Genomic DNA, 116,305 nt, shown 5'->3' with positions numbered 1-116,305 from the left:
AATATTTAATAAATAACTAATTGAATCACATTATTACTAGTCCATTACGAGACTAAACCCACTCCCTTCCCTCTTAGTATAGAAAATATCATTTGTTATAAAAAAATAAAAAATAAATAAATCATTTGACAACTAATTTAATCACATTATTATCTGCGTGCGAATGATCTTTTTTATAACCGGCATTACACGCCTCTTAAGATGTTTTGAACATGTTTAAAAATAGATAAATTAAATCACATTATTGCTAACCTATTGTGAAGTACTAATTAAAAAAAACAAACAAAAAAAACGCACGAAAATATTAATTATTAAAAAAATACTATTAAAATGATGAAAATGCCCTGACTTTATTTGATGCATTATTTTGAGATGCCTTTAAAGTTTTTTGTTTTGGGAGCATTTTTGTCCAATTATTTTTGGTAAAGCATTATGACACCAAAACACTATTCACTTTGTGTTGGCTTTATATATAACTAGCCTTCAAGCACGCGTTCACGAGTGTGCAAAAGGTATGTTTTGAATCATGGCATGCTATGCGCAACTTACACGTTTTAAATGTATTTATATGCATAAATTGACGAAAGGAAAGTCAAATATTTGAAGTAAATGAATAATTTTAGATCATGCTTGAAGAAACCCCTCATAAACCAATTAAAGCAACTGAATTCACATAATAAAATCAGTCTGTATAGAATTTACATTAAGAATAGGGAAAATAATATTTAATAAACAATTTATTGAATTACATTATTGCTAGCCTATTGTGAGGCTAAGCCCACCCTGTCACATCCCGCCCCGGGGGGGACCACTTCCCCGGCCCGCTCCACTACCGTAGCACGATATTGTCAGCTTTGGGCCTCGATTATGCCCTCACAGTTTTGTTTCTGGGAACTCACACGAGAACTTCCTGATAGGTCACCCATCATGGGATTGTTCTCGTGCGCTACTCGCTTAACTTCGAAGTTCCTAAGGAACTCAAAGCCAGTGAACTCCCAAAAAGCCTTATGCTAGGTAGGGATAGGAATATACATTTAAGGATCACTTCCCTGGACGATGTGAGATGTTACAATCCACCCCCTTAGGGGCCCGACGTCCTCGTCAGCATACCACGGCCAGGGTTAGGCTCTGATATCAAATTGTCACATCCCTGCCCGGGGGGACCACTTCCCCGGCCCGCTTCACCATCGTAGCACGATATTGTCAGCTTTGGGCCCCGACTACGCCCTCACGGTTTTGTTTCTGGGAACTCACACGAGAACTTCCCGATGGGTCACCCATCGGAAATGTTCTCGTGCGCTACTCGCTTAACTTCGGAGTTCTATGGAACTCGAAGCGAGTGAGCTCTCAAAAGGCCTTGTGCTAGGTAGGGATGAGAATATATATTTAAGGATTACTCCTTTGGGCAATGTAAGATATTACACACCTCATTCCCCTTAGTGTAAATAATATCGTTTGTTAAAAATAAAAATAAACTATTTGACAACTAATTTAATCACATTATTATCCGCGTACGAAAGACTTTTTTTATAACCAACATTACACACCTCTTAAGATGTTTTGAACGAGTTTAAAAATAGAAAAAAAATTATAGTTAATAAACAACTAATTGAATCACATTATTGCTAACTCATTGTGAGGCTAAGTCCACTCTTTCTCCCTTAGTAATGTCATTTGTTAAAAAAAAAGCACAATCATTTGACAACTAATTTAATCACATTATTATCCGCATGCAAAAGACTTTTTTTATAACTGACATTACACGCTTCTTAAAATGTTTTGAACGTGTTTAAAATAGAGAATATAATATTTAATAAACAACTAATTGAATCACGTTATTGCTAACCCATTGTGAGGTTAAGCTCACTCCCTCCCTTTAGTGTAGATAATATTGTTTGTTTAAAAAAAAAACAAAACAATCATTTGACAACTAATCTAATCATATTATTATCCGCGTGTGAAAATCGACATTACATGCCTCTTAAAATATTTTGAACGTGTTTTAAAATAGAGAAATTAAATCTACATTATTACTAGTCTATTGTGAGGTACTAATTAAAAAAAACAGCATAAAAAAACTAATTAAAATGACGAAGGACATTTTTTGAATCATAGCGTGTTATGTGCGATTTACACGTTTTAAATATATTTATATGGGTAAATTGACAAAAGGAAAGTCAAATATTTGAAGTAAATGAATAATCTTAGATCATGCTAGAATAAATCCCCTCGTAAATCAATTAAAGCAACTGAATTCACATAATAAAAGCGGTCTCTATATAATTTACATTAAGAATAGAGAAAATAATATTTAATAAACAATTGATTGAATCACATTATTGTTAGCCCATTATGACACATCCTAGCCCGGAATGTCCACTAGGACCCCGAATCGAGCCAATCCCTGGTCGGAGGTGTATCGACGAGGACGTCGGGCCCCTAAGGGAGTGGATTGTAACATCTCACATCGCCTGGGAAATAGATCATGTAAGCCTTATATGTATATTCCCATCTCTATCTAGCACGAGGCCTTTTGGGAGCTCACTGGCTTAGAGTTCCATTGGAACTCCGAAGTTAAGCGAGTTCATGCGAAAGCAACCTAGGATGGGTGACCCACCGGGAAGTTCTCATGTGAGTTCCCAGAAACAAAACTGTGAGAGCGTGGTCGGGGCCCAAAGCAGACAATATCGTGTTACGGTGGAGTCGAGCTCGGATGTGGTGGGGGCCCGGGTCGGGATGTAACACATTGTGAGGCTAAACTCACCCCTCCCTCTTAGTGTAGATAATATCGTTTATTAAAAAAAAAAAAATCATTTGACAACTAATTTAATCACATTATTATCTGCGTGTGAAAACCCTTTTTTATAACCGGCATTACACGTCTCTTAAGATGTTTTGAATGTGTTTAAAAATAGAGAAAATAAATTTAATAAACAACTGATTGAATCACATTATTGCTAGCTTATTATGAGGCTAGGCCCACCCTCTTCCCTTAGTGTAGATAATATCGTTTGTTAAAATAAAATTAAAAAAACAATCATTTGATAACTAATTTAATGTAATTTAATCACATTACTATTCGCGTGTGAAATACCTTTTTTATAATTGACATTACACACCTCTTAAAATGTTTTGAACGTTTTTAAAAATAGAGAAAATAATATTTAATAAACAACTAATTGAATCACATTATTACTAACCCATTGTGAGACTAAGTCCACCCCCTCCTCTTTAGTGTACATAATATCGTTTGTTAAAAAAAACATAATCATTTGACAACTAATTTAATCACATTATTATCCGTGTGAGAATAATTTTTTTATAACCGGGATTACACTCCTCTTAAGATGTTTTGAACGTGTTTAAAATAGAGAAAATAATATTTAATAAACAACTGATTGAATCATATTATTGTTAGCCCATTGTGAGGCTAAGTCCACCTTCTCCCTCTTAGTGTAGATAATATCGTTTATTAAAAAAATAAAAATAAAACAATCATTTGACAACCAATTTAATCACATTATTATCCGTTTGCGAATGACATTTTTTATAACCGGCATTACACGCCTCTTAAGATGTTTAAACGTGTTTAAAATAGAGAAATTGAATCACATTATTATTAGCCTATTGTGTGGTACTAATTAAAAAAAAAAAAACCACAAAAAATTAATTATTAAAAAAATACTGTTAAAATGACAAAACTGCCCCAACCTTATTTGATGCATTATTTTGGAATGCCCTTGTCTCCAAAATTAATTAGGGTTTTAGCTATCTTTCCCTTTAAATATAACATTGTGGCGCATCATACAAGAAGTTTTTTTTGTCCAAATATTTTTGTTGAAGCTTGGTGACACCAAAATCACTATTCACTTTTCCATTAGCCCATCCTCCCCCTTAGTGTAGATAATACCGTTTGTTAAAAAAAATAATCATTGACAACTAATTTAATCACATTATTATCTGCATGCGAGTGACCTTTTTTATAATCGGCATTACACGCACTCTTAAGATGTTTTAAACTGTGTTTAAAATAAAGAAATTAAATCACATTATTGCTAGCTTATTATGAAATACTAATTAAAATAATAATAATTAATTATTAAAAAATACTATTAAAATGACAAAAATGCCCCTACATTTTTTATGCATTATTTTGGAATGCCTTTGAAGTTTTTTGTTTTGGAAGCATTTTTGTCCAAATATTTTTGTTGAAGCTTGATGACATCAAAATCACTATTCACTTTTCCATTGGCTTTTATTTATAGAATATAGATATATAATACATATAGATTCACATTTTTTTTTAAACATTTTATTCACATTTTACTAATTTTTCGACAGGGCTAACATTTACCTCTTGGTCAATTGAAGAGCCCAAGAGGGCTAAAGGTGATAGTTTACCCTTGTCTCATCTCTTGAAGTAGAATACTTAACGGCAGTCTAACTAGATCAGCTCTCATATTAGATGAGAAAAGCACTTAGAGACGCTCCTATAATACTTTTATGAAATGACACTTTTGGGTTGTTGAAAATTGAAAATACCAGATTTCTCCGAAAGTGCAGGAAAGAAAGCATTCGACTTGACTGATATGAAATGCCAACCAAAATATCCATCTTTCCACTTGCCTCGTCTATCAAAGTCAAGTTTGATTACAAATAACTCGTAAATATGTCGAACATCTAATGGCCAATTTCACTTTGCTCCGGTTGCTCGGAAAGTCGTTGTGACAATGACCCGAACAGGGGACTAAATTCAATAGACGGCGGAATAACGCAATGGACCTTCGTGAGGATTGGGGACCTTGAGATGTTCTAGTATCGGAGAAAATTTCAAGCCAATGATTCTCACCTCTGGATTTGAGTGTCCATCCAGAAAAGTATCTGTGATCTGCAACCAGCACCATTCAACATTATTTATCATGCTACAGATTGTCAAGACGCGATAGAAAATTAGAACACTGATCACAGTTTGTACGTACCTGAGTGCATCCGACAAGTTTTAGTATTCTCAGTGATAGGCAGCTGTCCACGATTAAACCCAGGGCCTCGTCTGTAATATTCCGGCACCATGATAGATCTAGGGTATGCAACATCCTTGACCGTTTGGCAAGTGATATGGCTGTGTTGTGGCCGACCTGAAATGAACCCAATCCATATTATAATGTAGGAGCAACTAGTTGTGACTATGTAGCCCAGGGTCTCACTCAAAATCAAGCCTACTGCTCAATCAAGTGGCGAGCAGATTCTCACAGTCAAACCCCAACTTTGGTTCATGCAATTTAGCATGCATATACATTATCGAAAGTGTGAGTGCGAGTGAGTTTGGGTGCACACACAAATTCATTGTGAATGTTTATATTCCTGTTCATGTAAGATGTGCGTGTGTGTGTGTGTGTGTGTGTGTGAGAGAGAGAGAGAGAGAGAGAGAGCAAAGTTTTACCATCTGGATATGATTTAGTGAAAGTTCCTGTAAGCATTCTCCAGAAGTTTCCAGGAATGCAGCAATGGCTTCATCACTGTCACACAGGGAATAGATTGTTCTGTAAGTTTATCACTCAGAGGAATGCCTATCGTGTGAGCACCAAAATGAAACTAAAATCACATCAGCAAATAATAATATAAAAATAGCAGGTTCTAGTATCGACTTAACAGGGATCGACAATCCAACCCAGAAAATCATCAAAGGTCAGCACAAATAGAACTACTCTATTTATTCTCGTACCATATTAATTAGTCATATGCAATCTGTCTCAACAGGAGTAAGTACTAGCATTGCAATAATCTAGCAAAAACAAACTAATAATCATATCCACTTTGATGGAAAATAGTAAAACTAAACCTATTCATCTAGGAAATCACCTGAATGGATTCCGATGAAAATTTAATGTTTGAATTGCTCGGCAACCATTTGCAAGATATCCTAAAGTAGAATCAGTCAATTTGTTCAAGTTAGCCAAGGTCAAGCGCACGTAATCCCGAACAGGTTTCAGCTATCACTTTCACAGAAGAATCTGTTAATTGTCTGCACGAAATTAAAGCAACCCTGCATAAGTAGAAAAACAACATAGAATTCAATGCAAAAGTTGCACAATGTGTTAGAAATACTTACACACAATCAGTCAGAACAAGCTCCTTCAAACTGTGACCACGAGCTGTAATAAATTCCCTAATAAAACTGTCATAAACATTTTCAAAGCCTGCTAGCGAAAAAACCTCCAAACGCTCAAGCTTCTTGAGTGCTGGTAGCATAAGCATAGCATCAATGCCCTGGCAATCATTTAGATAAAGTTCCTTCAGAACTGATCCCAATGAGTCAGCTACAGTGCCAATGCTCGAGTAAGTGAGAAGAGAGCACTGGCTGAGGTTTAGAGATCTTAGTGCCGGGGCAGAAGATATAACTTTACCAAGCCCAATATCCGAAAGACGGCATGCACCACTTAGGGATAAAGTGACTAGGTTGGGCAAGCAATTTGATGACTGAGCTAAAGTGGAATGCAATATATAATCTGGCATACAGCGCCCACACTGATCAAGTTGTAGCACCTGATTTCACCACAGAGAAAAAAATTCAGATTACAAGACAAGAAGCTGGAAGCTCTACACTCAATGAACAATGAACTTTCATATTACTGATAAAGCAACAGAAATGGCTTCCAGTGAGTCATGAATCCTTTTTTAAAACATTAATGCAGGTTGCTAAGCTATGTTTATCAGGATAAAACATGAAAAAATATGTTTGCTCTCCCTCTGCTCCCATTTAACAGAAGCATCAATACCATACGAAGTAGACTTTCAGCACCAATAATTTCCCACTACATCCTTGTCGCAACAAAATCGACACTGAGAGCTCTAACACAGGAATTATGATCAGTCCATCCTTCTTTACATTAAGATATGAATGTGATCATAACAAATCGATATGCTCTCTCTCTCTCTCTCTCCGCTCCCAGTTAACAGGAGTGTCAGTACTATAAGAAGCAGAATCTAACAATTCAGGATAAAAGCTCAGTTAAGTTAAATGAGTACACAATACAATAAGAGCATACTCATCAACTACCTATGAACCATAATTGCATTCATACATAGCAAGCTTGTCTGTTGACTCAGAAACTAAGTATTTCAAGTTCACCTGACACGTCACACATGCACCAGATACAAATATACATTATATATGCAAAACAGAAGCTCAACCAAAATAAGAGAACGTACTGTTAAATTGGTGGTGTCGCACTGCTGAAAAGAGTCTGTAAACTGCTCCTCTGTCATCCATGAGCAATCCCGTAACCGAACCTCTGTTGGAGATCCCTGAACAAAAAGTTTGAATAAATGACTGTTCATTTTTCGAGAATCACAAAGCATCTGACTTAGCCGGTGCCTCAAAGCATCTGCCACGTGGTCAAGTGAAACAATTGCATCAGCATTCTTAGCGAGAACCACCAAACACAGATCTTGCAGTGAGGGGACCGAAATCTTAGGGAGGGGACGATCTGGAAACTTCTTAGGAATCCAATTCACTGATGATTGTTTGGTCCTGTTAGAGGGCACTTGCACATCTTTTTCTGCTCGATCCTTAATAATTTTCATGGCCGTAGAGAAGGGACCAGGCCAATCTTCGATATCCCGTGCTACTTCAGCATCAGGAGGCAAATGATTCACCTGTTCCTCTTCAGCAGAAAAGTATGCAAATCGACGTGCATTTCGCCTAGCTGTTTCGCGAAACCGCTCCATGTATACGTTTCCATCTGATACATTCTCTCTTGTATTCGTGTTACTGTTATTTACCTGCCTTTGATCGTGCAATGCAACATTTTCTTCTATATAAATCTGAGACGAAAATACATTGTCCACTGCTACATTATCTCCTATATGAATAGGAACCGTAAACACATTGTCAACTGAACTAAAAACTTCTGATTTCACACCCAATTCCACTTCATCGTTACCACTCGATAAAACCGCTTCTCCAACCAATTTCCCTTTCCCTTTTTCTTTGCTGCTGTATCTCCTTCTGCCCCTTTCTGTACCATTCTCACTGGGAGTCGGGTCACCTTTGAAATCTTCAATCACATCACTCAACTTCATCTTCCCTTTTGGATTACTACTCTTCAATACGTTCTCACTTGCCCTCTCCACGTCCGAGTCCGAATCCGAATCCAACACCACCACATCGACACCATTGACTACAAAACCACTCTCCCCCAACTTTCTCTTCCCTCTCTCTCCTCTTCCAACTTCATCTTCCCTCGTCACGGTACCATGCTCATCAGCAACTAAATCAATCACCAAAGCTCCATTACTACCACCATTCACACCCCGTTTCGTCACTTTATTCCCTGACCGCAGACTCAAAAACGGCGTACTCGCTACATCCTCCCCTTCACATTCGGAAGCCGGAAAATTAATATCGATCTCCAACTTCCTTTTCTTCTCACCGCAATCCCTCAAAATCCCTAAATCATAACTCAGCCCTAATTCTACCAAACCCCTCTTACCCTCTTCAATTTCTACCTTCTCCTGTCCTCCGGAAACCCATCTCAACTCCTCAGTCCCTTCCTCAACTCCCGAAACCATAATCCTGTTCCCAAACAGATTAAAACCCACCTCTCCATTCGAATCACGATCGTCACCTTGTTCCCCGCCGCCCCCTCTCGCCACCATCTCGGCAGAACCCGGAGACCTGGAAGCGAGACGTATACTCCGCCGCCGCAGTCACTCCTCCCGAGACAGGGACCGAACCGGAGCCCAACCCCAGAGATCCTTTTTGGGGATTGGGTCCAAAATTAGGGTTAGGGTTTCGGGGTTGGTAGGAGAAGGAGGTCGAAGCGGTAGCTGGAGGAGTGGGGGACTCGTGGGTCTGGGCTGGCGTGGGGGGCTCTAATTTGAGCCGCGTCTTGGACTTAGGCGGCGTCGTTTTGGGGGAGGCAGTTTCGCGGGACCTAAGAACCGTCATTTGATCGGATTTGATTGATGGAGAGAAATGCCGCGAAATGACGGGATACGGAAGTGGAAAGTGGGCGGAGAGAATCGGAGAAATTGGAAGTGACACTCCACTTAATTAGGGTTTTCGCAAGGAGAGAAGCTTTCTCCGTACGCTTAATTTGGGCCTGCTTCGATTTTCCCGCCAGACAATAATATCTATGGCGTGCGCAACTGCAACTCTTTTCGCACGTTTTCATTGCCACCACAAATATTAAAATCCAAAATTTGCCTAAATCCATCACAATTTCACAAACATATCCCTAAACTTTACATCAATTGCCATTTAGTCCTCCATAGGTTTTTCCCTCTTTTAATTTTCAATTGTCTAAACTTCAATTTCAATTTTACTGACTTGTCATTGGTTGAGGAATAGTTTTCTCTACTAACTTGATGTAAGTATATAATATAAGGTACAACTTGCTTTGATGATTGACTCGTGTATTGTGGCAAGACTTTACTGTTAGTTAGTTTTTTTTGTTTCCAATCGTATATCGTTTATCAAATAAGTCAACATTTGGTAGATTTTCATATTTATTGTTTTACCTTTAATATAATATGTCGAGTGTACCATTGTTTCGTAAAAATATCAAAGAATTTTGGTATAAAATTGATGTTATTGTTAAATTAAATAACCATAATAAGTTGACGATTTAATGCCACAATATTGAGTCACCATACCTCACAACTCCGCGCCTTACTGGCTTTTGAAGTGTTTGACCCGATTGGTTCCCTTGATCCATACCTCACAACCCCTTGCCTTATCGGCTTGTCAGCAAATTTAAGCCTAGTGTGGAACGTTTTGCGTTGTAACAAGGGTGTTTTACACACCCCATTCGACCCTCCCCTTTTTCTTTTTTTGTTTGGTTCTCTAGTTCTCTTTGTAGGTATTCCTGTCGATGGTTTGGATCTCGAAGGTTCGATTTGTTTCGGTGTTTCAAGATTAATCTTATGGTTCGTGTGTGATTTGGAATTTGGTGCAATCTTAGTGGATGCGGCATGCTGCTCTCCAGTGTTGGAGATTAGGGTTTCCTTTTGTTTGCTTAGGAAATCTAATGAAAAGGGCTTGAAAACTTTGAGTTTTAACGATATAGGAAAAAATAAAGGGTAAAATAAATAGTACCATGATTGACTTTTTAGTGTAAAAATGTGATTTTTCGTTAAAACTCCCTTGTTGCTTTGTTTCTTTTGCTGGCATAAGCTTGGTTGGGGCTCCCTGAATGTTTTGGGTTATTGCTCACTTTTCGCTTTGACCGTTTGTTGTTTGTACTTAATTTTCTTAATTAATGAATGTTCTCTTTCCAACCCCAAAAAACAATATATGTAAAAGTTAGTATTGGCAGGCAGTTTGATTCCACTTGGCTTATGACATTAATTTATACACGTATTCATACCTACCGTAATTTGTTTAGAGTATTACTATTTACACGCTTATTTTTACTTTTTGCACATTTCTTTTAATTTTCGGCTATAGGATTGAATGAATTTAATAAAATTAATGGACAAAAATTAAGAAAGTATATAGTGTGACATCCCGTCCCGGAGTTATCAGAACCGTACGCGTGAAATTACCATTTTACCCCTAGTTACTTTGTTATGTTGTTTGGTTGTTTGTGTGGTGTTGGCAAACTTGGGCCACACACACACACACACACACACTGTCTCACTCACCCTCACCCTCTGTCTCTGTCTCTGTCACTCTCTCTCCCTCCCGTGTCTCTCTCTCCCCCTTCTTCTCCACCTTATACGTACGGACACACACACACACACCCTAAAACGTCACAGATCGAGGGATCCAAGGCTACCATTGAACTCGTGGAGCTGAGAGGAGTCTAGTGGTGCCATTTTCAGGTAAGAATCTCGACGTTTTCACGTCGATTTTACAAGGTCCGTTTTGGGTCACTATTCATGCAAACCTAATATAGGATGTTTTTGGACATTTTAAGCTTGTAGTTGTGTTAGTGAGGTTCCCAGGAGCTTGGGAGTGCTTCGTTGGGTGATTTTGGACGTCGGGAAAGCTTGGTTCAAAGTTGGCCGAACTTGGATCGTTGTTGCAGGTGAGATTCCTTGATTTTTAGGCCTTAAAAGTTGTCTAACGTGATTCTACTAGTCCTAAGCTTCATTTTGGTATAAAGAACGTGAAAAATGGTTGAAAAATGAGTGAGAAAACGAAGTTTGAAAAATTTCCAGTTTTCCGGCGACGGCGCCGGCGCCGGCGGCGGTGGCTCGCCGGAGAAGACAGGGGAATATTCCGTTAAGGCTAACGGAATATTCCTAACAGACAGTAACGGCGTCAGTCAAGGTTAACGGAATATTCCAGGGAATATTCCTGACGGCGTCACCTGACGCCGTCAGTGTGCAGGTCACGTGGCCGCGCGTGGGGGGCGCGTGGACCCGTGCCTGTGCTGGCGCGTGGGGGCGCGTGACATGTCCAAAAATTATTTTAAAAATATGGTTGTGATCGTGAGGTTGTGTAGGTCACGTTGGTATATTCATTTGTCCATTTTGAGCAATGTATGAGAAGTTATTTTGAACGGACGGTTATGTGCTTTAAAGTTAACGTTTTTGTAGTTAATTCACATATAGGTGACACGTATCCCGAGGACGAGCGTGCACATTCGAGGCAGGGGGGCTACGACCCTTCTACTTACCAGTGAGTGGGCTTTTGTTTTCCGTATATACCTATATACGTATAAATTCCCAGAATTAGTATAAATGCTTTGTTTTATGCCATTCTTTTTATATGATTGATGTTTATGCATGATTGGTGGCATATACGTTTTAGTATATATTCATTTATGATTTCATTATGTATGTTGGTGCTGTGGCGGCCCAGGTAAGTGCCAGGTAAGTATGGTTTATCATTTGCATTAAATAGCGGTTAGAGATGCTTAGAGAGCTCATAACCTGCACCCCCGGTGTTAGTGCTCCCGCCCAGAGTAGGGCACAGTCCTTCACGTGTTGTTCACCTCCCGCACCACACGCTCAACTTGAATCCAAGTTAGGTGCACAGTCCTGTCGTACAGACCACTATAGGTGGTTCCGACTCGTAGGTGACCCGCGATTATTCGCACAGCCTTCACGTGATCGTAGCACTAGAGCGTTTATATGTAGTGCACCCAGACTTGTCGTACAGACCACCATAGGTGGTTCCGACTCGTTGGCAGGTTTAGTGATTGAGTTGTGATTTGAGCTCTAGATTCAGCCGTACAGGTCACTTAGGGGACTCCGGCTGCCAAATCATTATAATATTGACGTGATATACATACCTGAGTACGTACATGTTATTATGAGGCCTTGAGCATGTTGGCATACCCTTGAGTATACTTGGCATATTTATACCTACGTTTATATGCTTATTTCTGGGAAGTATACAGGTTTTACGGCGAGGGGTTATATTATGTTTTATGAATTGGTTTTCTAAGATATTTGTTTTGCCCACTCACGCTTTTGTTTTTGCGCCCCTCCAGGTTCTAGTAGCTTAGCGGGTTCGGTGGTTTCCCCAGGGACGTCCCGGCATTCTGACAGACCTTCACCTACGTAGGGTCGCCTACGGGCGCACTATTGTCGTAACATTTATATTTGGGCTGCTGTATACCTTAGGCTCTGAATTCAGTGTTTTAATTACACTAGCACTTATCCTATTACTCTATAGTTACTAGTTTTAAATTATTCGTACTTTTCTATTACTGTTTCTAGCTTCCGCACTGTGCACATGGCTACGTCACTTCCACGTGGCGGCCAGCATACCCCGCTCTCGGTTGGGGTGTGTCATATAGGATGTAAAAATAGATGTGTAAATAACATTATACTTGTTTAATAGATGGAGATAACGAAATTCGAACAGACAAACTCTTTTTAGATTGGAAAGATGCATAGAACTAAATATTTCATACACTTTTGAGTTAGTGATAATAGTTTAACACAATAGACTAAAGTGTTTCAAATTTATAAAAGCACTGGAATTAGAATTCTTATTTACCTATAAAAAAAAATTCAATAAAAACGCTCATAAAAGAAGCGTGTGTTACAAATTTGTGTCATTAGAGAACAAGAGTAAAGTCTAACAGGAAATTGACAACACTCTCTTAGGAATCATAGGTTGAGACAAATGTCCAATTTATAGATATAAAGATTATGTTCCGGATGTATAACATAATACTAATGTCCCTTTCAATTCTCTTTACTTTACAATTGGTCACATATCCACATTAGTGAACATAAGTGAATATACAAAATATGTTCAAAATAATAACACTAAATAACAAATATATAAAAGAAGATGCGTTCTAAAAGATCTAGGGATGTGACATCCTCACATCCCTTTTTACTTTTCCCACATATTTTCAGTTTCTGATCGTCAGATTGGAAGAATTGAAAAAAATTAACGGACATAAATTAATAAGAGCATGTGAAAAGTACAAAAAAGTGTGTGGATAGTATATTCCAAGATCTAGACTCTTCTTATCATCTCATTTGGACCATTGTGATTACGATAATATAGTACAACTGACCCACCCCACCCCCAAAAAGAAATAAGAATATAACACCATGAATCCATCTCAACATCTTTTACATAATTATTGACACGTTTTTGTAGAGCTCATTTCATAATAACGTGTTAAAAATTATGTAAAAAAGTGATGTCACATATTATATATATATATATATATATATATATATATGTAAAAAAGTGCTGTGGAATGTCTAGTGTCCATCGTACTTGAAAAGACTTGATTTGATCGAGTACCTTTGTTCCCTTCAGAAAGGAAAATTGGAGCATTTTCTTCATTGGTGGATGAACGCAACATAATAATGTCTAGTTTAGGAACTCATCCATCAATGGGGCACCTTTCGTAGTGAGGGAACTCCTCTGCTTTTAGTGACTACTTTAGTTTCTGTAAAATGCATAAACTCGGGGATTTTCGTAAAAAAGAGAATTGAGTTACTTGCGTTAATAAAAAACGAGAAAGGGACGAAGAAACTCGATCAGTTACTAGAAACGAGCAAGAGCTAATGACGCACTTGACGAACAGATATTCATACACTCATTTATCATTCTCATGCACTTTTGTTAATTTTTTATTATTATTTTTTTTTCAATTTATTGGATCTGACATATAAAAATTAAAAAATTGACAGATAAATTTACATGATTATATTTCCATGAAAAAACTTTTATCCTTTTTCCCTCTAGAAAAGGGAAAAAAAATGGGAATCGTGGTGAATATTGGATCCAAAAATTCAAATCGCAATTAGTGTCACCATCGTCATTGGCTACAGCCTTACTAAACAAATCAAATTCCACCCCGAACCCGTTGTCGATTCTCTCACCATTCATCCCACCAAGCCCGGATTTCAGGACTTTCATTGAAAGGCTGGCTGTTTTAATGGCGTTCGCAGCCCAATCCAATCACCAACTGTAGCAATAAACACCACACTGATCACTACAAACGCGGCGTTCTATAGCTTTTACAGAGTTTCAGGACATGGGTCACCACCACCATCTCCACAACGCCAGCGATGGCGTCTCGCAGCGAGTCAACAGCCCGAGATTCTCCGGTGCAATGACGCGCCGAGCTCACTCATTCAAGCGCAACCCCAACGCCAGTGCCGCCGTCGCCAACACCGGCAGCTCACACAGCAACAACTGAAGTGGCAGCGGCACCAACGGTGGCAATGGCGTGTTCGGGGGCGCCGGCGAGTACGAGATTGACCTCCAGCTGAACTTGCCCAGATCTGAAATCGGCGGGAACTCGGTTCCAGGTGATGGGTTTGACTCGGTGTTGGAAAGGAAGCAGACCCACAACCATGTGAGCCAGAGAGTTGCAGCGAGGGGGTTTCTGAGAAGGCCAATTGGATCTGCAGTGGTGGACTTGGGGTTGAGGGAGAAGAGGAAGCTTGGCCATTGGATGTTCTTTGCATTTTGTGGATTTGTTTGTTTCTTGGGATTCTGAAGATTTGTGCAACTGGTTGGTTTGGATCTGTTATTGAAACTGCTACGTCCAATCAGGTTGGCAAAATATAATGTTCTATAATATATGCTTGTATGTCATAGCTAAGTTGACTAGAGCACTTCGAATCCGCTCCCCTTAGCTTAGATTAGTTAGAATATGCTCAAATTAAAGAAAAATGGTTCTGTTAGTATGTTCTTTTTTTTTTTTTTTTTTTTTTTTTTTTTAAATCCAGTCTGTGACTGTGTTTATATGTATGTTTTTATGTGTGTGTGTGTGTTTGAATGAATGAGTGAGTGAATGCTTTCGAGATTGTATATGTTATGTTTGATGAGATTGTTTTTGTCAGTAAATGTTACTTGTAGTTTTCTGCTGAATACCGATACGCGAAATTTTTTCATTGTATGTGCATGTGTACTTTGTTGGATTCTTTGTTTATCTGATTGCTCTTGGATTTCATGTTCAGCTGTACCCTTTCAATTTGTCATAATATGGGTTGTTCTAAACTTAGGATGGTTCTGACTCCATGAATCTTTTAAAACGGATGGATCAAAGCTCTCATGAATATGGATATCGGGATGGAGGAGGTCATGTTGAACAAACTATAATGATGGCTTCTAGTGTGAACCGTGTGGTTGTTGAAGAGAAAAGCGCTGAAGTAAGCCTTAAAATCTTATGCATGGACTCTTTGATGTTCTCGTTCTTTTCTCTGTAGGCCTTTCGATTATTCATTTGTGAAACTGACTTCTGGTTCTGCACACAAGTATCTGGTCCTGACCAAACAGTGAGAATTACAGTCATTGCATTGAGTTGTCAAAAATTCACAAAAGTATGCAACACATTCAACTATATGACTTTACTCTTCTCTCTCGCTGTCTTCCTGCCTTTGTTTGTTTAGATTTTGTGAGCTTGAGGTTCTCATTATCTCATGTCCTACTTCCATCTTTTGGCAGAGCTGGACGTGAAGACCAATGGTTACATTCTTATAAATGTCAACGGCGGCTTGAATCAGATGAGATTTGGGGTCTGGCTATTGTCTAGTTTGATTGTTTCTACAGTTATAATCTATTATATATTACTCTAGTCTGCTGCATGGAAATTTTAGAGTGTAGATTTGTGATATGGTTGCTGTTGCTAAGATTATGAAGGCAGCGCTTGTCCTACCTTCACTTGATCACACTTCCTACTGGGCTGATGAGAGGTTTGTTTGTTTCCATATAATTCTGAATGTCCTGAATGGTTATTCAGCCCTCTTCATGCACCAGATGATACACATTCAATTTTCCTAGTGATATTCTCCGAACTAATACTTCATTTTCATATCTAATTGTAGTGGTTTTAAAGATCTGTTTGATTGGCAACACTTTATTGAAACTCTAAAGGATGATATCCACATAGTTGAGACATTACCCTCTGCCTATGCTGGAATCGAGCCATTCAACAAGACACTAATATCTTGGTCAAAGGTCAGTATCAACTTATAATGTTTATTACTTCATCCTCGGTGGAGGAACATAGGATAAGCCTTCATCGTTGTTAGAGGAGCATAGGATAAGCAATCATTAGGGATGCGATGTTACATTCTAAAAAGATCTAGATTTTTGGTTATTAAATTGCCATTCAATGCACAAGAGTGGCTACTCTTAAGTGCAACGCCAACGTATCACATGTTTACCATTTTTAGACTAATTACTGTCAAGTGATTAACATTCATTTTTAGAGGCTAGTTATTATAAGTCAGAGGTTCTCCCACTGTTGAAGCAGCACAAAGTAATCTATTTCACTCATACAGATTCTCGGATTGCCAATAATAACCTCCCAAATTCCATCCAAAGGCGGAAGTGCCGTGTGAATTACAGGGCGTTGAAGTATTCAGCTACAATAGAAGAACTTGGAAAAACCTTGGTTTCTAGAATGCGGCAAAATGGAGGCCCTTATCTTGCTCTTCATCTGAGGCAAATGTTAATAAGTTTAAACTTTAATATCAGATGGACCGTTTCACTCTTTTGGTGCTCATGAAGTTAGTGATCTTTCAGAGATGAAATAGTGATTTATGTTAAATATTTGTATTCCAATATATAATGAATTTGCATTAGTAAAAGTAGGTTTCGTTTGCTTTCTTTGATAAGTAGGGTGATTTCAGCAACTTATTGTAAACTTATCTCCCTCTTATTGAACTGTAATTTCTTCATCAGGTATGAGAAGGATATGCTTGCGTTTACGGGCTGCAGTCATAGTTTGACAGCAGAAGAGGACAAAGAACTACGTAGAATGCGATATGAAGTCCGCCACTGGAAGGAGAAAGAAATTAATGGGACAGAGAGAAGGTTGCTTGGGGGCTGCCCACTGACGCCAAGGGAGACTTCACTTTTGCTCAGAGGGCTTGGTTTTCCATCCACTACCAGGATTTACTTGGTAGCTGGTGAAGCTTATGGGAATGGAAGCATGCAACATCTTGAGGATGAATTCCCCAACATATTTTCCCATTCCACTCTCACCGAAGAGGAAGAGCTGAGTCCATTCAAGAATCATCAGAACATGTTGGCTGGTATAGACTATGCTGTTGCCTTACAGAGTGATGTTTTTCTTTATACATATGATGGAAACGTGGCAAAAGCAGTGCAAGGTCATAGGCACTTTGAGAACTTTAAGAAGGACCATCAATCCAGACGGGTAAATACATAACCTATTTTCTTACAACTACTTTTAGCATGATTATTTTTCTTTTCTTTCGTTACATCTTCAGCGTACAATAAGTGACATTCCATTGTGGATGCAGGATGAATTTTGTAAAACTTGTCGATAAATTTGACGAAGGAAAAATCTCTTGGAACAAATTCTGTTCCAAGGTGAAAAAGCGTCACATAGACAGAGTTGGAGCTCCATATCCGAGAGAGCCTGGTGAGTTTCCGAAACTGGAGGAAAGCTTTTACGCGAATCCATATCCAGGCTGTATACGTGAAACAAGATGGAAAAAGTAGAGGCTGCTAAAAGGTTTTGCATTAAATCACTGCATGAGATCAGCTTCGCGCAAGACATCAAGGTATGTGCTGCCATTATTTCAAACGAATCGACATGAGGGTGGCAATCTTAAATTTCCAACTGCAAAAAAAATCAGTAGGTAATTTGGCATCGTTGGGGGTGAAAAAACAAACCTTCGAGCAGTTTAAACTGGGACACGATGTTCTTGGCAGCCTAATTTGAGGTTCAACACAGAAGTCACTTGTGCGTTCTCCCAACGACTACTGGAAAGTAAAGATTGATACCATGAACAGAGAACCTCCTTGCCAGTGTACCACAGCAATTAGATTTACACTGAAGTTTTATTCTGCACGTATTTTTTCGTACTTTTTTTGTCCATAGCATTTTTACTGAGCAGGTAGGGGGCTCCAAAATTGATAGGGATACAAAGGGTTGATACCGAATTGAATGTATTACTTCAAGATTTCAATAGTACAAAAATGTAATTCAAAGAATATCAATTTAATTACAAGCTGCAATTTGAGGAATTATGTTCTTTTGTTAATCGTAGTATATAAATATATGATGTATTAACGACAGAACGTGGGTTAAAGAATTCCAAGAAATTTAATGGGTGAATCCGAGTCACTTATAAGTAAACTTGAATGATAGTACCAATTACATCCAATCATCCAAATTGATGTATGACTGGCAATTTTGAATAAACAGTTTATACGGTTGTGATTTGACGTAAGATAATTGCTTGGAACATAAAATTACAACCAGAAACAGCTTTCTTAAAATTCCCAGAAGTTAAGGAAATGGTCCTCAACAAGGACAGGAGACGGATAGAGAAACAGAGGGTGCTAAAACAAGGCATCTCATTGCACATATATTGCATGGGCAAGTAGAAGCTGACAAAAATGTGCGCTCAAAAACAGAACCAAAATCCAAAAACATGAGACCAAAATTCTAGAAATCACTTAGGCTGTAGAATCGACTCAACCAGGTCCTGAAGAGGCGCAAGCTCCCCTTTTTCGATCAAGCGGAATTCCTGCGTCACAATGTGAAAAAATGAACATCAAACAAAGAGAAGCGGAGCGAAGAACTTAAACTTACGAAAGAAAGGAGGTAGAGCTGCGTCATGCGTAGTCAAAAAGCTTACCGATGTGAAGAGAACAAAGTGCTTGAAGCAGGTGTTGAGGTGAGCTTCTTCCTTCAAGCTCACAATTTTCTGGAAATGAGAATGGTAGATATGCGCGTAAACACGAAACAATCGCTTAAAAATGGTCTTGACGACATCTTGGAAATTGGATGGAAAGGGTGCTCCTGTAGCACATAACAGCAGATGAGTTGATGGAGGGAGCTTCATCAAAATTCAGGTCTAATTAGCTTCAGAAAAGTTTTCTGCTTACCCAATCTTTGAGGAAAGATGGATTCCTCATCGAGCTGAACTTCGATCCAGTCCATTAGATACTCGACATATTTTGGAGCAGAGACCTCAATTGGTTTCTTGATTGTAACTCCATCAGCCCATCTGTACTCATACCTGTGGAGAGCTTAACCAAACTTAGCACTTAGGAAATATGTTCCCAAAAAACTGCTTATCGAAGGAACTGTTGTTGAATGGGGAGAATTGATCAGAGTTAACAAAATTGTAAAAAGAAATTACTGGATGATCAAGAACTATACTTTGGCCCCGCAGACATTGTCGGACAAGTGACTGGCGTGCAGAACTCCGTGAGAGTTCCATATAGAATGTTCACTTGGTTGAAAAAATCAACAGCTGTAAAAATTGAAAGAAGTTAAAATATATTGCAATAACAATTTCCCAGTGAATTTTGTATTGATATGTAAACATGCACACATTAACACCATAATGATTACGATGATCATCTTGAAGTTCTTACTGTTTACTGCCAGCCATTCGTTTATATCTTCGCCGGGAGGCAGACGAACGGCCTCCCTCAGGTTGCCGCTGCCCAAGGTAGCATCAATGTGTTTCTGAAGCTGGGCACCCTACATTTATCAAAGTACATATATATATTTCTTCCATCAGGAAAAAAAAAATTCATGAAAAACCTTTGAGAAATAAAAAACAAACCAACCACAGGAATAAGTAAACATGATTAGGGTTGGCTGAGGGATGTAATAACTAATAAGGGTTTTTGAACATTAGTTCTTGTAAAAGATTAAAATTTAAAAAAAAAAAAACTTGATGCTAGATTACATATTCAATTTAATCCCTTGAAGTGTACTTTTATTAAAATTTATATTCAATTTTTGTTATTTAATATGTATTTTTATTTAATCTCTCCACAGTAAATTTTAATTTTATTAATATGCACATATTTAGTTCTTTAATTATAAATGAATATAAATGAGAAAATATTAAAAGATATTTGTGATACAAAAATATATAAATACATATAAGTGTATAGAAATGACTGTGTCAAAATATATAAAATTGACTTTTTTGTATCGAAATATTTGTACGTCCATGATTGTACCGAAATATTTTTATAATAAACCTAAATGTATAACCAAAATGTATTATATTGAATTAATTTACGCAAATGTCAATACCGAAATGTATGTACCAAAATATAGTATATTGAATTAATGTACCTAAAAGTCAATACTCTAATGAGAGGTGTTAAGTTCAATCTCGTGGATGACGAATTCGATACCAAATTAAGTTGTTCATTGTGTGGCTTAACGGAATCACCCTCACTTTAGTGTAAAATATATCGTTGTACTAAAAAAAAAAACTCAAATGTGTGTACCAAAATGCATGTATATGTTTCTATTGATGAATTAATGTACCTATATGTTTGTATCGAAGGATATACTGAAATATTCAGATGTATTAATGTACGTAAATGAAGAACATACAAAATTGTTATCGGACTATATATTATAAAAAAAATTAGTTGCCTAAATGTAGACATTAAAATATATTATGATAAATGAAATAAAATTCAAATTCAAATGTAATTAATACATTAAAATAGGAATAAAAAGATAAATAAAACATCAAAATATAACTAATAAATGAGATGATTAAATGTACTAGGGACTAAAATTGGATTGTAATCTTATACAAGGTAGTCTAAAACTCATCTTTTTAAGAATTAAAATGAAGTTTTTTAAACTAATAAACCAACCTTGCTACCGGATGGAGCGCTCTTTTTCGGCCGGAATGTCTTCTGGTTTCTGCTGAATTATCAAATATGTGATTCAGGGTAGGACGAAAACATAAAAACATGTTCCGGATTCGAACAAAGAACAAAGTAACAGTTTTTATTATTGTCTCAATGGCAATAAAACAACATGAATAAAAAACCCTTTTTGTTTTCCTGAACCAAATTTCAATTAGTAAACAGATAAAATTTTGAATTTTGATTGGTGCCCATATAGCAGAAACCTCTATCAAAACAAAATATGAGAGGAGGAAAAGCATGCATCAAATATGACAGAGATATCAAAATCATCACAAAACCCAAGAAAAAATCTTGAGACAAAAAAAAAAAGTTTTGTTCTATAGAATTCATGATCCTGAATGTAAAATAAATAAATAAAACAGATTAGTTTTGAATATATTGGATTAAAAAAGTTGGGATCATTAGGAACAAACCTGCTTCCCAGGCCAAAGAGACTCATGGTTCTTCTCTCTCTGTCTCGTCCCTCTCTCTCTCTCTCTCTAACTCTGCAGAATCCAAGGCGATAATAGAGGGACAATTCTAGGAGAAAGAAAGAAGGAATATATATACAGAAACACACTATATATGAACAGCATATTTATCTGTCTATATATACTCTCTCTCTCTCTCTCTCTCTCTTCCTGCTTGACCTTGCTACGCCAGTCTGTCATTTACAACTCAGACTTGGAGAAAGGGGTTGTCTTCCTTTCTTTTCCATTTGATTGCCACCCTGCTAACCTGGCTCAATCTCCTTATTTCTTTCTCGTTTACTCTAAAATTTTATATTTATGTGGAAATGTTTAATACAACACGGGAAATAATGTCCGTACATTTTTTTTTCTTTTTCTCCAAATCATGTTTATTTTTTACTTCTGCATTGAATAATAAACAAAGAATTGAAAAAATGTAAATATATACACAGGTGTGCAGAAAGCAAAAAAATGTATCAGAAAATCATTTTCATGTTTAATATATAACACAAGCTAAAAAGAGTAATAATCTGTCTACCGGCCAAAAGAAGAAAGATGAAAAAGTTATGAGTCCGCTGAGGTGGCAATTTGATAACTAAAGAAAGACACCTGAAAATTTATGTGTATGGGTGTTAACTGTACGACCATATCAATTGTTGATCCGAGTTAATAATGCTATAGAGATAATAAAATTTTGGAAACGGAAGGATGTGAAAGTTGAATGTTGGTTTATTATTTAAACGTTGATGAACGTATTTATTCATATTGATGACACATCATCATTTTATTTATAAATTTTGTCTCCGAATTTAGTCTTATTAACGTTACCCTCTAAAGTAAGGGATAGAATCGTTTTTGATATCTTAATCATAGATGCTTTGATTTCAATGATTGGCAATTTAGCATAATTAAAGAGGATCATCCTTGGTGATTGGTGTTTAGATAGGATTCATTAGAAAAAGAAACAAAGATATAAAGATAAAGAACCAGATTCAACATCAGCATCTACTTTGAGAGATTTTTTTTTTTTTTGGAAGACAGAAATTCGAACTTGTATGCAACACAGCTGAACTAATTACACTAACTCATGTATGCGGAGTTAGGGATTACGTTGTATAGAATTTTAATGGGAGGGGTGGGACCAAAATAGTGATAATATGATATGCATCTTAGCTGTAAGCCTACTGGCAAATATAATATGATACATATTCTGCGAATTTAATTTGTCCAATCGAGTTGAGTTGGAGATGGACCATGTCTTATAAATCAATATTGTTTATATGCATAAACTACTTAGTCTTAAATATAAATAGGATTATATTATAACTTGGGGTTCAAGCTTTGATTTCGATGTTGACCTATCATTCACCAACTCCTTCGGGTCTTTTTCAATTAGATAAATTATGTCGATTAATAACCTTAATTTTGGGATTAGATCAGTGACTAGTCTACCATCCAAACTGTAAGTCGTCCTCATTGTCTAGTGGTAACTCGAGAGGTCAGTCATGTTAGGAAATACAATCTAATCAAGTGAGGCTGGAAAGACTTGAAACCTATGGGATTTATAGCTTTAGTTATAAAAATACTAAGAAATGATAAATATACACTTTTTTATTAGCTTCTCACACACTCATGTTTATTTATATTTGTTGCTTTTGTTTGATTTGTTTAATCTGATGGCTAGAAATAAAGAGGGGTGAGTGAAGCTAAAGATTGTGTGTGAAAATCACATCTCATCATAATTACAATATTTGGACACAGAAAACTAATACGCATTTTAATATATATGGACTTTAATAAGGAATTGTTATTAGCACTTCAAAAATCTTATTTGACACTCCAAACTTTCTATAATTAGAAAGAAAAATACATTTATGAGGAGTGTAGAATGAAATTTTGAAGTGCTAATAACAGTTCCCCTTTAATATTGTATGTGGATTCCACCTATCTTAGAGAGTGCTAGCAAAGCAAACTCACTCGTGTGTGTCCAAATAAAATCACCTAAATATCCATCTTCCTTGATAATTAACTTCATTTTCAATTTCTTTTTACTCATATTTTAAATATCCATTCGTATTATAACACGTGTAACGATATTTTCAGTATCACACAAAATTAGAAGTGTTTATGCTATAATTTTGTCGATGAGGTAAATATCGACTACTACTAGGGTTGAAAGTCTGCTAAAAACAAGTATCATTCCATTTCAAAAGCAAAAGAACATGAGCTTCATGAAGAAAAAGTAAAGGAGAAAGAAAATGAGGAACAGTATAACGGATTTTGCGTACTCCGGGAGCTCACTTTACCGTTATATAATAGATTTTCAAACGCTCTCAAGCTCAAAGAAGAAAATCCACACCCACACACCTACCAACCTCCATTGTTAAAGAGCTAATCCAGTAAGGCCAAACCAAACCCACCCACCATTTTGGGCCTTCCTGCATAGGCTCTGCTCACCCTTCGTCGCTGTGGTCATCAAATTACGTCATTTTTCTCGCACCTCAAGTTCCGTCTTATGCGTTTCTCTGTTTATTTTTGTTCATTGACTCTCTTTTCTATTGTTCAATTCGAGAGAAAATAAGGAGTGCAAAATGAGAAAATAAGAGTATGGATAAAAGGGTGTTATATGAATTCAAATAACCTTGATCTACCACTTGGTACTACCGTCTAATGATATTCTTCTTCACTTGTAAGTGAAAGGTATTAGATTTGATTATCGTCAAAGACGAATTTGAACCACATTATTGCTAGCCTATCACGAGGCTAAGCCCATCCCTCTTCTTAGTGTATATAATATCGTTAATACATACATACATACATACACACACACACACACACACACACACACGCACACACACACACACATATATATATATATATATATATATAGACCTTGATCCAACATCCTAAGGTAGTGATTTGCAGATGTGGATTTATTGATGGGCAATTAAGGAAAATAAGAGTAATGCTATTCATACCATGTTTTTGTATCACATTTTCATATCACTTTAGGTGACATTTGATGCGGACAGCCACATCATTTGAATTAATCAGATTTTTAAATTTAGTTCATTATTTAATAAACTAATAATTAAGAAAAACTAGTTAATCAAATGATGATTGTGGTATACGAGGAGTATTTCTCCTTCCTTTCCTTGGGTTTTGCAAATTTTTCAAATGATGTGGTTGTCCACATCAGATGCCACCTAAGGTGGTATAGAAATGTAAAATAAAAATATGGTATGAATAACATTATAAAGTTGTTAACCTAATGTTTTCTTGGAAAGTGCCCAAGGAAAGTGATTGAAAAGTGCCAAGATATTTTTGTTTCTTTAACAACTATAGCCACTCAGTAATACAGTATAGTGATATTTTTCTTCGCTTGTAAATGTGAGGTCTTATGTTCGATTCTCGTCAAAAGCGTATTTGAACCATATTATTGCTAGCCCATTCTAAGGCTTAGCTCACTGCTCCACCAGTCCCTTAGTATAGATAATATCGTTTGTTCAAAAAAAAAAAAAAACAACTATAGTGCCTTATGATGTAGAAAAGAAGGGGGAAGGAAAACGTGATTTTGATCGATGACCGTCTTGCAAAAATGGATTTGGCATGAAAGTTTGGTTAATGTGCAGAAAGTAAGCCCGCATTGATGCTTAATTATGCTACTGGTCGTGCAAAAATGGATTTGGCATGAAATCTTGGTTAATCTGCAGAAAGTAAGCCTACATTTATGCTTAATTATGCTACTGATTGAAGTCTTCTTGAGGAAGTAACTACGTGGTGATATTAATCACGTTATAATTTGTGGATTGTACATTTTTTTATAAGGAAATTGGGTATAGTACTGTATATAGATATATACCTACATAATAACACGAATGGATAAGTAACATCATGTGACGATGAGGCTACACAAAAAATTCAACCAAACAATCCACAAAAATTTAAACCAGACGAAAATTAGTTGATACGGCCATTGGTAGTGTATGATTGTGTTCAACACTTTCTTCATTTGGGTTTGATTGTACCTTAGCTCCATGATTCTTGCTTGAAAGTTTACAAGATATATAAAGAAACATGCATTTATTCAATCTTAAGATATGCAAATAAGAACTAGGGTTTCAAATAAATAGGGCATTTGCCTTCAACAACAAAGCACACACAACAAAACTTCTACCACAAACATACAAAAATCAAACGAAGTAATCTTCTGCAACGAATCAAAACCACCACTGAAAGGAAACCGAAATGGGACGTTCAACACAACAAGAAAGATACAATCTTTAGTGATAATGCTGGCTGAAATTCAAAGATGAGAGAGCTTAATTACTAATTAGTACCACCAAGAACGCCCTTCAGTTTCTTGATCTGAGCAACGTCAAGGAAAGTAGTCTGCGCTATCAGTTCCGTTGGTAAATCATTTTTAAACAGCGCAAAGTCCAGAATCTGCAGCCCTGGGCTTGGACTACTGAAGCTAACAAATGCAAGGGCCGTAGTCTCACCTCCATTCACTTGGAAGTGCAGTAACCCCTGAGGGAAAACCATAATGTCTCCCTTCTCAAGAGTTTGTAGATAAACTGTGTTAGCTGAGGAAACAAAGCCGGCGCAGATGGTCCCTTCGATGACAATTAGGACTTCCGAACCTCCAGGGTGTGTGTGAAATGGGATCACTCCACCAACAGCCAGGTCTAGACGCGCGAGTGAAATGCCAAGGCCAGTTGACACCAGGGAACTGAGCAGCAAATGCAGGGGTGACTGCAGCCTTGATGATGTTTGTAGTGTTGCCAGCAACGCCTAGGCCCGAGAAAACAAAGTCGTCTACTTTAACTGTTGCAGGGCTTTTGCAAGAGTAGCCTGCAGGGCCGTCAGGAGCTGTGAGGTCTGCAACGCAGAAGTCCTGCACAGGCTGCATTGGAGTAGGAGAGGAGGAGAAAAAATGTGAACAAGATAGGGAATATCATCGTTACGTAGCACAAAAATTGTGTGATTGCTAAAGCTGTTTTTGAGATATGCTTCATGATAATTGGGAACATATATATAGAGGGATATGAAAATATCTTGAGCTCATTGCAATTGGTTGTTAGGAATATGCCCATTAGGGTTCACATGTATTGTATTTCGAAACTATACGATGGGGGCAAAGGACAAATTTCTAGCTGTGAAGCATGTGAGTGATATTTTCATCAGATGACAAGAAGAAGCCTCTTTTTGTTTTAACAATGCAGTAACAGCAGAAAGATGATATGCAGAAAAACTACTGACTTACTGTTAGTCGAGTTCCCAAATATTTCGTCATTCGACTAAAATCCCATCTATTAGTACTATAAAATATGATGTTCCACACGCCACTTAATACTATGGTCTAGTAGTATTCCTCTTCACTTATAAGTGATAGGTCTTAGATTCGATTCTTTCCAAATGTGACTTTGAGCCACTTTACTGCTAGCTCATTGCGAGGCTAAGCTCAACCCTCTCCCCCTTAGTGTAGATAATATCGTTTGTCTAAAAAAAAAAATTGTGTTCCACACATAATGCAAAACTAGTAAGCTCTTTTCAGTCTATTATATATAATTAATTATCAACTATAAATTATTTAACATATTTTGTAACTGTTTTACTAAAACAATCAATACATTAACGAGATATAGACGTATTTCATGTTTTGCGAACTTAGTTATCTACTTAGAGGGTCCAAGATTGTGTCCTAAGATTTGAAGTCCATCAAGAGAATTCGAAAATGGTGAGCAGATTGTGGTCCTTGAGATATGGTTAGAAGACATTTTTACAGACAAAAAGGCGTCACGGGAATGGGAATTCTGTGGATATCCGAAACTCCCCTTCTTGCAGGGTTCTTGGATTTCATTACTTATGGTCAAAAGTCTTTCCCAGTTCTGTGTCGTTGTGTGTATCTTAACTGTAAGATTCTTCTCCCTTCACCTTAATCATTACTTCATGGATCCAACACCACATCTGATACAGATGCAGAAGTGCACACATCAACAACAACCGCACATTAAACGGACACACTAGAAAGGGATAAAACGAAAGGAATCCTTGCCTCTCAAAGAGTAAAATTCAATAATAATATTCCAAAAGTCTCCTAAATCCTAAATTACATTGTGCTTAAATAGAAAAAAATAACCTACAGTCTTAACATGAAATAAAATATAAATAACGAAAATACTTAATTGCCTTGTTTAATTAAGTAATATGAAAAATAAAATAAAATACCTAATTTATTACAAATTGAGAAATAATCTCTTGATTTGCGCTGCATCAACATCGCTTCTGCATGAATATGAACCAATCTACAGTAAACTATGGATTAAAAATAACAATAATATCAGAGAATATGGATAATGACCTGGTTTTTAGCAGGGTTTTCGGTATTGCCCTTGGGCACTCGATGAACTTCCTGCACTACAAATTCATGTGCCTCATGTTTGAGGTTCCTTGCTATTTTTTTTATATTGTGAATTTTCAACAACGCTGCCATTATTCATAATTTCATAATATGTTTGATATTTACATATGTTAGAGGGCTTCTTGCCGATCCGAATAATCATATATAGTATACTACCTGTCTTAACCTTAACCCTAAGCACAATAAAGTAGCCTCAAGGATCAAAGAGCTTAGTATGAAACGCTAAGGTGAAGAGGGCTTTTTTTATAGAGAGAGTGAAGGGGGCGGAGCTTGAGTCTTCTAAGCCGTAGGAATAGGGAACGAATCCATCCTGTGTAATGAGAACTCCCCTTCGTCTCCTTAAACGTAAAGGAAGTTCACGACTGGGTAGGAGTTTATGGTAGGTGCGAATCCCTGAAACTTTCATTGAAAGAAGTCGATCATGAGATGGAGGTGGAGTTATATATATGAGTTATCCAAAATCAGAAGCATTGCGATACTCGTGCAATTTGCAGCGGATAAGGTACACTAGTGTTCTTATTTCTTGATTGAAAATTAAGCAGGTTACCTCAATAAAATAGAAATTATATAAAAAGAACGAATATCGATCAGAGGATGCATTGCCTTCAATACAATTGTTGCTACATTGGTCAGACGGAAGCATAGAATAATACTTCTACAAGCATACAACAATAGAGCACTCTTTTATTCTCAATCACAACAAGAAAACAAAAAGACATGGAATAACCCCCTGAAGACGGGGGATGGAAAGGAGACAATCTAATTAGTACCACCAAGAACACCCTTAAGCTTCTTTATCTGAGCAACATCGAGGAAAGTGGTCTGCGCTATCAATTCAGTAGGTAAGTCGTTTTGGAACAGTGCAAAGTCCAGAATCTGCAGACCGGGGCTTGGACTACTGAAGCTAACGTATGCAAGGGATGGAGCCTTTATCTCCATTCACTTGGAAGTGCAATAGGCCTTGAGGGAACACCATAATGTCACCCTTCTTAAGAGTTTTCAGATAAACCGTGTTAGCTGAGGAAACAAACCCAGCAATTATTGTTCCTTGCGCAACAAGTAGGACTTCAGAAGCCCCAGGGTGTGTGTGGAATGGGATAACTCCACCCGCATCTAGGTCTAGGCGTGCAAGTGAAATGCCGAGGCCATTCACACCAGGAAATTGAGCAGCAAATGCAGGGGTGACTGCAGCTTTGATGATATTTGTGGTGTTGCCGGCAATGCCTAGGCCTGAGTACACGAAATCATCTACCGTAACTTTTGCTGGCTTTTTACAAGAGTAGCCTGCAGGGCCCTCCGGAGCTTTGTAGTCTGCAACGCAGAAGTCTTGCACAGAAGCAAAGGAGGAGGAGAGGAGGAGAGCAAATGTAAAGAAGATAGGGAAAATCATCTTCTCCAAGCGAATGGTATTTTTTCAGTTTTAGCCTTTTTTCGGGTGTTTCTTGATGAGGAAATTAGGACTCTATATAGTGGGATAAAGTGAATATGATCTTGTGCCGTTTGCAATTTGTTATTTGGAATATGCCCACGATAGTGATATTATACGTATATACGTCTACGAACAAAGCAAACGACAGACTTCAAACTGTGATGCATGTGGTTAAAGATATTTTCTTCACATAACAACAAGAAGCATCTTTTCGCTTTTGAAAAATGCAAAAACATAAAGACATCATGTACACAAAAACTACCGACCCACAGTTAACTCATACTGTTATTTTTGAGCTCCTAAATCTTTTGTAGTTCAATTAACAATCCCTTGTAGTATTATAAGATTTTTTTTTTTTTTTCAGTGTTCCACTAAACGAATATCAGATTTCCCGACTGTGTTCTCTAGCTCTATATCAATCAAGCAGAAGCAGTACAGCCAACTGCATTGCAGATTGGCAACCAAATTGAGGTACTCAAAGACTCTAGCTTGCTCCTCCAGCTGATATGCAAGGAATTAATTTCATCCGAAATGTTTCTACATCAAACTTTGCAATTGTGACCTAAGAATCCAAGGTTGAAATTAACGAGGAGAGTCCGAAAATGGTGAAAGATTGTGGTCCTTGAGTCATGCATGGGGAGGCATAAGAAGACATTTTGACATGCTAAAAGGGGGCAGGAAATGGGAAAATGTGTGGATATCAGAAATTCCCCTTGTCGCAGCGTAATTGGATTTCACTATTTGGAATTCTGAAAAGTCTCTTCAAATTCTATCTCCATGTATATATAGTAACTTAATATTTTTCAATATTTCACCTTATCATTACAATATCAGTCAATGCAGACTAACTATAAATATTGCAGATTGCATATATATCATATTAATCTCAAAGTAAACTCTAGCACTTGGGTGTCACCAGGAGTATATCCTTGTGTGAGTATAAACCCTAGCAGTGGTATACTCACACAAAGAAACATATGCTCCCAGTGACATATAGAATCCATCCTATGTTTAAGAATCGAGATTCGAGACCCAAGTAGTAGTTATAGGTGCACTGCTGGTGCAGTCCTAAAATTGTATTTTACGGTTTGTGGTATAGCAGCATTCATCAAGATAAGGTTGTGAGCTTATGGCTAAGGTTATCATCAGAAGGGTGGTAAGCCAGCCATCCTTCAGTTTCAGCCAAAGAGACAAAATCTCCGTACATAAATTTTGTTTGCAAAGTTGTCCAAAACACTAATATATTCCCATTGATTGTGGGTTCAATGGTCATTTTCTCTTCAGAGAAGGTTGGTGCCTCATGTGATATTGATGAATATCTAATCTCGTCTAATTCATCTCTATTTCCATTAAAAAAATGAAAAACTTCCCATTGATTATACACACAAAAATATTAACTAAATATTGTATTACAAAATTATTAATGTACTATTTCACTGTTGGATTTTGTTTAAATGAACTTCAATGAACGATATTTCAGGAAGAAAAGAATCTGCAGAAATTAATTGCATACGTAAAAGAACAAAGAGAGGTCCAGTAGAGTGATTAGTGCAACCAAATTAAATTAAATAATGTAACAAAGAATGAGAAAATACGCAAAATAAAAATGAACAGGACTGACCTAAAATTGAATAGCGGCATCCACAGAAAACCCCTATGCATAAAAGAAAATCTGAGGAAAAGTTAAACAATCAGGATACAATTAACCAGACAAGCATCTCAAATCAGGGCATATTAATTGAGTGTTGTACTTTTATTAGTATATATATATGGAAAAGATTACTCTTCATTTAATCCAAGGCTCAAGTTGTTTTAGATAGAGAGACCTCAGTTACTCATTTCATTAATCAGGTAATCTAATCCTGCCAGTAGCTGCCGGTTTACGCTTAAGTTCGTTGAGATTGTGTTACCTTCATATTATATAGGCGTGTGTTATCCACACAAGTCTTTTTACTTCTTACACACACTTTGTTGATTTCTATCATTTCATTTTTTTAATTCATCCGATCTGACGGAGGAAAATTAAAAAGATGTATGAGAAGTAAAAAAGGATGTGTGGATATCACACCCCCTATATATACTGTTATCCACTAAATATCAAAGTTTTTAGGCTCTGTTTTTTGATAAATTTGCTGCAAACTTATGCCTAGTTAAGTTGACTTGAGCAATGTGCTCCTACCTCTACATTCAATTTCGAATCCCCGTCCTATAGTTTAGAATAGGGTGTTAATTTTTTTATTCGACATCTAATATTGTAGGCATGCTCACTTATAACAATGTCAATTTCATCAACGTCAACTTAGTTGTAGACTTCAGCTCTAATCATGACCATCTCATCGTCTATATCTGATTAGAATGAAATATTATCTTTTTCGATTATTCGATTTTTTTTTTTTTTTTTTTTACAGGATCTTTTGCTGCATAATTAGTGTAGACACGTTGATCAACGGGCCGTCGGTGATCAAAAGCGATGGTACCATTGCATTGGGTTGCAATCGTTCTCTCCTTTGTAGCAACTATTCAAAACTATGCAGGCCATATGGAAGCATCAGCTGACATAGGCGTTTGCTATGGAATGCTAGGGAGTGACCTGCCTTCTGCACCAGAAGTGATTAGCCTCTACAAACAATACGGGATTGAAAAAATGAGGCTTTTCGAACCTAACACCGCAGCACTCCAAGCGCTGAAAGGAAGCAACATCAATATCACCCTGGACATTCGAAACCAAGACTTAGCAGATTTGGCAGCAAGTCAAGACGCCGTGAACTCATGGTTTAATACCAATGTAGAACCCTACCTAAATGACGTTAACTTCAACTTCATTGCTGTTGGTAATGAGGTTATTCCTGGTTCCTTGGGAGGGTATGTCTTGCCTGTAATGAATTATCTACAAAAAATCCTCGACGATAAAAACTTACACGGTATTAAGGTGACAACCGTTTTGCCCGGAAATGCCTTACAATCTTCCTATCCGCCTTCGAGTGGTGCTTTCACATCAGAAGCAAGCAGTGTTATGAGTGGCATTCTTTCTTTTTTATCCGCGAAAGGGTCACCCCTTATGATCAATGTGTATCCTTACTTCGCCTATGCATCAGACCCTACGAATGTACGCTTGGACTACGCCCAATTTACTGCAACAAGCCCCGTGGTTCGGGACGGGTCGTTGAGCTATTACAACCTGTTTGATGCCATGGTTGATGCTTTTTTTGCGGCAATGGAGAAAGCCGGAGGGGGTGATGTCGGTGTTGTGGTGTCAGAAAGTGGATGGCCTTCAGACGGGAATGGAAATTTCACCACTCCAAACCTTGCAGGGACATATAACAGGCATTTTGTGAAACACATAACATCGAAAGTAGGGACTCCAAAAAAACGTGGTGCTTACATTGAAGGGTACATTTTTGCCATGTTCAACGAGAATCGGAAACCTAGTGGCGTGGAGCAACACTGGGGACTTTTTTATCCTAACAAGCAACCTGTTTATCCTGTATTTTAAAGACAAACCTTCAAGAAAACTTATGCATCCATCGTGAAATTAATAAAAAGTCTCCATGAACTTGAAATTTGTGTCTTAAATATTTTTCTAAGATGAATAATTCAACTCGAGTGCGAAGGTGGAAGTGCATTGCTCTACTCAACTAGTATCTACTATCAGACTAATTAACCACATCTAGGCATTAAACTCATTACAAATATATATTGTTCTGGTCAATTTTTTTTAGAGCTACTATGATATTCATTGATATAGCAAATGAAGAAGTAAAAAGTGGGATATGGTGTATTTATTCGAACTTGAATAAATATTTTATACGAAACTTCATTCTAATCTTTAAAAATGATGACTTTTAGACTAAAACGATATGTAAGATTAAAATTTAACTTTAATCCCTTAATACAACAAACACCTCATTTATTGATTACATTTTGAATAAACATTTAGGCTAAATGACGACTTGCAATATCAACATGAATGGACTTATTTTTATGGGCTTTTTCACCAAACAAGAAGGGTCCAAAACGAAAATCACTAAATAAGGTTATTACTTAATAGACCTTTCCTTTTTGGACTTAACTGACTGCTAAATTAGCATTGGAGTAACCAACTAGCTATATATATGTATATATATATTAATTGTAAACAAACACTTATTTATATGATATATAATAAATTTTCTTAAATTCGCCTAGTTTGCCTAGGCGGTGCCCAAGCCTCGCCTAGGCACTAAGCTCCAGCTCACTACCTGACTTGCGCCTAATGTCTTTTAAAACTCGTATTCCTGCTGCAAATTGCGACTTTAAGGATTTAGTCCTTGCTAGGTCAACTCTCGCAATTATAGTCTCCTCTCAATGGGATGAAAAATATTCAGAAATATTCTCAGCTATTTAGTTGCCCTCAGTGATCAGAAAGTGCTGCACTGGATTGCACTCATTCTATCCTTTACAGCAACAATCCACAACCATATAGGCCTCATCGAAGTTTCACCCGACACAGGTGCTTTCTATGGAATGCAGTGACCTGCCTTCTGAAACACAAGTAGTTAATCTCTATAAAATATATGGTGTCGGGAAGATGAGGCTCTTTGAACCCAACCCCTCAGCAGTCCAGGCACTGAGAGGGAAACAAACTGATGTCACGCCAGGCATTCATAATCAATGTCACTAAATGCTTCCACGACCCAGAAGCGCTATTCAGTTTTTGCCAAAAATAGTCAAAAGAGTATTCTTTCTTCACTTTTTAGCGTTGTCAGAAGTATTCCTAAACAAAAGCTAAATCATCTCAAAATCATGTAAACAACCAAATAACCTTATATTATTTGAACCAAATAATTCAAAATCCAAATGGTACAAGTAAAAATTGCAAAACATTGAAATCAAAGACGGGAGAGGGGTTCCACTTTCCCGTTTGATTTGTTCAGAAAAGGGTAGTCAGTGTACCCAACAACAGGATCTTGTGTGTAGAAGGTCTTCCTGTTATACTTGGTCAAGGGTGCATTAAGCTTAAATCTCAGGACCAAATCAGGGTTTGAAATAAAAAGGCGACCGTAGGACACCAAATCAGCATCCCCAGAAGCCACAGCTTGCATTCCAAGCTCTCGAGTGAACCCTCCACTAGCAATAAATGTACCGTGATATGCTTTCCTCAAGGTCCTCATAAACACAGCTTCCTCTTCATCACTGCCAGGTTTTCCAGCTTCCGCTTGACCATAAGCTGCGTAACGAGGCTGAGTTACATGAAGATAGGTCAGTTTTGAGCCCCAGTTTTGTTGAAGCTTGTTGAGCCTTTCAATCACTGCCAGACCTAGGATAAGTGGATCAGAGTCAATGGCATCCATGTGATCAATAGCCGGTGAAATTCTGACACCAACTCTATCAGCACCTATTGCTCCAACCACTGCTTGAACTATCTGAATCAAGAACTTGCACCGGTTTTCAACCGATCCACCATACTCATCCGTTCGATCATTGATCCCATCTTTCAAAAATTGGTCAATGAGATAGCCATGTGCCCCATGAATCTCAATTCCATCGAAACCTAAGCAACAAGAAAATTGATCATAAGACCTCAAAGCTATACGAAAAGGAAACATAGAAATGAAAAATGGCGATAGAAACCAACCTGCACGAATGGCATTCAAGGCAGCCTGACGATATTGCTCCACAACTTGGGGAATTTCATGGGTTTCAAGGGCTCGAGGCGTAGGGTAAGGACCATGAGAGCCATCCGGCAAAAGAATTCTCCACCTCTTTGAAATGGGATTGTTGGTTGATGATATTGGTGCTCCCCCACGGGGTTGATAAACTAAATCATTAATCAAATTACAAGTAAAACCAATCAGTTGGCTGCTCCAAACCTTAAGCCAAAATCTACTTTAAGTCTTTAACAATTAAGAGAATGTGAAGTTTACCTTCATGAGATGAACGACCGACGTGCCAAAGTTGACAGAAAATAATGGCGCCTTTGGCGTGAACTGCGTCCACCACCTTCTTCCATGCCTCCACCTGTTCGTCGTTGTAAATCCCAGGAACATGCGGAAACCTGCTTCCACATTAACAATTCAGTATCGTTAAGACACCATTTGGAGAAGAAATATCAAAGAACGAATGGATCCGAAATAACACGATGAACTGTATGTAAAATAAAATTGAAGTAACTTTATGCGAAGAATCGTTTGAAATTCCTCTGTTTTCCACCTTCGTTTGTCATTCAAACCGTCGCAAACACAGATAGTAATAATCTAGAAAACAATTTAACCTTGTAATATATCTAAATCCCCAAATTTGAAATCCAAGGACACAAATGGGCACTAACATTTAACCGTCTGACATTTTACGTTATTAGGTTGTGAATCAAAATTGCATATTAAACAAGTCCACTCATAGACGAAACAAATCAAGGATTATACTAGACATTGTCTTACCTATTGTATCGAGTACTATAGAAAACTAGTACAGTCAATTTTGACAAACTAATTCTACTTCTAGTTCTCTTTCGGATTTAGATCCTCCCGGAAGCCCAAGAAAAGCATACCAACACGTAGGCAGTTAGATTTTCATGCAACGATTATAATTATTATAATTTTAAAAAAAGTTACTGTCGAAGGATCCTCTCCCTTGAGCTCGGAGAGGATCCAAATCCCTTAAACGCCACTCAAGACGCATAATGCGGGCCCCAACCAATGACAAACAAGGAGAAATTACAAAATTACCCGGCGCCAGTGTCGGAGATTATAGTGCCTTCGCTGATGAGAAAGCCGCCGACAGTTGACCTTTGAGAGTAGTACTCAGCCAGCGCCGGTTGCGGCACTCCGTTCAACGCCCGGCACCTCGTCATCGGCGCCAGTACAACCCTGCAAAATAGGGCAAACCCGTCAAAACACATCCTAAACTAAACAATAGATTGACAAATATGCCCTCGCGGATTTCCAAAGAAATCGGAACCTCCGACCAACTGTGAACGGTCCTGAAAAAGGGAGCAGCAAACTTGATGCAGCAGCGAGGCACTGGATCATCAAGAACAAGGAGGATGGACTGACCTGTGAGAGAGATTGAACTTCCCCATCTTGTACGGAGAAAACAGAGTGGTGGGCCCTCCCTGCGACGACGCCTCCGCCATTTTTGCCGATCTCAGATCGAACGGTTAAAATCCAAGGACGAGAAATGAAGCAAATAAAAATTACAATAAGTAGAAGAAAAGAAGGGAACTTTATAATCAGGGAATGTCGGTGATCCGACGGCTGTGGACGCGTGGTTCCTGAGGCGACGGCGTTGCGATGATGGTGGACTCTTTGATTACTGCTGCTCCTCGTTTGTGGGTTTTAATGGTGGTGGACGGTCATCGTTGGTGGGACCCACAACGGAGTGAATCATTGGCCTTTACAAATGGCAATGAAATTCACGTGGGGATTATTGTACTTCCCGAATTAAACGTTGGTGTTGTAAATGAATTATTAAGAGTGACTTTGTAAAGTAAAAGTATTAGTTTTTGTTAAAGTAAACAGTATCATAAGTGTTTTGTTAAAATTTTCTAGTTTTTGCAGATTTGGGTTGAGTTCTATTCGACACGTTAAGTCAACAAAGCATTCAACCTCAACACGTTAAGCTCATAAATCCAAACCTTCAGTTAAGGGATCATTCATTTCAACTGTTAATACATGTTCACATAAATTTATCGTTTCACACTTTCACTTTAACGAACACCAATAAGTTTAATAGAGAAAAAACAATGGGGAAAAACATCCGGTTGGATTACCCTCTTTCTCCATATGGGATGATGGTGATCGACGTGTGGAAATGGAGGGATCGACCTGTGGAAATGGAGGGAGGGGCCCGAGGGGGAAAATGCATGGAGAAGCTGCAGAGTTGAATGAGGTGCAAAAAGCCAAAAAGGGTCTCTTCCTCAGCTGGTGATTTACGATTTTGTGAGTGAGACCCGAACCAAACCAAACTGAATCATTATTAATTGGTTATTAACGAGATGAATCGTTATTAACGTGACCCGTTAAGTATTTATCCAAATATTGATTTTAGCGAGTGAATTGGATCGGGTTAAAGAGTTGTGTACAAAATGTCATCTCTAAGAGTAACTCCATCGTAACTTATTGCCTTGGGGATAGGCAACACAATCCACTATTCTCCCCTCCTCAAAACACGTTGGCCCACTCAGGCAATTGGACTCAAGGCAAGCTCGATGGAGAATTCAAACAATAATCATCTAGTGCAACATCCTGCTTATGTGACGTGAAACTGACGTCATCATAACGTCAACCACAATTTAAATTATTAAAAATTATAGAAATTATTAAAAATTATAAAAATGATAAATATAAAAAAAACTAATTAAAAATATACAAAAATTATAAGTTTTCTATAAATATGTAACTATGTTCTTTCATTTTACACTACATTTTAATATTTTCGAATCCTTCCAAGTAATCTTTTATTATTATTCAAAATAAAAAATAAAGTTATCTTTTATTATTTTATAAAATAAAAATAATAATATTTTAATATGAATTGTTTGGACTATTCAATTTAAGATGCAATTGAACAATTACTATTTATTTAAGAGAATTAAGTTGCCTAAGTAGCCTTAAACACTGAAGTACTCTGATAGACTGTTACTTAAAGACGTGTTTGACCGTCAAGTTCACTGGACTCTGTTCTTGTTTGTTAGCGATTTTGTGGTCGGAAATGGGTAAGATTTTGATTTGGGTTTGAGAAATGTGATTGAATTAGGCCCAATTTGTACGACATTCTAGTAGGCCCACTTTGTCGATTTGGTCAATCTTTGACCTATGAGACTAAGACGGCTAAGACGGCCTAGTGACGAGGTCTAATAATGAGTTGAAATGCACTACTTACCCATTGAATTCAAAATGTTGGTTTGATTTTTATAATTGAACTCAAACTCATATCAAGACATAAAATTGCCAATGAGGACTTATGGTACATATAAATTGTCATCGTTGTGTTCTATCCTAATGATACAATTATATATGTAAGTTTTTATCTACATAACATTTTATCATTGACACAAAACACTGCATTAACTATTGAACTCATATCTTTTAAACTGCTCTCCAAAACACGATCTTAGGACACTAGCACCAATAATAAAGGATTTCCTCTTTTCCAATCCTAAAAGCAAAGCATGCTCTACTCTATTAAACAAGAATTTTTTTTTATGCTAGTAACATAAATGGTACACTACATGTTATTATATAAATGGTAGGAAATTTTTCTTTTTATGTTATTAATATTTTAATACAATAATCTTACCACTTGTATAAAGACACATAATGTACTATCTAATATTCTGATCACGTTAAAAAATCTCTCGTATTAAACACGGGGACTTAATCGATGCGATAGCGGTCTAAATCTTAAGAAGGATAGGCGTGTAAGCAATGTCTTGTTTACTCAATATTCACAAAATATCCTTAACATGTATACTTTCCAAGAAGTGCATAATTGCATTGGCAAGAGACTTGAGCCTCGTCTGGCTTGATACGTGCCACCAAAGTCAGCAGCACGTTTGCCACTTGGGAACATGTGCAATGGCATGGCATGACAAGGCAATGAAAGGTCATAAAAATACACCCCCAACTCTTTCATCTATATAAATGTATGCATATTGAATATTCGTAAATACATATACAAAAAAAATCTATACATGTTGAATTGAAATTTATATATTTAAGCTATGGATTGTCTTGATGGTAAAAGTTTTTATCTTCAATTTATCATATTTCGGGTTCAGATTTTTTCTCTTATTTTTAGTATAAATTAATGTATAATATCGTGTGTAATAAAAATATATTGTACATATAAAATTGAAAATCTTTACGCATTCAATTGGAAATCAAAGTCGATTAAGATGGGAATCAACAAAAACATGATATGAATATATTATTGAAAAAGTACATGATTTTACATTTAGCATTTGTGAAAGGGAAAATAAAAAGAAAGAGGAGGTGTCCCGTTTGTTGTTCCTTTTGGTTAACATGGAAATAGCCCTTCATACTTCCAACCATTCCTTAGTACTAAGAGTTACAATTGCATTTTAATGATCCATAATTATGGTGGTTTGATTCTCTTGTAACATCAATCTCTATTTGTCTTTTGGATAAGTTATGCTTTATCATCTAATTTCCTCTTCTTACACGAAAGTTAATCTCTATTGATTTCTATCTAAGAGTTTTTCCATCTTTCAGCTAACCTCTTCTTATTTACTGACTACTTGACCCACAAAATAACCTTGAACACCAATTTTACATGTTTAAAATTTTAGGATGTATTAATCTTAACTGATTGTACCAAAACTTTTAAAATATTCGATTATGTTATGAAGAAATCGAACTTTAGATCTGTCGCAATACTAACCCATTCTATCTATATTTAAGCTAAAGAATTTTCACTAATCCATACTCCTCAAATGCACAAACCCTAATAATTTGATTTTTTGTTTTCTCCATTTCTTTGCTAGGGTTTGGTAGGTACAATTTGGATATTGAAAGCTACAAGAACTGAAGTGTCCTACTGCGGCCCGTTAGCAATGATGAAGTCATGTTGGTCATCCAACTTAGGGCTAATCTTTTAGCTGAAGTGGCATGTGGTCCCCACCCCTAGCAACATGAGTAGCAAGGGGACAATTTTGTCACCCTAAGCATGCCCTACACTTCCATTGCCCAATGCCTAACTCTTTTTAGTTAGAAAAACAAATTTGGTTTTTTTGTAAGTTACATAAACAAAATTTAAATAAAAATAAACAACAAAAATATTAAGAAGAAAAATGAGTAAAAGAACCCATCGCGCCACGTGTCCCCATATCCCCCTGGGAACAGTATAAGTATTTACACCTCACCAACCCCAAAATGTGGACCGAGGAACGGCGCATTGCGCGCCCGTGTGTACCAAAGAGAGAGAGCAACGCCGCTAGTACAGAAGAATAAAGATGATATTTAAAAAAGGAGAAAATATAAATAATCAAGAAATTTTTTTATTTTGAACAAACAATATTAACTACACAGAAAGGATTGGGTTCTAATGTGACGCACAAGAAGTATATCATGAGGCCTAATTTTTTTTAATACGTGATTGTTATATTATTAAAATTTTAATACGTGAGGCCTAATTTTTTTTTACTAGTCTACTTTACCTTTAGTATAGCTTGAGGGATTATCCATTTCAATCTAATTTTAGAAACCAAATGAGGCATATATTGAACTTCACAATTAAACTCACGCACCACATAGTAGATGGTCTGGTCTGGTAGTATTATTTTTTACTTGTAACTGAGAGGTAGATTTGAGTCTCGTATATGACGAATTTGCTATTATTTTTTTCTTCACCCCTTAGGTAGATATCGTCGTATTAAAAATAAATATATGAATTATAAGTAGTAATGTTTTGCAACTTATAAGTGAAATGTTATAAATTATGATAACTAATTTGACAATTATGTATTATTGTAACATTGTGTATCTAACACTCCATTTAGAACATTGTCGTTGAGGCAAATGACGCTACAACGTGGTGGCAAAAAGAAAAACCCACTAAATGTGCGGGTTTGATCCATTCATTCTCTTTAACAACTTCATTTAGAATATTATCATTGAGGTAGATAATGTTATATAATAATGACAAAAAGAAAAATCCCACTAAGTGTGCTGGTTTGATCTATTCGTTATCTTTGACAACTAATTATCTAACCCATCAACGCAATTGTTTTATTAAAAAAATTATCGTCATCAAGGAAGAAATAGATATCATCGGTATATCAATAATTATTAAGTTTGATATGATATTTGCATTACAGTATTTAAATTAATAACCATACGCGACAGTGTGAGTAGTACTTGCGGGATGCCCATGCAGCCGTAACCAAACACAAACCTGTCATCCGAAGCAAGAGAAAGAATTTACTGACGGTACGCGCACAAACGCGAACCGAAGAAACAACTGCCGACTGCCGTTACTGACCGTCCCTGCTTTTTTTCTCATCCATTTTCGACGCACAGTCAAATCAAATGTCTCTCTATATATAAACAGTCAAATGCTTTTATTTTTCGATTTTGTCTTCGTATTTTCTGTTCATTTTTGGTCCGAAAATGCAATTAAAACCAATTAATTTATCAAATTAATTAAGCTTAAAGCCGATTATTAATTTAACACCTTCCTCCTCGTCCTCTCCTCCATCATTTCGTTCGAGGAGAAGAACAAGAAGAAGAAGAAAGCTTCGTCATGGCCGCCGGAGATTCCTCCTCCTGAAATTCTTAAATTCTCCGTTGAATTTCAAGGAGATTCAGAGGTCAGTTCATAATTTTCGGATTAATTTGTTGCGCAGGTTCTAAGGTTTCCATTTTTTATGATTATAATTTCCAATTATCCAATTTTTGCTAATCACTGATGATTATTTGTGTTTTACTGCTCGAACTTCATGGACTTTGTGTTCAATTTCTTCCTATTTGATTGAGCTGGAAAATTCAAGTTTAGCAAAAAAAAATGTGAATTTTGTTTCTCTTTCTCTTGTGTAACTGAAAGAGCTTGGTAGCAGAAAGTTAACTGATCGATTTTTAAGGCAGAGGAATAACGTTAGCATAATTATGCACTTTTAATTCGATTTACGAGCTTAATCCAGCAAGAATAAGTTTTTTTTTTGTTTTTATTTAATTTATTGTTAATTTTGGAAATTAATCATCCGGAAAGGTTGAAGTGAACATCAAAGGTTAAAGATTTCAGTAGGAACAACAGGAAACTGATCTTTTGGAGAGTTGCAGCTCTAAAACTATTGAATCATAAAGTACCTGTTATTTCGTTATGTTCTGTGAGTTCAAAGCTTCCGGCTTTGAGTGAATTGATGTCAATGTTGATTTTTTTGATAGGAGGGAAGCCCTTTAGTATGAATAAAGATGAAGAGACGAGTAGCCCCAGTTGGGGGGCCTCGTTTTTTGCGCAAACGGAAGATGTTGCAAGAGCAGTTGCTGCTGTAGCGCCTCTGCTACTGCGGCTCATTCTCCGCGGCCATCTGCTGTATACTCGTCGAACGAAGATGGTGGTGGTGGCAGTCCACTTCAGAGGTTACAACGCCGTGTTACGAAAGTGCTAAAAGGTTTCCAACATCCTCCTGAAGTGAAGCGAGGTACTTACAATCCAGAAGTTTTGACTAGCCAGAAGCGGCAATGGGCATTGCAGTATTTGGTATGCGGTTTCGTACAGTGACCCGTTTGTTTCCATGAAACTTATTTGTATGCAATTCAGCAATGGGTTAATCAAGAATCAAGATAAATAATTTACGTACTATATTTCACATTACTTCCATTTTTTTATAGATTAAAATGATTCAAAGAAAAGTTACTTCATCTTAAAAACAAGTTCTGTATTGTTAGTTTCCAAATACATTCGCATATAGAAGCCAAAATTTCATCCAAGAGATTCCGTAACACCTCTGTTATTTACATGTGCAGGATCATAAGTCTTTAAAGCAGCCAACGAGGCTTTTTGAGAGCATGGTAGTTATGGGGCTTCATCCTAATTGTGATATTCAGGCACTTCAAAGGCAATACATTGGAAGAAAGTCTGATGGTCCAGGAAGATTTAATAGTCAGAATCACTCTCGTGTAGAACCCAATATCGAACCTCAGGTGGGGATTTTGTTGCCAAATGGCCAATATGTTTGCATAGTGATGCTTGGAAGTAATTTGAGTGCTATGTGTTAACATGCGTTTCTACTTCCAGGTGTTATTTGTTTATCCTCCGGAAAAGCAGCTGCCTCTACAATACAAGGATCTCCTTTCATTTTGCTTTCCTGGAGGCATAGAGGTTAGGTTTTTTCTTGACAATGTTTTTCTCATCCTGTTGACACCTCAGATGTGAATGATACCGTGGAAATAATCATTTTCTGATATTTATCCCTTGGATGTGAATGACTTCAGGTTCATGCTGTTGAGAGAACTCCTTCAATGAGTGAGTTAAATGAAATTCTTCTGGGACAGGTATTGTGCTACATTGTGCTCTCATAGTATTACTGTTAATTAATGCTTATGCTACTTTCTTTTAGCTTTTTATCAATAAATCTTCACCTGGTTTCATAGCTTTTCCCAGAGAGAATCATATGTAAAAGCTTTTTAACTAGCTAGTCTTCAAGTTTCTACTAGAAAATGAGATTAATTTGAAAACTTGTGGATTGAGTTTACTATGGTTTTAGGATGTTTTTAACAACTCTTCTTTCTATGGGACTTTAAACTGTTTCTGCTAATTATAAGATAATTATTAAAAGTGGAACAGGATGGTATACTGTTGCTACATAGAAGTCTTTCGTCGTGTCCTAACAAAAATTATTGCACAGAATCTGTTTTATTACTTAATTTGAAATATATGTAACTTTTCAGACACTTGTATGACCATGATGATGCTTATTTTCAGGAGCATTTTAAAAGGAGCGATCTGTCCTTTGTATTCAGATTACAGGTAATTAATAACCTGTTATGTATCCATGACTCTTTCGTTATTGATTTTCCTCAATTCAATATAAAATTTGTCTACTTTGCAGCATTTGCCTTTTGACATATAAATATGTAGTGGTGGTGCTGTAGGATAGAAGCATTAGTGGTGTTGCCGGAAAATTATAATTGAAACAACGTTGTTTTGGCCATAATTCATACAACTGGTTACTTAGAGTTGTATAAGTGCCCACAGAGAAGAAGATTGCTAAGAAAAATGCAAAGCATATTTACTCAGATTGAATTTTTTCCTTAAATTTGATAAGATTTTTATATGTTTAAGAGGATATTATGGATTGTCAGTTATAGTTACGAGACATTATTTAAGAAGATAATCCCTTTTCTTTTATGTTATTTATATTAGTTTAATTTCTTTACGTGACAAGAAATTATTCGTTTTGCTCGAACCTAAAGAATTCAATTTTGCTTTAATGTGAATTATTTCTTTCATTTCCCTGATGACCCATTTTGTACAATATTTGGTTTGTAGGTTGCTGATGATTCAACTTTGTATGGATGCTGCATGTTAGTAGAAGAAGTAGTGCAAAAACCCTCTGGATTGCTTTCCATGATTGCAGAGAAACATCCTTCTCGCCCATCTTTGAGCCGTCATATATTAACCACTCATAGATGTTATTGCATTCTCTCAAGGGTTCCAGCATTTGAGTTACATTTTGGTGTATTGAACAGGTGTGTTATTGTTGTTTTGGATGCTCATACTTATTCATGCAGAAAATAAATGTGTGTTTCCTGCTATCTATTTATGCATTAGATCGAAGGTCGTGCTATAACTAATCTAAAAACAAACGAAAGAGTCAATTCTTAGTTCGTTCAGGAAAAAATTATGGTAGCTTTCTCATTATAAGGTGGAACCGATGTGACTTCTAAACAACACATATAAGATTTTTAACTGTCAGCTAAAGGACTCTTGAAAGTAAGATCTAGCACTGGCTCATAGTTGTGCGCGGGAATACATATGCCCCCCTTTTGGTTTTTGATAGGTCCTATGATTAGACAATCATCTTTATCATTTGACTATGTTACTCAACTTGAATATGTTTGCTATTTTCTGTAGCATCTTCACAGAGGAAAGGTTGGAACGATTAACACAAGGAATAGATCTTTTAGATTTAGAAAGCCCAAAGGATTATGACAGCGGTGAAAATTTTGAAGATACTACAGAAGAAACTTCAGATGGTGTATCACTAAGTAGTAGAACTGAGGAGGACATGCGGAATGGAACAGCGGAGTTTTCTCAATCAGGGAGATTTGCAGAAAATGGGAGTCACCTAGATTATCAAATGGTTGATGGGAATTTTAACTTGCCAAAGAGAAGGGTTAGTGGAAATGTTGTTGTTCCAGTTGAACCTGAAACTGAGATAGTTAGTTGCAAAAGAGAACCTGGCGGTGTGAATGCTAAAGTTTGTGAGGTCTACGTTGATGACTTCTCTACAAACAAACAAGCTGTAGAAAGGAGATTACCGAATGCTGTCCTACCTCTCCTGCGCTTCTATCAGTATGAAAGCTCTGATTCTTCCTGCAGGTAGCAATTGTACTTCTTCCCTTGAAGTTTTGGGTGGTGGTGGTTGGTAATTATGAAGGATATGGGCTACTTTAAGGTCTAAGCTTCTGTACTTATTACTTGGAAGTGTTTTATGCAGTTTTCAAGGCTCTCCTTGTGAGGACAGAAATTTTAGGAGTGATGTTGATTTTACAGTGACGGACGAGGCATCTTTCTCTGGCCAAGATGATTCTGACCTCATTGATATTCTTGAATGGGCCAAGGTGCAAAAAGGACTTTTTATTCTTGAATCTAGATATGAATCGAAGCTCTTTTTAATTAGAATCACCTAATGTCTCTTGACAAAAGTTTCCCAAATTTTCAGGCAAACAATCATGGATCATTGCAGATAATAAGTGAATACTACCAATTACGTTGCCCTGCTAGAGGTACCACTGTTAAGTTTCATCCCTTGGACCACCTGCATCCCTTGGAATACCATAGACCAAAAGTAAACATTTTACGTACTGCGGGCTCAACCATTAATCTGAGGTCATGCAGTACGAGTCTGGAATTCGCTGAGGTAGAGACTGATGATAGCTTTACGAACTTTCTCATGTGTGGTGAATTTACTTGATCTTTTTCCTTAATAACATTCGTGTTCATTTGAATTGTATTTCTGTTGGTTGTTATCAGGCACAAAGTGCTTTCTTGGTAGAGGAGGAAGCAACTGCATTATCAGTATGGGCTATTGCATGCATATGTGGCTCCTTACGACTTGAAAATGTTAGTTATTGGCTCAACATAAGTATGCTATATTGACTATACCTTTATATGAATGAATGCCAATTTGTGTTACTTTCTTAGAGGCTTGCTTCGTGGCTGACGTTGGGTTTGATTGTCCTCATACTTTGCAGGTATTAACATTGTTTGCAGGAGCACTGTTGGAGAAGCAGATTGTAATCATTTGTTCCAATTTGGTACGTATTAGATATTATTCCAAGTTTTTATAGGCCTGGTGAAGATTAACAATCCAATCTATGTATTCTTTTTACATCTGTGTTTTCTGATGTGTACAGGGTATCTTGTCGGCCTCTGTGTTATCAATTATCCCTCTGATCCGCCCCTACCAGTGGCAAAGCCTTCTAATGCCGGTATAGTTTGCTTACTGCCTGCAAGCTATTTATAAATATATTAAATGCATTGCTGTTTTCATGTGAATAACAATGTGCATAAACTTTCCAGGTTTTACCAAATGACATGCTGGACTTTTTAGACGCACCTGTCCCTTACATAGTGAGTTCTCAAGTTCTTATCTGTTATGCATATTATTTGAGGGAAGAGGCCTATGGTTTGTCAATTTGTATTTGTTGGTCTATCTGGATCCATCATTTTCTCAAATTATTTTTGGAAGGAAAACCTCCATCTGTTTTGTCTTCTCCAAGTAATATAACAATTAAAACAGTGGTGCCCCTTCCCCACCAAGCAAAAACCCCGAACACACACATCACTGTTAAACCCGTTGCACTAACTAAGCCATCTTTTTCCTTTTTCTAGTTAGCCTTAGTATCGTATCTAACTTTGATTGGTTTTTAAACATATATTTCTTCTGTAGGTTGGTGTGAAGAACAAATATGAAGTACAGTCGAAACTATCCAATACAATTGTAGTTGACGCCAACAAGAACCAGGTTTGTTGTTTTCAAGCAATTGTATTTTTCTACTCGTGGAACATGCATAAAAGGCTCATATAAGTTGTACCTTAAATTCGGTCATATGGTCATTATTCATTGCAATGATCTCGTATATAGTTTTGTCACTATAAAAGAATATTAGTTGAGACTTAAGTAGCATTCTTTGGGGCCTTAAGGGGCATAACATTGTTGCGAATGCTTTCATCTTTTGAGATAATTATGTTTCAGTGCCAGACAATTCTCTTTCTAAGAATAATTTTGTGGGTTCAGGGCATGGACAAATCTGCAATTTGGCCTTAGGTTGGCAAATCTGCAATTTGCCCATAAAACTGAAGGGAAAAATCTTTATATTGACACATCTTGTGTTTAACTTTTTCTCATGCTTTTTCAATCATTTGTCGTGTACTTTCTCTTTTCTCGTGTATGATTAATGACTAATGTTTATTAAAATGCAAGTATTCGTAAGAAAAACTAAATTCGTCCACTTCATGATGTAATAGGTGAAGTCGCCGACAATACCTCAATTACCACAACATAAGGAATTATTTTCATCCTTAAGTCCTTATCATGCAAAGCTTGTGGGAGAGAGTTTTTTGGGTAGGAAAAGGCCAGTGTACGAATGCACAGAAGAACAGGTGTGTTATGCTTTGTTCAATTGTGTCTGATTTTAAAAAATTTACTCATCTACCTTTAATTTTCATGTATTTGCTGGTTGTAGATTGTAGCTGCCAAGGGTTTCCTAGGAGTGTTGAGAACTTATTTGGATTCTCTTTGCTCGAACCTCCGTTCACATACAATTACTAATGTACAGTCCAATGATGATAAGGTCAGTTTGTTGGCCAACAATGAGAGCTTTTAAGGACTCAAGTGCCTTAGAGGATTATTATTTTTCCTTGACCTTCTTTGTAATGATTAGTACTTTAAAAGATAATTTTCCCGAAAAATACATAATTATATATACGTGCATGGACAAAGTTCTGTCGAAATGTCAAATATATGGAACGTCAGCGTAATGCATCATTATATCCATTCATTTGGCTCTTCAGTTTTTATGATAATGGTGCAGATCAAACGGTCAATTTTGTTTGAATGTGGAAATTCCTAGCTTGTAAGATCTAGTTAACATTCATATGTGGATGCACGTTCATAGTCCTACAGATCTGACACTGATTTCCCTCCAATTAGGTATCATTACTTCTGAAGGAGAGTTTCATCGACTCATTTCCTAGTCGCGATCGACCATTTATGAAGGTGCGTTCCTTGAGATAATTTTCTTTTGTCTATGTGAGTAGTAAAATTGTCAAAGAAAACATAAATCTAAGCTCTGAAAGAGGCGTGACCTCGTTCAAGAATGGATAATGTTCGTTTTGGTGTTGTGTGTTTGTATTTTGTAATCAATTTATTCAAGATAAATCTTAACCACCCTTTTACTTTATTTCTGAAAGTGACTTGTAATCTTTCTTCAATGCTTACTCTGGGTGCTCTTTTGAGTTGTATTGTATAAAGCTGAAAGCACACTGATGTATCCTTTTTCCTCCCTAAATGCCATGCAGCTTTTTGTGGACACACAGATGTTTTCTGTACATACGGATCTCGTTCTCTCTTTCTTCCAGAAGGAATAGTGCCGCTGCCATGCGAGGTCAGGCCTTGAGTTATATTTTTGTGTTGTGAACCTGAACGTAAGTTCAGTAATGTAAAATTATAAGTTCCGTAATTCATGAATTCAATCGTTGCTTCTTGAACGGAGCTTCGCTTCTCCGGATGAAAAGGTTGCCTGCTTTGCTGCGTAATGTATCATGACGAATCTGTATTTCAACATATGAAAGAACTAAACAAAAAATTCTAGTATATCCGGCTTTAGTTGTAAATAGTAATTTTGTTTATTTATTTACCTCCACCAGTAGTGAGATTTTCCGTTGGTTTATTTATTTGAGTTGGTGATTATTGAGACCCTTAATTGGATGCTGTAATTCTGGTTCTGGGTACATATCAATTAGTGTGCTAACTACATGTTTGGCCCTGCACTTGGAATGGCTGAAAGTGCTTTTGGTGCTTTCGGATAACCCAAAAGCAATTTACTACAATTTTCTTGTGCTTCTAGTGAAATGGATTCTAGTAGATGCACTTACGAGCAGAAATACTGGTAAATACATTTCCCAAAAGCGATAGGATTTTGTAAAATTTTGCTGTGCTTTAGATTGATTTAACTTCTAGGCTTTTAGCAGATACTCTTACGAGTAGAAGTACTTTTTGCCTATATTACTTCTGGATGCTGTAACAGTCGTGGTTAAAATATCATAATATTTACTTTGAAGAGAAGTGAAGAAAAAGGTGTAATTGTGGGATGAGGATCTTCTTCGGATCCTCTTTGTGGGGATCCTAGGAATTTTCACATTCTAACTATTTATCGTATATCGTGCGATCAGTTTTCGTTAATTACTATTTGTGTTTAATTTTAAATAAAGAAAGTCAAATAATTTCTAATTACACGATATACGATAAATGGTTAAAATATGAGAATTCTTAAGATTTCTATAATTTGGATCTGGATGAAATCCAAATCCGTAATTGTGGTCTGCCCACACAGTAGAAAATGCATGTGTGTTGGGCCTGCCAGGGGAGATAGGAACACTGCCCGACAGGGCGTACTACATTCAGTACATAGTGCTACTTCCAAACGTACAACACGAGTAGTTTCATGGGAACTTAATACATGGTTTGTTTTTTCTCACTTTAAATTTATACCAAGCTTGAGGACTTATACTCGGGATGGGACACCAGTGTGGCAATGTCTCAAAATGTTATCGCACTATTATGTGAAAAAGTTTTATATTTAACAAATGTGCTATTGACTTAGATATTGTCACGGGAAAATCTAAAGTGTAGGTGGATCCGTCTTCTATAGCACATGTCATAACACTTGATGACTTCTATTTTTGAGGGAAGACTTGTTTCAAGAGATGATTTCCGCACTTTTTTCTTTCTTCTGCACTCCTCTTTTTAGCTGTTAGGTCGAATAAATTTGAGAAGAATCAAACAACATAATAACAAGTGCAGAAAGTGAAAACGAGAGTTTGAAAATCATTTCTTCTTATTTCAGAACTCAATATATGATTTAAAAACCCCAAGTAAAACTGTAACTAATAACCGTAAGAATAAAAAAGGAAGTACTTCACCAATTTGTTTATAGCCATGGGTCTCTGGTGATGTAATCAGGGAACCCAGTCGTCTACTGTTAAAGAGTCATCATCTTTCAACTTGCATGCTCCAGCAACAGGATTCTCTCCAGATCATTTTGGTGAGGATTCTAGGAATTCGTGAATTATATTCGTTTATCGTATATTGTGCAGTTAGTTTTTGTCGAAGTACTATTTGTCTTTAATTTTAAATAAAAATATTTAAATAATTTCTGACCACACGATGTACGATGAACGAATAAGATTGACGGATCCATGAGATCCTCACAAAAAGAATCCGACGAAGGTCCGGATTCCATGCTCCACAGTTTCATTGGGTTGGACAGTAACTTGTATGAAGAGACCAATTCAGAGCTCATAAAATAAAAATAAATAGCAAGTGGCTGTTGTGATCAGGAATGTTGCCCTTACAACTAGGCGTGGGTTCGAATTTTGTCGATTTCCTAACCCAACATCTAATCTAATAAATTTATCGTTTAACAAAAAAAAAAAAAAAAAAATTGATATTGCATGTTAGTGGTAGGCCATCCTTTGGGTTTGGGTAAGGTCATACATTTATTTATTTTTTAGAAAAAATGAGTTTCATTACTTATTTTCTTCCTACAATAAAAATAAATAAAACAGATGTTCATATTTAGTCCGTATAGAATGTCTTGCTACTTGTATCATGGGTCTGCCATGATATGCCTGAAAAACCCATTTATTGAAAACTTGGCATTTCAGCCAAAAAATAAATAAATGACTGAAGTTGTCCATAAGAAATTAATCCAGTGAGAAACCACAAAAGAACAACAGAATGTTTCCTTTAGATCAGTAATAATGATAATTAACCATACATTAAGGAGAGTGATTTTCGACCATCTTATTTATTTTCCGTTTTAGATTAAATAAATTAAAAGAGAACAAAAGAAAATTAGAAACAGAGGCAGTGTGCAAATGAATAAAAGAGTGAAAATCATTTTGCCAAATTAATGACATTGGTGCTCTCTCTTTAGCATGGTGCACTTCGGAGAGGTGTTACAATTATTAGAACCGCTACAGAATGCTAGAGATGACAGTTCAACTCATTAGATTGTTAATGAGTAATCATTAAAATTCATTTAGTTTGATTTGCCATCTCTACGCATTACAAGTGGCTAAAAAAGAAGGGCCATATAGAGGATTATAGTTTGCCTGATTGGGCATAAAAAAAAAAAAAAAGGTGTATGAAGAAGAAGGCAAGGCAAGCAATAGTGTAAAATCTTTGCATTTGGAGAAATTTTTAGTTGTGATAGGAATACGAATGATACACCATGTGTTTTTATGTAAGTGGTGAAAAATTTTAACTGTTAAGTTATTAACCTTTTAACACATATAACCCAAAATTTCTGTAAAAACACATGATATACCATCTCGTATACCGATCAAACTGAAAAATCTCTTATGCATTCGAATCAAAAGCAAAAGCATAAAACTATAAAAAAAAAAATCACAATAAAATTGAAGAAAAGAAAAAGAAAAAAAAAGAAAGAAAGGAGTGTTGAAAATACTAGTGGGTAATGAATGCCCACAGTATTGAATAGCTGCCACAACATTGAAAACATTTCCAAAGTGTTGAAAACCTTGGCAGAATATTGATATGTGGAGATTATATTGTCAAAGATGTGTGCTTAGAGTTGCTCTATAAATAGAGCACTCCGTATGCTTTGAATAGAGAGCAGAGAAAGAAAGAGAGAAAGAGGAGAGGAGAGAATACATAGAGTTATCTTTGTACTCCTATTATTCCAAATTATAATGAAAGCATCACTGCTGCCCGAGGATGTACTCCAGTCACATTGACTGTAGAGGAACCTCGTAAATTTTGTGTCTTATTTTATTTATTCCACTGTACACACATCGTCGATTTTACAACACGTTATTAACACGAAAAGCTCTTATGTTAGTGGAAAGCACAACGACATTGCCATAAATCCGATGAAGCACTATCCACCTCTCACCTTCGTCATCTAAAATCTCACAGAATAAAAGGTATGTCCATTTTTCGTCTCTCCCACTGCGCCAGAAGCGCCCCACCGAATTCCGGTGAGAATTGAAATTTACGACCTGAAGTCATCACGAGATGAGAAAACTCGTACTTGACAACTGGTTTCCAGAGATCCAGAAAAATCTCATCAGACTTGGAAACCCAAATCACGTTGTTTTCAACGAATCTTAAGAACTCCCATGAATACTTGGTTGTTTGAGATGGTGATGGCAAGAATGAATCCACACATGCCTCCCTCTCTTGTACCTCCGTCAACCCCACTGTCATCTATGTCTCTGTGGGGAAGTTATTGCTTAACGATGACATGTTCCCTGGGTCATGCAAGAACAACGCCAGTCTCTAGTAGCCTTTTGGATTGAATTGAATTTGGGCAACCTCCATAACTACCCAGCTGGCCCTGCGTTTCGAGACTGGCAGAGATAGATAAGGAAGAAAAAAGGAGATGTTGACTGCAACCTAAGAAAAAAAAAAATATATATATATATATATATATATATATATATATATATAAAAGGATTTGAATGGTGCATGACACCATTTGGTCAAAATCATATAAATGGTTTCTGTTGGTGCATGGCACCATGTTGCAGAAATAAGAAAAGTAACAATAGTAAAGTTTGAATAAATGCTGACAAAAGAAAGAAAAATAATAAATAAAAGGAGGTATGATACTTCTTGTTATTTATGTGAATTGGTGTTGGTTTAAAACCCTTTCACAAGTTCTATTTACTTTAAAGCAATTTATTTATCATAGACAGTTTTACCGCCTACTGCTTTAAGTTTTGATTTATGTGAATGGTGCTGAATTAATGCCCTTGTCACAAGCTTTATTTACTTAAATGCAATTTATTCATTATAGTTGGAATTACCGTCTATTACTTTAATTTATTGTACTTCTTTTTGTTACGATGAGTACATACTGGACCCGAAGTTCCTTGATCAGATCAGAACCTGCAGTTTCTTGATCCTCATCATATAAAAATTATTGGACCTGAAGTTCCATCAAACAAAAAGATCGGGCATGAAGTCCCTTGATCCTCAAGATCAGGACATGAAGTTCTTTGATAAGTACCTTAAGTTTGAAGTGCCGCAGTGCCTCAACTTAATTGCAATAAAAGCCATAAAAATCTTAGTCTACAGACTATTAAATAAGGACCAGAAGTTTCTTATGTCCATACTCAAAAATGGTTTAGCAGAAGCATTTATTAAGCAGATGAAATTAATTACCCGCGTTCTGCTGATGAAAATGAAATTGCCAAAGTTTCTACATGGGACATGTCATTTTACATGATGCATTATTGATTTGGTTAAGACCTGTTGACAACCATCAATACTTCTCAGTACAACTCATGTTTGGGAACTAGCCAAACATTATACATTTACGAGTTTTTGGTTGTGTTATCTATGTACCTATTACACTGCCACAACATACTGAAATGAAGCATCATTGCGGATTAGGCATTGATGTTGAACATCATCTATCATTCAATATTTAAAACCCTTGACTGAGGATATATTTACCGCGTGGTTTGCGGACTGTCATTTTGATAAGACAATTTTCCCGCCGTTAGGGGGAGAAAATAACTTTGTTTCAGAAGAACGATGAGCAAATATCATTCCAGAAGAATGATGAGAAAAAACCGTTCCAGAAGAACGAAGAGAATTTGTCGTATTTTGATTCATGAAGCAATCAATATACAAACAAAGTGAGAATAATTGAATGATGCAACGATATGCAAATCAAATGTCAGGTGCATTTAATGATGCAACAAAAGTGGTAAAATCACATATGCTTGCTGCAAATGTGCCTACAAGAATTAATGTCTCTATTGGACAAAATAATATGACAGCAAATGATTTATCTGTTGCACGCCTGAAGCGTGGCAGATCCTCAAACTCAAAAGGTTTAGTCCTTCAAAAGAAGAAGAATATGGCACTACTAAAACTATTGCATTCCCGAAACATAACTGTCGCATGCCAGACGCATGACAGTTGCCGTAAGGATACTTGTCCCGGAAAGATCAATCCGCGGACATGGGAATATTAATGTCTCATGCATGAAGTATGATAGACGTATAGGTTCCAATGACTCAACTCCCGAAGTGGAGATTAAAATCCAAGCTCTATAATGCTCAAGAGGAGGTTATGATCCACATTCTCTAAATTATAACTATCCTGGAAGAGATAGTGTAATGTCCTTGAAGAGGCAATGGATATCCCAAAAGAAATGAAAAGTTTTTATGCATGCGCATGCACATGAGAATATGGGATCATAAATTGATGATAACCAATGGTAATTTTGGTTTTTACAAGTAGCTACTAAATTCATCAATGAGTTGTGGTGATATTGAGTCTCGTTCTTTTTCCATCAACGAAATTATGGGCCAAAATGGAAATAGGCAATTCCATTACAATTTTGTAAGAACGTGGAAAAATAGACCTATATACTTGGATACAATACAAATAGCCAAAAGATGTTGAACCTAGAAGGTTACATATGAACATTTGTAATATTATGAAATACACTCACATGATATGACACAAGGTTGTAAAAGAGTTCATATGAATGGAGAATTATATACGAAGGGTTAAGAGTCGTCCATATCATATCTCCATGAGTAAATCCCTCAAATATACATGGAAGCGAATTGCTTTGTATAAATTCTAAAGGAAAATGTGTCATGAAGTGTAGAAAATCCCTGAAGGATTTAAATTGTTTGAAGTAAGCCTCGGAAAGGTAAAACATAAAATATGTACTCAATACCAATGGATGGTATAAATTGCCTTAGTGAGCACTTTCATTATGGTATTGTTGTAACATACTAAAATATCTTGCAAGAGTTGATAATATTAAATTGGGACTCCTGAAGAGTCAAGAAAGATTATAAAGTGTTGAGAGAAATATTGTCTCGAACTGCAGAATCGAACAATATGCCAACACGAATCTTATCTATGATGTTTATGACATTAAAGAATCATATGGATTGAATATTTTGAGTTGAATACTCAAATGATTTAGACACTAAGAATGATCATTTATCTTCGCGAGGGTAAAGATAAATTGATATTTGGTCTAAAAGTACCACATCTTAATGAAATATATGCTTTATTGTATTTAACACAATACACTGAATAAAATAAAGCTTATATATTAATATCTCCGAGAAATTACATACACATGAGTTAAAACAAACAAACAGAAGGGAACCTTCACAAATGTTACTCATGTGAAGCCTCAGTACTCGGAAGTACCTCAGAAGGGGAAAACACCAGAAGTTGATTATTTGAAATCTCAATACTTGGTGGAACTCCAGACAGTTAAGACAATGGATGTCTTTAGAATAAAGACTCGAACCCCCGATTGTCATTTTAAGTCCAACCTTCGGATTCTAGTAGCTGGTCGAGCTTTCTTTTCATGCTCGTAGAGTAATTATTTGCAAGCATGTGTAACACTCTATTCTCATGCTTGAGCACTCTAATTTCTTGTTTAAGAATTGCAACCTCAGCCATTAATGATTCAACTTGGTGACTTCGAGCAAGCAGGTGCTGGCCTATATTGGATACAGAGCCTGCACATTGAACATTGAGAGCCAATAAGTCTTGAACGGCCGCCTCATCAGACCGGTTTGAAAGGATTCTGTTGTCCTTTGGAGTGAGAAGATTCTTGGCTACCACTGTAGCAGTTATGTTATTCTTCATCACAGAGTCCCCAACCGTAAGAGGACCATTAGAAGATGAGAAGGACGGACGTCATATGTTATCCTGACGCTGCTCGTCTGTATCAATCTTGAGACTCAAATCTAAGCAAAAGTTAGATGGGCAAGCCATTTTCAGAAATGATGAAGGAAGTCAGATAAAATCTCAGAAGTGCAACAAAGGGAAATTTCTGCAGGCAACAATTTCTGAGTGTTTCTAAACAAAATTGATATCTCTATAAAAGGAGGGGCAACAGGACCACTTATTCAAAAATCGAAGAGACACCGATTTTCGAATTTCAAAAGCTGGATTTCCCTGCATGACGTCTGTCAACATTTCTTAAACGTAATCTCAGCTCTTGGATATCACGTGCAACTTTGTCAAAGATCTCTGATAAAGTTGAAAACGCGTGAATCTTACTGTTCTAATTACACCACAGTTGCTGACAAGAGTAAAGGTACATCACTACTACCTGCTATTGGGAAATCCATATATATGTCAACCTCTGTCCTCCACGGCAAGGCAGAACTGAAAAATATCTAACTCTTCCTCATTTCCGAGAATGTATCTTTCACAAAGTATCTCGAAATACTCAGTTTTCTTCCTCTCAGAGAATACCTCTACAAACAAGTCACACCAGAGCAAGAGTATCTCATATCATTAGGGACGAGAGCAAGAGTATCTCATATCATGTAATCTCCCTGTCATTTCCTTTGTCCTTGTTCTTACCTGCCAAGATAAAGACAGAAAAAGCAATATGTCGGAACCTCCACTCAAACTTGCGCTGCCACCAAGAAGTGATGGTCCATTTAAATGCAAGGTTTGCATTCCACTCCTGTATCAAAGGACAAATACTACAAGAGAAGATGCCAAACCTGCATAAGGAAAATACCATTCCTGCAAGGGGAGCAAGTAAGGCAAGTGAAAATGATACATTGAAGCATGTGGAAACAAGCACAACAAACACATGTCAGTTTATCCCCGACAAAGTCTAAGATCACTTGTCACATGAAGCTCCTCATGGTCCAATTTCATTCAAGATCAAGCCTAGACGGCATTTGAAGAAATCACAAGTCCGATTCAAGATCAAGTGTCCACCACCCTTAAATCAAATTCAGCTCCAGATAAAATAGGTAAATTCAAACCTTTGGAGGAAGTCTAGTAGAAGACTCTCTAACCCAGTTCAAGAACAAGCCTGTGGAAAGTTAACAACAAGTGAAACACCTCATTCGGCAACTATCACCGCTAAAAGACTAAAGCAGCAGGATCAATGATCAGCCTAAAGAATTGGAAATCAGGGAGAGAAACTCATCAAGGGGGAGCATCCAAAAATAGATCAAGATTTTAACGAGGCAACTAATGTTGATATGTGGGCATCCAAGGCGAAGTGTTGAAAATACTAGTGGGTAATGAATGCCCACAGTATTGAATACCTGCCACAACATTGAAAACATTGCCAAAGTGTTGAAAACCTTAGCAGAATATTGATATGTGGAGATTATATTGTCAAAGATGTGTGCTTGGAGTTGCTCTATAAATAGAGCACTCCGTATGCTTTGAATAGAGAGCAGAGAAAGAAAGAGAGAAAGAGGAGAGGAGAGAATACATAGAGTTATCTTTGTACTCCTATTATTCCAAATTATAATGAAAGCATCACTGCTGCCCGAGGACATACTCCAGTCACACTGACTGTAGAGGAACCTCGTAAATTTTGTGTCTTATTTTATTTATTCCACTGTACACACATCGTCGATTTTACAACAAGGAGAAAAAAGAAAGAAGGGGTAATAAGTAAAGTGAGGTGAGGTGGTGGTGTGTTTGATGAAAGAAATCAGAAGCCAGAAGCGGTCTTGCCGCTCTAAAATCTGAATCACTGGGGCTTTTCTAAATTTTCGAAATAGAGAAAGGCTAGATTGTAAGTGGTTCTCTCTGACTCTGACTCTCCCTGAGGTAAAGGAACAGAAGAAAATAAAAGTAAAAGGGTTAGTAGCTGCAGTAAAAGCCCCAACAACACCGTACAATCTCTGATCAGACCACCCAGACATGCACACACCAACTCTCTCTCTCTCTCTCTCTCTCTCTCTCTAGAGATAATCATATTAAGGAAAATACTTTGCTACTCGCATCCGAAGTAAAACTTCTTATGTTTTATTAATCACAGTTTAGCGTGTGAGTTGAGATTTTTCACCTTCTTTATTGAATTACTTCTTGGTATGTGAAACTACAATATGCATAAATGAAGAATGTTCGTTTCTCGGGCACGGGTGGATTATTTTAGTAATTAATATCTTTCTTTTCAATTTATTTCATCCCAAATTCAAACATATTCTTTTTTTATGTTATAAATAGTGACACGTATAATTTCGTTTGTAATAAAAATTATTACTTTTTCTAAGAGATGCAAGTAATTAATAACTTGTTTTCTTCGTCTATTAATTTTAGCTTTTAAAGTGAATAAATAAAAATAATAAATAAACAGGAATGCAAAAGAAAGAAAAAAAGATCGTGAAGAAAACATCATTTTTCTACTAATAATAATGATTTTTTTCGTTACTCTTTTTCTAATAAGTGTTTACTATTTATTTGTTTACATATTCACTTGGCTTTAGTTCATGCATTTCCGTAGAGTTGTCAGAGACAAGAGCTGCCACAGCTGCAGCAGCTTAGATGCAGAGTCAGAAGCAACAGAGGTGCAGTATAATATTTGCAGAGTCAGAGAGAGAGAGAGAGAGAGAGAGAGAGAGGAGAGAGAGGGCAGGTGGGGAAATGGCAATGGCAAGCAGTAGAGGCAGCAGCGGCAGTACTGTAATCAGAACCATTAGTTTTATCCATGTACAGAAGATTCTGCAGCTAAATGGTCCCTGAAAATAAATATACCTATTAGCAACTCTCCTCTCTCTCCTCTCCCTCCCTCTCTCTCTCTCTCTCTCTCTCTCCCAACCCTTCTCTCTTCTTTGTTTCTGCACTCTGAAATCTGAAATAAACCAGTCTCAGGTTTCATCTTTTCTTTCTCTCTCTCTCTTTGTCTTTGGTTTCTTTGAAAACCAAGTTTCTGGTTTTCTGCTCGTTCTTCCTTCCTTCTGATCTGGGAAATAATTAAAAAATAGTATGAGTAGCACTGGAAGAAGCGGCAGGTTTCCTTTCACTCCATCTCAGTGGCAGGAGCTTGAGCACCAAGCTCTTATCTACAAGTACATGGTTTCTGGAATCTCCATCCCTCCTGATCTCCTCTTCTCCCTCAAAAGAAGCTCCTGCAGCTTGGACTCCCCTCTCCCTCCAAAGATCTTCTCTCACCACCCTCCTCACAGTAAGCCTCTCTCCCTCTCTCAATCTAAAATGAAGGGAACTTTATACTTTTGAGTGCATATTATTTCTGGGTTTTGTAAAAGAAATGCAACTTTGAAGTTTTGAGTGCGTAATATTTGTTGGTTTTGTGAAAAGAATGGAACTTTGAAGTTTTGAGTTGTGGGTTTTTTCTTGCAGTTGGATGGAACTGTTTCCAGATGGGATTAGGAAGAAAAATAGACCCAGAGCCAGGAAGGTGCAGAAGAACAGATGGGAAAAAATGGAGGTGCTCAAAAGAGGCGTTTCTGGATTCGAAATACTGCGAGAGGCACATGCACAGAGGGAAAAACCGTTCAAGAAAGCCTGTGGAAGTTCTCAAAACATCAAAGTCATCAAACACTTCAATAATTACCACCAAAATCAACACTTGTTCGGCTTCTCCAAGTCCTGCAGCTTTTCATTCCCTTTCCTCATCGCTCTCTTCTCTCTCCTCCTCTGATTCCCACCCTTACCCTTTCCTCTATCATCATCACTCACCTTCTCCAAGGCCTCCTGGAATTGGATTCCCACATCAAGAGAGAAACACTACTTCCTTGTTTTTGGACTCTGGTTCTTATCCCCAACCCAGCTCAGAATACAGGTTTGTCCCAAACACAAAATTATGCCACTTATTTTCCTGCATCTGTTTTAAGCATTTTAGGGCAGTTAAGGGCGGTGTGTTTGTCCTCGATGCTTACCCGGCCCTTATGCCGGTTGGCTAGAGTAGTGTGCACGTCCTAAGTTTAAGTCGGTCATGTCAGTGTGCCTGTCCTTATTTATTGCTCGTGGGTTTAGGCCGGTTGACCATAGCAATGTAGACGAATTTGGTTTAAGCCGGTTGGCCAGGCGGTGTGCCCTTTGTGAGTTTATGCCGGTTGGCCAGAGCAATGTGCCTGTCTGTGATTTATGCCGGTTGGCCAGAGCAGTGTTCGTTCTTTAGACTATTGAGCTTGTTTGCCCTCTTTGCAAATTAAGTAGTTTAAAATATCGTATTGTCAAGAAAAAATTTGATAATTGTAGTTGTGTTTTTGTTGTTATTGGTTGGAGAAGAAACAGGTATGCTTACGGGATGAAGGAGGAGGTGGATGAACATGCATTCTTCTCAGAGCCTTCAGGCACAGTGAGACGCTTCTCTGGCTCTTCATCCTTGGACGATTCCTGGCAGTTCACACCGCTCACAATTAGTACTTCATTCGTCGTCGAAACAGAGAAGCTGCTCTGCTTTTCAAAGTGATCAGCAGGATCAGCAGCTTCAGAGCATCAAACATCACAAGCAAGATCATCATCATCATCAGCAGCAGCAGCAGCATTACTACGCTATGGACCGAAATGAAGGATCCCAGAAGACCATTCATCGATTCTTCGACGAATGGCCCCCTAAAGATAAAGATTCATGGCTCGATTTGGATGATAAATCATCGAACAGCGGATCGGTTTCCACCACCAGGCTCTCAATCTCCATTCCTACGTCTGGTCATGACTTCCCCGTCTTCACCTCAAGACATCACAATAGTAAGCTGACTTACAAATGCATTTACTTGTGAGTTTGTTTATGATATAAGCAAATATTTACTCTAAGCCCTTAAATTAATTCAAACTACGGAAAGAGATGCAAACTCGGGTGCATCTGCTTTAGCTAATATGACTACGGTCACCTCGGTTAATTAGCCAATACACGTGTCCATAATTATTCAGACCCAGTTGAGATCTTTGTCTAATAAGTTCCATATGTTTTTGGTTTTTTGCAGATGGCTGAGTTTTTTCCAGTACTGGTTCTCTGAATCAAAGGCCAAAACTGTACTGGCAGGGTGTCACTACTTTATTTTCTTTTTAGTGTGTGTGTGTGTAATGCAATGTCTAATTAGTATTGGCATATTTATTTTTAATTATTTTATTTTAATTTAATATTATGTCTGAATGTGGTTGAATCAGATTATTGTGTTCTAAATGAAGGGTCCTAACTCCTAAGTCTCTCTCTGACAATCTCTGACAATCTTGGTTGATGTCCTGGTCTTCATCATAAATAGTTCCAAATGAGTCAGCCCAAATCTGGTTTATTTATTTTTTGGTTGAATCAGATTATTTTTGATGTTTTGTGTTGTTTGAAGACATAATTGAGGGGGGGACCCAAATGGACCCAAGATTTTGGCTAAAATATTTGTCAGTGCTGACTCTGAGACTCTGAGCTTCCACAGTTCAACTCAGGTTCTGTTGGCAAAAGAGTAAACTCCAATCTTTCCTTGGAAATCTCTAAACCCAAGGCTACAAGCATTCATCACCCTTATAAATACATCCACCAGCCACTATAATTTGGAAAATAACTCTCTCTCTCTCTCCTCTCCCTTTCTGCGTGTCCTACTTTCGTTTCTAGCACACTATAAATGTTTTTGGACGGCCAAAATGAATGTAGAACACGTGAGGGGAGAGAGAATCCGACTCCTATCACAATGACTTTTCCTTCTTCTCTATAGCAAAACTTTGAGAGACCTGTTTAATCAGGGTATTTTTCACATTAGGCGGATGAACGCGGAAATGGAGTCTACTTAAATCAAGATACATGGGGTCTCATACTTTGGTGACAGCTGTTTTACAAATACGCGGTCTGGGTGCTTCTACACAAACTTTTCTCCTTTCTTGAGAGCTAGCCGAAAAAAGACTCCTCAGGAATCAGGACCATGGATCTGCCTCCTCCTCTTTCAAAAGGAAACTTTAGTAAGGCTTCCTGACACTCTTGCACCTGGTGTGACCAACGTGTAATTAAATATGACTAAAATACATGAGGTTTCATGTTTTTGTGAGAGTTGACCTACTAATGATTCGGTTTGAGCGTCCATAAGTTTTCGTCATTCCTTAGGAGGTAAATGAAAAACAATTGGCTTCGCGATCATTCGTTTCAGAAAAATTACATTTTGACATGTGTATTGTGCAATGAGTTTAAATTTCCAAGCGTGCAACACTGAGATTTGCAGATTTAAGAAACTGATCCTTTACATTTAGGGTAATGATATCTACACACCCATTTTTACCTCTCACATCCTTGTTAATTTGTCCGTTGATATTCTTCAATCCATTTGACGCAATGATAAAAAATTGAGAGAAATATGTGAGAAGTAAAAATAAGTGTGGATAGCACTGCCCTACGTTTAAATTAGCTCTGTTTATAGTCCTCCTACTCTTTTTTTACCTTTGTATTTCCATATGGGGTGTGCTATCCACACACCCCATTTTACTTCTCACACACCCTTTGTTAATTTCTGTCTATTGATCTTTTTCAATTCATCTGATCCGACGGCCGAAAATTAGAAGGGTATGAAAAGTAAAAAAGGATATGTGAATATCACATCCCTTTCCATATATTCAGATATTTATGGGTAAAAGAAACCAGAAAAAGGAAAACAACAAAGGGTAAAAGGAAGAGATGCACGTGCACCAGCTATATATTTCCTTTAAAAAGTATAAATATGACAGACAGTAGATTTACAGAGATAATATTTTGGTGAATTGGACAATGCAGATACACTACTGTTTTTATAAAATTACACAAAAATTTAGTCCAAATAAAGCTTTGAAAAGATGTCAACCACTCTGCTGCTTCAGACAAAAGAGCTAGCTGCCAATTCTTCAGGTATTAAATAGAATATTTATGTTGGATCCCAAGCATTTAAATCATAATTTACAATTAACTCTAACTAATGATTCTACAAAATTAGGCATGTGCAGAAAATCCTCTTCACTCGGTACTAAAGATGGATAGCAATTTGGGCCGTCCGCACTCCAAAATGAATATTTTATAAATAGAGGCTAAAAGATATCGTGAAAATCACTAGCCTGCGATGAAATAGCGGAGAAAAGGGCAAAAAAAGGTGGGAATGGACCCTTTCGATACTGTAGTGCTTTCTTGGGGCTAAAGTTAGTTGTTAAAAGTTAAACCTGCAGAACCAGAAAAAAGAAAGCATGGCGTGAAAGTTGTTTAGTCATAGAAACGGGGCAGGAGAGGAAGCTTTAAGCAGAAGCAGCACTATGTAATCTGAATGGTGCAGAAGCCAGTGTTGAGTGAGTGGGTCTCTGGTTAGGTATAAGTGCTTTCAGAGAAGTGCTTTTCAGATAGAAGTGCTTTCAGATTTCAGCACGTTCAGAGAAGTTAGATGTCATGTGCACTCTCACGTCTCACGGTCTCAGTCCTCACATGTCTCAGAATCTGAGTGGGTTTTGTTTTGTCCATCAAATACCTCAGTTTCGGGAAGAGCAGAAAGCAGAAAGCTCTCAGCTTATGCACTGTCGTTTCAACTCAAGGAGAAATCAACCCGTCACAGATGCACGGCGTTCCTGCTGAACCACAATGCATCTCTATCGACGACTGACAATTGCCAACAGGACGACCAACAGAAAAACAAAGCACCGGCACATCAACTGTCTAACTAAGAAAGTTCATGCCTTAATTTAAAGATTATTATTTGTTCAAAATTGTAAGACATATTTACCGCTGATCTTGTAGAGCTCAACATAATGAAGGGATCTTAATCCTCATCGTCAAGATCGGCGTCCCCATTCTGCTTATCACCGCCACCTTCTCTTCCTTCTCCATCACTCTGTAACTCTGCAGAATTTTCTCTGACAGGACTGGACTCCGGTTGTTGCTCATCATCACCAGATTCTGAAAATGCCCGCCTTCGTCGATCTGTGGATTGTGCAGCCTGGAACATAAAGGTGAATATTTTATGGCCAGCAGCAAGGAATTTTTTACCGGGCAGAACAATTTCAACAATTACTCCATAAAAACTTCATTGATGCCGAGGCACCACGACATCCGGTCTAAATATTTTGAGTCCAAGTCATGTAGTGACAAAATTGATAAGTTAGTATCCTTGGATTTATAGAGATAATTTACTACCTCCTTGTCAGCGTCAGAATCTTCCAGCCCAACCGCTGCAAGAGGATCTTGAACATTCTCTTCATCATCCTGCTCATTCATCTGACCCATTCAATGTAAGGATGAAAACTCTTGCTATATAGGACAGAATAACATACAGTTTTTAGGCAATCCAGAGCAGCTCCAGCATCAAATGAAATCAACAGCTCCCCCAGATCAAGAAGGGCCTGCATTGCAGTCAGGTTGTAGTAGTGAAGATATAAGTTCAAGCTAGGATATGGCTTGCAATACATACTAAAAGTTTCAAGCCATCTTCACAATGAACACACAACACCTCTATCCACAACCATAAAAAAACCAACTCTTAACATCTTGGTTATGGACAAAGCATCCTGTTTATGTATGGGCACAGGATGAGGATCACAGATTAGCCATGAGGACACAGCCTCGCACAAGGGTTCCAGGGAGCATTATAGTCTTTGTTGCTGTGTGAAGAACAACAAAGACCATAGCAATGATGTAAATAGTGTATACAAGGAGAACCCCTAACTAAATGGCATACACCACTTTTTAATAAACGGAGACACACTTTCTGTAAAATGGAACACACCAACATACTAAAAAGAAAGTATCACACACATGTCGAGTGTGGATTTAGGTGTTCAGTTAGCAGATTCACACAAACCAGTTCTTAAAAATCCACAAGGTCAGAACACATCAGAGAATAATATAGAGAATTGATTACCTGGGAATCATCTGGGTCAACTTTTGTGGCCTTCCTCATAAATTCCAAGGCCTTCTCAGTCTGCCCAAGCTGAACATATATGTGCCCAAGGACCTATGGGTAAGGGAAATTAGAAAAGGTACAAAAAAAATTCAAAAAATGGATCATTTAACATTATTCCATTTCAAGTTTCAACTCACCTTCAATGTGTCACTATTATCAGGGTAAACCTCCAAAACCTTTTCAAAGTTCGACAGTGAACTTCTAAGATATCCCATCTTCAGTTGTACTTGTCCCAAACCTGTCACAAAGAGCCCAATATTATGAAAGAACTAAGTGAATGCGAACAATGTTACATGACTAATCATGCTTCAACAATCAGATTTTGGCACGTGCTGAAAATGTCATGGGCCTGGTTGAAGTATGCATGCCAATGCAAACAATGACAACAAAGGATGTGGACCCACAAAAAGAAAAAAAGAGAGAGAAATTATGTTGAAGTCTGCAGAAGATACATTACACACATCATTATCGTTACAAATACTATGCCAACACATCACTCTCATGACAAGTATAAGCACAGAAGATTGTTAATGGCTGATGGTAACTGACCATAATAAGGAAATACGAACTCATGGGGTTTACTGATCTCCTTGACGGATGCCATGTAGTAAACTCCAGCCTTCTCATAGTCACCCTGCAATCCAGCAACAACAAACATTTGTAACATTTAGAATCCTGAGTGCATGGCTAAAATTAATGGCCTTGATTGCATTAAATCAAATGAGGCCACAAGACTAACAATTTATCTTCACTTGTTTGAAAGTGTTCATTTCCAGCAGCAAGTTAGTAACTAAAATTACTGACAATTTCACCATGGGGCCACCTTAGGAATTTGTTTAGCTAGACACCACATTAGAAAGCATAGTAGTATGTGGAACCAAAATGCTGGCCTAAAACTAGTCATTCAATGAACAATCAACCCATATCTACAGAGACACGCAGAGAAGCTGCCAAAACGCATTGACGTTGTACAGCAGAAAACTCTTTCCGCCTCAAAATGTTTAACCAACACAATATAGAAAATGTGAAGAACCCCATCAACATTATAATACCAAGAAAAAGAAAGACCTTTTCGTTTAAAAAGTAAAAAGCATAGCTTTTCCTAACCTTGCTATGGTAAGATCGTGCCAAATTGTAGTAGGAATGTGACTTTGTCGGTCCATGGTTGGTCACAGCCAATGCAGTTTCAGTTAGTTGCTCAATCACAAAGTGCTGACCAGTGTAGAAAAAATGGTTTGCCAAATAATTCGAGGCCATTGCACAATAAGGGTATATCTCAAAAGCTGTCTGCATTTTCTCCATTCCTTTCCTTATTCCAGCAGCTATTAAGTATAATATAGCCTGAATGTTAGACTACTCGTTGAAAGAGAGAAGGATGCCCATGATATCAATAATCAATCGACCTAAATAAACAGTATCCAATCAAGAATTGCAAGTGCAACAAGAGCCTCAACATTTTGTGGATCTAACTGCAATCATAAATTCATTCGGGTAAAAAACTGTTTCATGCAAATAGCACCTTCACCTGCTCTTAATGTATCATTAATTGGTTGATATCACTTGCCTGTAGAACCCGTTCAAATACCTGCCGAGCTTTATCAAATTGACCCATTTTGTAACAACAGAGACCTATGCCAAGCCTTGCAGCCGCAGGACAATCAGGATGTACTTGCATGGCCCTCTTTATCAAATTCACAAAATACAAATTACACCAATGATCAGTGTTTATAACAGAAATTATCTTCACAAGAAAAATTACCAAATTTCTGCTAGGTAAGAGCCATAATCCCAACCAATTCAAACACAAATAACAAATTCTAGAAGTTAGAATGTATGCATTCTTGTGTTCTTTCCATTAGCAAACAGTGGGATTGAAAATACAAACCTTGTAGAGCTCCAATGAATCTGAATAGTGCCCACGATTGAATTCAACGCATGCCAGCAGATATCAGCGGCAAATTGTTTACAAATCACAACAAATTGAAGTGTTTATCCACTAACCAAGTGAGTCCCAATTTGTTCTCTCTGGGGCAACCAGGTCTGTTTCTGTTATATTTCAAATGAGTTCCCCCTGAAACTCAATGTAAATTTTATTTCCCTAGCTGCTATCTGCCATTAAAATATCCACCCCAGTGTACCTTTGCCAATTTTCCTCTTAAATATTTTGCTAGCCAGAGCACCATAATCGATCATGGATTCCTGGATAGCCAAGTACATCACATGGTGGACACCCAACAAAAGTTTTGCACCCATAATCAAAAGACTATAGAATGAATTATTGAAAGTAAAAGAGACAGCGTTCAAGTTTTGATGCACTGATAAAGCATAGACAGGGAAGAGCAATAAGTAAAAAGCTACGAATATCTTCTGTTTTGCTTTTCATATACTGAAATTTTCATCACATTTTCATGCATGTAATCCATGAAAACGGCAGGCATAATTGCATTGTTAATCAGATAAATTCAATGAATATACCAGACCCAAAAGGGCAGTAACATTATCTCGGTCTCCGTTTAGTACAATCTTGAATGCAGTAAATGCCTGATCTACGTCACCTTAAGCCAGTAAAAGCTGACCTGTAAGACAGGTAATAATACAAAATCTGGCGGAACTGCTCGAGCTTTCCGTGTTCGAAATACTTTCTCTGCAGCATTACCAATTCAAACTTAAACACCACGTTCGCCACTTTTTATCAGAGAAATTAATACACCAACATATAGAAAGTTCGTGCATTCACGCAACAATTGAAACGTAATAGTCAGAACCTCAAACAATCATGCTCTAAATTTAAAATCGAAAAACACCAACCGCGATAATGAGCCAGAGATCGAGAGAGGCTTGCTCCGCCTTGAGGATGTCGATGATATCATTAGCTTCCTTAGGGAGCTGATCCAGAACCACCCGCACCTCCTCCTCCGAGTTCTGCACCGGTACGTACACGCACGCCATTGATTCCGCAAATCACACAAAAACTGAGAAAGCACCCTAGCGCCGCCTTGCATCTCTTCTCGGCTTCGCGAACTGGCCGGAGAACGTGAACGGATGCCGCCAATTGGACGCAAAGAACGCAACTTTTCTGGGAATTTTGGGGTTGGAGATTGAGAGAAGACGAAGACGCTCACACAGTCACTCTCTGCCTTCTGCTGTTTCTCCTCATGTACCAAGGCTTTCTTCTTGTACTTTCTTTAAACCGCCTCGCGCTAAAAAGCAGGGACTCCTTTGTAAATAAAATAAACAAAAGGGACTTAATTTTCGAACTCGGTTTTACTTTGCTCTTAGGACCTTTCAATTTTAATTCGATTTAGTCCTTGAAAAACACTGAATTTGATTTCGCCCTTTAAAAACTTTGAATTCGATCTCGTCCCTATTAACTTTGTATTCGTACTCGGCCAACTATTATATTTTCTGTTAATTTCATCACATGGTGCTCACGACTAAACTTCGAAAGACATATAAGTCAATGTTTAATAATTTTTCTAGTTGATGTCATTACTAATTTAAAACTTTTATTTATGATAGTCATATTCGAGAACATAAGATGCTCGCTATTGTTAAAAATGTATTGAACTAGTGGTGTATTGAGCCGTGTCGTGAAAACACAAAAAAATATCTTGTACTAGAAAACAAAAAAAATGGTTAATGTATGAGCTAAAATTCTTCTTTTAGTTACATTTACGAAAATGAATCATGAACTTATCCCAATTTCAACATTATTTCATGTATTTCGCTACTTGAGCTAATCTCAACGACTTGAAATTTTGATGACTAAATTATAATAAATTAATTGTAAATTCATAATTCGCAGCAATCGAACTTACAATATTTCACTTAGAAAAAACGATGAATATTGTATGTAAAAAAGTTTATAAAAAAGGGCTTATGTGTATTCAATTAAACGATGAATACATATTCAAATGTATTTAATTAAGATTTAATCTATGAAGTTTAGTTATTCAGTTAGGATTAAAAATACATATAATACTTTATAAAAATCCGAATGTATGCATTCAAGATTTTAAACTAGTTAATAAAAATATGCAATTATACTTTAATTTTAAAATCTATTAATAAAGAATGGTTTAACAATCTTAAAGAATTTTTTATTTTTTTTAAAAACATGAAAGAAAGTAAATTAACAAAATATAATTTAAATTAGCTTTTAACGAAAATCAAAGTAATCCCACTCATTTGTCTTCTTAGGATTTCAAATAAAATCAAGTAAAATTCAATTACACCCTCCCTTTCTCTCTCCTCTATCATCTGTCTTTCCTCTCAGCTCGGCATCCAGGTATCTCTCTCTCCTGCTACCTGAAATTTCCCATTTTTTTGTAGATTTTGTTCAGTCTCATCTTCCGTTTACCTCTCAAATTCTTTGCTCATTGATTCTGCAGCTTATGCATTTGCATCCCAATTTCTTTTACTTCTGCTTATCTCACTAAAACCCTTTATCTCCTCCGTCAGTGTCCTACATCGACTGCAAAATCCTAATCAGAAACCTCCGATATCCGAGGCAATGCCGCTCAAATGGTAATCACTGAAAACCCTAATCACATATTCGGACAATTTATGTATAATAAAGTTTTGTGCTTGATTTTTGCGGTGCTTGCAATTTTAGGGTTTTGCACTGGCAGCCCAACGCAGGGACGACGGTCAACAGTCAGATCATAAACGAAGTCACGCAGTGCGTCGAGAGCATCAATGGCGTCAAGGAAGGCAGGTGGAAAGCCACCATCACCTTCTACAAACCCATACTGCGAGGTAAATAACTAAATTTCTCATATTTTATGTTTGTATTTGTTTTGTTTTTCTATCTTGTCTGTGGGTTTTGTTAATTGTTTGAAAAATTAGATTTTGATATGGTACATTTTATGTGCATCATCAGAGGCCTCTTTAACGGGGGAGGCCGCACGTGATTTTCTGGGGATTGCGCTGCCGGAGCAACCCAGTAAGTACTACCTGATAATGCGGTTGCAGCGGATAATTCTCGAGGCGGATTCATCAATTCAGACGATTATGGAGAAGTTACAGTCTTACAAATCAAGGGTCTCGCTTTATTTTGAGGTTTCCCCCCTCCTTCCCCCTTCAATTGGTGTAGTTGGAAGGTTTGGTGTTCTGAATTTTGGAGGTTGAAATTGAGAAAATTGTTTTATTTGATTCTTTGGTGGTTTATGGTTTAATGCGTAGGGGTTTCATTATCAACTCGGGGACTTCCAATTGAGAGTGGGGAAAGTTATTCCTACTCATTCAGAAAATTTGAGAGGAATAGTTATGGAGGTATGGACTTGCTCTAGGCTTTAAATTTGGTTGAGATCTGATTAGTTTTTCTTTTCACGGGGTTTGCCATTTCGATATTTAGCAAACTTATGAGTGTTTAAGAAGTTAGATGTGCATTTTAAAATATATTAGAACTTTGACAAGGGTTGCAATTTAAGAAGTGCCTTTTTGTTTTATTCGAGTGTTTTTGACGGTTGTTTAGGATCTCTTTGTTGGAAGAGTTAATGCTGATAGTAATGCTGATGAAAGTAGTTTTCTTGTTTAGATACCTCGATTAGAGTTTGTTTGCGGCTAGATTGGAATACATGCTGAAGTACGCTTTGCTGAGCAGTGTGAATAACCAAGCTCTGGCAATTTATGAAAAGTTGGTTTCATTATTATTGTCCTAAGCTTTTACCTTATAGATTAACGACCTCAAATATTTCCGTTGGATTGATTTCTGGATCTCCCTGTTAACTTCAATTACTTCCCATAGAAAGGCAAATTTGCAATTCTGAGAAATAATTTCATGTTGTCATTGTACTAGATCCTTGTTAATTGAAGTTACATATGTTCTGCAGCTGGAGTACCTTCCCATTTCTTCGATGGAAAAAGCGAGGCAAGTCATGGAAGAGTTCATGGATATTTGGCAGCAGGCTTTGGCGAAAAGATCATTGCCAGGACACTTCATGCATGTGGAACCAAACTTTTCCGAGTATGGCCTTGGAGACCAATATACTTCACAACATACTGCTGTCCAGTATGCTGCCATTATGGCTCAACTCATTGCAACCGTTCAAGCAGTGCAGCAATCAGCAAGAAATTAGGAAGCAAGAAAAGTAATTTGATGTATGTCATGTCACTTGTCAACTAGTTTGATGAACGGATGATTCCAATGCCATATGTTCTTAGCACTGGCACTCCTGTTTGAATATAAGAGTTTGGGGAGGAATGAAGTATGCGGGTTCGATTGTCCATGGAAGACAAGAAATCAAATGGTAGTATCTTGAGAACCTTTTCGATCACCTTGTTAATTAGGGTTTGGAGTAACGCTGTTTTTCCGTTTATTTTCTGTGCTCATTTCGACATGATCATATTTCCACATCACTAATGTCCAGAACTTTGTTCTTGTTTCTCTGACAGACTATGAACATATGATATCAGAGAGGGAAAGAGATCCTCTCTGGATCTCTCCCACCAAAGCCTAAGGATCAAGTGATTCGGGCTCTTGAAATTTGATTCAACGGCTACAAAAAGAGGGGTCCATTTAGAAGTTATAATAATTTTAGCCGTTGGATCAAATTTTAATAGTCTAAATCACTTGATCTTGGGCTTTGGTGGGAGAGATCCGGAGAGGATTTCCTTCCATCAGAGAGGAATTGACAAGAAACGGAACCATTTTTGTGGGAAAAGTTTTCTTTTTGAAAAAGAAAAGGATTTGTTCTGTTGATAATCCTCTTGAAATAATCGGCAAGGCGTACGTATATACATATACATAAACAAAACAATGATTAGGAGTTCCCCACTAAATAATAAACCTCTTGCAAAATGATCATTTTACTACATTGGTTCATTGTCACGGTGATATCTCGTGCTAATAACACAAAGACATGAAAAAAAGCTAACAGATGCTCTTATATTAATAGTACGGAACGCCACGTGGTATTTTAAAGAAATAATACAATATTACGAGAGAAAGTTAAAAGTTAAAATACATAACATTATGTTGTCTCGTGATAGTAATGTTGAAATCTTGAGCGAAACCGTTATACCTATCTCTTTCAATCATGAGTCGTGAATAACCAAGTCAATCCACAAGCACATTTCAACCCGGGCCTTTCCATATGTGCTGAACTGTTGAGCCCTTCATGAACCGAAGTACCATAACAAATCTATGCGAATCTGCAAGTTTTTTCTTTATGCACGTACTGTGAAAATTAAGGAAGAAAAACTGGTGCGAGTGGGAACAAAAGGGCCGCACGTCCAAGTGAAGCCGCACAACAGTGCCTTACCGCCCCTATAAAACCTCTGTTTGTTGGGCTTTGTGTCCATCAACCACCACTCTCTTCCAATACAGGTTAGCCTCCACCACCACCATCATCATTCTCACTAGCACAACAGTGCCTCACCGCCGCTATAAAACCTCTGTTTGTTGGGCTTTGTGTCCATCAGCCACCACTCTCTCTTCCAATACAGGTTAGCCTCCACGACCACCATCATCATTCTGCATAAAAAATAGCCCAAAGCAACAGTCTTGCGCGAACCAACTTGACCAAAATCTTTTTTTTTTTTTTTTTTTTTTTGCATTGGTTGAACATGTTTTTGATTTGGGTTTCTTGTTTACAATCATGGGTTACCAAATTTTTTCTCTAATTTTATTTATATTTTATCTGAAGATTGCCGTTTAATCTCCAATGGAGGGAGAACCAGCTCCCAGAAAGGTTTGTTTGATAAGTGTGTGTGTGTAGTAGTATATTCTGCAGCTAGTCAATTCTGTCTTGTTTTTGTTTCAATCGTTAAAAAGTTTTACTTTTTGCGTTTTTTCTGATATTTGTTTGCTCGCTGCAGAGGAGATTCATACCGAAAACTGCCCCACGCCGGGTTCCGAAACCTGAAGTCAAAATGTATGCCTCACTTATGGTTAAAAGTTAAAACTCGAAAGCAATGCCTCTATGCCCTTTGTTGGTTTAATTTGATATTTAACTTGTGTTGTTCTTAATCTCTTGATCTTCGATGAAGCGGACCATGTGACTGAGGAGTCTGATGCTGAAAAGGCTAGGGATTGGCTGAAGCGCTTCAGTGTATGGAACTGTGTTTTGGATTGATATCAATGTGTTGAGTGTTGAGAATGAATCCTCAACTTCTTCACTGAGCAAATGTACTGAATTTCGGTTTTATCACAATATCTCATGTTATGTTTTGTTTTGTTTTTTGTTGTTGGATGCTCTCATCTTATAGGAAAGATCTTTACACGCAAGGCCGAAAGTTGAAACGAAGTGTAGGCTCTTCTAACTCTGCGTTGCGACTCTTGAATCCGGATTTAAGTAGGCCTTATATCATTGTTTACTTTATTTTGTCAGTCGGACTCCTGCAATTTACTCAGTTCAATGGAGTTAACCAACTTCAATAATCAGTAGTCCAATTGCGATAATGCTATAAATTTTTATACTTTTGATGTTTTGTTGGATTTGGTTGAGTTTGGCTTAAGTAGAGGGAAGTTGCACGTCATGATATGCATTTTCTGAAGAAGATAATATTGCCTACAATTTTGGGGGATTAGAATTGTTTTTCATTTGTTATTAAATTTGCAGTGGCGCCTACACAAACTGCACTTGGTGGTGCTGCATCCACAATTCCAAATCCATGAAAGTGTATGGTGCTCCTAAAGGCAGGAATACTGATGGTATGGTGTCCTTCAATGTAGTCTTTTTGTTTATCTGCTAATGAGATGCTTATAGTACATCACCCTGGATTGTGGTTCTGCAGCTGCTGCCTCGGGCATGAAGGTGGAGAAAGAATACAGTTGGCCATAGGTAAGTTACGTTACGACTCAAATATGCATAGTTATTGGTTTCTTCTATATCCCTCTTACTGAACGTTTTGTATGTGTGTGGATGTTGTTGCAGAATCAGTACAGTTATTAACCTGTAACTCTTTCTCTCAGACTGCCTTATTCTGGAGATCCTGGTAAGCTGTAGAATGATTTCTTAAAAGGAAATACTACGTCGCACGAGGAAAGCATTAGGATTATCATTTTTGCAGCAACTTGACACATTTTAGCTGTTAAAGGTTGTCTAGGCATTGCTTTTTACGTTAAAGGATCCACATTTAAGCGGTGGATGACTACTTGGCTCGAGTCATTTCATTTTTGCATTCCATCTGATCAGATCGGTTTCATCTGCTGTCAAGGTTTACCTTGACTTGTGTTTCAATAAATGCACCTAATGTTCAGATGAGTCAACTTATGATGAAAATTCAAACAGTCCATGCTTGTATCCTTTTATTTAATTTGAGAGTTTGTTGACAGGATGAAAATAAAGCAACAAGTATGTTCTTTCTTCAGTCACCGCAATATCTGCCTACGATAAAACAATCAACTAAAGCAGATGGCCCTGAGGCAACAAAAAGCTCAGGGCGACCTGGAAGCGCACACAAGATGCAAAGTTTTGTGCTTTGTCTGGTTACCACCTGGCCACATGGGTAAGATGCTGGTGTACAGAAGTGGTGCTATCAAGCCGAAGCTAGGAGATAGCCTTTTCGATGTGAGTACATTTCGTAATAAAGAGGCTAAATCAAATGTGGTCTCTTGTCTTCCCCACTTTAGCCTTAACCGTTCGTGCTGAAAATACCTTAAAAGAGATCTTATATTTCTGTGTGTTAACAAACTCGAGTTAACTACGTTCTTGTATAAAATCTTGTCGATATTCTGCAGGTCTGCTCAGGAATGAAGTGTGGTTTTGCCCAGGATGTTGTGGTTACTAATGAGAACGAGAAGGGATTTGGTATTATCAGCGAGCTGAATAAGTGAGCCATTGCAACCCCAGATATTGACTCCGTTTTGGAAAGTATAGATGGTTTATTGTAGTTTGTTTTTTTGCCCATTTACAATACAGTTTTTGTTTGTGAGAGTGAAAAACTGCGGCACTTTCTTCCTTCGACATTATCCAAGAAAACAAGTTCCAATAGGTAAGACTAAACACCTTGATAATGTGCAGAAGAGTGGATTGTTTCAAGTGAACGTATTGCAACTAACCCTTTTTGTTCTGATGGCATTGAAATAAAGTCCATATTCTTTATGTGCTCGTGATGTTTCTAAGTTCTCTGTTTGCAAATAACATTACATCTTCGATTCTTTGTTAGACATTGGAAATCTTGTGCTCTTGTAAATCGGGTGTTCTTGATAGTACATTACATCTGAATCCAATGCCGCAGACAAGACAAGGCTGTCAAAGATCACATTGTGTTACCACTCTGTTGGGTCGATCTCATAATTTGAATGCATTTTTCTTAATCGCAGAATTACTGGAACAGACAAATCCTAATGGTGGTGATATCTTTGTTGGGGCTCTCAGAAGACAATGAACTTAATAAGCAAACCCTAAATCTGGACATTTTCACTATGAACAACGCATTATATTTTTTTAGTATAAGCAAACCCGAAATGTAAAATCCACACAATTTGTGATTTCAAACCACAATATTGATTTAGTATTGACAGGCTTGTGCAACCCTAGCTAAATTGGGTGCAATGTGATTAGAGCTCCATGTTGTGGTTGAAGAATAGTAACCGTACTACGGAGCATGAGTGTAAGAAGGCAAGAGCTAGTGTTGCAGAAGCATAGCCAAAGCAACCTTTGCTCCCATTATTGCGAAATTCTGGCCCATGCATGTCCTTGGACCCCATCCAAATGGAAAGAACGCTTGCTGCTGGCCCCTCGATGCCTTGGAAACTCCTTCAGAGAAACTCTCCGGCTTGAATTCCCCTGCATCATCACCCCACAGCCGGGGATCATGGTGAATGAGTAGGGTTGGGAGAGTAATGTCAACTCCTGCCGGAATAGTGAGATCTCTGATTTTGGTTTCCTTGTAAGTGTGTTGGTACCCAGGTATCGCGTGCAGATACAGCCTTAGAACTTCATTAAGTATCATGGTTACCTGCAAAAGAATTTGACACAACCATTTAGAAGGAGCTGCAAAGCTCTTTGTGATTTCAAAGGGTTATCATGCAGAGAGAGATGCTCACCATCTTGAAGTGGCTTATAGCTTCAAAATCAAGTTCATTTTTCCCACAAACTTGAAGGACTTCTTGCCTTGCCTTCTCTTGCCAGTTTGGAAGCATGGCTATGACAATCAAGGTCCACAACCATGTTATCCAGTTTGAGGTGTTTCTTGGCCGGCAAGGTAAAACTGCTTGCACTCTCTTATCACCTCTTCAACTGTCAGATACCTCGTTGCTTTTCGTGTTGCTTGCATTTTCTGATGAATCCTTCTGGTTATTAGACCGCAAGAGCACTCCTAGAAAGTCATCAACCCTTGATCTCCGGCCCTTATCGTGTTCATTTTCTTCTCAATTATGTTTCGTAGCATTGACGTGATGTCCTTGGCCAATTTCTTTCTCTGGTTCTTTTTTGTTTGAGCAAATTTGCACTCAAACAGTTAATAGCAGATGGAAAGCATATGATAGGTTTAGGCTTTAGACAATGGAAATGAACCTGAAACTAGGAATGTATAAGTAGTCATTGCTTCAAACGGCAACACTAGAAGCTCTTTCTGAAGCTCAAAAACCCTCTTTCCTTCTTTGTACGTGCTTCCAAACGCTGCTTGGGAAATAACATCTGCACAGCGTCCTTGTCCAAGAGGAACACAAGGAATGAATCAGGGTTTAGGGACTGCAAAAACTGGCATCATTTCCTACAAGACAAATACAAGGAATGAATCATTCCGAAAAAGAATGGAGTCTCTGAAAGCAGAAACAGATTTTCGAGGCAATAGAAACCTTGAATCTTTCCAAGTGGAAAGCAGGATTGATAATCCTTCCATGTTTTGCCCACTTCTCACCTCTAGACTTGCAAGTCCTCTAGTTAGGATGAGAATGAGAGGATTCAATATGATGGCTTGGCAAATGGCCTTGCTTGTTTAATAGAATTTCTTTCATCAGCTCTGTGTCCATGATGATCAATCTTGGTGTTGTCCCAACCAAATACATTGATATTTTGCTTGTATTTCAAGAAGGGGGAGAAATTTAGAAATGCCCAATTAACTTACGGCATTCTGATTTGCAATCTCAACTTTTACTTTGGTCTTGAGTCTCCTTAATCTTTTAAAATTAGGACAATTTTTCCACTTAAATGGACAAAAATTAGCTTCAATTTAACCTAAATTTGACATATTCGACAATAGAGTAAGTTGACACATTTTAGAACATTAGGAGACAAAACCAAATTAAAAGTCCATATGCACAATATTGACAAAGAAATAAGGAAGTCTCGTTGGCATTATGAAAATGATCTCCAAATTGAAAGATTTTTTTTGCATATATGATATTTAAATGATGATAAAGAGAATGAATGATTCTGATAATGATGACAAGTAGGTTTTTCTATCAGAATAACACATGCATTATCCTTAAAAATGTTATGTTAAGTAGGTTGTATATAATTTTGTGTTAAGTTCAAATCACGTAACAAGTCACACGATAACAAATAGATACGTAATTATTTCCATGATGGAGGAAATCTTCTCCGTTATTAAGGAAATAAACACACAAGGATGGTTTACCTGTATTTATTCTCTGTAAAATGACGCAAGACTTAGATAACTGAAAAGAGCAACTTACCAATCATTTGTCGTATTCATATTTCTCTTTATTTCTCTGGTTACAATAAGCATACGTATACGACAAATGATACTGACGGACTTGTTAAGATCCTCTATGATTGCCAATTCTTTTGACTAATACATTATCGTTTTCTTGAAATCAACAGGGAACTCATAGGATTTTATGAATGAGGATCCAGGATCCTCTTTGTGTGAAGCATAGAGATCTTCGAATCGTGTTCGTTCATATTACATCATGTGGTTATAAATCATTTAATATAATTTTATTTAAATTTAAATATAAATAGTACATTACGAAAATTGACTGCATAATGTATAATAAATAGACACAATTTAAGATTTTTTGAAATTCTCCCAAAAGAGTATCTTCGTTCAAATTTTATAAGGCATGCCCTTATGCAAATTGGAGTGAAAAAGTCAAATTATTGAAATTTAAGATGTGAAGAAAGTTGTGCCACGTAGATGTCATGACGTCAATTAACAAAAGTTTTAACGGAAAACTTAACAGATGTATGAAACTAATTCAAAATTAAGACGTGAGGTATTACTCTGGGATAAAAAAACTTCATGTACCAAATATTGAAAACCACGAAACTTCAGGATAGTAAATTGAGATTAACCCTAAATTTATATACACTAAAATGGCACTATTGATGTATAGTGTCCAGACGGATTTGCCCTTCAGCTTCTTCTTGGTTCTATGTTTTTATCCCCCTTTGCACAGCGAAAGGACAACTTTGCCCTCAGTGGCCATGCATTCTTCATCGATGGCCTTTTCTGTTCGATTTATCCGCTTTTCATTTTGCTTCTCTCTCTCACGCCATTTCCTGCAATCGGTTTTTTCTTTTTCTGCCCCACGTCTACACGTGTTGGTCATCACGAATTGGAAAGCAGTGGAAAGGCGAGGAAAGCAATGGAAAAGCCCATTTGCTTCCATTCCATGTTCTCAGAAGGGGCATTCTATCCCATAGCCGTTCTTGAGTTCTCTCGATGGCGTATTCTCTCTCACTCTCTTGCTAAAAATGACGGAACCGGTGCAGATCTTTTTTTCTGCAAAAATGGAAACGATGGCATGTTCTTCCCTTATTCTCTAGCTTCCTTCCTCATCCTCATCCGTTGGACAGCATCCCCTCCATTTAGACCTATCTCTTAGAAAGTCAGTGCACATCTCTTCAATTTTCTCTCCAGTTTTCTCTGTCAGAATCTCTAGAGAAAAAAAAGTTGATTTTTTTATTGGGTTTTTACCTTTTTGATTCTTTGTGCAGGTAAATGAAGAACCCAGAAGAGATATGTTCACTTAAAGACTTCATAGGAACGTCCTTCATTGGGTTAGAAAGGTTTGTGAAGAAAAATCATTACTCTCTTCCTTTTTTGGAATTAAAAAAATAAATAAAGTAGGGTTTAATTTTTACTGTTGTTTGATTTAGTTCTTTCAGTAGCATGTGTGGTATTTTACTGATTCACTACCTGATTAATAAAATCCATATTTTAAATCTTTTAATTTTATGGATTTTTGGCCTCTGATTTTGGTTTTTAATGTTTTTTTAGCGATTAACTTCTTTGGTGTTTAAATTTCATGTTTTCTCAGTGATTCAATTCCAAGATTTCTCAATGTTTTGTCAAAGCCCTCAAATTTGGTTTCAACCGTTTTATCTCAATCTCACAATCGTCGGTGCAAGACCTTGAGAATATTGGTCTTTGTTTTCGTCTCCGACCGCGGAGTTCAACCGGCTTTCTGATGAATTTCCAGTCCCATCCAGGCACGCCATGCCTTGAAATCACGACCAGGTACATTGTATAACAATTATATATATATATATATGTATATGTTTTATTTCGAATTTGTGTTGATTTGAACGAAACTTAACGACTTCGGTTTTAGGCGTATTGAATGGCTCAATCTCTCTTTGTTGTGTGTTAATTTGCATTTTGCAGTAATTGAATTCTTCTGTTTCAAAGGCTCCCTAACTCATCTTCTAATAAAATCGCCCACCTAGGCTTTGTCAAACACTACAATTAATTTCAATTTGTGTAAAGCTAGATTTGTACGTAAGAGTTATACTCTGTACAATAGTTATGAACTACAGTTTGTGTTTGGATGGTTGTGATTCATATTACACAATCTTGGTTTATATGTTTAGTCAGAAAAGACATCCCCAAATCAAACTCTATGGTACTGACATCAGTTTCTTTTCTACGATGTTTAAACTTGGGTTGTTTCTTCTTCCTCCTATTCCTTCTCATTGAATCAAGTTCTTCAGGGTGTTGGTCTATGTTATCATCGGTGATCCCGAAGCTGGGATCGTTGTTGGACAAGTTGAATTGAACTCAGGTATGTTCTAAGATTCATCCCGATCCTATTTGTTCAGGTTTGTTAATTTTTGCTCTATTTTTCTGAAATTGATTGATTAATTTGTTGCATTAGTGTGATTGCAGATGAGCATTTGAGGTAGAGATTTCGGGTTTTCCCCCGAAGGCAAGAACTAAAACCTAAACAGATAAATTAGGACATGAATTATGGATAAAAGACATGCAATAAACTGGTAGAATCTAAAGCTAATCTAATATGGACTACCAAAATCATGAACTATCAATTTTCCATCTTTTCAATTTCTATAGAGCACCTTCGTGCAAATGAGTCTTACAAACTTCCACTCGGTGCTATCAATTTTGTTAGAATTAACAATTCTGTTTTGTCGTTTATTTATACCTGTATACGTATATCTGTGCTTTTAAAAATATGCGCGTTTGGGCACGAACACCCTCTTTTACATATGAGTTATCCTTGAGCAGATGCATAGAAATTGAATTGCAGCTGAGGCAACTATTTTGTCGCTGTCCCAGCCTCCCCCAACCATGCCAGGCATGTAAATTCATTATTTGTAAGTTAAAGTATGTTATGCATGTTAAACACAAGTTATGATTTTTTTGTTCCGTAATTAGCTATGTATTTGCCTTAATCTGCATGTCTGTAGTGTAGATAATTTTAACCAACATTATAGAATCCATGTTCTATTGAAAATTTGAATGTTCTGAGATGGAAAAGATAATTTTTGGGATACTTAGTTTCATCAGGAAACAATAATGTTTATCATCACCAAGTGGTACAAAGAGTATTTTAAAGTGTTTTTTAACCAATCTATTGTCGAGTTTTCTAGCGGGTTTCTTATTTTATTTTCCGTTGTTTTGCAAGAAACCAGTGCCTTTCCATGCTCGAGACTTCCACAGGAATGTCACCGCTCTTTTACATATTTCTACTTTGATTTCCAATACGAGGTTAAAGCCTTTGATTTCCAACAAATTTCAATTAGGTAATTTGATTTCCCTCAAAAGATATAAATTATGTTTTTTCTTTAATCATTTTTTTTTTTATAATATTCAACCCATTTCAATTTAATACCAACTGAATCCTAATTTGTTCAATTTTTTTTCATTAGGCGATTGAGTGTGGTTGTTTGCCGTTCTCTTTGAGGTGAGATAAAGTTTATATCTGTAGATATATGTGTCTTAACAACAACCATGGGGGTTGCTAATGACTTTATTTTTTTCTCTAAATTTTTTTATTTTTTCAAGTGCTTCTCAAGAATTTTTGTCACTATTTATATTGCAGAAATACAAGCTATGCTACAATCCCAGTTAGTGTTTTAAGTTGTTAACTTACTATTTAAACTTCAATTTTCCAGCCACATTAGGAAAATTTGCTAGGCTTTTCAGTGTTCCTGATGCTGTACATCCATTGACGACCAAGGTAGACTGTGCGTCAAAGATATATATCTTTGTGTGTCTTTTTACTTACCCTTTTCGAACTTTATACTTCTCGAGTGAAATGGTAATTTAATTTCTTAAGCTTACCGTTTATCACTGTAAAAGATGGCCTATTTTCTGAGCATTATAATGTCTACGTTTGCACATTATCCAATATTGTTTCCAGGAAGTTAAGATAATTATATGCATGTATAGAATTTTGTTTAAGGGGAGAAAGAATTTTTTATTTTAGTCTTTATTTGATTCTTTTCAAATATATGTATAATTCAAGGAAAGAACATGTATGCTTTTTTGGTGGATTTGATTCAAATTGGTGGATTTCGGTAAGAAAGAAACTTTAATCTTTTCATTCGATTTTAAGAACTGAAATGGACATGCAACAGATTGAAGAATTTTTGGTTTATCGTACTCGGATGATAAGATTAAATAATCAATTTGATAAATTAAATAGTGTGATTAAATAAGATTATCTGTTGGGTGAACCTATATATGCTTAATAAATTGTTTAATGAGTTTTCAATCTCTGTGTATTTGAGATTGCTTTTTTTTTTTTTTTTTTTTTTTAAATCTAAATTTTATGTGTGTATGGTCAAGGAAAATTCTGGTGCCCTAATCATTTGACTTAATTTTGTTTCCACTTATAAAAGTTTTTCTTGTAATTTTCTATAATAAAAGGATTGTTTTGTTGCAAAAGCAGGGCCACTCTGTTTAGGGCTTGAAGATTTCTACGTTCACGTTTATTTCGACTTCAGGTATTTTGTTTCATTGACGACGTAAAGTCAACTGCAACCACACAGTTTGGTTATGATTTGGTAAAATAGGCTGATTATCTGCATATTTCATGAGGATATCAATAGGAACTATCTACCAAATTTTTGTGTGTAAATAGTATGTATATACACATCAAATATTATTTTTTGTATGTAAATAAAATTACATACAAAAAAAAAAAGTTTGCGGTTAAGGACAGTTAGGAGTTCAATTTGTAAAAGATGTAAATATTAGAACAATGGCAATAGAACTGCCAATTCATAAGGTTGTAAATAGTTTTCTACATGTAAATAGTATTGCATATTGTATGTATTTAGAACTTTCTGCATATTTTATACAGTTTTAAGACGTGCAGCATTGTGTAAGCACCGTTGCTAGTAGTATCTGAATACTGGAAAAGGATCCTCTCAATATCCCTTCCACTAAATCCACCAAATCAACCAATTCGGACTCCTTGAAATTTGATCCAATGGCTAAAAACAAGGGGTTCCTTTAAAAGTTATAATAACTTGAGCCGTTTGATCAAATTCAAGCGTCCAGATTAGGTGATTGGATGAATTTGATGGAAGAGATCCGGGAAGATCCCTTTCCCTGAGTACCTATCATATATGTAATTAAACTTATTCCACAGAATTAAGTATTAACCATGTATCTAAAATCTATCAGTTGTTGTGTGGTCTACGTCGATGATTCTTATCAGCATGCGTGAAAACTCTACTGATTTCCCTTTTTTCTTCTATTATTAGGAAACATTTTTGCTCATCACCATTTAGTGTGATGTATGTTCACTATCCTATTTATCACCGTTAGATAATATTAAATTTTGAGATTCGTGTAGTAGATAAGCACAAATCTCAAAATTCAAACTCATCTAATGGTGATAGATAGGGTGATGAGTATACACCATACTAAATGATGGTGAGCAAAAATGCAGTCATGAGATTGTCCACCGTGGAAAATATCTTTTAAATTGAGGATATTTTTATCAAATCAATCCATTCGCTTGAACCAGTGGTTTTTTCAATTTAACGGATATTTTTTTACAGAATGATCAAAATGATTGATAGTGGACAATCTTAAAGACTACTTCTACTGATTTTAAAACTCAAAAATCAGAGTGAAGAGTTATGTCAATCTCAAAACTATTTTATCTAAAAAGCATTTCTTTCTTTTTTTTTTCATGGCTTTTAGTTCAACTTACAAATCAAAAGGTTCTTGTTCCGCTGCAGGACAGCATGTGAAATACACCGTAAGGGCAATATTCCATCGGAAAATAGTACATCTCAAAAGCAATTGCACCGATCATATAAAACAAAGAAAAGTAGGACATAATGGAGACAAGATGATCCATCAATATATTATTCGATTCTTAATTATATAATTAAGGGTCCTCCTACAATTATTTAGTACAACTTAAATGGTAAGGTTTTCTTTTCAAGTACGGAGCACGAGAAAAATACACAAGAGGCACTGTTAAATATAATGATATAATAAGGAAATATTATTCAACTACTCTCTCCAACTCCAAGCCATTCTTCCCCTTGATGATCAGAACCCAGAAAAGAAGTGAAGGAATGGAAATTGAGAGCCAAATTTGGCTGAACTTGAACTTGATCATCACCATCATCGCTACCACTATTATTCCAATGTTGCAGCATTTCCTCTGAAAAAAATTGAGCGGTTTCATCTACAAAATGTGACGTAATATTGTCACTATTATTATGATTCAAGTAATCGTGATTAATTTCAGGGAAATCCGAATTCAGAAGACTGGCTATGTCAAAATCCATCAAAAAATCCGAGGTTGAATTTTCTTGATCAGCATTGATATTAGAGAATGAAGAAAACGACAGTGCCCTATTAATGTGGTCACCATCCATAGCAGCTGGCTTGTCATCAAACATTAGTACTGTGTTTGTTTCTTCAGTGCAGTGTTGATGATCATGACCAAGTAGGACTTTGTGTGGCTGTGGGTTGATGAAAACTTGGGTACACTTGGCAGCTTTGGTACGGTAAACAAGGGATGATGGTGATGCCATGTCCGTACTTTTGGCGTTCTTGGAATTTGGTTCACCATTTTTGTGGTGCTTGAGGTTTGAAGCAGATCTTTGTTGTTGTTGGTCATGAACTTTTTTACCTAAATTTGTGTTCCAGTAGTTCTTTATTTCATTGTCTGTTCGCCCTGGAAGCCTACCAGCTATTAGAGACCATCTGAAAATAAAACATAAAAAATCAATCAAAATAAAAAAACTTGCATAAATAAATAAATAAAAAATAGAAAAAAAAATCAGAAGAAAAGTACCTGTTCCCCAGAAGCTTGTGAAGCCTAATGATAAGCTCTTCTTCATCTGGAGATATGTTGCCTCTCTTAATGTCTGGCCTCAGATAATTCAACCACCTAAGCCTGCAGCTCTTCCCACATCTTTTCAAACCTGCTTATATAATTAAGCACTAATTAATTAGAAAACCCACATAAACCCAGGAATGAACTAGCGGTTAGCCCAGCGGTGAAGGTAGGTACGCAGGAGTAAGCTAGATTCAGGATTCGAAACCCTCCAATGTAACTAGAAAAAATGTGTAAGCTACTAATGATTCTGATTAGCATTTTGGTTTAATAGTTACCTGCTTTTTTGGGAAGGTTTCTCCATCTGCCTTCACCATGGAGCTTGATGTATTGAGTGAGAACTTTGTCTTCATGAGCAGTCCAAGCGCCTCTGTTCAAGCCCTCCTTTGCACAACAAGGGCTTCTCCCCATTATTTTTTTGGTGCTTGGTCACAACCAAAAACTATAACTTTTCACTCAGAGACTTGTTCTCTCTGCAGCCTCTGGTCTTTTGGCCAAGACGTATGCTTATTGATTTGGTCTCCTTGGCCTTGGAATCGGATACTTATATAGCTGCACAACCAAAAACTATAACTTTTCACTCAGAGACCTTCTCTCTGCAGCCTCTGGTCTTTTGGCCAAGACGTATGCGTATTTGATTTGGTCTCCTTGGCCTTGAAATCGGATAGTTATATAGCTGCTCAGTTTCCGCATGCTATGTTGTGTTTGTATTATATTGAGTAATGCTAGAGAAATTAAATTTGTAGATTAAATTTTGTAAACTAAATGACATGGAAGTTGATGATTACATTATTATTTAAACGTTGGTAAATGTGCTCATTTCCTATTAGTGACATATTATTTAGTTTGCAAATTTAGTTTATAAATTTAGTCTCTCTAGCATTACTCGTAATAATATAAACACAACATAGCGTGCGGAAACTGTGTTATGCTTAATTGTAGCAATGGTTCCTGAATTTTATTTCCAGTCTAAATTTAGTTTCTGAACTCTCATATTAGTTTCTTTAGTTCTCGAATTTAATAATGTGTTCCACCATTGGTCATTTTCACTAACACTGTCTTTTTTTTTTCCGTTTAGTCTAGGTGTATATTAGGAACTTTAACTTAAAATTTCAAAAAAAGAAAAAGAAAAAAAGAAGAAGATACAAAACAAATGAAAATTTATAAATTAATATCTAAAACTTAAAACAAAATGAAATTTGAACTATAAAAATACAAAGGGAAAATGGTCAGACTTTAGCAAGTTGTAAATATTAGGCTACGTAATTTCAAAGTTAGCAGGAGATCGAACTGTGATTGGACCAACTAAGAAATCACATATTGAACTGTGAAAAAAATTCCTATGTATTCATTTTTCTTACACAAAAAAAAAAAAAAAAGTTATAATTCTTTGGGTTTTTTTTAGTCTTTTTCATTTCTCATTTTAAAATTCATTTTTAATGATATGGGTTCAAGTTACTAATATACCCCTAAATTTAAAAGAAAAATAGACGGCATTAATGAAAAGGACCAATAATACAATACGTGTTAAGTTCAAGAACTAAAGAAATATGAAGACAAAAATTAAACTAGATAAAGTGTATGAACTATTACTACAATTAAGCTATAATGCTATTGTTTTAATACCCAATATCTGTGGTCCCAGATTTATAACGAGACCCATCTCACTTGATTCAATCGAAAATGCTAACCATTTCCTCTGAAGAACGTCACTCTTAGATTTAGCTCTTTTTTTTTTTTTTTTTTTCCTATTTTAGCCGGCCATCACTCCAATGCTTTTTTTTTTTTGTTGGGAGGTTTTAACAAAAAGTTCACAGTATTATTCACTTTAACGAAAAATCATATTTTTACACTAAAAAGTCAATCCTGGTACTATACTCTTTACCCTTTATTTTATCCTTATCATTAAAACTCAAAGTTTTCAAGTACTTTTCATTATTTTTTTTTATTTTTTATCAAACACTCCAATGCTAATTTAGCAGTCAGTCGAGTTCACTAGCGATAGCTATTTAACTTATCGCTAGTAAAGTTAGTGCATATTGGATATTCGTGGCGGTCTCATTGAGTTGCATAAGCTTCTAGAAAACGGCTGGTGTGCGAGCGTACAGCGAAATAACATTAAAATATGTTTGGTTAGCCTTGAATTTTTTGTCTCCTCCTCGCTACATCTAGCGAGCAGCTGTTTAAAAAGTTAAATTTTTTGCTACGGTAGCTATCCTGTTGAACTTTCGTTGGAGATGTCCTAATTAAAAGATAAAATAAAAATAAAAATTATCACACCACATTGCGATGGAAAAAAAATTATTGTGTCACGTGGTAGGCTGAATAACATATTACATCGTGTTTTTTTATTTAAAAGACATCGATGATGCAAGAGAATTTTTATTAATAGTAAAAATAGAAGTTGTTCCTAGCCAGAGAAAATAAACCTTACCTAGCCCTTCTAATATAAGAAAAAAAAGATGAAAAATACATTAAAAAAATGGAACATAAACTTATTCTTCTAGAACGAAAATAAGAAAAATACAAGGAAAAAAAGAGGGACATGAAACCTAACTCCTCGTAAGTGATCCTTTACCACAGTGGTGGAAGGGTATTAAGCCCTTGCATGACGGCGTGAGTTCAAATCCCGTCGGTGACGAACCTAACATCTAATCTAACAAAATATATCGTTTGACAAAAAAAAAAGAAAAAAAAAAAACCTAACTCCTTTAAAACAAAACTTAACAAATAATAATCTGCAAAACAAGCTGTCAAAACTTTTCTCTCTAAAATAAAACCTAACATGATTCATTTTTTTGTTATTTACCTGTTTCCACCGTCCAGTTTTCTAAGCGGTCGACACCAATTAGGTCGTGTTTTTTGCACATTTTGAGACCTGAAGGGATAAATGACAAGGTTAATGATGAGAAAGCTAGAATTTGCTTTAGCTTTTTATGTTTATATTTTCAAATGTCTTTGTTAAAAGGTCCAAATGTTCAGATTAAGAGCGGATCTTCTCATATACTAGCTACGCCTCCAAATGGAGAATTGATCCCACTCACTTAAAAACTGTTTTGCACATTTGAGACTATTCAATGGATAAATAACAATGGTGACTAATGAGAAAGCTTAGAATTTGATGTAAGTGTCCGGTATTCAAGCCGTACTGTACATGTCACAATTTAAATTGAGAAAATGATATATTTTTATGTGCTGCCAATGGCAAAGTTAAAATTCTATTCCAAAAGGGGCTTTTAAGCTAAATGAAAGAAACCAAAAAAAAAAAAAAAAATAGTTACAAGTATAATTAAGTAGAAAACAAACAGAGGTTTTTTTGGTTGTTTTCTATTGTCATGGAAAATTTTAATCAAACAAGATTGCTGGAGTTTTAAAATTTGTATGAAAAATTTAGTATTGAGATGATTATATCATAAGAATAGAGCTTGCTTACGACCTTTAATAAAAAATGATGAACACCTTTGATTCAAACAAAATTTAAAGTCTTGACTAGCTTAAAATTATTACCATGAGATTTTTCTTTCAACATAATTGGATTTTCCACTAGATTGAATGGATCTTCTATAAGGCTTAGAAGATGGTAAGAAAATCAAATAATTGTTTGCATAAACAAATTTCGAATCCATGATTTGCTGGAAACTTTAAACTCTACTACACCAATAGATCATATACTCTTCATTGTATAAACTAGCAGACATCACATATAAATCAGTGAAATTACAGGATGCGCCCTTGCCAATTCTAGCCACCATATGGCTCCGCCTATGCGTCCTGCTTCACTTATTTTATGACACCCGCTTAAATATCAAGCACTCTAAAAAATTTCTCCTTATCTACGAGGCCTTCAAATGAGGAGAGTTGATCCTATTTACTTAAAAATGCCATTAATATAAAAAATAGTTCCTATTTTGTTTTTCTTTTTGAATTTGGGAACATCATAACATATATTGGTCTTTTGTTTTTTTTTTTTTTTAACAGAAAAATATGTATTGGTTGGTATTGCACAACCATGCGAAAACAAATATCATAAGTCACTGGAATTAGTCAAGCGGAGAAAGTGAATAAGATGATCGGCGTAATTAGATTAGATTTAGACCAACTCTAATGGTGGGCTAAAAGTCAAATTACCTTCCAAAATTTTCCCCCAAACCCACTCCAACCCAAGGGAAAATTTTGGGCTAAATGCTAAATGCTAAACCAATGCCAAATTTCCCTCAAAATTTAGCCTAGAAATCGGAGTGGACTTCACCTAATATTTATCGGAATTTAAATTTTTTTAGGTTAAAATGTTCCTAAAATTAATTTACGATTGTCTACATATTTAAAAAAAAAAAAATTAATTTAACAAAAAAATTAGTCTAAGTTCATTCTTTAATAATTCCGGTCTAAAATTTTAGACTAGAACGGTTGGAGTAGAAAAATTATTTCTGGGCTAAAAACTAAATTTTCCGGGTTAAAAAATTTGGCTTTTAGGCCAACCATTGGAGATGGTCTTAGGGTTCTAAACCTTTGGATACAAACCATAAAAATAAAATGTTGCAGAAAATATATGGAGTGCGCTTGTTGCACCGGTCTATTTCGGATTGAACTAGTTTCAGCACTAAGCTGGACTGGCTTGGCTTGGACTAAGCAAGATAAAAATAGTGAAGTGTTTGGTGTAATACGAGACTGAACTATGAACTACTATATATATATATATATATATATATTTTTTTTTTTTTAATATATCGATATTTTTACATTAAGGGGAGGGGGAGTTTGGCTAAGTCACACAATGACCAACCTAATTTAGTATCAAATTTGCTGTCAATGAGATTCGAACCTAAGACCTCTCACTTCCTAGTAAAAAGGAGTACCACCACACGGTAGTACTGAGTGGCAACAACTATATTATTTTATAAAATATTATTTTGCAATAATTTAATTTTTAAAACCTAATTAAGAGGAAATTGTAGCAATGGTTGCTCAATTTTAACTCAATTGGAGTAACGGTCCCTCAATTAAAAATTCATGTCCATTTGTCCCTTAGCTCATCAAAAAGTGTAGCTATGGTCATTTTCGTCAACTCCGTTAAAACTTCCATTAAAATGAGTCATGTGCCATGCACGTGAGGCTGAATCAAGGCACAAATATGGAAAACGAAATGAAAAAAATTGTAGCAATGGTCCCTAACTTTAACCCAAATAGAGAAATGGTCCCTCAACTTTAACTCGATTGAAGCAATGATCCCTCAATTTTGACCTAATTGTAGCAATGGTCCTTCTAACATGAGTCATTTTAACAAAATTCTGATGAAGTTGACTAAAAGGACCATAGCTGCACGTTTTGATGAGTTAAGAAACCAATAGTCATGAATTTTAGTTGAAGGACTATTGCTCCAATTGGGTTAAAGTTAAGGGACTATTGCTACAATTTTCTCCCTAAGTAATGATCATGTATGCTGCCTTTACTTTTTAGAAGAATAGACCGACATTTTCGATTGCAAATCCTCTTTGCCTCTTCACTTCTTCTCACAAAATTGATTGCAAATTTTAAAATCAAAACACAGAGCAACAAAGAGATTGAAGAAGGTGGGGTGCATGTGTGATTGGCTCGAAGGTAGAAGGTGGGAGATGAGGTTTGATCTGGTTTGGGTTTTCTGGGTGCATTTAGGATTGAAAATTTCAAGCTCATCCCACTGCAGATGTTTTGGGGTTTTCTGCGTTCGAATTTTGGGAGTTAGATCTAATTTTGAAGAGGGAAACCCTGTAGATTTGTGTGTGTGTGTGGTTTTTTTTTTTTTTTTTTTTTTTTTGTGTTTCGAATTTTACAGGATCTAGGTTTGAAAAGGATTGTGGAATGCGAGGAAAAAGTAGATAGGAGGGACGAAGTGGGAAGGGGTGAAGTGGAGCAAAGTTGTCTTAGCAGTCCGTCCAATTTTGAGGGATCTCGCTAAGACCTTCCAGCAAAGCTTTTAGTCGAACTTAGTCTATAGGTGAGTCTCATTAAACGTAGTCCATGCGTGAAACAAATACAAGACTACACCAAAGATTAGTTCAGTCTAGTCTAATGAGATTTAGTGAAGCCAAACAAACGGACCATGAACTTTTATTTACTACCTAATTTTTCTCGGTTTAAATTTTTCTTTGGTGCACATTATTTCATCACTGAAATACTGACAAATTTAATAATTATTTATCATCATTATTATACTATCTTTGTTAGCAGAGTTGGTGGATTATTTACGTACGATTGTTTGTGTAGATTTTGTGACAAAGAAGTCAGGACAGAAGAATCTTCCACAACTTATTGTTGATAAATGAGTAATTAAATATTAACGCACACTTGGAAGAAGAACATAAAAGTAGGATAATACTTTGTAAGCAGTTAGATGAAAACATACCATTTACTCTCAAACAAAAATATAATGTATGTAAAATATTTTGAATGCACATACTGTTGTTGTCCACTTTGAGACTGCCTCATTTGCTTCTTGCTCTCAAACTAACATTCCAATTCCAAAAAACCCTTGAAAGTTTGTTAGGGACAGCCGCCTCCCTCCCTCTCTCTAAAAAGTATGTACGAATATTATTATTAATGCCTCCATGATTGGTGTCCAAGAGAGTGTTAACATCTCGGAAGTAAAGTCACTTGAAAGTGTGTGAATCAGACTCATGAGGTCCCCGCACCGCATGGATCGATTTGAATCGTTCATGTCTCCATCAATATATTGCATGTAGTTCCTACTTCTTTTGATTATGCACTACACAATTAAACACATTACGTAGTTTCTAGAAAAAAAATTACACATATTACGCATGGTCCCTGGCTTAATACTTAGCTAGTAATATATATATATATATATATATATATATATATATATATATTTAGAAAGGATATATTTAGCTAGTAATATATATAGCTCAAATGCGATTGTACACATATTACGTAGTTTCTATAGTATGCACACAGTAATGCGATTGTACATAAAATTAGAAAGGATATATTTAGCTAGTAATATATATAGCTCAAATGCTTTCTAATTCCTATAACTTCTTTTACATGTTGTATGTGGAGCAAAAAATAATCAAGAAAATTATGAAGGTGACACGTGGACTTTTGGGTAAGACAAAATTACTCTCGAGGCACATCGGGATTTCCACGTGCATGCAATGGACAATAACGGCTTGATCAAGAAAGTCAAAGGTGAATCATGCATGGGCATGACACAGACAAATTAAAGATGTAAGACCAAATGAGCTGCAAATCTGCCATCCTAAGAGCATTTCCACGCGCTTGTGGAAGGCAATTGTGTTGAATTTTGTAAGATTTTTAAATGTGAACTTTGTAAGTTTTTTGGATGGTGCCCTTCAAGGTTTACTAGTGCCCCTCGGGGTTTTGTTGGTGCCTTTTAGGTTTTATTATTGCCTTTCCTAGGCCATTGTGAGATCTAGTGTGAGACCTGGTCTTCATGTGCTTTCTTCAGACCGGTTCAAGTCACAATGCCTCTCCAAGATGAAGAAGTTGAGTGTATGTTTGTCTGCTTCGAGGATAGCCTCGACCTCGATGAATGCCTAGAGAGTCCCATTCAACTGGCTGGTCACCTGATCGCTGACCAGGAATTGTCCCAGAATGTGGTGAAAGACGTACTACGGTATACATGGAACAAGTTTGGGGCGATTTAAGTTTTCAGAGCAAAGCCGAATGTGTATCCATCTAAGTGGGCGAAGAGTCTGTGGCCCGACGAATTCTACATGGGAACCCCTGGTTTGTCAAGGGCTATGCATTCTCGGTTAAGCCATGACCAATGTACCATTCTTTAGATGACATCAAAGCATACCGAGCGATCTTCTAGGTTCAAGCCCATAGTATACCTAGAAACCTATGCACCAAGAAGAACGCTCGCTACTGGGGGAAACATTAAGGGCTGCCATGGAAATCGAGAATCCTCTAGAGGATGGTTTTAGGGTTTTCCTCCTACTCAAGGTAGATTTTGATGTTTTAAAACCCCTCGTGACCTGTGTGTCAATACCATGCTCGAGTAATGGCTCATGGTTTATCCGTCTGGAGTATGAGGGCCTTCAAGACTTCTACCCTTAATGCGGCCGACTTGGTCATTCCAGCGGTTGTCTGTGGCTGAGAAACCCCAATTGAGGACACGATAACCCTTTCGGAGAGGACATTCGTGCAAAAGCCACATCGATAGCCTTTACCCTACTATTCCCATAACGGAAGAAACCACTTTTGGTTTCTGGGGCTAATGAGCACCATTAGAGGAGCTTTGGATGAGCTCTTGGAAGACGCCAGATGGTTTCTATGGTATTCCAGATCAGCCATGGGAAAATCCGACGACTGAATTTCTTTCTCGGCAAAAGCAACGGACATGACTTCCACGTTAATGGCCAGTATTACAGACAATACAAATGTTGACCCTGAATCACTTGTGGTACCTGGGCCCTCTGCCACGCATGTCAGATCTGGCAACTCTGATTCACTACCCTATCTGGTGCAGCACAGTCCTAAGATACTAAACTACGGACATATGTGGCATCCTGACAGCTATGAGACCCAACTTCGCAACGACTCTTTGATTATAGCTATGAATGGGCTTTCCCTTAGAAAGGACTGGTGTGATCCACGTAACCTTCCCTCTTGGGCTTTCTCAAATGCTGAAGGGCTCCTAAAAACCTCACACGACCTAAGCGAAATGGAGCCCATATTTAGCATTCTGGACTGCTACCTCCCTGGAGTTCGGATTGAAGAGGTAATAGATCCAGCCCAAAATGCAGTTTCATCCCAAAACATTGGCCTTCCACATCCTAACTGGGACTAAACGAGGAACTTCTCATGCACCATCAACCACTACCCATTCAGGCCAAACCCCCAAAAAGCCCAAAGTGAACAATGGCCAATCTCTTAGGTTATCAATGAGCCGGTGAGTAAAGCCTAAATCGAAAGCTCGAAAAAGAAGGGGTGAGCAGCACCAGAAGACGAACCCTCATACTGGATTTGGCGATCTGAACGAAAGTAATCTTTTAGAGATAGTCATCAGCCCCTCTAGAGAATTTGAAGATGCAACTAAGGCGGGGCTCTTGGGTAGAACGAACGAGGCGGGTAAGGAATTCTTTCAAACGGCAGCGGCGACCAATGTTTGTCCCCGCCGAAAACCATGAATCTTATAGTTTGGAACTGTCGGAGGTTTAGGAACCTTGACAAGTTCAGGTGCTGCAAACCGTAATGCCGTTGGAAAATCTCAAATTGGTATTTCTCTGTGAAACCAAAAGTTTTGTTCATTCTTTACAATTTCTCAAAATTCAACTTAGGTTTGACCATTTGTTTAGTGTTGATGCCTCAGGCCAGTCTGGAGGTCTTTGCTTACTTTGGAAAGAGGATTGTAACATCCATATCCTTTCCAGTTCATGATCTCATATTGATGCTGAATTTGGAGGAGTGGGCGACCCGGATCATTGGAGATTTACCGGATTCTACCGAAGCCCAAGTCAGGCGAACCGACACCATTCTTGGAATCTTTTGAGATAGATTGCTGCTGCAAGTTCATTCCTGTGGGTGGTGGGGGTGATTTCAATGAACTTCTTTACCTGGGAGAGAAATTGGAAGGCGCCAATCGACCATTCAACCAACTACTGGAATTTAGAGAAACAGTGGGCGACTATAGCCTCTGAGATCTGGGGTTTAAGGGGAACCCATTTACATGGATGACTTCTAGGAGTGGAAACATCAAGGAAAGGCTGGATCGTTTCCTCGCCACCAATTCTTGGAAACAGCTCTTCCCAAGTTCAGTGGTTCGTCACCTTGACCCTCTTAATTCTGACCATGTACCAATTACTTTCACTACCAGACCTCGGGCTAGTACCCGCTAATCTCATCGTTCATCTTTCCGCTTCGAGGAGTATTGGTCCTATCATCCAGATTATGCTGACGTGATTCGCTCGACCTGGGCCCGCACATGTTAACGGATATCCCATGTTCCAAGTGGTTGAGAAGATCAAGAACACTCGACTAGCCCTGTTGTCTTGGTACTGAGCAACCTTCAAGAAACACCAAACTGAATTAAGCCAGGTTCGCTCAAAACTCAAATTTATTGACTCTTAACCGTTCTCAGCCTTCTCTTTTGCAGAAAGACAAGCCCTTGCCTTGCAACTTGATTCCATTTTGGCTCAAGATGAGACTTATTGGCGGCAAAGGTCCAGGATAGCCTGGATGAAAGATGGTGATAGGAATACCAACTTTTTCCATCGAAGAACATCCACTCGCCGGGGGAAAAATTGAATTGTTGGGTTGAAAGATGTAGCGGTGTTTGGCATGAGGATGACTTAGGGATTGAAGGATTGATAACTGGCTACTTTTCGAGAATTTTCTCATCCAATCATTCTTCTTTGGACGGGGAAATTCTTGACACTATTGACAACCGGGTAACACAGGACATGAATGCTTTCTTTATGTGCGAATTCAAAGCCGATCAAATCAAGACGGCAGTGTTCCAGATGTAACCCCGACGGCCCCTAGCCTTGATGGAATCCCCCCTCTGTTCTTTCAAAAATTCTGGAACATTGTGGGCGATGATGTCTCTACGGCTTTGCTTTCCTTCTTAAACTTGGGCAACCTTTTGAAGAAAGTAAATTTCACCTACATCACCTTCATTCTAAAAGTTAAAGCACTGGAAGATATGTCTCAACTCCAACCCATCAGTCTTTGCAACGTGCTCTTCAAAATTGCATTCAAAGCTATTGCCAACCGTCTCAAGCCCATCCTCCAACAGGTCATTCCTCATCATCATAGTGATTTTGTCCCGAGCCGCCAGATCTCCGATAACATCACGCTGGCCTCGGAGCTTTCTCATTTCATGTTCAAGAGGCGTAGGGGAAAAAATGGGTTCTTATATTTGAAATTAGACATGAGCTAAGTCTGTGACCAAATTAAGTGGGGCTATTTTTGAAACGTCCTTCTTCGACTTGGTTTCTGTAGGAACTGGGTGGATTTGATAATGACCTACGTCTCAACGGTTTCTTATGCATTTATGATCAATCTCCACTTATCAAGAGGGCTTCGGCAAGACAACCCATTGTCACCCTACCTTTTTCTTTTATGTGATGAAGGCTTTTCAGCACTGATTACGAAAAAGGAATAGGATGGTCTCATCCAAAGTGTCTCGATTTGCTCTAGCACACCCCGGATTAACCATCTCATGTTCGCCAATGACAATTTCTTATTTGCAAGAGCAAATGTGGAGGAATGCTAGCAAATATTGTTCATCCTTTGCAAGTATGAGGCTGCCTCAGGATAGATGTTTAACCTGCAAAAAAGTGAAGTCTCATTTAGCCGAAACGTAAAGTGGGATGTCCAGGATGCTTTGGCGTCCCACTTAAGGGTAACTTGGGTGGCTCATCACGATAAATATCTGGGACTTCCAACACTGGTGGGATGGAACTGTGGTTATTGTTTCAATTTCATTAAGGAACGTCTCTAGAAGCGCCTCTAAAGTTGGAAATGGACGTTCCTCAGTTCGGCGGGACAAGAGATCTTGGTCAAAGTTGTCGCACAGGCAATTCCTCTATATGCAATGAATTGTTTCCTACCCAAATTCTTTTGTTTTAACAGTCTTATGGCCCAGTTTTAGTGGAGTGGCTCCGAGGAGGGTAAGAGAATCCACTGGCTAGCCTGGGACAAGCTTTGCTTTCCCAAAAATGATGGGGGTCTTGGATTTAGAAACCTCTATGTGTTCAACCTTGGGTTGTTAGCTAAACAAGCTTGGAAGTTTCAGACCGATCTTGACTCTTTGATGGCTAAGATATTTTGTGCCAAATATTTCCCATCATCTTCATTCTCCCAAGCGATTGTGAAACCTGTCGACTTATTTCTATGGATGAGCATTTGCAAGGGTCGGGAGGTAGTAAATAAGGGCTCGAGATGGAGGGTTGGTTCTGATGGAAAAATAAGGATTTGGGATGATAAATGGCTCCCCTTACCATCATCTTTTCGTATCTTTTCTCCCAGGCCCCCAGATTGTAACCTCTGTTTGGTCAGCGATCTCATTGATGCGGAAAATAGATGTTAGAAGAAAGAAGTTATAGCAAAACTATTTTCTGAGCTAGAAGCCAACCTCATCCATTCACTCTTTATCAGTCTGCGCCTTCTGGATAACAAGGTTATCTGACATTTTGGCAAGAAAGGTTTATTTTTTGTCAAAAGTGCCTATTATATTGCACTTGATTTGGTCACGAATAGATCCCACCGTGCCTTTTCTTCTGGGGATTCCCATAGTTCCCTTATCTGGAAACGAATTTTGGGTGTAAATGTCCCGCTGAAAGTTCGGATGAATGCGTAGTGTTTTTACTTGGACATCATCTCGTCAAGGGCAAATCTAGTTAAACGTCATATCATTTCTGATTCTAGATGTGTGTTGTGTGGATGTGAAAACGAGACTGGTGCTCATATCCTCCGTGACTGCCCTTTTGCGACCAGTGTTTGGAGCTTCTCGGTATTAGTTCGCATTCCCAAGGGAAATGTTTCCCTCTCAGTCCATGAATGGATGTTGTCCCTGATTCCCACTCTGGACAAACACAGGTTTGATTTACTCTTGATGCTTTTCCATGCTATCTGGTCTTCTCAGAATTCCATGTTCTGGTCCGGCAAATGTGACCCTCCCAATGCCGTAGTCTCTTGCACGATCTCTTGGTGGCAAAACTGTCTACTAGTCACATTCCCTTCTCTACCTCTCAACGATCCCCCGACCTCTTCATCATCATTGTGGACTGGGCCTAGACAGGGGCAGTGGAAACTGAACATTGATGGTGCCTGGGATGCTAATCGCTTCATCAAGGGAATGAGAGTGGTTATTCGTGACTCTGCTGGAAAATTTGTGGTTGGTTTATCGAAGTCATCTACACACGTTCCCTCCCCCTCTTTGCAGAAGCTTTTGCAATTCAGGAGGGGCTGGCTCTAGCGTCTTCCAGGGGTTTCCACAATTTAACCATTAAGAGTGATTCGATCTAGATCATCTAAGCTTTTTTTGTCTCTTCACCGGACCTCTCCCCTTTTGGTCTTATTGTCGAGGATGTTAGAAAGATTTCATTGGGGATCACTGGAGTTAGCTTTACCCATATCAGACGCTACGCCAACAAGGTGGCTTATAGACTCGCTCGCTACAGTCTCTCGTCCTCCGGCCCTGCTCTTTGTTCGAAGAGCCTCCAGATATTATTTTAGATGTTTTATTTGAGGATTGTAACTCGAAGCCATGATTGCTCCTTCTGTTGTACTTTTACTCATTCTCTTCAATTCAAAATTTATCGCTTTTGACTCAAAAATAAAAAAAATAAAAAGGAAGAGTCAAAGGTGATCAATATGGTATTTATTTAAATCCCTTTCATCACTCCTCATCAATCCCTTATTGATTTTATTCAAAAGGTAACTCCCAAAACCTCCTATTTAATTTGGGATTAATTACCATGTTAATTGCAAGATATTATCACATAATATCTTGCATTCTCCAAATACACCATATATGGCCGGCCATTATTCTCCTAATAAGGCCGGCCACTCCCCTATAAATAGTCATATTATCACACTAAAATGCTAAGTCATTTGCTACCCACAAACTCTTAAACACATTCTTTTCAGAATTCTAACTTTGGCAATGGATATTCTTCAGCCAAAGCCCCCCTCGCCCCCCAAAAAAAATTATCGTAGGTGCGTGAAGCTTTTGGCCTTAATCTTAAGTGTTATTATTTTAAAAGTACATTTTCGTCAAAAAAAGAGATGGTGGAAATTTGCATCCACACTGTAGAAATTATTGAAAAGCAAGTTATGATCTTCTCGAAGTTCAAAAGGTAGCAGAGTTTGGAATCTTATTATAATTTCTAAAAAAATTTGTTCATGATTGAAGCCTACCATTGAGTGGGCAATACTCTCCTCCAAGTTGGCTACTTCCAATTATGGAGCTCGAGTTTAGCTTTGGAATTAGAAGGTAACTTTATTTTCTAAATACTGTAGGTTTAAGGAAGTTAGAGTTCTAATGATCGTAATGAGCGATGTGGGAGCACGGGAGTTATTTGGTTAACATTTGAGCTACCTGTTCTCATACAATGAATGAACTTGAAATTCACCGTAGAACTAAATGGTAATGTGAAAATTAATTCCAAAATGTCCACAAACACAGACAAAGTCCTCTAATTCTCCCGATGTGATCAGATGCAAGCTCCTGGTTGAATTTAGGTTTGAAATTGGAACGTGACTTTGATTTCTTGAATATAAATTCCTATATAGGTTGACATCGCAAAATAATAAGGAAAAGATAAATAGAAATTCTATTTCAATTCATGAAGAAGGTTACTTTTAGAATAAAAATGTGTATTAGATTAAAAACCTAACTTTAGTCCTTGACATTTAATTGTAACTATCAAATATTAATTCTAAGTTGTAATAATTACTGAGCTTTTGTATGTAGGTTATATATTGATTCTCATAAACAATAGAAACATTATTTGATAATTATTATTAAGTTCCCATAATAATAATAATAAAATGAAATAAAAAGATCTTTTGGTATAGGCATCCTAGTTTTGAATTTTCTAGATCAAACATCTATGCCTTTTAGTACCTTAAAAGAAAATAGGATTGAGAATAATATAAACATACCAATACACAATATGTACAAAATAAAATGTACCAAAATAAAAATAATGTACCAATATTAACCATATGTATCAAATCAAACGAACCAAAATTGCAAATAATCGTACCAATTAATGATTTTTGTAAATTCAAACGTAATGTTTGCATAACCAAAAAAAAAAAAAAAACTATGATTGAAAAAACATATTTGGAAGAAGAGAAAATATAGTTTAATTACTAATATCTCTACTAAATAAGGAAACGTGCATCATGCAGATAAAAGAATAAATTCATAATTTATTTTAATTTTAAAAAATAGAGGTAATTATTGGTCATGCACTTTAATCAAATTTTAAAAAGGCACAGATGTTTAATTTAAATGATATAGAAAAACTGTAGAGGATTCTAATTTTCCCTAAAAAAAAGCCGTATACATATATATCATATATTATTCATTGTGCATGAATCTCTCTCTCTCTCTCTCTATATATATATATATGCATATTACGTACCTCTGTATGTATTATAATTATGTGCCACTCTAATTTTCCCTAAAAAAAAAGCCGTATACATATATATCATATATTATTCATTGTGCATGAATCTCTCTCTCTCTCTCTCTCTATATATATATATGCATATTACGTACCTATGTATGTATTATAATTATGTGCCAAGATATTTTGTACCAAAACTTATGTACCGATATATTCGTACTGAAACTTATGTACTGATACATCGTACTCAAACTTATATACCAAAGTAATTGTACCGAAACTTATGTACCGCTACATCGTACCAAAACTTATATACCAAAGCAATTGTACCGAAATTTATATACAGATAATGTTGTACCTATGAGTTTTTTTTTTTTATATATATAAATTGTTTTTGTAAATTATAAGAAATTAAATTTTAATACAATTTTATCTATTAATAAGATTGAAGCACAAAAAGGTACGTTAGTTAATGTGGATGGGTAGAGAATTTTTTATGGTAAGTTTACAAATAAATAAATGTGCTATAAATACTTAAATAAGATAAGTTCTAGTAATATGAACTTAAATTAGATTTTTAAAACAATCCATGTTAAAATAAATAAATAAATAAATAATCTTATTTAAGCTCTGAAATTTAAAAGCCGGAGACAAAAATCTAGGGTGAGCCTTAGATGTCAACTGCGAAGGAGTAGTTGGTACATTGGAGGTAGTTGGTATATTACCAAATCATTGACTTTAGGTTTTACCTTGCAGCTATGGCGTGAGAAACAGGTTGTAAGATTCTCTATCATCTCAGTGTCATTTACTTTTCTCCTTTTCTTTTATACATTATTTTTTGTGTTATTATTTTTATAAAAAAATTAATATAAAATAATGATGTGATTTAACTGTGATCGTTCAAATAAGAGAGGAGAGAAAAGAAAAGAGATTAAAATGAGAAATAATCCTCCTCCGAGAAACAAACCATTTTGTCCCGTTAAAATGGTAATTTTTGCTTTCTGGATCCAATAATTACCACCAAACTTTCAAACTTGATTATATCTCCAATCACTTTATTTCTCCAAAGAAATGTCGAAATGCAAAAAGATAATGTCATCGCATGTACTTTTTATTCTAGGGCCCTATGACCTATTGTTAAAATATATCTTCATGATATGGTAGATGTCCCGTATGAGGAAAACGACTTAGAATAGTTTTTTTTTTTTTCTTTGTCTGGTGAAAATGTACTGATGATATTTGCCTCCACATGATAGACACATTTTTATCAACTTCAAGTACTTTATTCAGTTTTCTTTCATAGTATGTATTATATAAGGGTACAATTTGAATTGCGCTAACCCAAATAAATGGGTTTTTACTTATTTATAACCAATTCAAACTCAACCCAACTTCAACCCGGTCTTTTGTTGGGTTGGGTTGCGTTAATTCTTTGGCCGCCTATGCCCAACCCAATTTATCAACCAACTCTAACCCTTATAAGTAGGGGCAGATTCATAATTTTAAAAACTCGGAGGGTCCAATAATAAATGTAAAAAAAAAAAAAAAAAAGAAGAAGATAAAAATAAAATTTAAAAGTTAAATTATGATACATTTCATTCATAAATCATACGCAAAATAACATTACAAGTTATAAAATTCTAATTCAAGCGTCTACGAGATGTTTCATAGTCTGAAAATGTTCCATTGCAAATATTCTCTGTGGACATCATCTTGAATATTAGGAGGATAATTGTTGACCGTAAAAATTACAAAGCCTACGTGGCGCGCAAGCCGAGTAACTAATAATCTAACTACATCCTTCGTTTGAATGCGGGGCGTGCCAACTCGTCGGCCGAGCTAGGTCGAGGAGAAAAATTTGTTGATGTTGTGTTGAGTGCGCTGCTGACTTCTTGATCTTGCGATTGCAGCCGAGGAAGGAACAAATCTCGGCCTTTTGGTTCTCAAGCCTGAAGACAAGGCTGCTAGTTCTACGAAGTTCAATATCGAATTCGGCTCTCAAGGTGCCGAATGTAGTAACCTGGTAACACCTCACTTCGTCGAGAAGACTAATGAGATAACCTTTGCCAATAAGGATTCGAAAATCCTTCTCGACCGAAACTTGAATAAATAACCAATCGGCCTCGACATAGTGCTGTTTATCCAAACTGAAGGTGCTTCGCGATTGGTTGATTTTACGGCAATAGTGTTGTTTATCCAAACTGAAGGTGTTCGCCGGTTACCTTCACATTGCCGTTTATCCAAACTGAAGATGTGTCGGCGGGAAAAAGAAAATAAAAAAAAATCTCAAAATGTTTGAGAGGTTTGCGCAGGGCAGTTGTGTGTTGAATTGGAGGTCCTTCTTCTGTTGCCATTGCATCTGTATTTATAGGACTGATGTACTTGCTTGGCACGGCCTGATCCTCGGGTAGAGTCCTATTTCAAATTCACATGTATCTGACTTGACTTGATCTTTAAAGGATTGCATTTGATCTTTGGTGACGTGGCTTCACCACTTGTTTTCCTCCATCCATCTTCACAGCACCAACCCAAGAAACATGCATTAAAAACCTAACCTTCCAGAAAACCTATGTTCCAGGGCTTTATCTAAATGAATATTAAATTCATTTCTAATTATCACCATCTCATAATTTCATCCCATCCATGCATCATGACTTTTCAAACCTTATCATCAAAAGTGTAGCCTATCTAGGCTTCTTACCTCATCATAACTCCATCACCATCGAATCCTAGGCTTGTCATATCACCACCACAAGCCAAGCCTATCTAGGCTTCTACATGATCTAACCATATGTGCATTCATCCAATTGATGCTGTGCATATCCTAATATTCCATGTGGTCAAACTAGCTGGGATTTAAACAAATATTAGGTTTAAATAATTTAACATATTACTATGAGATAATATCATGATTAAAATCACAACATTATTTCTCAATAAAAATTGAAAATCATTTCAACCACTTTGTTATTCAACAGTTTAAAATTCTGCTCATCCAACGTCCTCGATTACTCAGGTCGATAGTGTAAAATCGGGTCCAAACATTACCCCCCAATTTCCTTGAACTTTGGCTTGTAAGCCGAATGGTTAAGGAAATTAACTATTTGTAGCTGACAACATTTCGTCGTATTGTCGAAAACAAATTTTGCTTCTTTAAAATCACCTCTGTTCTGCCAATGTCGTGCTTTCTCTCTACTAATTCACCGTTTGTCTCTTCCATGCACATGTATGCATTAACATTTGATGGGTACCAAATATTTTCAGCAACCCATCTGTGATGGCAGAAAAGCTGTAATGGAGAGCAAAGGGCAGAAAAGAACTGGGGTCGAGCTCGACTAACGGGTCGAGGGTGAAGTAAAACCAAGAAGAACTGAGGTCGATAAAAATCGTTTTTGGAGCTCGGCCTGCCAATATACCACATATCTATAAAAGTAGCATGATTGTCTGGTCTGATCTGTCAGCCATGCAGTTGGCATATATATACATGGGGTAGCAAAACATAAACTCAAATCTTGGCCTATTGGCTGTAATGATGATGTATGACATTCATGTTTCTTTGACTTCGTCCTAATGGTTGGCCAAGCGTATGCCTATGCCAAATTATTATTATTTTTTTTTTGGATGCCAACGCTATGGTTAGCATCTTCTTGATTTTCTCGGCCTCGGCCTAGATAGCCGAGAGTTGCCTCATTTGTTTTTGTATGAGGTCAGGTTTTAAGGTCCCAGGGTCAGGTTTCGAGGTCCCTGTTGTCCCCCTTATTTTCTCATGCATCGGCTTGAAAGGCCGAATGGGTAAGAAAATAATTTATTCATTATATATATATATTAGCAAACGAAAATAAAAGTGGCCGAACCATAAAGTGGAGGAGGCAAACGATGTTTTATTCCAAGCCGAGATCTTTTTACATCAAAATTCTCAAATTGATTTCTCTCTAGGCCGAGAAAAGAATTTTCTCCAAATATTTTTGACTCGGCGGAATATTTTTCATTTTCGACTGCCGAATGTGTTGGACAATTATTATGCCCCCCGGGCATAATAATTTCGCCAATTTCGGCTTTTAACCTGAGCAATTGAGCCGAACGGGATTGCTCTGTATCGACTTTATCACCAATAATCATATCGATTGGCATGGTTTGTTCAACTGAAACCATGAATTGGTCTTGTTCGTCATTGGAACACTTTTCTGAGTCAATTTTTGGCTCGGAAACTTGAACATTTTCTTCTAGGCCTACCACACTTTTAGCCTTGACCGAAAAAATAGGTGGCCCAGGTTTTTCTTCTTGGCCGACCATATTTTCAGTCTCGACCGAAAAAATAGGTGGCCTTTGTTCTTCGGCCAAAGTAACAATTTTCTTAGGCCGATGTCTGATTACAGTCGGAGCAGAAAATTCCCCACGGTCTTTTCAACCAACCATTCCTCAAATGGAATTGATTTGTAGTCGAAAACGTAAGGAAAATATTTTCCATCTAGCCAGGTATTAAATCGAGCCCTATCTTCATTTACCCATTGCTCTTGCAGGGTAACAGGAGCTTTTATTCTCAACATGTAAGCAAATGACTTTTGCATCTCTGTATGGCCACGAAGAATTTCTTCCACTTCCAAAGATCTTTTTCGTTCCTCATTGTGTTTTTTCAATTCTTCTAGGAGCTCGTACAATTAGTTATGTGGAGTTGGATTGGAATCTTGATATATCATATAAACTTTGTAGTTTTAGCACTGTGTCCCACTGGGCGTGCCAAAATGTTGACCCTAAAAATTACAAAGCCTACGTGGCGCGCAGGCCGAGTAACTAATAAGCTAACTACGTCATTCGATTGAATGCGGGGCGTGCCAACTCGTCGGCCGAGGAGTAAAATTTGTTGATGTTGCGTTGAGTGCGCTGCTGACTTCTTGATCTTGCGATTGCGGCCGAGGAAAGAACAAATCTCGGCCTTTTGGTTCTCGAGCCTAAAGACAAAGCCACTAGTTCTGCGAAGTTCAATATCTAATTCGGCTCTCAAGGTGCTGAATGTAGTAACATGGTAACACCTCACTTCGTTAAGAAGGCTAATGAGATGACCTCTGCCAATAAGGATTCGAAAATCTTTCTCGACCGAGACTTGGATAGATAACCAGTCGGCCTCGACGCAGTGCTGTTTATCTAGACTGAAGGTGCTTCGCGGTTGGCTGATTTTACGGCAACAATGTTGTTTATCCAAACTGAAGGTGTTCGCCGGTTGCTTTCACAGTGCTGTTTATCCAAACTGAAGATGTGTCGACGGGAAAAAGAAAATTAAAAAAAAATCTTAAAGTGTTTGAGAGGTTTGCGTAGGGCAGTTGTGTGTTGAATTGAAGGTCATTCTTCTGTTGCCATTGCATCTGTATTTATAAGACTGATGTACTTGCTTGGCACGACCTGATCCTCGGGTAGAGTCCTATTTCAAATTCCCATGTATCTGACGTGACTTGACCGTTAAAGGATTTCATTTGATCTTTGGTGACGTGGCCTCACCATTTGTTTTCCTCCATCCATCTTCACAGCACCAACCCGAGAAACATGCATTAAAAACCTAACCTTCCAGAAAACCTATGTTCCAGGGCTTTATCTAAATGAATATTAAATTCATTTCTAATTATCACCATCTCATAATTTCATCCCATCCATGCATCATGACTTTTCAAACCTTATCATCAAAAGTGTAGCCTATCTAGGCTTCTTACCTCATCATAACTCCATCACCATCGAATCCTAGGCTTGTCATATCACAACCACAAGCCAAGCCTATCTAGGCTTCTGCATGATCTAACCATACATGGACTCATCCAATTGATGCCGTGCATATCCCAATATTCCATGTGGTCAAACTACCTGGGATTTAGACAAATATTAGGTTTAAATAATTTAACATATTACTACGAGATAATATTATGATTAAAATCTCAACATTATTTCTCAATAATAATTGAAAATCATTTCAACCACTTTGTTATTCAACGGTTTAAAATTCTGCTCATCCAACGGCCTCGATTACTCGGGCCGATAGTGTAAAATCGGGTCCAAACAATAATCCTTTGTTTGAATTCTTTTTCCAAGGTCTCTTAAGATTATTCAAATCAATATCACACTCATTGTTTTGAACTTGAACTACCCAAACAAATAGATGGTGCTATTGGTTTTGGCTTGAAAAACCTTTCCATATTTCTTATCACTACACTACACGTTAATAAAAAAAAAATATATATATATATATATATATACCAATTAATCAATAAACAAAATTCAAAAAATTAAATGAGTATAGAAACATAAAACATATCACTAATTATATCAATAATATATCATAAATCTCCATCAATATATAATATAATTTAGTTGAGATTAGATTAGAATACCAAAAAATCTTATTTGAATTTTGAACCAAACAGTGGTGGTGTGGATATTTGAAACAAATTGAGATATGATATTGGAGTAAAATTAAAATATGAGATTGGGTAGGATTTTAGGGTTTTGAGAGTTGGGAAATTGAGGATTGGATATGTGAAAATCGGGGGTTTAAGTTTTTGGATGGGGGAAGGGATGAGTAAGGTATGGGGATTCAAATTTTTTTAAAGCAACGATTCAGGAGTCTTTAAGGGGTCCTGGGACCTTCCAGGTCCCTCTGTGGATCCACCATTACTTATAACCCAAATGAACTAATACACATATTACACCCAAGTCCAACAACCAACAACCTTATAATATTTGGTACAATTTCATTTATAGGTATAGTTGATAGTGTTAAAGCTTTTGGTATTAGGGTTTCATTCTATTTAGTAGTTTATAGGTCCACATGTATTTCCATATATAATATACAACTAACTATTTTTCTGATTTAATAGGAATGCAAATTGGATTTGGACAACAAAACTTGAGTTCGGTGTTATTGATATGAAGTGTTGCTCTTTTTAATCTTTTAGTACAAGCTCTAGTATTTTTTTGTATTTTTAATTCAAATTTTGCATGGTTAAAATTTGTGTATTTAGTTTAATTGTAAGTGGATATCAATTTTTGGAACTGAATTGAAGTTTTGACTAATTTAAGATATTAAAGTTAACTAGCTTTGATTCTATTTGACTTAATTTTTTTTTTTAATTATTGCAAAATAAGTTGTTAAAGGATTAAACTCAAAAAACTTGGGCAACCGAACCCAACCCAAGTAAACCCGAACCAAAATAAATTCGGATCCGAATGAAACCCAACTCGTACCCGAACCTGAATTGTGAATCTTGGGTTAGGGTTAGGTTGACCTTCCAACCCGTCTGAGTTGCACCCCTAGTATCATTAAGTGATCCAAAAAATCAGTGGTTAAAATTTGCATATAGAGATGTAATGAATCTTTGCACGTTTAAATTTTGTATAAAACTATTGTGTATAAATCTCGTACTACTAAATAAGACATAACATTGTATCCATACCCATTTACTGCAAAATATAACTACAAGTTAGAACGATTTGGTTTTGTTGGTAATTATTAAATGACTCAATAATCTTGTTTAAACTAAGATGATAAAGTATCATTAGACTATAGTACTAAATGACTCAATAATCTTGTTCAAACATCCACAGGAGTCGAAGCTAATGTTAGAGTATGAAAGATTATGTTTGTAAGTGCATGGTAGTGCTGTTAGAAGGGCAATTAGAGCATCTCCAAAGGAGATGCCAAAATATACACATCAGCTATAACAGGAAAAAAAAAACCACACTAATATTCTCCAACTAAAGTGTCAAATCCTATGTGGCGATGACATGGATTGGCAGCAAGGTTGCTGTCAAATTTGACAACAGCTTCAAATATTTTTTTATTTATTAATTATTAAATGTATTTTATCAATTTTTAATTAGTTTAATCATTTATTATAACTAATGTTGAGTTGACCAATGCAATTATCCTACTTTTTTCTTCTTTTCAATCAAGGAAGGTGAACAGTTAATGTGACAACCCGTTCCAAATTTTACGTTTTTATTTTATTTTAAAAGCGTGAAATTACGAAATTGCCCTAGAGGTAAGGACTTTGACTTCCGTTGACCATCGACTTGAAAGATGTGGGACTTATTCTTTTAGCATATCCTCGTAGTACTCATTGGTACGAACGTATAGGCGAAAGTCGTTTGCGAGTCCGGATTATAACGGTATAGTTACGGACGTTCGAAATTGGTTATTCAAGGTGAGTGTTTATTTAAATTAAATGGAAGCCCAATCAGAAAGAAAGAAGAAAAAAAAAAAAAAAAAAAAAAAAAAAAAAAAAAAAGAAGAGGGAAAAAGGCTTCCCGTGCACCCATACCCGCACCACCGCGAGGCCATATTCCAAGGCCGATTCCGGCCAACTCCGGTGGAGTTTTTCGATGCCACCACCACCATTTTGAAGCTCTCATTCCCCTCTACAAAACCCACCCAAGAACCACCTTGATTGACCACGGGATGTGGAGGTTTGAGGCCACGAAAGTTGACGAAAATCAATGGTACTCCGGCCACCCTTCTCCATTTTCCGGCAAATCGGCAAAGCGATGGCCGATGCCACCACTTGGGCTTTGTAGCCCATCATCCCAGGAGCAAAACCCAACCAACCTTGACCCCGTTGGACCACCGTAGACGACGAATCGACGTCGGGAAGTTTTAGGCACCCGCCGGCTTCGTGGGCAAAATTGACCATCTTCCGTCCACTTTTGGACTTCGTGGCAGGTATGAAAGTTGCTCCACTCACTGAGATCTTCATTTCTGTGAAGTTTGATAATTTTTGGAATTTGTTGGATTTTCCGGCGAGTCGGGGCGGCCGACCGCCACCCGCGGCGGCGCGTGCGGCGGCGCGTGGCCGGTGAGCCGCCAATGCTATTTTTAGGCTATGTCGAATGTTTTGAATTCAGTTTTGTCATTCGAATGACGTAGGTTGATCGTTGGAACCTAAATTCGTTATAATACGCTACTTGATAAAAATGTGAATCGATGATCCGACCGTTGGATCGTCACCAAAATTGGATACATTATAATACGTAATATTTAAAGATCATAGGAATTTACGGATCGGGAATCCGACTTACGGATCTTCCTGAATTGGATTTGTAAGTTAGTAAAATAAATGTTCACGACCACTTGTTTTAGACAATTGGCGAAGATCTGACCGTTGGATCGTAATGAAATTTTAAGATGTTATTCTAGAAACATATTGTGGATCATTGGAAGTTGCAGATTGGAAATCTGATATGCGGATCTTCCGGGTCAGGTTATACAGGGTTGTAAACCCTACCGTCGATCCTTGATCGACGGTTGACTTGTGGTCAATAGGTCTCAACCTATTTTAGAATGTCGTTGAGGTTGTGTTTTATGTGAATTGCATATTCTTCAGATAAGAGTTCTGAGATGTGATTTGATAATTGGCCACAGGGACCGATCATTCAGGACGCCTCGATGCGCGTGCTAGAGTAGTATAGCGTGGACTTCAGGTGAGTGGATCTTTTCCTTTTTATTGTGCATATTATTGAGAGTTCTATCGACACCTTTAAATTGATTAGGCATATTACTTTCATATATAATTATTGTGAATGCTTGAAGTACAATGTGAACTACGAATGGCTTGATCCTTGTTTAGGGTACGTAGGCAGTCTAACGAGACGTTAGATGCAGCCATAAAATATTTGAGACAAAAGCCTTGCTTGGGAAATTGAGTAATGCGAAGGAAATTGGTAAAGACAAGTTTTAGTTTTGTGAATTAGTTAGTTAAATTAGAGTTAATTGGATTGTTATGGATAATTATCCCTGAAAATAAGTAGTTTGGGAGTATGGCGTTATTGATTGTACACTTCACACCATATTGTTTATAATTGAAAATGCTACGACATGGTTGAGTAGTAGATTGCATCATGATATATCCATGTGTATATTACTTGCTTATAATTATTGGGAATGCTTTCAAGTGCAAAGGTGAACTCAGGACACCCAGGTAAGTTCAGGTGAGTTTATGGTATTAATTGAATCGATTGAGTTATAGCATGACTACAGTGATGAGTTAGGCAACTTCGATACTGTCGTACTGGTTGCTATGTGTTGCACATGTTATGATGAGATATGGATAAATCGTATAGGTCACTATAGGTGACTCCGACTTATATGCTAGCCATGATTGATGAGATATGGATAAGTCGTATAGGTCACTATAGGTGACTCCGACTTATATACTAGCCATGATTGACGAGATGTGGATAAGTCGTACAGGTCACTATAGGTGACTCCGACTTACATGCTAGCCAAGATTGACGAGATGTGGATAAGTCGTACAGGTCACTATAGGTGACTCCGACTTACATGCTAGCCAAGATTGATGAGATATGGATAAGTCGTATAGGTCACTATAGGTGACTCCGACTTATATACTAGCCATGATTGACGAGATGTGGATAAGTCGTACAGGTCACTATAGGTGACTCCGACTTACATGCTAGCCAAGATTGACGAGATGTGGATAAGTCGTACAGGTCACTATAGGTGACTCCGACTTACATGCTAGCCAAGATTGACGAGATGTGGATAAGTCGTACAGGTCACTATAGGTGACTCCGACTTATATGCTAGCCATGATTGACGAGATGTGGATAAGTCGTATAGGTCACTATAGGTGACTCCGACTTATATACTAGCCATGATTGATGAGATACAGATAAGTTGTACATGTCATTTTAGCTGACTCTGATTGATATATCATTTTGTATTGATGGATATTTTTGAGGGTATGATTCTTACCCATACTACTGTACCTCACTTATGCTCTGACATCGCGTGTGAAATGGGTTCGCTCCCACTCGTAGCGCACTCTGGTATTTAGACACTTTTAGATTCAAATTTATTCACTTTTTATGCACTATCACATTTTATGGCTTCGTCACCTTCCAGGTGTCGGCCAGCACAGCTCGATTCAGGGTCCAAGTGGACTTTCTGGGTCGGGGTGTGTCAGTTAAACTTTAAATGTCATTTATTAAATTTTAATATGTTTAATAATTTATTTTATAAAATAATAATTTAATTTGACATATCGGTTAGATAACAAAACTTTAAAAGATGTCAAAGTGCCACATAAGCTGTCAAAATTTAAATTTTATGTTCAAAATTTGACATCTCCTTTGGAGATGGTCTTATTTAACCTAAAAGTGGAAGAAATACCACTACATTACAGTATCTAGTGATAAAATATCAAACAAAGTCTTTTTATTTGAGAAGAATATCAAACAAAGATTTAGTTTTTTACAATAGATAGTTGTATCTTGGATAAAGTACAAAAAACTACCTCAACTATTAGAGTCACGACAGTTTCATACCTCATCTTTTAAAATTGACAATTTCATACCGCATCTTACGAATTTGTGACAATGTCATACCTCCGTCAATTTTTCTATTAGTTTTTCTGTTTAGTGCTGACGTGATTTGATTCGGGACCTACTTTCTATTAAAAAAATTATTAAAAACTAAAAAACAATTATTTAATATTTTTAAAATATTAAAATAATAATAAAAAGCAGAGGAAAAAAAAAAAAAACCCTCATTTCATCCCTCCCTTCCCCCTCCTCCCTCCTCCCCATCTTCATCTTCTTCCCCCACCTGCAAATCCCAAAAAAAAAAAAAAAAAAAAAAATCCAATTTGTCTTCCTCCCACACCCACACTCTTCTCCCTCCTGCAACCCAGAAAAAAAAAAAAAAAAAAAAAAAAAAAAAACCAATTTGTCTTCCTCCCACACCCACACTCTTCTCCCTCCTGCAACCTAGAAAAAAAAAAAAACCCCAGATCATGTCGGCGGGAAGATGGGTGAGCAGAGAAGGTGGAGGATGGGTACGGAAGAAGATGTGGAGAATGGATGAAAGTGGTGGATTTGGGGTTTGATGGGTTTTCAAATTATTTTTTTTTTCCTCTTCTTCAATTTTTTTTTTTTTCCTTCCTCCTTTTTTTCCTCTTCTTCTTCTTCTTCCTCCTCCTCCTCCTCCTTCTCCTTCTTGTTCTTCCACAGGGGGTTGTTGGGTTTTCAAAATTTTTTTATATTTTTTATTTTTTTGGGTTTGCAGGTGGGGGGAAGAAAATGAAGATGGGGAGAAGAGAGAGGAGGGGGGAGGGGGAGAGGAGGGACGAACTGATGGTTTTTTTTTTCTTCTCTGCTTTTTATTATTATTTTAATATTTAAAAAATATTAAATAATTGTTTTTTAGTTTGTAATAATTTTTTAATAGAAAGTATGTCCCGATTCAAGCCACGTCAGCACTTAACAGAAAAATTGACGGAGGTATGACATTGTCACAAATTCATAAGATACGGTATGACATTGCCAATTTTAAAAGATGAGGTATGAAACTGTCGTGACCCCAATAGTTGAGGTAGTTTTTTGTACTTTACCCTTGTATCTTTGTTTTAGGCCCCAAAAAGTGATTAAGGGTACACATTATTTATCGATTTTTCGACAATTTAAAGTTTTTATTTTTTATTTTTTTGTCAAACGATAGTTTTTGTTGATTAAATATTAGGTTAGTTATCGACGGGATTTGAACCCACGTTATAATGTAAAGGTTCAATACATTTTCACTGCTACGATAAAGGGTCACTTGATGTGACAATGTAAGTGAGGAGAAAAGAGTGTAGGGAGAGAAAGTTTTAATTGATGAAACGCTTTCTTTTAGTGTTAATAAAGAAATCCTTCACTTTTTCATCGGATCTTTCTTATTTTTAGAGAAAAGAACAAGTACAAGTCAATCGAACAAATTTGTTTTGAAATTGCCTTCTCTTTCTCTCAAATACTTCCTTAAACGTGGGTTGAAGTATATCTACAAGCAAGTCGAGATCAAGAAGACCAAGGCGGCTCCATTAGTAATTGAAGCCAGAGATTATGATGTGAAACTTGACAAAGAACTTTTTGGTGAGTCCAAATAATATGCTTCATGATTGTGGCTCTTTTTTTTTGCTCTTTTTTTTTTCTTGAAATATCATCGTATTTAATCTAACTGTATTTGATGTTTTGAAAACGGTGATTCCTACAAATACATATAGGAATGAGATACTATATAAACAACAAATAAAGACGTAATTATCGGCTGTCAAGTCAATTACTATTTTTTTACATGAAATGTAGTTTAAGCTTGTAAGTGTTTTAGACGTAGTTGTGTAATTTAATCTTAATAGGAGTGGTTGGTATTATTGTGTATGTCAAAGTCATATACAAAGAGGTAACGGTAGTCTTACTGTTTCATGCACCTTTTTTTATTCTCGTTTTTTCTTTTATGTCGACGAGAGAGAAAAAAAACATACATAAGAGGTGCATGAATAAAATATTTACAATTTTAATCAAATGGTCCATATCATATACATGCATATCATATGGCAACATAAAATTCCAAATTAGAAAACTAGGAAATTAGCTACTTGTCATCATTTGATGCACCATGGAATTTAAATTTCAAACAAAATCAGTTCAGTCTTTGACCAATTAACAATGATGGGACATTGGAAAACTTTGGTTTGAAACATTAATTCCACCAGTTAACACAGAGACGCCAATGTGGTTAAATAGACTCACAACAACTACAGAGAGACAGAGCTGTGGGCTCACAAATAATCAACCCAAATCGGTGGGAAAGATGGAAAATAAGGCTGGAAGAATGTGAAGGTTTCAGGGAGTTTTTAGTAGAAGATAGAAAAAGAAGTGTACGCGCGTGCGCGCATATATATATATATATATATATATTCCTACAAGAAAGAAGTGTATGATAACATTTTTAGAATTTTATTAGGAACATTTTGAATGTTCCAAAATACTTTAGTTGTAAAATGAATGCATTGATCACACAATGAGAGAAGTAATCTTGCCAAAAATATACACATTTCTTTCGAATGAAGTTTCACTATAAACCGAATTAGGTAATATAGAAAGTGACTCAACTTTCTAATAAGTCCATGTAAGGGTCCTTCCAACCACTAATATGGAATTTATTCTCAACACGTCCCTAATAGTGTGTCAATAATCTACTCTAATACCATGAAAAAAGTTGAAGTTTTGTCATAAAACCAATTGAACAATATAATAAATAGCTCAACTTACTTAAAAACTTATGCAAAATCTTTCCTCCATTAATGTATGATTTATTTTGAATATCCTTATTATCGAAAAACTTTTAGGTTGTATATTATCTTTTGTTCAAAAAAAAAAAAAAAAAAAAAAAAAAAAAACTTCTAGGTTGTTATTGACACGTGATGATTGAATGGTCTTCATGAGAGAGAGAGAGTAATGAATGGTTGGATAATTGTGATCAATCGTGGGAAGCCATTGACATGTATGGACGGGAGGACAAGATTCCAAATTAACAGGAATTACTGGAGCTGATGACTGAAACGGGTCGTGCAATCTATGGTCTATTCATGACTTTTGGAATACCGAATATTCCGGAGGTTTTAACTATTAAATTTGAAAAATTTATTTGAATACATATAATATCTTTTTATACACAACTTACTTTTTTTGCTCATATTATTTTTTATTAAATAATTATTCTTTCTTTAAACTCAAATTTATTACATAAACTACATTCACAAACTCAATTCAATATCTTTACACCCATTCCTTTTATAAAATAACATTTGTAATTGATTTTTTTTTTTAAAAAAAAAAAGAGGCATCCTCCCCCCCCCCTCTCTTTTCTTCCCACTAGCATTTCCATGGCTCTTTTTTTTTTCTTTTCTTTTATTTTTTCTTTCTGCTACCAAACCTAGACATTTACCATTTTTCTTTCTACCAATGTGCATAAACAACAAATCAAACAATTCATCCCCTTATATTTATCAATAAGCAAGGATGTATATAATCTAAGAACATTGGTAATGAGTTTTTTCTTATAATTTTCCAATTGCAGAAAGTTTAACAAACCATTCGTGATTGATGAAAAAAATTGAAACCCAAATACTTAATAGTAATTATGCAATAGGGTAAAATAGACAATTAACAATTTAAATTTAAATTGGGTATAGAAAAAGATTAAATGAGTTCAAATAAAATTTTCTATTAAATTTATGTTTAAATATATAAAATTAGAATTTAACTGCTAAAATACCTAAAGACTTAGTACTCCGGAGCACTCAAATTTGTTATGCTTGATAATGTCCAATAATCGTACATAATTATTATAAGTTATCTTATCTCGAGCATAATAGTCGCACATGTTATTCGAAACTACCTCCTCAACGTCCATTCTTATGGTATATATTGAAAGTCGGATGGTGCTGTTGTAGCCTGGTCCCGGCCTGGACCACGAGGCTTCATGCAGAGGTACAATATTGTCATTGGATATCCATTGTCATCAACTTGGATCCTACGTTCCTGTACCTATGGGATTCTCGTCCATTTTCATGAAAAAAAAAACAAAAAACAAGAACAACAAATGAAGTGATGATTTTTGCTGAATTTTTTCACGTGCGTACATTATTATATACTTGCATTAGAACTTTTTCAAGGGCAAAACTAGGAATTTATCACAGGATGGACTAGCTTGATGTCTTTTCTTGTTTACGATTAATTATGAAAACAGAGATGTGTGAAATTTGAAAAGAAATTAGTCCATTACTTTGCTTCCGTTGAACTTTAACAGACAAATGTATTAAAAATCCTTGAATTTGTCAAGAACTACAAGTATGTAGAAGAAGAGAAATGAGACAAAAGTGAAAAGAGACAAAACTAATTATTCTAGATTGTAATGTAAGCAAGATTTTCCTTTTCTATGTGAAGCTACATGGGGTATAGCCAGGCCGAAGTAGTCTAGTTGTTGTTCCGCCAGTGTGTATTTTAGCAATATATACGATGATAAGGTGCATGCATCGCGTATTTCTGTAATCATATGATTTGATCAATGTGCATAAACAATGCTATCATGTTTTTTTTTTTACCTCTTACACTCTTGTTAATTTTTATCTATTGATTTTTTTCAATACGTTCAATTTGAAACTCAACGTACACACAGGCGAAACTAAAAATGACTTTTTTTTTTTTTTTGGGGGGGGGTGGGGCGGGGTCCACAACTAAGCAATAATGTCGAATTCCAAAAAGAGTGCATCCAACGCAAACCTTCTTTTTTTTTTTCTTTTTTCTTTTATTTTAAGTGAGACGTTTTGTCGAACACTTGGCCAACTTATATACCTATTGTCTGCTTAGCGTACATCCCTCCCCTTTGTGCCATTTTAATTGTGTCCTTATGACCAATATTATTATAGTGAACAAATAGATAAATTAAATATGCATAGGGCTGGGAGGTTAAATTTATTAGCCATATGGGAAGAAGGATTTTTTCTTCATGAGCTGCCAGAATCAACTCTATAACTAAACAATTTTGTGTTATATTCGTCTTTTGGGAGTTTTGAATGAGAAGCAAGTGATAAAGTTGCTGGTTGTGGTGATATTTGATTATTATTTGTCCTAGTTCGATTCAACATCAAATTGAGTGATGGAAGGTGACTGCAATTTTAGCGGAGCCTTGGTTCATGCTAAGACCACAATCTCCCCCATCCGAAAACTTGAGAGGGCACGTGCCCCCTCTAGCTTTTATTAACATCCGCCCTGAATATACATACATATACATATGTATATATATACACACACACATATACATATACATATATATATATATGTATCAACAAGTGTATAAGGATTTTGTCTTTAGATAAAATTATGTAGCACGATCCCTAATTCTA

At 36.7% G+C, this 116,305-nt stretch overlaps 10 protein-coding genes, 2 long non-coding RNA genes, 1 other non-coding gene and 1 pseudogene across 30 annotated transcripts; 7 read left to right on the top strand and 7 right to left on the bottom strand.

Moving 5' to 3' along the window:
- Window positions 1-4,590: 4,590 nt before the first annotated feature.
- LOC125475111 lies at window positions 4,591-8,950 on the bottom strand. The gene is given in 8 exon segments (XM_048579497.1): window positions 4,591-4,888; window positions 4,980-5,135; window positions 5,441-5,516; window positions 5,860-5,957; window positions 5,959-6,022; window positions 6,110-6,543; window positions 7,210-8,575; window positions 8,628-8,950. Coding segments are annotated over 8 exon segments (2,652 nt in total). The 3' UTR covers window positions 4,591-4,753.
- A 5,237-nt stretch (window positions 8,951-14,187) lies between these two features.
- Window positions 14,188-18,439, top strand: LOC103951936. The gene is made up of 9 exons (XR_007259618.1): window positions 14,188-14,989; window positions 15,442-15,587; window positions 15,686-15,759; window positions 15,884-15,954; window positions 16,043-16,131; window positions 16,264-16,396; window positions 16,653-16,885; window positions 17,126-17,603; window positions 17,710-18,439. It is a non-coding gene; the product is annotated as an O-fucosyltransferase 35 (transcript).
- A 190-nt stretch (window positions 18,440-18,629) lies between these two features.
- LOC125470577 (MOB kinase activator-like 1A) lies at window positions 18,630-21,812 on the bottom strand. Of its 2 annotated transcripts, XM_048569877.1 has the most exons (7): window positions 21,529-21,812; window positions 21,059-21,107; window positions 19,802-19,910; window positions 19,584-19,677; window positions 19,307-19,440; window positions 19,057-19,220; window positions 18,630-18,945 (listed from the first exon to the last, which is right to left on the bottom strand). In XM_048569877.1, the coding sequence occupies exons 1-7, from the start codon at window positions 21,552-21,554 to the stop codon at window positions 18,871-18,873; spliced, it is 651 nt and encodes a 216-aa protein (XP_048425834.1). In that variant the 5' UTR covers window positions 21,555-21,812; the 3' UTR covers window positions 18,630-18,870. The 2 variants fall into 2 exon arrangements, with proteins under 2 accessions (XP_048425834.1, XP_048425873.1); XM_048569916.1 differs by lacking the exon at window positions 21,059-21,107 and having other exon boundaries at window positions 21,529-21,806.
- A 3,820-nt stretch (window positions 21,813-25,632) lies between these two features.
- LOC103929728 (auxin-binding protein ABP20-like) lies at window positions 25,633-26,597 on the bottom strand. The gene is given in 3 exon segments (XM_048587454.1): window positions 25,633-26,280; window positions 26,282-26,467; window positions 26,469-26,597. Coding segments are annotated over 3 exon segments (702 nt in total). The 3' UTR covers window positions 25,633-25,893.
- A 1,961-nt stretch (window positions 26,598-28,558) lies between these two features.
- On the bottom strand, window positions 28,559-29,447 carry LOC125470557 (auxin-binding protein ABP19a-like). The gene is given in 2 exon segments (XM_048569825.1): window positions 28,559-28,909; window positions 28,911-29,447. Coding segments are annotated over 2 exon segments (630 nt in total). The 5' UTR covers window positions 29,379-29,447; the 3' UTR covers window positions 28,559-28,747.
- A 2,293-nt stretch (window positions 29,448-31,740) lies between these two features.
- LOC125470535 (probable glucan endo-1,3-beta-glucosidase BG4) lies at window positions 31,741-33,215 on the top strand. The gene has a single exon (XM_048569767.1). The coding sequence runs from the start codon at window positions 31,888-31,890 to the stop codon at window positions 32,908-32,910; it is 1,023 nt and encodes a 340-aa protein (XP_048425724.1). The 5' UTR covers window positions 31,741-31,887; the 3' UTR covers window positions 32,911-33,215.
- A 987-nt stretch (window positions 33,216-34,202) lies between these two features.
- Window positions 34,203-36,717, bottom strand: LOC125478814 (12-oxophytodienoate reductase 3-like). Its single transcript, XM_048587449.1, has 5 exons — window positions 36,449-36,717; window positions 36,122-36,262; window positions 35,321-35,451; window positions 35,032-35,214; window positions 34,203-34,947 (listed from the first exon to the last, which is right to left on the bottom strand). Exons 1-5 carry the CDS (start codon window positions 36,526-36,528, stop codon window positions 34,286-34,288), a joined length of 1,197 nt encoding a protein of 398 aa, XP_048443406.1. The 5' UTR covers window positions 36,529-36,717; the 3' UTR covers window positions 34,203-34,285.
- Window positions 36,718-42,302: 5,585 nt separating this feature from the next.
- On the top strand, window positions 42,303-48,957 carry LOC125478811. The gene is given in 19 exon segments (XM_048587445.1): window positions 42,303-42,405; window positions 42,408-42,614; window positions 42,881-43,057; window positions 43,152-43,235; window positions 43,349-43,408; window positions 43,839-43,883; window positions 44,406-44,605; window positions 44,991-45,458; window positions 45,577-45,700; window positions 45,802-45,999; window positions 46,113-46,202; window positions 46,334-46,396; window positions 46,496-46,570; window positions 46,662-46,712; window positions 47,032-47,106; window positions 47,610-47,744; window positions 47,828-47,935; window positions 48,295-48,360; window positions 48,663-48,957. Coding segments are annotated over 19 exon segments (2,385 nt in total). The 5' UTR covers window positions 42,303-42,315; the 3' UTR covers window positions 48,732-48,957.
- A 9,958-nt stretch (window positions 48,958-58,915) lies between these two features.
- LOC125470519 lies at window positions 58,916-61,280 on the top strand (annotated as a pseudogene).
- Window positions 61,281-63,760: 2,480 nt separating this feature from the next.
- LOC103932531 (protein CTR9 homolog) lies at window positions 63,761-68,190 on the bottom strand. The gene is made up of 12 exons (XM_048579443.1): window positions 67,815-68,190; window positions 67,562-67,650; window positions 67,145-67,269; window positions 66,892-66,911; window positions 66,592-66,687; window positions 66,114-66,359; window positions 65,556-65,640; window positions 65,144-65,244; window positions 64,965-65,057; window positions 64,378-64,446; window positions 64,241-64,321; window positions 63,761-64,043 (listed from the first exon to the last, which is right to left on the bottom strand). The coding sequence occupies exons 1-12, from the start codon at window positions 67,953-67,955 to the stop codon at window positions 63,867-63,869; spliced, it is 1,323 nt and encodes a 440-aa protein (XP_048435400.1). The 5' UTR covers window positions 67,956-68,190; the 3' UTR covers window positions 63,761-63,866.
- Window positions 68,191-69,199: 1,009 nt separating this feature from the next.
- LOC103932532 (mediator of RNA polymerase II transcription subunit 20a) lies at window positions 69,200-71,363 on the top strand. Of its 2 annotated transcripts, none has more exons than XM_009342156.2 (6): window positions 69,200-69,294; window positions 69,468-69,533; window positions 69,622-69,764; window positions 69,889-70,067; window positions 70,191-70,280; window positions 70,841-71,363. In XM_009342156.2, the coding sequence occupies exons 2-6, from the start codon at window positions 69,520-69,522 to the stop codon at window positions 71,084-71,086; spliced, it is 672 nt and encodes a 223-aa protein (XP_009340431.1). In that variant the 5' UTR covers window positions 69,200-69,294; window positions 69,468-69,519; the 3' UTR covers window positions 71,087-71,363. The 2 variants fall into 2 exon arrangements, with proteins under 2 accessions (XP_009340431.1, XP_009340430.1); XM_009342155.3 differs by having other exon boundaries at window positions 69,211-69,294; window positions 69,398-69,533.
- A 736-nt stretch (window positions 71,364-72,099) lies between these two features.
- LOC125478805 lies at window positions 72,100-75,055 on the top strand. 9 transcript variants are annotated; one of them, XR_007259605.1, is made up of 9 exons: window positions 72,107-72,455; window positions 72,656-72,700; window positions 72,828-72,883; window positions 72,999-73,060; window positions 73,218-73,257; window positions 73,571-73,662; window positions 73,746-73,792; window positions 73,886-74,521; window positions 74,692-75,055. It is a non-coding gene; the product is annotated as an uncharacterized LOC125478805 (long non-coding RNA). The 9 variants fall into 9 exon arrangements; XR_007259599.1 differs by having other exon boundaries at window positions 72,108-72,455; window positions 73,218-73,303; XR_007259606.1 differs by having other exon boundaries at window positions 72,100-72,455; window positions 72,999-73,662; window positions 73,886-73,946; window positions 74,287-74,521.
- Window positions 75,056-78,270: 3,215 nt separating this feature from the next.
- Window positions 78,271-82,304, top strand: LOC103932536. 7 transcript variants are annotated; one of them, XR_007259594.1, is made up of 7 exons: window positions 78,272-78,753; window positions 78,863-78,934; window positions 79,186-79,385; window positions 79,859-79,929; window positions 80,023-81,069; window positions 81,208-81,345; window positions 82,060-82,304. It is a non-coding gene; the product is annotated as an uncharacterized LOC103932536 (long non-coding RNA). The 7 variants fall into 7 exon arrangements; XR_007259595.1 differs by having other exon boundaries at window positions 82,057-82,304; XR_007259592.1 differs by lacking the exon at window positions 82,060-82,304 and having other exon boundaries at window positions 78,273-78,753; window positions 80,023-80,908; window positions 81,035-81,069; window positions 81,208-81,536.
- A 1,172-nt stretch (window positions 82,305-83,476) lies between these two features.
- On the bottom strand, window positions 83,477-85,131 carry LOC103932535 (transcription factor MYB1). Of its 2 annotated transcripts, none has more exons than XM_009342158.2 (3): window positions 84,756-85,131; window positions 84,436-84,568; window positions 83,477-84,344 (listed from the first exon to the last, which is right to left on the bottom strand). In XM_009342158.2, exons 1-3 carry the CDS (start codon window positions 84,886-84,888, stop codon window positions 83,639-83,641), a joined length of 972 nt encoding a protein of 323 aa, XP_009340433.2. In that variant the 5' UTR covers window positions 84,889-85,131; the 3' UTR covers window positions 83,477-83,638. The 2 variants fall into 2 exon arrangements, with proteins under 2 accessions (XP_009340433.2, XP_018499327.2); XM_018643811.2 differs by having other exon boundaries at window positions 84,436-84,565; window positions 84,756-85,127.
- Between the last annotated feature and the right edge of the window lie 31,174 nt (window positions 85,132-116,305).

This window comes from the organism of the source record quoted next, unplaced genomic scaffold (assembly GCF_019419815.1).
Source record: "Pyrus x bretschneideri cultivar Hongxiangsu unplaced genomic scaffold, Pyrus_bretschneideri_v1 Contig1, whole genome shotgun sequence".
Classification (NCBI taxonomy): Eukaryota; Viridiplantae; Streptophyta; class Magnoliopsida; order Rosales; family Rosaceae; genus Pyrus; species Pyrus x bretschneideri.
This window is presented reverse-complemented; position numbering and strand designations above follow the sequence as displayed.

Excerpts from the sequence above, each read along its gene's own strand:
- LOC103932532 (XM_009342156.2), top strand. Across the intron at positions 69,765-69,888 it reads CTACAAACCCATACTGCGAG|AGGCCTCTTTAACGGGGGAG; the intron begins GTAAATAACTAA and ends GTGCATCATCAG. Across the intron at positions 70,068-70,190 it reads GGGTCTCGCTTTATTTTGAG|GGGTTTCATTATCAACTCGG; the intron begins GTTTCCCCCCTC and ends TTTAATGCGTAG.
- LOC125470577 (XM_048569877.1), bottom strand. The coding sequence starts at position 21,554 with ATGAGTCTCTTTGGCCTGGGAAGCAG. Across the intron at positions 19,678-19,801 it reads CGAATGGCTGGCAGTAAACA|CTGTTGATTTTTTCAACCAA; the intron begins GTAAGAACTTCA and ends CAATTTTTACAG. Across the intron at positions 19,221-19,306 it reads CATCTTTCCTCAAAGATTGG|GAGCACCCTTTCCATCCAAT; the intron begins GTAAGCAGAAAA and ends TATGTGCTACAG.
- LOC125478814 (XM_048587449.1), bottom strand. The coding sequence starts at position 36,528 with ATGGCGGAGGCGTCGTCGCAGGGAGGGCCCACCACTCTGTTTTCTCCG. Across the intron at positions 36,263-36,448 it reads AAGTTCAATCTCTCTCACAG|GGTTGTACTGGCGCCGATGA; the intron begins GTCAGTCCATCC and ends CCTATTTTGCAG. Across the intron at positions 34,948-35,031 it reads CTTGAATGCCATTCGTGCAG|GTTTCGATGGAATTGAGATT; the intron begins GTTGGTTTCTAT and ends CTTGTTGCTTAG.
- LOC103932535 (XM_009342158.2), bottom strand. The coding sequence starts at position 84,888 with ATGGGGAGAAGCCCTTGTTGTGCAAAGGAGGGCTTGAACAGAGGCGCT. Across the intron at positions 84,569-84,755 it reads AAACCTTCCCAAAAAAGCAG|CAGGTTTGAAAAGATGTGGG; the intron begins GTAACTATTAAA and ends TAATTATATAAG. Across the intron at positions 84,345-84,435 it reads CACAAGCTTCTGGGGAACAG|ATGGTCTCTAATAGCTGGTA; the intron begins GTACTTTTCTTC and ends TTTTATTTTCAG.
- LOC125470535 (XM_048569767.1), top strand. The coding sequence starts at position 31,888 with ATGGTACCATTGCATTGGGTTGCAATCGTTCTCTCCTTTGTAGCAACT.
- LOC103932531 (XM_048579443.1), bottom strand. The coding sequence starts at position 67,955 with ATGGCGTGCGTGTACGTACCGGTGCAGAACTCGGAGGAGGAGGTGCGG. Across the intron at positions 64,447-64,964 it reads TTGACCCAGATGATTCCCAG|GCCCTTCTTGATCTGGGGGA; the intron begins GTAATCAATTCT and ends ACTGCAATGCAG. Across the intron at positions 64,044-64,240 it reads ATTCTGACGCTGACAAGGAG|GCTGCACAATCCACAGATCG; the intron begins GTAGTAAATTAT and ends TTTATGTTCCAG.